The 144,179-nt window shown below is 29.3% G+C and overlaps 2 protein-coding genes and 1 long non-coding RNA gene across 5 annotated transcripts; 2 read left to right on the plus strand and 1 right to left on the minus strand.

Annotated features, from left to right (window-relative positions):
* The first annotated feature begins 589 nt into the window (after positions 1-589).
* Positions 590-10,999, plus strand: LOC129981544 (calcyclin-binding protein-like). The gene is made up of 6 exons (XM_056092417.1): positions 590-762; positions 904-1,090; positions 2,311-2,407; positions 4,478-4,580; positions 5,612-5,706; positions 10,737-10,999. Exons 1-6 carry the CDS (start codon positions 748-750, stop codon positions 10,888-10,890), a joined length of 651 nt encoding a protein of 216 aa, XP_055948392.1. The 5' UTR covers positions 590-747; the 3' UTR covers positions 10,891-10,999.
* Positions 11,000-14,577: 3,578 nt separating this feature from the next.
* LOC129981319 (membrane progestin receptor gamma-like) lies at positions 14,578-93,906 on the minus strand. Of its 3 annotated transcripts, none has more exons than XM_056092109.1 (4): positions 93,836-93,906; positions 36,469-36,655; positions 21,809-21,869; positions 14,578-18,196 (listed from the first exon to the last, which is right to left on the minus strand). In XM_056092109.1, the coding sequence occupies exons 1-4, from the start codon at positions 93,863-93,865 to the stop codon at positions 17,176-17,178; spliced, it is 1,299 nt and encodes a 432-aa protein (XP_055948084.1). In that variant the 5' UTR covers positions 93,866-93,906; the 3' UTR covers positions 14,578-17,175. The 3 variants fall into 3 exon arrangements, with proteins under 3 accessions (XP_055948084.1, XP_055948085.1, XP_055948086.1); XM_056092110.1 differs by lacking the exon at positions 93,836-93,906 and adding an exon at positions 70,788-70,877 and having other exon boundaries at positions 14,579-18,196; XM_056092111.1 differs by lacking the exons at positions 36,469-36,655; positions 93,836-93,906 and adding an exon at positions 22,419-22,668 and having other exon boundaries at positions 14,581-18,196.
* Positions 93,907-110,764: 16,858 nt separating this feature from the next.
* Positions 110,765-114,706, plus strand: LOC129980498 (uncharacterized). The gene is made up of 3 exons (XR_008785238.1): positions 110,765-110,858; positions 112,213-112,421; positions 114,590-114,706. It is a non-coding gene; the product is annotated as an uncharacterized LOC129980498 (long non-coding RNA).
* Positions 114,707-144,179: the final 29,473 nt, after the last annotated feature.

Genomic DNA, 144,179 nt, shown 5'->3' on the forward strand with positions numbered 1-144,179 from the left:
AAAAAATTACAAAGTCTTCAAAATTATTAAAATGTAAATCTCATAATGCTCCCTTCCTAGAGCCGCGCAGCACATAATACCTCACTCCATAACTTCCTAATTTTTATTATACATGAAGCATGAAAAAGATAAGTTAATTTTATGCATTCTTCTCCTATTGTGATAAAGGACTGATTAAGTAAGGGGAAAAAATGATCTTCGTGGACAGTATGATTAAATTCATGGTATGTGATTCCTTAAAACTCGTTTTTATACATAAAATAACAACATTGTACACTTCGTTAAAAGTAAAAGAATTTGCGGTGTGAGTATTCTTTCTTTCATTTTTTTCTGGTTTAGTTTTTATGGTCATAATTCTTTATTATAAACTAAAACCTATTTGAAGCTACTTTATTAGATAATATGAGAACTTGCATTTGTATTTTCTCGACAGCATAAAAATTGCACAATGTTATATCCTTTATTATATAAATGAATTCATATAAATACATTCATTGGTGTAAAAAAGAATTTATATTGCCAAAGAAATTGTTTCCCGGTTCACAGTTAATCTTTTCTTCTCGAAAATTCCCGAGAATAACTTCAACAAAACAAAGCAAGAGAACTTTCAGTTAACCGTGTGCTACCAATCGGTTGAAACGCTTTTATTAGTGGTTTCTGTTTGAAAGCGCAATTTCTTTGTGTTGCCTGAAACTTGAATTTTTGGAGTAGATTTATATAATTTCATTATATTCTTTAAAAGCAACCATGTCTGCAAGCAGTGTAAGTATTTCTTTTATTTATTAAATTTATATTTTATAATCGAATTATTGTGTTCGTCAGTTCATTATGTTATGTTTGTATTTAAATTGCTAGAAAATTGTTTGAATTTCATGAGTTTGAAGGAATTTTACTGTTTCATAGTTGAGGAAAGATGCAGATGAGTTGTTGAGGCTGGCCATGCTTACTGAAATAGAAAATGTTAAAAGGATTTTAACATCAGAGGCTACGAGATTAGTTCAAGCTGCTGAAGCTGAAGAAAAGCGCAGTCAAGGAGCTCAGAAAAAAGTTCTTCGTCCTACATTCACAACTACTAAATTGTACAATTATGGTAAGTTTTATAATCGTCAATTGATCTGATCCAATTGTGGCAAACGAAGGAATGTCTGGTTTCGATTCGATTATAAACGAAAACGAAACGTCTGCCATTTGTAAAATTTTTAATCTAGTTATTGTATTGCATTTGGTAACCAATTTCAAAAGCGTTTGATCTTCAAACACTAATCGTATAATCCTGCTTTTAGGAAGTTAATCGGAAATTTTAATGCTGAGATTGACGATAATTTGTACCAGAAATGTAAATGTTTATAGTTTTAAAATCAGTAAGTCTTACTTGGAAGTTCTAGATAATGGTTAAAAAATGAAAAGTTTTATTTCCCATGAAAATAAGCTATAGGTGTGAAGAAGCATTGTGTCGGCTTTCCATAACATTGTATTGTTAGTATTCCCTGATTACCCAACAAGTACTATTTTATTTTCACGAACTGTGAAGTCTTATGTTCTTCTGTACAACTTATTAAATTCTTCCTTAAATTGTATAATCTTGTTGGGCAAAGAGACCTCTTAAGTTTAGTTGATTTTAAAAAATATACTAGCTCATTGTATTTATCACGTAACTATAAAGAACAAAAGAAATAATTATTATTAAACAACAAGATTTAGTAAGTTATCACAATTCTTTACAGCAGGCTGATGATTAACGCTTAAATATTATTAAGATTACTCAGCAGTGCATTATAGATCAATAGCTAAATTTAATCTTTTTTTCAGTCAACAATATTTGCAAAGGCATTGTATTTTAATTTATGTATTAAAAGATTTAAAAATTATACATAACATTTATATGTTTACATTTTAATTTAAATTTGTATGCAATTATTTCACTTGGCTGTCCAAATGTCATAAATTGTAAGATTAGAATTTTTATGTAAATGATATTTAATTTGTTATGTTTAGAAATACATAATTATTTATAATTGGATTGCACATATAATTTATAATTCTCTAATTAAAATTGAATAATATTAAAAAATCTTTTAAATTTCTCATTTGATATTTTATTAGTTTTGTATGTATGAAAGATTGGATTCAATGTGAATTCTTATGTTATTTACTCATTTTTTTAGTCTGACTTAATTTCTTTGTAAATTATTTCTTTTATAATATTTTTTATGGCAACTGACTGAATCTCTCATACATTTCTTATGTTAAAATTTATTAGCAATATTTAATGCTTTTATTCAAGAACCTTTCATTTATATTCTTTTCTAGGTTGGGATCAGTCGGAGAAATTTCTCAAAATATATGTTACCATGAATGGTGTTCAGAATTTTGCTGCAAATTGTATTAGTACTACTTTTGGAGATAAGTAAGTATTCTGGAATTTTTCTTAATAGCTTATAATCAGTCAAATTTAAAGCATATTTATTTTTGGAGTTTTATTTAACTCTAATTTGAAATACCAACTGTGGATAACCAAGAGTTTACTGCATGAGTAATTCTAGTGTAATATTTCCAATGTCCATTTTTGACTTGAATTAATTTCTATAATGAATTTGGTATATTGTAAAATTTCTTTAACAAGTTATACAAACTTAGCATGTTTTGTAAAGCTCTTATTGTTAACTTTTTATCTTAATGAGGAAATCACAGGAAATGTCAAGCTAAATAATATTTGTCAACATTTATGGGAAATAAAAGTATAATGGCAATTTATAAATTTTCTAAGTTGCTTTAATAAAGTTCAGTGATCAAAAATTTTATTAAATATTTTCATTGCCACATTACTGCAGACTACGTAGTATAGTTTTTAAGAATTGGAGATTAAATTTTAATTTTCTTTTTGCATTCATAAATATTTTATGACATATCGAAATATTTAGGACTTGAATATTTTTTATTTGCAGATCCTTTTCAGATGGAAGGAATTTTCTTTTCTTTATTTTTTTAACAGATTTTATCTCAAATTACAATTGAAATAGAGATGTGAAAATAAAGTATTAATTTCAAATTTAAAAAAAATCTTGGACTAATTATATATCGGGTGTTATTGAGTTGTATAAAAGAAATTAGTATAATAGAAAATAGTTGCAAAAAGTTTTTGTTCCTTTAAAATTTTATTACTTCATGCTTCTATTATTAAAAATCATATATTCTAGAGACTTAGTCTTAGTGGTTTTATTTGGTTTTATCCCCTCCTCCTAATATGGTTCATGAATAAATGTAGGCTTATTATTTAACTAAAAATGTGGGTGTATCTTCATTTTAAGTTAATAAGACTCTTTAAATATATATGTATATGTAACTTTTAAACTTATTTTTCTTAAACTTTAAATATTTTAAACTTTTAATTTCAATTTAATTAATTTTTAAGATTTTATCTTAATTTAGCCCATAGTAACTTCATTCTAAAATATTATCTTATTTCGTGATCCAAATCCACTGTCTCTACTTAATTAATTCAAGAGAAGTTTTGTAAAATTACTGGATCAGCTAAAAGTCTAACTTTATATATATATATAATTTGTATTTGCAAACTGTATAAATAAAATTGAAATTCCTTAATTATTTATGTATTAAAATTGCAAACTATTCAATAGATTTTTTCATCAGATTTTGTTCATTATTATAATGAAGCATCTTGAAAGTTTTGGGATAGCTGCTTACTTTTTTATTAATCAAAAATTATTTCCTTTTTTTGAAAATAATTATTTTACATTGTGGTTATATCTATTGTAGAAAAATGTTGTAGATGTTTTAAATTATTTTATTAACTTGTCTCTAAATGGATACTTGCAATATTAATGAAGATTTTTATTTCTCTATAAAAGTTATTTATAATTAATACAAAATTAGTTTTAAAAGGTTGGGGGATTTTTTTTTTTCATTCACTAAAGACTCTTAGTTTTTGGATAAACTATGAGATTAATAGATCATTTAATGTAAACTTAATTCAATGTTGCTTTAAATTAAAAAGAAAGTTTTAGGTAACCTAAGAATTTTGTCTATTATAATATTAAATATTTTAGAACATTTTTTCACATTCAGTTATTTATTTTTAATTTTACTGTTTATGTTTGCATTTGTATTCTTTTGAGTGCAAAGGTTTCCTTGCGTGTCATATTTATACTATGAGCTATCCACAATTGATTTGATTTGTAATTACTGTAAACTTTTTTTTTTTTTTTTTTTTTTTTTTGTTGGAAGAGCATCAATTTTTCACGCTTTTATCAACTCCCACATAAGTTGTAGTGAAGGTTGTGTCAATTTGGGATTTAAATGCATTAAAACATTTTCATAATGAGCTGATATCAAGTATGTTAGCTAGTTTATAAATATTACTTTCTTGTGCTAAAATAATTTTTAGTTGCTTTTTTCTATTATCCTTTCTATATCAATTGCTTGTATGAAATGTTAATTCTAAAATTTTGAATTTCAGATCATTTGAATTACAAATCATTGATGAAGAAAAGAAAGTGAATTATATTCTAACAGTTAATAATTTATTATACAAAATAGTTCCTGGTGAATCTTATTCCAAGGTAAGAAAAAGTGTCTTGGTTATTTAAAAGATGTATTAATTTAAAACCAGAATTTACTGATAAAGGTAATGAATTGTATCCATACTTTATTTTATGAAATTAATTTCATGTTTCCTGTTAATACTGACATATTTTACCACTGCTAATTATATAAAATATCAATTTTAATTATGTTTTGAGATTTTCTTAAATTTAAATTGCTTAAAGTATGTATCTGATAATTTTTTTATTAATATTTATATTTACAATAAGAGTAATTTTCATATATATTTCAAATAAAGTTGATAAATTTTGTAACTTTAAATGTGATAATTTTATTTATAAATGTGATTATATGTATATTTCAAATAATGCAAGAAGATATACTGGCTCATAAAATTGTTGTAAGACATTGATCTATAACCTTTTTAGAACATTCTACAATTGTAAAGAGACCTACAGTATTTATTTCCTCTCAAGTCTCTTATTAATTCTTAAATTTTAGCTTGCTTGATTGAGATGTGTGCAAATCATTTTTTTTTTTTTTTTTTTTTTTTTGCCCTGGAGTTTCAATATACATATGCCTTTTATATGCCCAATATACATATGCCTTTTAATATACTGGTGTGTGTTAGCTAAATGACGGGGGGGAAATGAAGGATTTACTACCATCAGCCAATAAATCTAATGATAAATCTGTGCTGGAGAATGACTAATGCATTTAATTCATTTTTTTTAAATGGATTATACACAACTTTTTTTCATAAACATTCTTGTCTCCAGTTTGAAATTCAGTTGTTAATTCTGTTTTAACATTGGAGAAGGGAAATAGTGCTCATAGTTTTAAGATTTTTCTATCATAGTATAGTTATTATTCTTTTTTGTTATATTCCATTATCAAGAGTTTGTTTTTAAATAAATTAAATCATCTTATTAAACAGATTGCATTTAAAAAATTAAATATGAATGCAATTCTTTAAATGCCTTTAGATAATATTGCATTAATTCATGAGTATAGTGTTTGCTTGATTATTATATTGCTACTTTTATAGGTTAAAACTGATATGATTGTAGTGTTTCTAAGAAAGGAATCTAAACAAACCTGGGCATTTGTTACTGAAGCAGAAAAGAAAGCCAAAGATGCCAAGTAAGTCAAATTATCTGTACATATGATTGTTTGCCAAACACATTTGTCAGTGATATATGCATCAAGTGCCCTTTTCTATTGGTGAAGCTTTTGAAGAAAACCTGTTAGATAGCAATATCTCATGAGCAACTTGTAGCAGTGAATATTATTTCTAATACAATTATGGTAATATTTAAACTTGGAAACATTTAATATTCCATCTAAAAAGTGTCCTTAATTTTTTACTATCAATGCAAGTTATCTCTTATCTGGTTCTACTAAAGTAAAATAAATGTAAAATTTACAGTTGCTCAGTTTTACATAAAGACTTCATTTTAAATCCATATTGATTTCTCAATGAAGATATTTAGGCATCTTATGTTGCTGTGTATTTGTCGAAAAATCTGTCATCAAACTTAAATTATCAATTATTTGGATATTGCAATTTTTTTCAAGTAATTTTTATTTTTACTTTGCATTTGTAAAAGATAAATATATATTGTATTTTTTAAGAAATGTATTGTTCAATTAAGATATTTCTATTTGAAATTACTGTTTTCTAATTACAAATCTTCAGTGTTTTCCTTTAATCATTTGTTTGCTGAATACTCAGCATTTCAATCATTCTTTTGTGTTCTGGTGTCTTATTTAAAAAAAAAAAAAAAAAAAAAAACTGTTGATCTTGTGTAAAAAAAATTTCTATGTTTTGATGGCAAAAGAAAGCTTTATTTAAAAAAAATGCTTTATTTGATTACTTCCCCATCTGTAAAACAAGAACATAATTTCACACTGATGGAAGTTTTTATCATTGACTAAAATCTATTCTAAGGGTTTGATGCAGCATAGCTAAAAATGGCTTTTATGTGGAAAACTGAACTAAATCTATTCTGAGGATAGTTTGTCTATAAATATGTTGAAAATTTTTTTTTTTATCATTGGAATTATTTTGTTAAGTACAAAACAAATTTTATTATGTGTTGATCTAGCAGATGTAATAACCTTGATAATATGATTCATCCTTTATAGAACAATTTTTAATAAATATTCCCAGAATTTCCCCTTTTCTCCACCGGAGGGAGTCAAAACTCTAACACTCTCTAATCCAAAAAAGTCGCTTAATCTACAAATTTTAACTATTCAATAGTTTCTAAGTACTTTTACCATTTACATTTGTTTATTTGAGTTTGTATGATAATTTATTTCAGTGGTAGTATTTAAAAATGGTGATCCAAAAAGTAATGTCGGTGACAGCTTAGTTGCTGGCAAAATCATCCTAATTCTCCAGGTTGTAAGTTGCCCAGAGAGTTCATTACCCTGCTTTGTAAAAATGTTGATGAATATTTAAAACTAACTCATTCATAACAACTTAGCACAAAATTAAGCTTGAAATTTGAGACTTGGATAAAGTGGACTGTATGCAGAAGTTGGACATTGAAGTTTACTGAGTATGTTTACAGGATTAAAAATTTCTCTCGGCTAGTAAATAGTGTTGATACCAATTTCAATTCAAGAACAATAGCTTGCAATAGCAAGAGAGGATGAACAGATTACTAGAGATATTGAAGAGTTGTTGACTAGATGGTATGAACATTTCAAAAACCTGTTTAAAGGGTATTATTACACATAATACACTGCCTACTATAAACTATGTAGATTAAGTGATAAAGCACAATCTAATGACTCTGTGACTGTCGAGTTAGTAATTAAAAAAATATAACAAATCAAGTGGGCCTGATGACATCAAAGCTGAGCTCATAAACTTCAGTGAATATAAAGTAATTTTATATCTTGATATGTGGACATAAATTTGAATGTTCATTAAGCAGGATGAAAGATACGATTTTCTTATATATAAAAAAAGAGACCAGCAGGAATGTAGTAAATATGACTAAGATGATCTCTACCAACCTAAGTGTATTATTGCTTTTATACATCTCCAAAGTTACTGGAGACACCATATAATTTTCAGAGAATAAAAATAACAGATGAAATATATTTTATCAGACAAATTTTGAAATGAACAAAGGAATATAGTATTCACATTTACTAACTTTTCATTGCTTTTAAAGCAGTATATGACAATATTAACAGAGATAAATACTCGAAACAAGGATGGAATTTAGTCTCAAAGAAATTGATAAGTTTAACATGATTATTCTTAAAATTTTAGATTTAGAGTTGTTATAATTTTTGGAACATTTTAGTATTTAGAAAGACGAGTGACAAAATCAGACCTATTTAACTGGACCTCATCCTTATTCTGTTATTTAAATTGGCTCTTGGATAAGTCATACTCTGCCATTCATACCGTATGCTGTATGTATTCCTTTAATTATACAGTCTTGCAGTATTAGAGAATGGATTTGGTTTGGTATTATTTTATTCAGCTATTTCATTAGTTTACATTTTTTCCTTTCTATATCTATTTTCTGTTCTCTCTCCCACCCCCCTTCCCTCTTTGCAAATCATGTTTGATTAAAAGAATATTTGGTTAATAAAGAAGTGAGGGAAAACTAATTGGTTAAAAAAATTGACAAAGAAGTAGGTTCCTTCAAGAATTTAGTATATTAAGTATCGAGTTATAAATTATTTATATTTTCTTGGTTTGACAATTCCGATTTTTTTCTCATTGCATTTAGACTAATTAGTTACCATTTATAATCAACAGTAATAACTTCCGCCAATTCACTAGTATTTTATAAATTTTCAAGCTCAGTTTTTTTTACTTTGTTAATTTTTGTTTATGAATCTTTATATATTAATATTTAAAATTTTGGTGGAATTATTCAATTCCTTTCTGCTATTGTGGAAATGCAATAAAGATTTTTTTAAATCCATGAATCAGTATTTTACATTTGGATCTTTGTTTTCTTCCCTTCCACCCAATTTATATTAAGCCATCTCTCTAAATGTAGCTTGATCAGTTTTGATATGCATGTTCAAGACAGTTTTCATGTTGAAGTGTCTTACTTTAAATTCAAATATTGATTAGGCCATTGTTCAAGGTGAAGCACCAACATTTCGTTTTTGTCATTTCTGCGCTAAAGGAATAGTATTACCCTGATGCGCTCCCTTTAGTTTTTCTCCCAGTTAACCGCCACCTGAAAAGAAAAAGTGCTTAACATTTGCTCTAGTGTAAATAAAAACACAAAAAATTTCTTACATTCTGTTTGTTGTCATTTTTCCTATTGTATTTACAATTCCTTTTGAATCTCTCATTTTTAATTCAAAATCATCAGCATCAATGTAAATTTTTCTGATTTCTGTAGCAGCAGGGCTTGGGTAAGGATAAACAATACCGAAACCAAATGGAGAATACATTTCATTATCATTTGTTGTCAAATGATTAAATGCACTCAAAAGTCCATAGCACATAGTCGTGTCACTGGTCCAAGGTGTGATCATGTGAGGCTTGTTGACGAGTTCATTGTACGTCTGGTTGATTGTATTCTTGCATCCTGGGTATCATGTGTAAGTGTAATTTTTCGCCATCTTCTGTTGCTTGAAGTTTCTTGTCTGCCCTTTGAGGTCGAGGCTATGAAGATCTTTTCCTCTTCCAACCTTTTCAGCGTAAAAGCTGAGATCCTTGCTTACCATGAGTGTTGTACTTAAAGTCGATATCTTTCCTGTAAATTTTGATTTATATGGTTCTCCTATCACTGTCATATCTTGCTGTACGTCGTTTGCTCTTCCACCTTGTTTCGAACTAATGACAATTTGTAACATTTTATATTTGTAAGTGTTGAACAAATTTCTAGTCATTATGTAAGATATATGGGCATCTGACAGTGTAGATATGTTTCCCATTCCCATCCGTCAGGTTTAAGTCTTGGAAGAGTATTCCATATAACTGTAGTTTTTTCACTTACTGTTCTATACAATGTTACAACATCGCAAAAAGTTATGATTTGTTTTCTTTTAAGTCTTTTCATTGTGGTCCCTCTTCTTCATCTATAATTGGAGTAGGAGGTCCATTATGTCCTTGTTCTGTTCTTGTATTTACAGTATCCAGGTTTGGTGTTCTTCCTCCTGTGAAGTTGATGCCTTCTTCATATCACCATGATTGTTCAAAAGTCTATTTGGAGATGACCAAGATGAATTACTTACGGCAGTGGAGGGGTTTGATGGTGGTTCACTGCCTATACATGGTGATGGCAAGGATTCGTATCGGTGGCGGTTCAATCTGTATGGACCTGGCTCACTGGGGTCTGTGTATCTCCTTGCTGTGCAATGCAAACAGATTTTTCCTTGTGACCTTCTTTCCAGAGGGTGCTTCAGTCTTTGCAAAGAAAAAGAATACTTCCTTATTGATGCATCTGTTACTTCCACATTCAATGACTCATTGGATGGCCTACTATCCATTAGTCCAGACTCTTTATTGCTCATATTAAATCTCAAACTTCTGATTTTGGTCATTCAGATAAAGTATATTTCATTGCTTTTTTCTTAGATAATAGGTATTTTTTACCTTTTATATTGTAGCAGTATTGTTTTATTTGCACAATTTGATGTTTTCTGAAATTACACTTTTCTATATATGATAAATAATAGTTTAATACTAACATTGCCATTAAAAATGTTCAAGTTTGTTTAATGGGAGAACCTTAATGCATAATTATGTATGTGCTTAACTGTTGCTGGAGATTGAATCTAGTTTCCTGAAAATACTGACATCAATGTTCATTAGTTACTACTTAATTAGGCAAATGTTAAAAAATTCTGCTTAAAAACTGAGTATAATTTGGATACCCGTTGAAAGCTGTTAGTGATAGAAATTGATTGATTCACTTTTAAAGAAACTTGATAAGAATTACCATTCGAGTTCAAGTGAAATTTATAAATTAATTTCATTTATTATTTCATATTAATAAGTCCTCTCACTGTTAGCTATTACTTTTGAACACCTATAATCCAGACACCTTGTACTTTATGAATAGTAAAGTATATTAGATATCTTTAATAATGTAAATATCTCTCAATTCTATGTATTTCAAAGATATATTATACTTGAATATCCTAAAATGCTAATATATTTTGTTCTCTGTTCCTAGAACTCCTAAATTTGATAAAGAGGAGGATCCTGGTGCAAGCCTTATGAGTTTGATGAAGCAGATGTATGAAGAAGGTGATGATGATATGAAGCGCACTATTGCAAAAGCATGGACTGAAGCAAGGGAGAAAAAATCACCTGATGATATATTGTAAATTTATATCGCAGTTCTACAACACATTTTCATGTTCTGCAATCACAACGATGTAATGAATCAGTAGACAGGAAGTAAAAAGTAGTTTCTGTCATCTTTTTTTTTTTTTTTTTTTTTTTTAATTATTACTTTAAATTTGTTAATAAATGATTTAGTTACAAACTAGTGAAATGTGTTATTATCTAATGGTTTCATTTTAAAAATATTGGCTTCAAATTTATCTTTGAAACTAGTTATTTCTATGATAGAATAAATTTCTTAATTTATTTGGGGAATTAAAAAAAAAAAATTGGGAGTTAATCTTTCTGCATATTTTTATGGGACCAATTTATTTAAGTTAATTATCTGTGTTGTCATGTATTTCCCTCCAAGCACTAAGATTGGTATAAAATTACAACATCACATTAATGAGGTGATCTAACCAATAAAATCAATTAATATTATGAATTCATTTTTTTAAAGCTGCTGTTAGTTGTAAATGGATAATATGAGCGATGAATTGATAAAGCTGTTTGTTCGCAACTGCTTAATATTGTTTTTGCCATATTAAAATATCGTATGTTAAAGAAATCATGCAGAAAAATATGGCATTTTGATGTAACAGCTAAAACCATTTTATTTTTTTTAATCACGGCCTTTTACCCATTTTATCACAGAACTAAGTAATATAAATAGGAGCTAAAATCATTAATGGCATCTTGTAACAACGTACAATAAATGGATGTAGTTTACCTGTTTTTGTGTGTTGACCAATTTGACGTCTTTGTATAATAGTGACAATTTTGCTTAGGATAATGCAGCATTTGAAGTGCAGAATGAAAAATCCTGCTAGGTTACTTTCACTTCAAGATAATATTGATGATTGGATTATCTTGCTTTAGTGAATGATCACTGTTGATTATGCACTATTTTCAACAAAGTAACTTTTGGATGCCAAACTTGCATAGTCTAAAAAAGTTCAAAGTATAAGGTATTTTCTTTAGTTTATGTGTATTATTTTATGAACTTAATTGCAGAAACGTTTTCGTAAGAAAGTTGATTTTATATATCAAGTATTTAGATATATAATTGTAAAAATGGAAATCAGTATCTAAAAACCATAAAAGATGCAGCAGCTGTCTAGAGTTCTTTATTCTTAACTTTTTTATTTTTATATATTAGCTTTCTTTCAATAATTGATGGAAGCTGTAGACTTAATTGAACATTATCATATCAATTTTAAATGTATAATATAAACTAAATCAGTTGATAAAATGTGTATATTTTATTTTTAAAACGGCAATTTAATTTTTAATGAAGGCAAATAAGTGAAAACTGGGGAGAATATTGTATATCATAGATATATTTCTTTTCTTAAGTAAGCTGAATAATGTAGGTTATAGGGTAGAATATATCCATATTTTGTTTGTAAGTGAAAGTGTAATGTTTGTAATAGTACATTAACAAACATCAAACAATATGGTAAATATATGAAGGTGCAATAATGAAAGTATATCCATAACATGCTAAAATCACAAAAGGTAATCAATCAACTTTATTTCTAAACACATCTTGAAATTAAGGAAATAATTGCAATGTATCATTTTAAAAATGAAATATAATTTCAATTTAAACTTTTATATAATGATCTTAAAATATTTTGATGTCTTTTTTTTAAGGAAATTTTTTATTCATATAAATTTGTGTTTTTAATTTTATTTCTATTTTAACTTTGTATATTATTTTATTCAATTTGAATCCAATTTTATATTGTAATCTAAAGCATTTATTTTCCCTTCATTTTTACAAGACATAATATCTATGACATGTCAATTTTTAAAAATGTCTTTATGTCAACGAATCTTGCTTTCATATGAATAGATATAATAAATAGCAAAAATAGTTTTCTTTTTATCTGTATTTTATTTTTGATAACATGAAAGAATATAGCTTCAGTAATTTCTTTGTGCCATTACTTTTATCTAGATAAGATGGGCAAAGCAGTTTTCAAGTATTAAAACAAAAATTGTAAAGTTAATCTTTATAAATGCTTGTTTTATTTATAAAAATAATTGATAAGTTGTATTAACGTCAATTTTATTGATAAAATTTCCATTTTTTATTTGAATAAGTCAGCAATTTGTTTATAGTTAATTTTATTATAAACTAATCATTATATGGACATTTTATTTCTTTATTGAGCATCAAGCTGAAATAAACATAGCTGTTTTATACCCCATCACTGAATAAATACCAATATAGATTAAAGAATAAAAATCTTTCACCTTCCATCTTTAAGTGGTGTTTTTTTTTTTTTTTTTTTTTAAATAATTCTTTAAAAATATTACTTAAGATGCCATAAAGCAAATCATTAAAAGACTATTTCTAGTAAAAATTTCTGTTAATAAAAAATAAAAATGTGAAACAGAATAATGAATTATAATACAACTTAACTAAACTATCTTAAATTCATTTTATTATGCAAAAATTTAAATTCCTAAACTTATTGGAATTTTAAATAAAGAAAATTATAAAGGTAAATAATTGCATAAAATGGCACTTTGTAGGAAGACGTAAAAATACATATTAAGTAAGTTAAAATGCTTCTTTTAATATGGTTAAAGAAATTTTAAAAAATTAAAAAGTGACATTTTCATAAATTTGGAAACCTTGTTGATAATTTTTTCATAATTAATTTCATTTAATATGAAAGTTCATTTCAAATGCAGTCGGTTAATACTATTCCACAAAGGAATTTTTAACAACTCTCTGCATTTGAATTGAAATTATAATGCACTTAAAAGAATTGTTTATACAATGCAAAATGTTGTTTGCAGTCCATTTACATCAAGTTCATGTATACATATCAATTGAGTTTGATACTTTACCTTTTTCTATGTATATCTTACTTTGTTCTTGAATAATGACCTTGAATATCATCCTCATCACTTGCTCTGCTTCCTCCCCCCCCCAATTGCTACAAAGAAATAAAAGTACTTAAAATTGTTTTTTTGGGGAAATTCTAAAGTAAAATTATGTATATATAAGAAAGCTGTTTCATCATTTTTATTTAAACAAAAGGGTATTTCCTGTTACATGTAATTAAATATCTCTTTGGTTCAATATTGAAAAAAATTCTGACTTCTATATTTAACTTTTTTTAGGTTGCTATCTACCTGGTTATTATTATTTATTTTGTTGAAAATTCTAACATTTTGTATATGAAGATACAAATAATTTTGAATAAAATTGAAATAAACACTATTAGCTGTGTTAGCTTCTGAAGCATAATTTTTAATCAGAATGTATATAGCGACTTTACAATGCTCTTTTAATATAATTAATACTAGCGTATTTTCCATGGCATATTAGATATATTCTCATCAACATCCATTTCCTGATCTTTTTCCTATACTTCAGTTAAGTTTCCTATACTTTCAGTTACTTCAGTTAAATAAATGCAACAGATTTGTATTGTTCAATTGAAAGGAATTAAAAACAAACTTTTTATGTATATTTTCAGTTTTGTCACCAAATTTCAGAATAAAACTTGGTTTGTATAATTTGCATCAGGTATTTAGTCGACAATTATTAAATAGTGATAGTTTCAATGACTATAAATATAATTGGAGCGAAAATCAAAGGAATGTTACCACTTTCTGCTTGCCTGTGAACATTAAGACCATTTATCAGAAATTATGCATATCATTTCCTGTTATGCTTTTCCTGAAAACAGCAGAAAATTTTCTGTGTATGGAGGAAGGAGGTGAATTATCTTGAAACAAGATTGCTACGTAAAAAATTCAATACAGCTTTGCATTATAGTCCTGAGAGTAGTATTTTAACACCTGTGCAGAAAAGCAACTTTGTATTTATGTGTGGTGCAGGAAAAGAAAGGAAAAAAATCTATAATAATCAGTTCCCTTCAATGCAGCTAATAAATATTATTATTGATTCCTCTGAAAGAATTTAAAATGTCAGGTTTTTGCACTTTTCCTATATAAGATGATTTTTATAAATATTATACCTGCCTTTGATTTAAGAATTGCAGTGCCTATCAGACAAACTAATGGCTTAAAATTCTGGAGAAAATAAAATTATATAGTTATTACATCTACTAAAGAGTGACTAATGAGTTTTTATTACAGAAAATTACAATTGTAGTGCATACAAATTATTTTATCCGAGCAGTGTTGCTGTTTTTGCTCCTATTTTTAATAGACTTAATTAATTGAAATACAATTTTACAAATTTCGGAGACAAACCATTGAATTATTTTGCAATTTTTTTAAAAAAACATCAAATTGAAGTGCATGTAAAGAGGGGGGGGGGGAGAGAAATCTGTGAACCAGATTTATTCTACATAATATAAGCATCTTATGCATTAGTACATGTTTATTTGCATGAATAAAAACATATAACAGTCATTCAAACATTTAATACATTAATTATGTAATTTCATATTAGATTTGAGTACAATAATATGCAGAGGATAATGTATTTTAGTGTGAGGTAGTTAGCACAATACTGTAAAGGTATACAGTCACTTATGATGACAAGCAAATACATTAATAGTTACATATATAAAAGTGACATCATTCAATAGTTATTAAAAATCTTAATATTTGTTTTATAATTTCAAGTATTAAATAGAATGGTAAAAAGCAATTACAATCATGTTTGTGCTGTATTACTGTCCATTTCTGCAGTATAAAGTTTAATAGAAACAAATTAAATCAATATATATATAATCTCAAATAGATATGAAATTGCAAGATGAATTACAAATGTTCTACTGACAAATTTATTAAGTTTCTGTCCCATAAAAATTTCAATTTATACTTTGACTATTTTTAATTTTTTAAATTAATGGATATTTTTAATTATGTTTAAAATATTCACAAATACTAATACTTATAAGACAAACCATTAATTGCAACACAAAAGTCAACAAGTTTTCTAAACATTGCATATTACCTTCAATTTCAACCAGAAGAATTTATTGTGTTCCAATTAATATTTTTACCAAAATATTGTAGAATAAAATAATTATTCAGAAAGTACTAAATTAATGCTCTACAGAGTTTCTAAACTTCATGTAGAAAATACATTACTCAACACTTAATATGGCAGCATATTCATATTGAAATCAAGTTAAATTCATATAAAAAAAGAATATTGCTGATGCAGAGTATTTTTCCCCCCACTTAAACAGTTATTATAACTATTCACATACAGCTATCACAGCCTAAAATGATTTAGAAAACACAACTTCTTATAAAATATTATTAAAATTTATATTTTCATTATTTTATAGCTCATAAAACTACTTAGCTATTAACACATGTATTATTATAGAATCTATAATCACAGATAAATTTGTACTGCTTAGAACAATATAAAACAGTTATTTACAAAAAACAATAATGACTTATTAGAAGAAAAAAGCACCGGTATAAAATCTCTTAAGCTGGGAAGATTAAACACATATTTATAATATAATTTTAATTATGCTTTTTTATATATAAATTTCAATACAAAATTGAGGAAAACATAACTATAAAATTTAACTTGAGTAATAATAATAAACATAATGTACATAATGACAGTTATTGGTTAGAGCTGCAATAATGCTAATTATTAGCCCTTTTTAAATAAAACATATAATTTATTGATAAAAATTCATTAAAATATTTTAACAAGTAATCAACTGCTTAATTTTGTGCGCAATTCATTTTCTATGGAAAGCTGATGAACTTACAAATATATATAAGTATTTTAATAAACTTGCTTAAATAAAAATATTTATATTTATAAAATTTATCAATGCATTTCTCATAAATGCTAAAATTATTCAACTAATATAAGTATAGCAAAATATTTTTATAAATTAATGTATTATATGCTTTTAGTATTTCATAAATAACATTATTTTTTTTTTTTTTGGCTCATCTAGTTTTTAAAAAACATTAAACATTTTTTCTTTAAAATTAATTTATCAAAGGAAATACTTGATTAAAAAATAATCAATATTTGCACATTCAAGCCATTAAATTATATATACTATTCTATTGAGCTGCTTCATGAACTATGAAAACATGCAACATTATATAAAATAAACATTTAACAAATACATAGTAAAAACATCAACAATAAAAAAGTACAGAACAAGGCCATCTTAAAAATTAACAATTTTGTTTACAGCAACAAACAATGTATGATTTCAAAACATCATACTCAATATGTACACAATTACATATAAACAGTAAAAAATGAATACAGCTAATATAAAACATTTTGCAAACTTTCATTTCTGTCTTTTTTCCATACGACTTTTCTCATAATGTCTGGCCCAAAGTATAAAAACTGCTATTGTAGAAACAATAGTAAACAATACTAAAGCAAACACGTGAACAGACCAATACTCTGGGATTGGGTATTTTTCTTCCAATTTTTGACGTCTGTCTTCCATATCAATTACAACAGCACTCATTTGATGGTGTGTTGCCATGATACCTGAAATATGTAATAATTGATGGCTGTTGCCAAAAAAGTCAAATCTACCAGGGGCAAGCCTTTCTGGTAAATGAGTCGCATAAAAAAAGAAAATGCAAAATGAGAAGAAAAACTGTAGAATATAATGTTCAGCTACAGGTGGTTGCACATCTTTACTAAAAGTAACTCTGAAAAGAACTGGAATGCTGTCCCATGCCCAGGGCACAGCAAATGCCCCCAGACGAAAAACTTTGATCCAAAATAAATTCTCTATGAAACGCGAGTAACATGCTGATATGTTACAGCCAATTGACAGAAAAACTAATATTTCCAAAAAATATTCTCCCATAAAAGTTTGTGCAAGTTCTTCAGGAAAGGAATAAGCTTTAATTAGTAGCCCAGCACCAAAAGCATATAAACTAAGCCCACCATAGTCCAAAAAGAACCAAACATGGCGAGCCATATCAGATATGCTGCAAAAAGTGTGAGCTAAAGAACTTATCAGAGGATAAAGACATATTGTGAACATGTACACAATTAAAGGCCAATAAAAGGAATCATTAATTACTTTTAAAGAATCCCAAAACAGTACTAATTGATATACAAAATAAAAGGTAGGAATAAAATGAGTCCAAAAGTTTAAAGTTTCATTTGTAGCAAAGAAAACACTGAGAGCACATTCTTTCATAGAACTAGAAGGGGAACGATAACCTGTTAAAATAGCAACTTCCCGAAGGTGTGGTGGTAGTTCTTCATCTTTATAAAGTGGGATATCTGGAGCTGCACTCAGCACTTGACTCATCTTGGTTTTATAAGCATTGAAGAAAAAAAAGCTAAAAAATAAAGATTTATTAATTTTATTTTAGATCATCAGTTATTAACTTAAATATAATAACAAACATCTATAATTTCTTTTGATAAAATTCTTAAAACAATAATTCTATCATCAGAAGAAATAGTTCTGCTTGCTTCATAGCATTTTTTAACTACAAATAGTACTGTTATTGCACCCAAAGAACTTTATAAAAGCATCCTAGTATTCAATTATTACGTATAACATATGAATAGGCATATCACAAAATGAAAATTTAGGATCTTTATTGATCATATGCAATCTATTTTTCACTGCACATTCAAACAAAACTTGCTCATGAAATGTATTTTTTTTTTTTTTTAATGTGAAGCAATTTCATATGATTTAATATAGATGTTTTTTTTTTAGGTTTTAGGGCTCCTTTTAAGTTTTAGGGCTTTTTAGACTACAGATCTTCACCTCTAAAAGAGTCATTGTATTTTGAGGTCACAAAAATAGTGATAGTAAATATATTTATCAGATTTCCAATATTTGTAAATACAATTCTGCAAATTCAACCTTTTTATATAAGTTTTACAAATAAACATATAAAGTTAATTTCATTTTTACTTGATACTTTTTCACTTATTAAAAATATTTTCTTTCCTTATTTACTATGCATATTTAGAGTGATAAAAAAAAAATAAAGAAAAAACTTACATAAGATTGCAAGATACTTTACTAAAATGGTATCATGAAAGATGATTTTGAATCCTAATACAGACCAAAACTGGTTTCTGAATCTAATTTCCAGAATTCAACAAATATTTAAGACCACAAAAATTCAAATACAAAGAGAATTTGTTAAAAGGTAATTGAAGGTTTTAGACAAATTCATGAAAATAGTTGCAGATAGTATATTTTGAAATAAAAAAACAAGAAAGCGTTTTCCACAAGACGAATGTGACAGTTGGAGAAAATTGATTTAAAAAAAAAGTTTTATACAAAGCATATGCATAACTTTGTTAAAAACGTACAGCAAAACAAGAAAGCAATTCCCTATCATAGGCACAGAATTTTCAAAACTAATCATATAAAAATTTTCCTGGCATATTCTTACACGTACAATTAGACAGTAACAGATTTAGACATTTTGGGACCTAAGTACTGCGTAATATGAGGCCCATTATCTTAAAAAACAAACTGTGTTAATACAGATTCACATCTTAACATATATTTTAAAATATTAATGATTTTTTTTTACTTATCTTTTTATTTTGTTAACTTAGTGATTATTTATTTATTAAAGCTCAAGACTGCCAGCATCTAGATTTATACACAATATTACTGAAGGAGACACTTATGTTTATTAGGATGGTGAACATTAGAATCAGTACATAATAGCTAAGTGAACATATGAGACTGAGCAATTATATTTGTCAGGTTCTTATGTACTATAGGATGGTGAACATTAGAATCACTATAGCTAAGCTAATAGTGAGCAGAAAAGCCTGACCAATTATATTTGTTCAGCCATAAACATTATCCAAATATTTTATAATTTATATTTTTGATAGATTTATTTATATATCATCTAGGAAAACATAGTTTTTAATTTCATTTCGCAGAGTCCCTTTCTCAACTCTACAGCAATAGGCAGCTACTTTGTCAGAAATCCACCACTATTTTTATACAACTTTAAATTGGACATGATGTTTCTTCATACGATCATCAAATAAAACATACAAAATATCAAATAACCTTATATGGACATGCTATCAAACAACCTTATTGGAAGGTGATTAAAATATCAATTTAAAACACTACCACTATAAATCCAAAGTTATAAATCTAAGTATCTAGAGTCACTGTACATAATTTAATCTCAGAAATGAAGTTATTATTTTGAATAAATATTTTAATTCAATATTTGAACCATACTTCTGAAAATTACAATTAATTCAACTATTTAATATCATTTTTTTTTTCTTTTTTAGATTTTTAAAAAGTAAACTAGAACTTTATTTTTACTGTTATGGTTAGCTATTTTTCCCAATTTATTTTTTTTTCAAAAAAAAGTCTAGACTAATATTCTCAAAGTTGTTCAATAAGTGAACCAATACATGAACATGAAAACAAGTGAACCAATACATGAACATGAAAACAAGTGAACCAATACATGAACATGAAAACAAGTGAACCAATACATGGATTATGAAATTTCCCAATTTCCAGTTAAAAGGCAATTATTCATAACATAATTAATATAATTTCAAACTTCTAGGACCATGGACAATCTTCCTATATTCATACATTATTTAAGCAGTTAATTATGTTGTTGTCATAATATAAACTAAGATTTATTTAATGTTGTGCATCATAATTAGGCTCTATGCCTAAATGCTTTGATCATATCATAAAATTATACTCCTTGCATCGATTTATTTTGATCGGAAGATTTTCAATTTTGAAACGGATACATCATGTACCCTTTTTATTTATTACTTACATTGAATCTTTGAACATATTTTACCCTAATATTTTTAATAAAATATAAATGTGAATTTAGCATTTAAAATTAATTGAAACTAGTTAGTTAAAAATGTATTCTAAGCATTTTCAAAGCTTTATTAACAAAATTTATATTTGCATAATATATTTCTTTCAAACAGCAAATCCTTTTTCCCATAATGAAAAAGGTCTTCATCTGAGAAATGAAATTAAATCATTCAAGTGCATCAAATTATTTTAAATCATCTTTTGTAATTGTCTGTTGACCAGAATGATTCAAGAATCATCCAACTCTAGATACATTATTTAACTTACTATTGGTTCAAAAATACATCTTATATTTGAATAAATTTTCAGAATGAAAAAATATTATAGAACCAGATGTATCATGAATTAAAAATTTACATATGCTTGCTCAAAAAAGAAAGCACAAAAATTCTATTTAATAAAATAAATGAATTTTTCTATATAATTAGACAGTAAAAAATATATTTTAAAAATATTCTGAAAATAGAATTACACAAGCCACAGAAAAGTAAAAACTTTTCTATTTTTAAAGTGCTAAGTTTTTTGGTTTCTATCAGTTTACTGTTTTTGAATCTTGAGTAAATCACTTAAATAAAATGTTATAATAAAATAAACACAACACACTTACTACTGTAGTTAATAAAATTTAAAAATTGTAAAATAGCATAAATATATAAAAACACACAGTTGAAATTCAATAAGTATTGTATTTGAAAAATAATTAAAATCCTTTTGAGGGGTGATAGAATATGATTGAATTTAATTCATATGATAACTAATTTATAATGTTAGAGAATAATTTTAAGTGAAAATTAAAAGAAATATTCAAAATAGTTTCAACATGTATCAACTCAAAAAACATTTATAAAGATTTATAAGAAAGTGTTGTTTATATAATAATTTCTATCAGAAATACTTGAAAAATCAAGGATAAAGAGAAAAAAAAAAAAACATATGTTAAGTATAAATATTTGTTAAAAAAATTGTTTAGTTAAGTACTAGATTACCATAATCTAAAAACGGAGAATGATAGAGTATAAAATTTTATTATCTTTATCTTTTTTTTCCGTTTTTATAATGAATATTATGAAAAATAAACAGAGATGAAACTTACTTTCTTGTTTCTTCGCTTAAACATAATTTGGATATAAACAAATTGAATTTTGTTTGGACATCTACAAAAAAATTAAAAATATAATGATTAAAAAATTTAAGGCAAAATTTTAATTGTTAATAAATATAAATATTAATTATATAATGATTTATAAAACAAATGCTAATTGCAATAACAAGCAAAAACTCTTTCAAAGAACACACATATTGCACACCCACAAATAATTTAACTATTTAGTTTGACTTACTCCATCTCCTTTAACTATTCGTCTGACCAGACAGAGCTAACTCGCCGACGCGCGTTCGCAAAAAATTACGGCCCGTTCTAATAATAGGATATGACATAATACAGGAATGAATTATACAGGATGCAACATTCGACGAAACGAACTTGTATTTGAAACAGCTAGTTTTAATATCATGCATCATAAATAATCATACAAATAAATCATATTTGTCTTGATTAAACAAATTCATTAATACATACCTAAAAATGCAAAAGTAAACAATACAATAAGTTCTCACTAATAGGGTAGGGAGTCATTCACACACAAGTCACGAACACAAGGGAAACAATTAGCATTTTCTAGTGTAGCTGTATTAACACTTACAAATCCATGATCGGACGAATACTGGAAAGAGTTTGTTCACTTTCTTAAACTGATTTCCAAATAGTCTATCATACATTTTGGAAGCCATTGCATTTCAGGAATGGAAATTTCAGATTCTATCCCAAATCTTCGCTCTCCTAATGTTCTTTTTTTTATGGTTTCCGTTATTCCAAAAGCTTCCCTGCCTTTTAGGAGCGCCGCAGAATGGGATGGGAAGCCCGAGCTGTAGCGAAAATGGGATGAACGGAAACATGACCTTGATAGCGCCACCTTTTTTTTTTCTTCCCCTATTCAAGCTTGCTTCCATGTCATTAGTTGTTTACGGTCACGTGATCTCTGTTTATTCGTGAATAAGAGTACGGAAACAGACCGCATGTTTTTTGCATTACGAAATGAACACATTGATTATGAAAGAATGAAACATATAAAAATTGATGTTGTGTCATAACTAAGAAATTCGAGTGGAAGCTCATATTTCTTTATAATCATTCCCAATATAAAAGTTTTTTTTTTTTAACGATTGCAATAACTTTAATTTTTGAAAAATTTCTGCATCTGAACCTATTTTAAAAAGCTATTCAGCGATGTGGAAATGAATCCTACTAAAAGATGTTTATTTTTTTTGTACCATTTCTTTCATTTTAAAAATGCAAGCACTTTTATTTATTAATTTTTTGCAAAAGAAGGATTGGAATGGACAAATGAAAAGTGATGAAATTGATTAATCTTTAAATTTATAAATAAATAAATTTAAGAAATGCAATTAAAATGGATTTGATTGCTTCGTATGTGGTGAGACACAAGATTGCAAAACGAATTCTTGCCTTAAATTGAAAACAAATCAAAGCGAGCTATTCTTGATTTGTGTCTAGACTAAGTCTGGTTAAGATCAGACTCTCAAACTAACATATCGAATGCTGGCGATTTTGTTCTTTTTATCCATAATCCACTTCTATTTTATCATTCAGAAAAATTTATTAAATTGTTTGATAAATTAATAAATTAACCCTTTACACAAGGAAAAACAATTCGATGCCTATTCACCTAATGCAAGGACTTGTTTATCGCTTCGAAAAATAAATATATACGTAATTGTTTTAAATTGAATTTCGTTGAAAAGTTAATCTACATCTTCTTAACACTCTTAAGTATTTTTACTAATCAAAATTTAAAAAATAAATGAATAAAACGTCAAAATTATACACCGCCTTTAAAAGTATCTGAGAGAAGCTATCTGAGTGCTAAGGGTATAATTGAGAATATACGTGCCTATTTTAACATAGAAGGTGGGTTATATTAACAGTGCGTTGGTATATAAATAATTTATTATTGACAAACAATTCTTTCTCATTTTTTTCCAATAAAAATTTATTACTTAGACATATGAAAAATAAGAACTTATCTGAAAAAAATTATTTTCATAAGCCGCAGCTTACGTTTACTTTTTTCGTTCGTTTCGTTTCGTTTCATTCGTTCGTTTTCTTTTCTTTTTTTTTTCTTTTCTTATTGTTGATTTCTATGTTAAAAGAGGAAAATTAGAAAGAATTAATTAAGATACAGGTTTGCATTAATTCACATTACCTCTACAATAGTTGGTTATGAAAAAAATATATATATTTCGCTTTATTTAATCTATTCTCCTTAATCTGTAATATAATCGATTGTCATCATTACTGCTTATTAAATAAATAAATTTTTGTGTATTATTTATGCTTTATTTGTTACTAGCCGCCTTTGGCGACCAGACGGTTTACCATTATTATCGCTCGCTACAATTTTCAATTAAATGTTTTAAGTAACCTGTCTCGTAATAGCTTCTCAAACAAAAAATTTTTAATCTTCAAATTTGATAGTCATACCAAACTTATACTGTTGTTTAGATCGTCTCGTTCAATTTACTATATATATTTTCCTAATTTGTTGTCATTTCCGGTAAAACTTCAACTTTAATTTAAAGTGGAAATGCTGAGATTGCAATTAATATAAAGATATTTTTTAATGAAACCAAGCGTTTTATTTTATTTATCATTTTTATTGTTATTTATTTATTATTATTATTGAATACGAGTACTACAAACAGAATCGCTCGGTATTTAAATCTTGTGTGAACTACAGAATATTTTTCATAATTTATGTCCTATCTCACAGAATTTCAACAAAAATTTCTCAGATTCAGCATAAAATTCAGTTATTAGTTTTGCTTTCAAAAGGATTGAAATGAAATCAATAATAATATTTCATTCCGGCCTATAAATATATTTCAAAAATTCTGATACATTTATGTTTGCAATCCTTGTAAAGATAATCTTTTCTTTGAGATTATCATTATGGTAATTGTTTTTTCTGTTAGCTTTTGAAAAAAAAATTTCCTCCTCATATCTAAGAGTTAGTATTGGGTTGATGTCATTATCAGAGCTTCACTATACTCCCGAAATGATAATTTTTATAAAATACTTTTTTGAAAGAACTTTATTAAACTGCTCTCGATCGTGAATGCATATTATCAAAAATTAAAAAAAAGCGAAATAAATCACTAGAACTTGCATACTGAGTCTTAATTTATCATTTTTATTTTGATGGTTAAATTCAAAAAGTTTTGGAACCCGTTTGATTTGGAACATTCACTTTACTGTCTACCTTCTCTTCTCACACATAATAAAACAATGTGACTTTCTGTTTTGAAATCAGAGTAAATAATAAGATGCGGTAAATCCTGGTGAAAATCCTCTTTTTTCCCCACAATGATCCAAAATGGAAGACAGTAGTGACCGTAGAAAAAGTATAAAAATGATCATAATTATCTAATATAAAACAAACAAGAATTAAATTTTCAGGAAAGTGCTTTGCTTTACTTCATGCAATAAAAATAAAAAAATTAAATTAAATTTAAAAAAATAGGTGGCTTAACACAAAGTAATCAAAGAAGGCGTGCCCCTTCAAAACATGTCAGTCAAAATGAATTGATATCTCAGAAAATATCTGTCCTATCATTTTGTAATTTTCATAGAATTTAGTCAAAACTTCAGAGATAACTTTAAACTCAAACTTGAAAAATCGACATTTTCATCGATCTTGGAGTAAATACCCTTAACTCAGTATTTTTAGTAAATACTCTTAGCACTGCAGTTCTCAAATAACATTACAAATACTGTTTAACAGTGCTTCTTGAAATTCAAACCTATATGCATTTTTCATATTATTTACTTACAATAAGCTCGAACATGCATCAAATCATTTGCTAATCTCCTCCATACAAGTATTAAAACTGATCTCTGGAACATCCAAAGAATCATTTCTTAAAAGACAGGAGAAGGAAAAAAAAAAATTAAAGTGTCTTGTAAAAAGTATTTTAGATCAAGAATACGAATGAAATCATTTAGTTAATGTTAACATTGAATTGACATTAACAAAACTGTGCAAATCGAAGAAGAAGAGGCGAAGTTAATTTCTCGATTTGCGTGTATGTGAACGGGATAACCAAAAAAGTTAGATAAATGAAATTTGGTACATGGTTTTGCTAACGAAATCTTGAATATGGATCAAACATTTGGGCTTTTTCCATTGAGAAAAAGATTGAAAGAATAAACTCAATTCTCTGCACTGCACGCCGAAGTTTAACAAAAGCCGAGTCATGTCGTGGAAGTAGAAGTGTACTGGAAAGTCAAGGTATAAATACTTCCTCTAATTTTTATTTTTTCTTATACGTAGAGAAGGTATTGTGACCTTTGAAAGATTCGAACTCGAGTATTTGACGAATCTCCACGCTTTAGACTCTTCTACAAATATAATGCCGAAACACATTTTTGGCATTATATCTGTCTGACTGTCTTTCTGTCTGCGACAAAGATACTCAAAAATGGTTTGAATTAGGCGGGTGAAATTAGGTACACGATTTTTATACCAAATACGCAAATTTCTATTATATTTTGAACGAAATCAGTTGAGAGGAAGTCTGTCTCTTTGGCTGTTCAAATACAAGTACAAAACGTAGAGAACTAGATGGATAAAATTCGATACAAAAATTTAACATCTATAATGTCGACATCTGCCAAATTTTGAACCAAATAAAACAAGGTGTTAAACGTCTGTCAGTCTCTACTTTCAGAAGCATGTAAAGCGATACATCAAAAATGAAATGACTTAATTATATTAAATTTAATATGAGATTTTTATGATTGCATTGTCAAATTTTGGTTTAATTGATTGCGAAAAAATGGGTCCAAAACACAAATACCCTTTATTAGAGAGTACGGGAGAAAGCTTTAAGGAGACCCCTCTCGCTTTTTTATAATGATGTTTCTAGAGAAAAATGTTTCTTTCTCAGTTTCTTACTTTTTTATTGCTATTATTTGATCTGCAATACGGAAATTTACAAGCCGTGCTTGGAAATGGGGGTGTGAAACTAGCTCTATATTTAGAAGTATTTATAAAATAAATATATAGCATGAGTTACTTTCAGTTCTAAAGAAAAATGACTTCTTTAAGGAATAAAATTAATTCTTCTTGGATAACTGAGGAAAGCAATTACTGCCCACAAAATTTCCTCCGCAGTAAAAAAAAAAAAAAAAAAAAAATGCTTACAGAAAAAAATTTATTATCAGATAAGTATTAATTGCACAGTTGTAAGGGTTTTTTTTTTTGCAATTTTTATCGAAATAAATCTAATATTTTATTAGAGGATTTATTAGATTCAGCCAGGGACACGTAATTTTTTTGAATTCCAGTTAATCTTTTAGAGGATAGTTGAAACAAAGAAATAATGATATTTGAGATAATATCAATAACAATTATCTAAAATATTCACTTAAATAACAAACAAACTTAAACTGCCTAAAAATGCACATAAATAACAAACATTTGCCAGTGCAGTATTCAATTTCTTAATATTCAATTGACTGAATTCTCTCGTACAAGCGTGGCTTGCATAATGCATAAAAGAATTATTATGATTTTAAAGATATATACATTTATTTATTTAAAAATATTGTTTACGACATCCGATCAAACCAAAACGAATTACCAGATCGAAAATACGAAGATAAATTTGAAGTGATTTGAATAATACTTATAATTTTCATACCATTGATTTAAAAGGAATTTCAATCGTTTATCTGCACGTAAGAACAGTTTTGCAGGGTTCCCGTTACATTACTCTTTTAAGAGGCAAAATATTGATTCAAAATTTTAAGAGAATTAAAATTAATATTTAATTTATCAAGAAATAACAAAACTGTAAAATAGATGGAATAATTTATTTCTAAATAAACTCAAAAGCCGAAATAATGTAATAAATAATCGGCGCATCTTAAAATGTCTAACTGCTTACAGCCTTTCTTTTCAACAGGCTAACAAAGGAAGATCCAAAAACTTGCCATAAAAATTGGCACCGTCATAGGTTTGTTGGCTTTGAGATTGCATCCAGAGAGTTAAATGCATTGTATCTTTACGTGTTTCTTTCCGCATTGTTTGCACGACATTACGAGCGGATCGCTCTGACATTCACCTTTTCACTTAAGAAGGCCAAACTCGCGTACGAAAAGAAACCTTCATGCCCTTTTGTCTCATATTCTTCTTTATAAATTTAGAAAGCGGGGTTGAAAAAAAAAAAAAATCTGAGTGAGTAGTCTTCCCCAAATTTCCTCGCATACTCTCTTATAAAAGTTTATTCCCGAGAACGTCTTGCATAACACTGGTTTACAATAATTATGAAATGTTAACCTTTTTTGTGAATTCAGTATTTTTACTGAGTTCATTGGCTGATTTGTTTTAATATTTATTTTTGTGATTAACCTCTTACATGCGATAAAAAGCAACCGAGAATCGAATGATTGTTTTGGCCCCTTTTTTTGCAGTTGAAGAAAACAAATATTTGACATAGAACTAAGCTTGTAATTACAAAATCACGTACCAAATTTGATTATTTAAATCATAGCGTTTTTGAATCATCACGTTTACATGTTTCTGAAAGTACAGACCGACAGACGGCTAACCCTTTATTGGATTGGACTCAAAATTTCACAGTTATCTGCCCTATGGATGTTAAATCTGTGTACCGAATTCTATTCTTCTAGATCCCTAAGTTGTGATTATAGTTTTAACTTATATTAGAAAAGCCGGACAGACAGACTTCTGAACGGATTTTGTTCGAAATTGAAAAGAAATTTTCAAAAATTGGTGTAAAGACCGTTACCAAATCTCATCTGCCGAACTCAACTTTTTGAGTTATCTTTGTCAGAGATAGACAAATAGATATTCTCCAAAAATGTATTTTTCGATCTCAAGGGTGTGATAAAAACGTAGAAATTCTTCAAAATCTTAGGTTTAAAATCTTTGGCGATTACAATACTTTCTATATAATTCGTATACGAAAAAGTGAGAAAGTTGTGCAGTACTGCTGCTACTTTTAATTCCAGCACAAGAAAGAAAGTAAATGCATGAGAGCAGAATTTTTAAAAATGTTGGCCAGTATAACAACCTTTTCCCGAGAATGAAATGTTTTAGGGTGCGATTTTAATCTGCTTCGTCTGAGACGAATAGGAAAAGAGGAATGTTCACCAATTATAATTAAGATACCTCAATAATCCAATTTGAATGTACACGAACTTCATTTTGGGATTATATTTCACTAAATCGCATTGATGTGACAAGAATGAAACTGGAATTCTCTAGACAAATAAAAAACAACAACCTATATTTAAAAAAATATTTAGTCATTAAATTGTTTTAAAGGCAAAGATATATTTTTTTTAAAAATATTTTTCTTATAAATAATGAAGAACAAATTATATTTGACTAGCAACTATTTCATCAGTAGTGCATGAATTTCATTTTAATTTGGTCTCCAATGCATAATTTGATAATGCGATCCTCCTTTTAAACTTCAAATTGTATTGGGCATTTAAGTTGCATTATTTTAATAGCCTTGTACTTATATTGTTCATTGTGTTCATTGCGACCTTGAAGAGTCGAGTGGCACGGCGTAAATAAACATGTTACCTAGTGTCTGATTGCACGTTGTCACTGCTATTTTCAGTATCTTATACCTCATGCAAAAACATGCGGCTGAAAACCATTTTAAAGTGGTTCATTGTATTTTATATCGAATAGCACGTTCATTGAATTAAAACATTCTGGTAAAAGGACTGGAAAAACTAATAACCACGATCATTCAATTTACAGAATATATTTCCTAATTTATTTAATATCTTAGAGGTCTTAGTCATTTCATAATTCATAAAAAAAGAAGAAATAGAATAAACAGTAGAATTCATTACGATATTGCTAAAAATTATGGAGTATATAAATACAATATTCATTCATTAAATTTCAAAAATAAAAGAATCGCATATTTAAGTAAGAGACAAATAATAAACAATGAAAACGATTTGAATTTATTACAATAAAGAAAAGTTTCGTTTCAATGAGTAATATATATATATATATATATATATATATATATATATTCATTGAAATATTATTTTTATTATATGTATTATTTTTTATATTCATCCTCCTCCGATAAGTATTCTTAACTTTTAAAATCTCTCTCTCTCTCTCTCTCTCTCTCTGTGTGTGTGTGTGTGAGAGAGAGAGAAAGAGAGAGAGAGAGAGAGAGAGAGAGAGAGAGAGAGAGAGAGAATTACAATGCAATATAATATAAGAAATAACTTCTATAGTGTATACCTATCAAATTTTGATCCAACTTATATAAAGGCTTAACAGTTAGTCGATTTCTATATTCAGAAGCACGTAAATACGATAACTCAAGAACGCCATGACTTAAATAAGTCACATTTGGTAAGTGATTTTGTGACTACAACTGCATCTCTGTGTCAAATTTTGGTTTCAATCGACTAGCAAAAATGCGTCCAAAACATAAATTCGATTTTCGGATACTATTAATAAGTCAAATTTGGTAAGTGATTTTGTGACTACAACTGCATCTCTGTGTCAAATTTTGGTTTCAATCGACTGGCAAAAATGTGTCTAAAACACAAATTCGACTTTAGGGTACTATTAATTGCAAGCCAAGATTAATTACCAAAACACTCACCGGATCAGAAGACAATTTCAGTAAAGATTCTAAATTCACGTCGAGGTCTAATATTTCTTTACTACAGTACGCTAATGCCATTCAAGGTGCTATTTGCTTTAACAAAAGTCCATCACTTTTAGCGAGATGTTGAGAATAACACCTTTATTATAGAGTATAAGAGAAAGCTTTTAGAAGACCGCTGTCACTTGTTCTGAACACAGTTGGAATTGAAATAAACAATCAAAAAATAATGCTAAAGAAAGAGGAAAAGTGTTTTTCATCTTCCTGTTTATGTTTCCCAGTTCGCTAGGTCTTCACTGGCGCATTCAGTAGTCACGGTTCTCAATTATTCTTCCTGTTCATATTCAGTCTGTAAATATTTTAAAAATACCTTCACATTGAATCATTTCTCTTATCAGTTCTTTACATCCAACATATTAGTTCCAACGAAAGATATAACATCACCACAGAATAAAGAAATTGTATAATCCTGTCCGATTGCTTCTTATAATTCGTTCTTTTTAACATACGGATTAAATATTTGATAACAAGTTATAACAGCATACACAAATGCTAGTCTGGAGTGTTATTTGCGAAGGGCATACATAATATTTAAGGGTTTACATAATATATAGGGTTTACATAATATTTAAATGACGGTTGACATATTTAATTTCCCATGAAATGAATTAAAAATTAAGAATTTACTTTCACCTTTTTCAACACGCATATAAAATAAATGTAGTCATTTTGAATTCAATTTTTCAAATAAGCTAAAAAAAATATGAATGTATTCTTATTTACCAATCGATAGGTGAAGAAGAATAAGTTTTTAATTTCAATAAATGTTCACTTAATGCTTGCGTTCAGTAGTGTATTTTAGTTTAGTTTTCGATAGCTTGTACTTTAAACTATCGAAAATTGGATTTAAAAAAAATCAGATAAAAAGCATTAGAAGAGAAAAGTACAAAATAAATAAAATCTATAGGAAAACTATTTTATATTTATGTACAATTAGAAATTAGAATCTGTATGAAAAGGAATTATTATTACTAAAATTCGATATAAATTAAAAAGAGCATATCTATTGATACCGAAGGTAGAAGAATTTTTTTTAAATGTGAATATCTTAATAATCTCTGTATATAAAGCGCTAACGTACGTGGCACAAAAATCGAACTTATTACTAATTGTCGAATGGCAACAGTTAAATATCAATAAGACATCATATGAATTTCAAATTCAGGCTGCTTTATTCATTGAGCGTTTTTACAGCTATACTGAATCAAATGCTTCGCTTTGCTAATTAATGTTGTTGCAAAATATTATTAGAAGTGTTCTGAAAATGGTTCGCCATGGGCATTCAGTCAGAGGAAAGAAGATATAAAAGAAATCAAGAAATAGGCCTTAAACAAAAAGTTCAATGAAGAGCAAAAGCAGGTTTAACAATTGCCAGAAAAATAATTTTAGTAAGACTTAAGATTAATATACGATTTCTTGCTAAGCACATCAAAATCGTGCCAATCATCCCAAAACTCTCTAAAAGTCTGCATTCCTGGGTATATACCAGAAATTCTAACAAATGGATTTCAAAGTTGCAATCAAAAATTGTCACGATTATATTTGGTGAGAAATCGCTCAAAAATTGTTCAATTTTGGAGCCTGTATATTAATCTTAAGTCTAACCGTAGTAGCTATGACTTGCCTTCGGAAATTAATACTTATATCTTCCAAAACAACTATCTTAGAAAAAGGGCTTTTTGTTTTATTTAAGATTTTAAAAAGTTACTTTTTTAAAGAGATAAATTCTATTTTCGTACAATTTTTCATTTAACTTCTATAATATTTTTAATTCAATTCGATACACTATCAGAAACAATGTTTTTATGGAATTCAAACTCTCCCTGAAAACATTCAAGGACTCCATGAAGCTAATAACATTCTGTTAAAGATACCTAAAATTCCCTTGTTTAAATCGACACGTAGCAAAGAAATCCCTATAAAAATTTCGTAGTAAAATCACCGAAGGAAAAAAATCCTGGTCTCTTCTACTCTTGCGTCGTGATGTAGATTGAATATTTCTTACCACTTATTCTTTTTACGTAAATAATGTCTCCCGTGATGAAATAAATCGAAATTCTAAACTTTCAAAAGTTTCTTCAATTCGGCGACGCAACTGCTAAAATATGTTTATATATATATATATATATATATATATATATATATATATATATATATATATATATATATATATATATATATATATATATATATCTGTGTGTGTGTGTGTGTGTGTGTGTGTGTGTGTGTGTGTGTGTCCAGTAAGCACATTCTTTCTTAAAAGATCCCTGTGTTTCCCTTACATGTGATTGACATGCGTCAGAAATCCCTATCAGAATCTTACTAATATATTAGCACATTGAAGAAGTATTTTCCCTATCAAAATCTAATGTTATATAAGGCGAGGGATAATTTATTTCGCCCTTTTTCCCCACTTCCGCTTTGTACTGCGCTGTGGCGGACGCGCAATGTCCGTGTCTTTGCTTGTAAATAATTATGCTTTCCCAATGGATTAAAAAGAATTTAAAAATGTAAAAAGTATCTTCACTGTCTTCAAACTGCATTCTGCTTCCCATAAAATAATGCTTATATATATATATATATATATATATATATATATATATATATACAAAAGTATTAGAATCAAGTTAATAGGAAAAACAAAAAATCAAATAAAAATTAAACCAAATGGAAGGTATCAATTTTGGTTCCAGGACAGTTTCGATGTATTTTTTAGCATTCAGGATGCCATCAATCACTTGAATTCGGCCCACACCATCTGCAGACATACATGCCCAAATCATGGCATTTGTTGTGGTTTTTATAGTTGCTTCAATGCAATCAGGACGAAGCGCTTCACCTACTCTACGTCTCACGTATTTTCTACCATCACTACCAAAGAGCGATATTTTAGTCTCATGGCTCCAGATTACTTGCTTCCATTGATTTTCTGACCATTTAATGTGTTCTTTTGCCCATTTAACTCGTTTTTCGCGTTGCTTTTGATTTAAATATGGTTTTTTCCTTGGAATTCTAGCTTCTAGTCCAAATCCTTATAACCTTCTTCTTATTGTTCTTGAACTTTCTGCAATACCCGCTGCATTCATTTCACATCTAATGGCATCTGATGAAATTTTTCTATCTTGAAGGCATAGCCGTTTAATTTTTCTATCGGCAGTAGCACGTGCATATTTTTCGGCCTGATTTGGCCTTATTTTCCACTGATTTCGTTTTTTCATAACGTAAACAGAACTTTCATACACCAGAACAAGTCACTGAACCACCAACTTGGCTTGCAATTTCAGCATAAGAGAGGCCATTTTCTCTCAATATGACAATTCGGCTTCTTTTTGTAGATTTCCAATCAGTTCTTCTTGTTGGTGATATTGTTTAAAATTAGTTTAATTAAAAAAAATATCCAAAAACAGCAATACTCTATTTAATTGTACTAGTATGCATCATTCCGCAAAATATTTCCACAACAATAACTCTTTTACCATCCAAATAACCTAAACTATAGTTACAGATATTTGATGGGTCCCCAGAACAGTGTTTGTGACTGGCTAGTACGCTTTTATTACAAAACACGTCATAATTCAAAACCATTTGTGTTTGTTTCTGCTACTAAAATGAGCGTAACTTTTTTTGTAATACAGATATTGTAATACTGTTTTTGTTATTAAATTTTAAATTAAATTACCTTCAATTTGATATACAAACGCTTGTATTTAAGTGAAAATTAATATATTCTACAATCACGCAAAGTTGAAAAACATGAAACTTTCAAAAAATGTCCACACTTTTGGCCACCACTGTATATATTATATATATGTATATATAATGCTAATGTACTTGGCCCAGAAATGACTATTATTGCTTGCTGTCGAATGAATGGCAATGATAAAATTCAAACAAACCATCATAGAAATTTTAGACTGTTTCATTAAAAGTTTTTACAGATGCATTGAGCTCTTCTCTCCTCTTAGCTAACTAATGGGGCTTAAAAATATTATTCGAATTATTATTCAGGAAAAAGTTTGCTGTATCACCAAAAAAAAAACCCCATTCAATCAGAGGAAAGAAGATATAAAAGAAATCAAGAAATAGGCTTCAAACGGAGAGTTGAATCGAGCGCAAAAATAGATTTAACTGCAGGCAGATGGATTATCGCTATCACTTATCATGTTTATTGATGATCATATCTTCCAAAATAATTGTCTTACAAAAATGATCTTTGTATTATCTTAAGATTCAAAAAATTTCCTTTCAAATTATATCAATTTTATTTTTATATAATCTTTCTTATTTGTAATTCAATTTGATGTAGAATTTGTTTTGAAATATTATGATGAATTAAACTCATCCATAAAAACATTCAATCGTGTGTTTTTATCTATCATTAACTCTGTTGTAAGACTTTCATTTCACAAGTATATACTTTTTTATTTTGTAATAAATTGATCCAATGGAATTCATGTTTTCAGTCATATCATATAACAAGGTAAAACCTTTTTAAAAAATGCATTCCATATTAATCATTTAATAGCCTTAACTAAGTTAACAATCTAGTCGAGAAAGCTGGTCGTCAAAGGCGGCTTGCTTGTTAAAAACATGTATTGTCAATTAATATAATATGATTCAGTGAAAGTATTTTTTTCCTTGATTTGTTAATACATCAAATAACATGGCCTTTTCTCTCGTTGTTGTACAGTGAAGAAATAGTCCACTCGACTTGTACTTTGGCATGGAAAAAAATACATAACAGCAATTTTATTAGTTTTAGCTATTAAGCTGGTTATCTAAAGCAATCCCCTTAAACTTGCTCCCGGATATATCACCGGTAGAAGGAAGAGAAAGGGGAAATTTTTAACATCCGTTTTTAGAGATTTCAATAAAAAGCTATCAGTGTGACTGGAAACATTTGTATAAAGAGTTGTAGGTATTAACATGATTCACATTATGAGTTATTGAACGTTATAAAAGTTTAATCAGGTCAAAAATTATTTTAGAAAAATACAATCTAGAAAAAATATTTTTCAGTTTTTCTATTTATTTTAAAAATTAAAGCAACATTTTTAGAATTCCACTTAGGTTCCTAATATATTTAAAGTAAAAACCGGTGACAATTTTAGATTGATATATGCATTATTTTTTGAAAATTTCGACTTAAAAAACAGGCTCGTCGAAAATGGCTATAAACAAGAATTCGATGACTGAAAATAGTCAGATTCTAAAAATATTGTTCTACGATATTGATGACAAAATCACTCATCGAATTCTCTTTTTTTTTAAGTTTCTGCGTGTGTGCAGATTGTTATGAGCGAGGATAAAACCTGGGACCTTGTGGTTCGCAGCCGAGTAACAAGCCCACAAGACAAAAGCAATTACCCATGTTTCGTAGCTGTTATCTTGCTTATAAGGTTTTCACTACACGTGTTGGAGTTATCGCGTTCGGATACTTGCAGACAAAGAGACTGACAGGCAATTTTTTCATGGAATGAATCCAAAGAATTATACTGATGTATAACTTCAATGAATGAATTTAACAATTTTCTAATTATTTGTTTTCTTAAAATCTCGTAATTACATAGAAATGGGCAGACGAATAAGATGGATAGACGGTTCCATAGACGGATTTCATTCCAAATTGGAGACAAACTTGCAAATCTGTCTGCTGTCTAACTAACAAAAAAGAATTTATTGGTGTCGTTTTTTCTTTTCTTCAAAAAATCTTTACTTTTATAATTATCATAAAGGATGTGCCAACCGTTGTGCATGAAAGTCTGGAAAGACCTTATTTGTAAATTGCTGTATTTCTACGATCTTCAACTAAGTGTAACATTGTTCTTACAAAAATGTTTAAAATAAATTTTATTGTGAGTATAGTGAATTAGAATAAATGTATACATAAAATGCTACCAAAATAAAAGAATTCTAATTATTTAATCCACTTACTATTACTAGTATGTCCAATCGGCGTGTTTTCATAGGTGGTGGGTTGTAGAGTCGTTTGACTTTTCCCCCGCTTCTTGCGTATAGAACTGCGCCGGCGGAAAGAACCTTTACGTTTCATTTTGGTCACAAAGGATATCACTTTAATTCTGGATACATTTATTTCAAGTCCTTCAAATCTCTCTAACTTCTAAAAATATTCATTTTAAAAATAAAATAATATATTTAGTATAAATCTTCAAATAAATGTTTAGAAGTTTTAGAATTTAGGATAAAAATGTTGTATTTCAAACTTAAATACATTAATAAAAATGTAAGATAAAGTACAAAGAAAAAATTTAAATATTAAATTAAGAAAAATTTCTTTGAGAAATTAAATTGGTATAAAATATATTTGCGTGAAATTTTGAAATGAAACTTTTCGATGTGCGAAATTTTCATGTTGAATTACACACTACAAAATCACAAGTTTCAGCGAAAACTCAAAATTTGATGGAATATTTTTCGTTGGGCAGTATCCGATCACCCACAATCCATTCTTATACCGAGAGATTACTACCTTGGAAGGTATACAAGAGCTCGTTGCTTGTAACATATGCTTAAATTACCAAGGAAATTACGTTAAAAATTAACGAACCGTCTGTATCTTCAAAAAACAAAAACAAAACAAAACAATTTTTTCCCCCTCAAAACGGTTCTTACTTAAAAAAATAAACCTTGTATTTATAAATTGTGGTGCAAGTTGTTATAGATTTAACAGGCAGATGATATTAAGATAAATGCTATAATTCTAAATTATAAAATCCTTTTTGCTTATAAATGAGAATGGAAAAATGTATTATTCTTTCATCATTGTTCCAAAAATTATGCACAACCATCAAAAAACATTAAGGGTGTTGAAAGCTATAAATTAGCAGTTGAAATAACTGAAATATGAAGAAAAGAACGAAGTAATAAATTACCTGGAAAAGCACAAATCTTTCAAGGTAACGGATGAGAGTCAAAAAAGCAAAATAAGTATAAGTATTTAAACAGGTGGGAACAACAAACTCACAATGGCTGGTAAACTGTATGCAATGAACTTTCTGAGAAATACTCGGATGCGAAAGAATGTAGAGTGTATGATTAAGAAGGAATTTTCATTGCAAAGAAAAATACCGTTTATTAAAGGATAAAGCGGTATTTTGTTTTAACTTTTCTTAATTCGTAAAGCTAGTTATTTCAAAAAAAAAAAACGAATATATGTTTTGAATGTTTTTACAAAATTAAATGAAAAAAACTTCTTTTAATTTCGAAAAAAAAATGAATTAAAAAAACCATTCATTTGCTTTAAAATTTATTAATTTGTTGATTTTTAATCATTCAAAGTAATGCCTAGCCTAAAACGTGCAAAGATAAAATATTGCAGAATCTTATTCGTATAAATCATAAAAGTTACATACCTATTACACGATTTATTTCATTTTCAAAATGCGTAATTTGAGCTTTTTGTAGTTTCAGAAAACAAATCTGGAAAAGTCTTCATTCACAATTACTTGGATTTCAACAAAAGTAATCACGTCATTATAGGCATGTAAGCAGTAGAAAAAATTTAAAAGTTCTAAGAATCGATAATTCTTTTTTGTTTCAATTCTAATCATTTTAGTATGTTCCTATTGTGCAGTGACCTAATAGTTTCTGAGCTGTCTAGTCGCAGATTGAAGATCATTATCATCAAAAGATACGCTGAGTAATTAGACGTTCGTTGGGGATGAAAGCACTTCATATGTGTCATGGAATTAGGAAATAAGGTGATTCTCTTGTCTCTGACTTCATCATTTAACCGCTGTCCAACCTAAAAATTATTAGCCCTACGTGTTGCTTTAAAATGGATTTCTAGTACAACTAAAAGCAAGATTATCAATTTAAATTAATCTCTCTCAAAAGATTCATACTATAGTTAGGTGATTTTGTGAACATATTCCCCACTGGTGCGGTGTGGAAGTTTGGAGAGGGCAGTACCAGCTCAGGTGTCGTCCTCGCCATCTAATCGCAGTTCAAAATCACGAAGTCTGTCCCAAAATATCCCCAGTGTTACTTTAAAATGGTATGTTAATATAACTAAACTAACCTAAACTTGTCTATAAATTCCAAGTATAAAAAGGAAAAAGATAAAAAAAGAGAGAGATGAAAAGGCACAGAATAAAAGATGAAGTTTTTATTTCTAATAATAATGAAGTTGAAAGTTACTCTGTCTGTCTGTTGACGATCTACAGAATGAATGCACGAAACCAGAGCCATTAAATTTGGCACAGGTATACTTTGAATACTGAGGATGAGTACCTTAGAATGACTCCCCCCCCCCTCTAACTTTAATTTCTCAAAAATTCAACTACATTTCGAAGTTTCCTACCACTTTTCAGTCAATAACTTCTTAAAGAATTATCACACGAAAACTATTTTTATCCCATTTTTAAGGAAAGACAATTTTTTTTATAGTAAAATTAATTTGCGTATTGTATAATATGCAGTCTAATTTTTATGATTTAAAAAAAATCCTTATTCATGATCAAGGGAGCTCAAAGGGAAAATTTTTTTCTACCTTTCCCTTTCAAAATGAAAGGAAGAAATGTAAACAAACAGAACGCAGAGGAGAAGATAAGAGGGAAAATTTCATGGATTATTCCCGAAAAAATCGTTTCCCTTAAATTCTTAATTTTGATGATTTTTTCTAATGCTCTGAAGCATTTGAATCACATTTTAAAATGTGGAAGGTTATCTTTTCACTGATATCGCCAATCCTCTTTTTCTGGTATTTTATATAAAAATTTTCGGAATTTGCTTCAAATTCACCGTTTTAATTCGCCTAAAATATTCAATTTTTTTAATTTTTTCCTTTAAGATTTGACACTTTCGATTTACAATTTAGTAAAGAAGTTCTTTCAAGAAATTCAATTACAATGCCATCGATAGGATGAAATAGATAATGAAAGAAGTACTAAAGCAGCGAAAAATTATATTTTTTCCTAGATAAATGTTCTTTTTGATAAACGTAATAAATACATAAATATACATACTATTTTTGATCGCAGATGATTATTCATGCAATTCTAATGATGGGTCAAGTTATAAAGATTATTATATATGTTTATTGTATACATTATCATTTTTATTTAATTTTAGGAGCCACTTATATTTTTATGTGTTTTAAATTAAAATAGTTTTTCAAATTTTTCAACACTATAACGAGAAGGTCAAATGAATATTTAAGAAACACAAGCTGCTGTGCAATTGCAATTATTGGCAGTTCTGCCAACATCAGATTTAAATGACCTTCAAATAAACTTAGCTTATAATATAATAAACTTTTGCTTGGACCTTTAATTTTAACAATCGTTTTTCTCAAACCTAAAGGTTCATTATAATCAAGAATTTCAATTTGAAATTACTTTTTTGAATAGCTTTAATTACATATTATTGGTATAAAGTACAGCAATACCGATTATTTAAAACTTTTTAAAAAATTTTGAAGCTAACAAAATATGCGAACTCATTTGTTTCAAAAGGTGACAAGTTTTACAATACATTTTTGACAATTTCAAAAATTTTATTATAAATATGAATAAAGATTTGAAAGAATCTTTAATTACGAATTTTAACAATAATAATGACTACAAACTGAAACCTGGCATTTCCAAGTTTCATCGAGTGCAAAAGCACACGTACATATGACGATATCTTTTTAATGATAATTAGCTCTTAACGAAGGATAAACCTAATTGAATAATTACGAGTATTTATCCGGCATTAAGAGATTAAAAGAAATTATTCTTGAAATTATCAAAAGAAATTTGTGATCTTCGATCACTGATAGCATTACAAATGTTCATTAGCAATATTTCAAATAATTGTCTTTGATTTTTTCTACAAAACAAGACAAACAATGTCCCAATTAATAAAGAATGAATACTACTTGTCATATAATGAACCATTAAGTTCAATCTAATCAATGCCTTTAGTATGCTCCAATTTATTTATTTTATATGTTGATGAAAAATGGTATCAAGAAAGCTATTTTAATTTTTTTTTCCCTTTCACTGCCGCATTATCTTTAAATAAATGTGCAATCCCATTTTTAAAATCTTTTTCTTTTATTTTATAAGTACATTGATTAAAACAAATGAGAAATCATTTTGTACTTTCAATAAAATTTCTTAGGCAACTTAGATTAAGAAATAATGCAAAATACTATTTTTTCCTTAAATGTTAAGATGCTACGAAAAGAGATAAATACTTAACGTAAAGACAGCAATAACAAACAAAGGAGAATGTGACCTCAAATGAGGCAGCGCAGCGTAATAATTATTCACGGTGATATGCAACCACTTCCAGACTGTCTGGTGATTGCAGAATAGGTTATTCTCGTGGTCGAGATTTCCTCACCTTTGTTTACGAAATGCACAGACATTCCCGTTGCTGTGCAAAGGGATAAGGCAAATGAGAATACAAGAGAATAACAAAGAAACGCAAACATCGAAGTCTTTCTGAGTCATAGTAAATGTTAAAAAAAATATTATATCACGAATTTTAAGACGCGATATAATAAAACGACTTTAAAAAGTGGCAAGAAATGCTGCAAAAGAAGTTTATTGAGTTGTAATGAAGGTTTTTATTCTAATTTGCATTCATTAATCATGTTTCTTAATCTTCTTAACACATTTTCTATGTATTTTCTTTTCTTATCTAAGATTTTAATCTAAGATAAGTATAGAAATCTGTTATTAGATCAAAATATGCTAAAATATGTATGTAAAGTCTTTCAAGGCTGACGATCGTAAAAGTTTTGAATTCCAGGAAACATTTAATGGAATGCAATGTTTAACTTTAAAAATGAATGATCAGTCGACTGAGGAAATAACTGATCACTTGAATTATCATACGTAATAATAAATTATTCGCACAGATACAATTCAAAATATTATTCTAATTCACAGCAAATTAGAATAATAGGTATTCTGAAGGTCACTCATTCATTTACTCGCATCCAAATTTGCACTGAATATTGGACGAAATTTATTTTATTTTCAAAAAAAAAAAATGACACTTTAATTTTGATGTAACAACACTTAGAAACTTAAAAGAAAGCACATTTTTATTTGCTTTTCAAGAGAAACAAATTTGAGACATATTCTAAAGTTGAGTAGACACTGTATGTATATTATAAATTCAGAAAGAAAAAAAATCTTCGAAGGAAACAATAAAAATAAATGCCTAAAAAAGGGAAATCTACAGTAATTACAGAGGAGAATTTGGAGTAAAATAATATTTATAAACTGAGTTTCTAAAAATTGGATTAATTGGTTTCCTTTATGATCATATTTCTTCTATTTAATTTTTAAATAGTACGTGTGAGCTGTGGAAAGGGGAGAGTGAGCGAGGAGAGAATAAATGAAGCATTCTGTAACTCATTTTTTCACACCAAAACTTAATTGTTTCGGGTTAACTTAATAATCACCAGCGGGTTCGAGAACCACTTTCACTGAAGACCCCCGCATAAGCGAAGACGGTGCACAATAAATCCGACCGGTCCAAACGGTCTATCGCTGGAGCAGTGTTGGAAGTTGGGAGAGGCAAGTGCCAGTTCAAGCATCGCTTTCGTTATCTGATCACGATTCAAATTTGTCAAGTCCATCCCAAAACAATCACAGTATTTCTTTATAACGAGGTGTTAATGACTAACAATTTCTCCATGTTCTGGTATGAAATTTAAAATCTTTTTTGTAAAAAAATTATACAGCTATGGCGAAACATTTGAATATAAGGAACTATAAAATACTGCAAGAAAAATGCGTTAAAATTTTATGAATGTTTTCAGGACTTTAAGTATTCATGTTAAAGTAATGAGATAACCATGTTAATTTAAAATTTAATGATTTTTTTGGTTTATTTTTATTTTTTTTATTCCATAATCATCTATTTTAGCTATCATATCAAAATGAAAAAGAAAATGATACTTACATTTATTTCAACAAATTAAGAAAATCTCTGCAAAGATTACTAAGTCTAAAATAGTTCACCTGACACCCATTATTGAAATTAAATGTTGGTATAAGCGAATAAATTTTCTTAAAATTAGCAGTTATCATGCCAGCGCTTTCATAAATACTTTTACACTAATTTTTAATTTCATTTCATTTTGGAGAATAGGAGTGGCATCCAGTCTTCCGACAGAAGGTAATGATCAGCATAATAGAGAATAACTATCTGCCCGACGACGGGCCATCCGGACGAGGGGGGAGGAATAATGATTCTCTCCAATTTTTGCCAGATTTTTATTTATCCTTTGGTGGAATAGCCCAGTGAAGGAACCGGATATAAAAATATTGCCAAAATGCGCAACAGAATTTTTTCTTCGTAGATTATTATTTTGATTGCATACGGAAATTATTACCACATAATCGATGATATTAACCTCACATTATGTAATCTTGTTTCCTTAGCAAGAGCTACTTTAAATTTAACTCATGTTGAAACAAAAAAGGTTAGTTTAGTTTAGTTATATAAACGACCCATTTTAAAGCAACACAAGGGATATTTTGGGATGGACCTCATAATTTTGAAACGCCGTCAGATGGCACTTGAAATATATTTTGTGATGCGCATATCATTGAACGGTTAACAATGGATCATATTTCGTTTTTCTCTCTCAGGAAGAGTTACAGATTTATAATAGGGGCCGTGGTGGCAAGGTGTCAGCTACGGAACCGAAGGGCTTCAGGTTCGAGACCCTATTCCATCGAAGAACCGCAGTGGAAGCGAGTCTGGTGCACTTTAAATCCGACGGGGCCAAACGTCCTCCCGCTGGTGTGGTGTGGAAATTTAGAGAGGGGTGCTAGCTCAAGTGCCATCTAAGTGCGATTCAAAATTATGAGTCCGTCCCAAAATAGCCCTAGCGTTGCTTTGAAACGGGAAGTTACTGTAACTAAACTAAGCAGGTTTATAATGAAATTCTCGTGGCTCACTTCGTAATTATAATTAGAACGGGAATGGAGGCATTTTACGAGAAGTCCCACTAGTTATGAAACAAGTAGTTGTGATGGATTTCCTTGTCTAGATACGCTGATAATGCCGGCCGGTAGAATTTTAAAACTTTCTAAGTATAAAAATCGTATAAGGGCACATTATTTTTACAATGGAAGCCTTTAATATGTTTGTCGTAATTACTCTTGAATTATTAACATTAGGTTTCATGCATCTCTACAAAGCGGAAATGCAGTATGTACAGTATCATATCTATGCACAGCGGAAATGCAAAATGCATTGTCGATAGAGCCAATTCAACCCAATATAACACTGCGCATATGTGTATGTGTAATACTGTGAATTCATTCTAATTCTCTTTTAATTATAACTCATCGTCATAGACTTTTACATCAGAATAATAAGAGGAGGTATTCCGTTTAGTTAAGATTTTTTTTTTCTTTTTCGTTCCCAAGCATCACTTGAATGACTGGCTTTGACTGAAATTCTATTTTCAACGAAAAACGTTTTAGTTAATTCAAAGTTTAGTTTAGTTATAAAATTATAACCAATATTATATATATATTTGTGTGTGTGTGTGTGTGTGTAATGATATTTTTTAATCTAAATGAAATCCTAATTAATGTCCAAAGTTTTATGTTACTTTAGCCCATATTAACCTCATTCTAAAATGTTCTCTTATTTCCCGATCCCATTCCACACTTTTTATTTAATCAATGCTCCAAGAGCTCTGTGAAAACGCTTAAATCTTCTTCACACGCTCCAACTGAAGGGATAAAAATTTGTCGATCTAAACAAATTCTTTTAAAAGATACCTAGATTTTTTTATACTAAATCGCCACTTGTACAGAAATCCCTATCAGAATCTCATGGTATATAATGAACGGGGATCAATATTTCTGCCCTTTTTCGCTCTTTTCTGCGAAAGAAGATTCTGCTTCAAAAATATGTGTTTTACATTATATATATATATATATATATATATATATATATATATATAATGATAATTTTCGGAATCCTGTCGGCTTTTTAATTTGTAACATTATTTTATGTGAAGCAGAATGCAGTTTGAAGACAGTGAAGATACTTTTTAACTTTTTAAATCCATCGGGTAAGCATAATTATTTACAAGCAGAGACGCGGACAAGACGTCCGCCACAGCGCAGTACAAAAGCCGAAGTGGGGAAAAAGGGCCGAAATAAATTATCCCTCGCCTTATAGAACCTTAGATTTTGATAGGGAAAATATTTCTTCATTCATAATAAGATTCTGATAGGGATTTCTGACACATGTTAATCACATGTAAGGGAAACACAGGGATCTTTTAAGAATGTGCTTACTGGACATTTTTACCCCTTCACGCCGAGCGTCTGAAAGTATCGGCGTTTAGCTGACTAAGAAATTTTATAAAGCTTCTCTTGAATGAATTAAGTAGAGAAAGTGGAATTTAATCACGAAACAAGAGAATATTTTAGAATGAAGTTACTATGGGCTAAATTACGATAAAATCTTGAAAATTAATTAAATTGAAATTATAGTTAAAATATCATTACATATATATACTGGAGGACGAAGAAGTATGTACTAGATAATCACTAATTTAGTTTATTATTAATTTATTATTTTTTTATTTTTATTATATAATTTATACTTACAGATGATAATTGGGGCAATTTAGGATAATTGGCTAGGAGAATATAGATATATTTTAATTTCTATCAAGAATCAAAATACAGAGATTGTCATTTTGGACAACTGGTTACTTTATTATTATTATTATTATTATTATTATTAAAGAATGATCTAAATTGAAATGGCAAAATAGAAGAGATGAGGTAGTAGATTACTTTAAAATATTGAACAAAGCATTTTTTGAGAAATTTTAAAGGTTGCGAATGCTGATAACATCATAATAGAATTTCCATGATGATATGAGCATAATGTTGCAATCATATATCAATATGATGTCGTTTTAGAAATGCATGGTTGTATGTTACTCATAGCCATATATTATATTTCATTTAAAAATCTTAAAATACAGCAAATGCGTTTCGTCATATCGTAGATTATTCGTAATAACATGACCATAAACAAATATGATGTTTCCGAATTTTGTCATATTTATTACGAAAAAGATGCGGAAAAATATTCATCGCTGTCACCAACAAATGAGGAAACTTCTAATACTTATTGTTCTTGCTTGATTTATCTCGCTTTTGTTTAAATTTGCATCTTGCTTTCCTATAAGTGCAAGATCGTGCGAATTTAGCACGATACTGTAAAATCCGAACACCTCACGCTTTTTTTATAAAGAAAATATATAACTACGATTTTACAAATCCCAAAACTTCTAATCACATGGATTTCATCATTAGTATCAAGATATGATGAAAGCTTTCTGTTTTAAACGTCCGAGATTGCGTTGTCACTCTCGTTTTTCATTTCTGATTTATGTGATATTTTTATATCAGTAGTCAACTCATACGAATTTATTATCTATATCTATCTATACTTATAATAAAGCTCAATGTGTGTGTGTGCTGACGCTCAACAGGCCAGACAGACCGTTTGACCTAGAGTCCTCAAATTTAGCACGTGTGTACCTTGGAAGTCGAGAATGTGTACCTCGGAGTGATTTTTTTCGAAATTTTAATAAGAATTTTAATTAATTAAAAATTAAGCGAAATTTCGGCATTTTTCCGCTCGGAGTGATTTTTCCGCCATTTCGGAAATATTGCAACACAAAATCGATTTTTACATCATACTGAAAATAAAAATAATACATTTTTAATGATACTAACGTTTTAATAAACAAATTAAGTCTCTATTTTTAATGAATTTTTAAAGAAATATTTTAACCATATTTTTCAACAATTTTTTTTTCGCACAAAATGAAAATAAAATTTTACCTACACGAGCACGTTACGCGTCAATGGGAAAAAAATAGCTTTCAGATTCATTCTGAAGTACTTTTGAATTAAAATAACACAGAATAAAGGAAATTAAAAATTTCTAATCTGCATAGCGTTACCCCAACTGGCGTAGAAAAATTCACACATTTGCGTTACCGTAACTGGCGTTGAAAATTCCCGCATGCGCATTGTGTTCTGATTGTTGACAATATTATCAGCGGATGATTCTTGATTTAAATTATTTTTAGGTTAGTTGCATGCTTTTGTAATTAAATTGTATTTATGTTAGTTATATATTTTTTGTATATGCTTATAGTTTTAAGTACATCTTTTTTTAAGTATTTTTTTAAAACATTTTTCGACCGATTATTTTAAACGATTCATTTTATTTCTTAGTGTTTGAAGCATTTAAAATTGAACATTGTTAATGAATCGATCTGTTCATGATGAATCTGTGAAAATTTTGTTGACAAATTCTTGAGATATTACATAAATTAAAAAAGATATTCTTTAGTGTCCATAAAGTTTAAACGCTCAGTGACTCTGTTATCAGTAATCATATTATAAAAAATGCTTTGTTTCAGTAAAAAATATTATCATATTAATTGCAGATTAATTCTTTCCACTTTAATTTAAAGCATAAATTTTACGAGGGGTAACAGAAAATGAGAGAGATACATACCACGCTATGACTGAAGGCCTTTATAATATTATAAGTGAATTATATGACTATCAAAATTTGAAGTTTTAAAATATTTTGCTGAAGAATCTATTAAAGTAGGAATTGCGTAAAATATTTAATTATTAAAATTTAAACGAACATTAAGATTGGCGAACCGGCTGGTCGCCAAAGGCGGATAGTATTAAATATTATTGCAAATCTAGAAGAGTGTAATTTTCAGCACGTGCCTGTATGAAATGAAATAAATGAGAAATATAATATTTTCTAAAAAATAAATACAAGAAAAAGTTTTCTATGATTTTTCACAATATTTACTTTTTTAATTCAATGAGCTTTATTTAACACAAACGTGGTTTAATATCAATACTTTCAATTTAGGACCCAACGGCTAATTTGTAAATCGTTAATAACAGAAATGCAGGAATTAAAACGGTCTAAATGAAGTAAATAATTATATTTTATGTAACTTGTGTCAATAAAAGCTCTAATAAATTAAGAATGTTTAACTTTTATCTAGATCCTCTACTCTGTGAATCATATTTAACTAAATATTCAGACCAGTATTAGACCATTTCATTTACGTCTCAAAGATGATACCACAATCAGCGCCCAGGGTACCTCAAGGCCGATTGGCTAAGATTATGAAAATATTGATTTTTCTAGACTATTTTATTCAAAATTTCATAAATCGATCAGATTTGACAACAGAAGATAAAAGCGTTTATTTATTTAAAAGGTGAAATGTAAAAAATATTTCGAGAATGTGATTCCTTAGGACCAAAGGACTGTATAAAATTTCCATAATTTTTTGAATTATATTTATAAACCGAAACAAAATAAAATAATTTTATTCACGTTATTTAAATTCTTTTAAAAGTAAAACTATGATGAATCTGAGAAATTTTTATTGATTCATTTTTGAGATGTTACATAAAATATGAAAATAATTCTGTAGTGCACATAAGACCCAAATGTTGAACGACTCAGTTTTCCATATTCATATTTTTAAACAAATGCCTGGTTTCAATAAATTTTTTTATATATTAATTGCAGTTTAATCATTTCCATATTAATTTAAAGATTTACGACAGCTGACAGAAAATTGGATAGATACATAATACATTAATGCTTAAGGCCTTTATTAAAAATAGTATGAGTAAATTATATGACTATTAAAATTTGAAGCTTAAAAATATTTTGATGTATTTCATATTTTATCATATTTTATGTAATTTGTTTTGATGAAGAAAACAAATTACATAAAATATGAAAATTTTAATGAGCATTAAGCCTGGCGAACCGGCTGGTCGCCAAAGGCGGTTAGTATTAAATATGTTTGAAAGATTAATAACCATAAAATATATAACAATAAATTCACCTTATTTATTAATTTTTCGCAGGGATTTTCTAACGCCTTTAAATGAGCAGAGAAAAACTATGACGTTATGTGCATCTGTCCGAATGATGTCAGCGCAGCTATTACGTAAAAATGAAAACACCTGCGATAACTGCCTCAACATCCAAAGCAGTTACGGTCAAAAACATTTATCATGAAGACGAAGTTCAATCATAGTCTCCTCACGTGAATTCACAAGGGCAACTATTTTTTTGCAGTTATATCTCGCCTCGTCGTGCGAGCAAAGTCCAAAAGTCGCTGTATCTGTATTTACAAATGCGCCGGCGATAGAGGTGGCCCTGAGTTGGATGACCTATTTCATCGCTATCTATTTTAAGAGCGTTTCCGAAATAAATTCTTCCATAGTGCCACGTGACACTGGATGGCTGGATTAGTAAGAGAAAAATCGAGCGTTACGTAATCATCTTTAATTTCCCGTATACGAAGTATGAAGTAATGTAATCGTTAAAAAAATCGAACACCCTATTTTTAGAAATCTCTACCTCCCTCAGTTCGAATACTACATTTTAAAAAAAATGTCTATCCGTGACAAAGACAATTTAAAAACGCTTTGAGCTAGAGGGATGCAATTTCGTTTATGAACTTCAGATAAAATTTGTAAATTTCTTTAAAATTGCGTGCAAAATTTATTCAGAGAACATAAGATGTGGCTGTTAGAATATAAGTACAAAACGATGAGAACTCGATAAATAAAATCGAGTACACACATTTAATATGTATAATGTAGACATCTTTCAAGTTTTAAACCAAATCCAGTTAAGAGTTGACCGTCTGTCGGTCTGTACATTCTGAAGCCTCTAAACGTGATGACTCAAAAATGCAATGAATTAAATATATCAAATTTGGTACTCGCTTTTGTGATTATAATTGTAGTTTTAAAACAAATTTTAATTTCAGATAATTTGAGAAAAGTGCATTTAAAATCGATTTTTGGATATTATTAACCGCTTGCAGGGATTAACACACTGCCACGATTCACACCTAATATTTGGGCCATCTATCTAATTAGATGACTCTTTCCTAGCTATCTCTTAACTATAGTAAAAAAGGGATCATCTAATAAGATGGATGGTGTGATGGAATTATATTTGATCTGTAATGCACAAGGTGCAATGCAGCAGTCAACGTGTCAATCAAAATATGGATCACACGACAGATTTAGTAAAAATGCTAAATTCACGTCAAAGATGAATGTTTCGTAACTATTGTACACTTAAGCCATGTAGGGGCGCTTTCTGCCTTACTAAAGTCCACATTTTTTTCAAGAGATAACACTAAGAGTGATGGATAACACCTTTATTTGCGAGAAAGTTTTGACCACCGAGAGTTTAGAGTTGACAGTGGATATAGTGGTCAGGTGTTCGACGTTTTAATCTGGTACACTTTAGAACTGAAACGCCCGATCTAGGATAATGGCTAGGAGAGTGACGAGTGTTGGAATAAATTATGAAAAAAAAAAAAATCAGAAGCGGTGAAATAGCATAAATTATTGAAGTAAAAGCTATAGCAAATTTTATTTTCTGAATATTTCTCATTTTACACAGGTTGTTTAAGTTAGTATTTAAATTGTAGCAGCTAATTAATTCTGCATTCAAATTAAGCTAACTTTCCTGCAAACTTCCATTTAAAAAAGGTGTTTTTTTTTTCGTTCTTAGATACGAAGGAAATAAATCCTGCTTTCCCTTGCCGATTTTGTATGTTTGGCCACTTATCATTCACATTAATGAAAATAAGAACCTATAGAAAATCGTGATATCATGCACTAAAATAGGGAGGCTAAATTCTTAAAAAACAAAAAAATTGCAAAGCAGCAGGGAGTTTATTCATGTAAAGTCACTCACACGTAAGAAACAAAATTGTCTGCGTCATCTGATTTCAAGTTTCACATTGCTCTGTTGTCTTTTTCTTATTGCTGGGTGCGTAATTCCAAAAGTAAACTGGTATTTGACGTGCAACATGTATCACGAAATGACTATACATTATAGAAAATTATTTTTAAAAGACAAATTTACTTAATTCCTTTCAAAATTTTTAAATTTGTGGTATTTATTTTTAAATTTGCACGATAAACTACTTATTTATTGAGATAAACTGTGAACATTTACTTCAAATTAAGGACAAATATGAAACTTATTCTTAATTTGCAACAAAATGTCAAAAATACGAACTTTTTAGATTAGTATTGGACATTTGGTCATTATAATTGAAATATTATTACATTTTAGTCGCGAAATTATAGATGAAATCAACGGTTCTTTGGATGTTATAAAAAGAACATAGTTAATCATTTTACTGCTTTCGCAATGAATACACTGCTTTTTTTTTTTTTTTTTGCCTGTTTTATAGGGCTGCGGTGGCCTAGTGATAAAGGTCTCGGCTTTGGAACCAGAGGTTTTCAGGTTCGAGACTCGATTCCACAGAAGAATCGTCGTGTAAATCCGTCGTAACCAAACGTTCTCCCACTGGTGTGGTGTGGAAGCTTGGAGAGGGGAGTGCTATCTCAGGTGTCGTCCTCGACCTCTGACCGCGGTTCAAAATTATGAGGTCCGTTCCAAAAATAACCCTAGTGTTGTTTTAAAACGGGACGTTAATATAACTAAACTAACTGAATTTCTGAAACTGAAATTCTTAAAATGTTAAGTTAGGAATGCTACGAAACTTAAATCTAGTTTTCCCTGATGAATAGTTAAAAATATTTTTTTTTTTTTTTTTTTTTCAAAACGAGCAAATATCGAAAATTATGAGACTAAAAAACTGACTTAGTTTCACCACTCTCACACTAAGAATAAATGCATTCTTTTTAAATAAACCAAAATTTGACTAATAATTCTTAAGACTTGACCTTTACAAATTGACCTTCCCTTAAAAATCAGAACAGAAATTACTATGCATCCCAGCGCATTTTCCTAAAGACAAAGTTTAGTAAAAAACACTTATGTTTTGATTTCTATCAATAAATATGTGAAAATTCTTCTATTTCTAATGGTAATTAACTTCGAACTTTCGGCACGGATATGGCATGATTTGCAAATAAAGGGAATAATTAACAAAGAAATGAGACATAGGTATAGATTCTAAGGAATCATATTAGGAATTAATTTCAAGCTTCTGCGCTTATATTCATACAAGCAATTTCATTTTTATTCTGGAAAGATTTATATTATTTTGATTTTCATTTTGAGCAATTCTAGACAATTTTTGATGTGCGTATGTTGTTATTTTAAGATGCGTTTCAAGCGAAAGGTAACAACAACAAAAAATGCTCGTTTCAGTATAATAAATTCCTTTATTAGGCAAAAACTGAACAAACAGGAAATAATAAGACATAGGGATAATTTGAAATCTCAGTTTAGTTTACTTTTAGTTATATTAACGCCCTGTTTTTTAAAGCAACACTAGTGCTATTTTGGGATGGACCTCGTACTTTTGAACCACGATCGGATGACGAGGCAACACCTGAGCTGGCACACCCCCTCTCCAAACTTCCGCAGCACACCAGCAGGAAGACGTTTACCCCCCCCCCCACGGATTTAACGAACACCAGACCCACTTATACGACGATTCTTCAATGGAATCACGTCCCGAACCTGAAACCCTTAGTTTCCGAAGCCAAGACCTCACCACCAGATCACGTTAAAGTCTGGGATTGCGAATTATATGAAAGAGAAGAGGAGCGTAAGTTAATAAGTGAAAAAGTGGTGGAAGTAATGTATATAAGTGTGGGACGCACTCAAGGGGAAAAAAATATACCGGAGTGTCTACAACGCGGTTAACAGAATTAATTTTTTTTTTTTTTAAACAGCTATCTATTTTCACTTTTTAAACTATTTAAAAAGCTACTTTTCATAGCATCTATTTGTCTACATTCCTGCCAAATAGTAGAGAAAATTTAATTCTTATCCATAAAAATAAACCAGTTTCGATAAAAGTGAAAAGATTCTTAATAATGCTTTTTTCAGAATTTAACATTTTTTCATAGCAAAATTTTGCTTAACACCTTTTGTAATTTATCTTATTTTACAGTGTACTCAGAGATTTCAGTTTGTCTAATTTTAATATTACTTTTTCTAGTAGTTTTTCTTTAGTTTTTTTATTACTTAATTTTTAATGCATGACATAATTTTAATAAATTAAATGCATTCAGAATTTAATTTTTGGTTTATAATTAAATTCTCTTTATTAAGATCTATTGAAAAATGAAGTTTATTTATCTGTAAATATCCAAATTTGATATTTAAATGATGTAAATTAACGCCAACATTTTAAATAATAAATGTAAATCATCTGGAAATATGTTTAATATAAAACATAATTAAAAAATTGAAGAAATAATAATTATTATTTAAAATTATTGTGTAAAGAACTTAAAATAAAACATATAATTTAACAACTTAGCTTAAAATATTTCATAATGGAGATTCGGAAAGGTTTCAAAAATTAAGTTTATTATGATATTATTTTTGTTGTAACGATGTTGCATATATTATAAGTTTTTATAATGGCATTGATATATTTCTAAAAATATCACTTATTCCCTATGTACGAAGACCATTTCAAACTAGGAAGTTCTGGTCGTATATTTGTCTCAAATATTACATCATGTTCTTATCAGATAACAGTTTTTTATGGATTCGCAGAGTATTCAAAGAATTTCAGAACAAAGTACGAATAAGTTTTGTACTATATTTTTAGAATTATCAACCGAATTCAAGGAAAACGAATAACTTGACCGATAAGAATCAAATCAAAAATGTGCAGATGCGAAATAGCATTTTTATTATTATAATGATTTAATTTCAATTATTTTCTTACGTACTACAAACTACTCATTACTGGTTTCGTTCAATAATGCCACCATCAGAATATTTTTAAACACTTTTGATGAATATTGTAATATTACACATATCTTCAGCTCAATTATAAGAAATAAAAATGTTTTAGAATTATGTATCATTCTACTAGTTTTATAGTTTCGACCATTCAAAAGTATTTCGATTAGTGGAAATGTTTCTTTTAAATAGTAGAAATTTTTTAACTTCATTAATAATGTTATTTTCCCTTTTTTTTTAAACCAGCAGAAGTGGTCTACCCCATACTTTGTCGCATACTCTCCAATAATGGTTTTATCTCCCTTCTTTCACATAAAATTTTGGACTTTGGAAAAGCGAATGGATACCTTGCATGGGATTCGTACACTAGTTACGAAATTTATATGTTTGATATGATTTTCCTATTGAATCTACCGTGAAAATATGTAATTTAGAGCCTTTTTGCTAGCTGATTGACACAAAAGTGCAACTCTAGTCGCAAGATATCATACCGAATTTCATTGATTTAAGGTATTGCATTTATGAGTTATTTCTTTTACGTGCATGAGAAAGTCCACATCGACCGAGGTCAATCTTTTGACGTATTTGGTTCAAAAAATTGATAAATATCTATAGTTTAGACGTTAACGTGTGTATCAAATTTTATCTAATTGGCTCTTTTCCCTTTGTAGTTGCTGAGTTCATTTGTATTCGAATAGGGTTTGACGGTTTTAAAAAACCGGTTTTTTAAAGTAAATTTGTCACATTCGAAAACCGGTTTTTAAATTAAGAAAACCGGTTTTAAAAATTCATATTATTATGGAAAAATCAATTTTGAACTTATTTGATTTGCTATTCATTCTATACAACGGGCAGCAAACAACGTTTTTTCAACGTTGCAAGTTGCGTTGGTCAGTGCTTGTGCACTACACAGTTGCACCTCGAATTCTTCAATTTATGTTTTTGATGAACATCCCTTTTCACATTTTTTTCTAGGTGAAACAAAAGTTTGATAAAGTTCATCTCTTGCTTCTCGTCGGATGTTTTGTCTATCGGTATGAAGTCGGTGTTAATAGAAACGTCAGCAATTTGACTGGCTCGTTTCGAAGAACGTGTGAAAGGAATAAATAATTCCCGTTTTCTGCTTCTTAATCACAGTATTTAATGATATCATATAAAATTTTCTTCGTACCACTCCTGAAAGCTTTTTTACATCACTTGAACTAGCCATATCAATACGAAATATTCAATTTAAAATAAAATGCTGTCAGAAATGACATAGCATCCACATACACGTGAAAAAAAAAATAGAGCTAAAAAAGTATCTAATGCGAGAAATCCAAGGTCAAATCTGCTCATCGTACAACGTCTCACCCCTTAATGAAATGGAATTGTCGAAATGTGGTCTCAGAATCCGATCCGTCTCGAGTCACGACAGGTTTGCTTAATATTGTGAAAGTGAAAACAGGAAACAAAAATATAAAGTTGTTATATTTGGTAAAAATAACGTAAGTATTTAGTATGTTTAATTTTTATGTTTATATTCTTTATTTTACATTTTAAAATTTAAATTTTATTATATAAATTTCTTCTATCAAAAATTAGCGAAGAGAAATGTTAGAGTATAAGAAGTGTTTTTTTTTTTTTCAAAATTCCTTGAAAATTTGAAGATTAGATTATTTTAAATTGCATTAATATTAATAGTTAAAATAATAAAATTGTAAAATAAACGTCAAAAATATTTATTCAATAACTTTAATTTCATTTTTAGATAAAAATGAGTAAGTCGGAAGTTCGGAATGGTTTCAAAAAGTTCGGAATGGTTTCAAAAAGTTCGGGATAGACAAGGCTATCTGAAATCATTGTAATAAAATGTTGAGCTGCAAAGGATCATCTGCGAGCTATCTACATAATCATTTGAAAGCAGTTCATAAAATAATTGCCTGAAATGCTATAATTGTTTAGTTTCTTGAAGACTCTGAAGAAAAACTTACAAATCCAAAGACACTGAAAGCTGAATTTTCATTATTTGAACACACGAATAAAAGAACAAAAAACTTAGATTTGTAATTTGATGCCAAACTCAGTAACTAGTAAACGAGTATTTTCTATTTCAGGCAATATTATGTCCAAAATAAGAACGAGACTTAGCCACCGTTCAGTGGATATTTTATGTTTTTTAAAATCCTATTTTCTTAGGAGAAATTTAAATTAGTGAAAATAATATAAATATTATTTGAAATTTTTGTTTGAGTTTTCGTTATTTTGTGTAAGTAATATGTATATGTAATCTTTATTTATTTATTTTTTATATATTTTGACTTTGATATTGATTTTGTTTTTTGTTATTTTATATGAATTAAAATAAAAAAAAAAATAGAATAGGGAAAAATATTTTATTTTTCCCTGTTCAATTTTTTTTTGACAAAAATTCGAAAACCGAATAAAACCGGGTTTTTTTTGGAAATATCGAATTCGAAAACCGGTTTTTCAAAAAGTCGGTTTTTGTATAAACCCTATATTCGAACAACTTCAGAGACAGACATTTGATAGAAATCTACACATTTTATCGTAACAACCACAGAGACAGACATTTGTAGATTTCGTTCAAAGTTTGATAGAAATCTACAAATTTTATCGTAATTCCATATACCAAATCCAGTCATCTAGCTTGAAACGTTTACGAGTTATTTTTTTTACAGACAGATACTTAGACAGACATAAAGCCAGAAACGTGTTTACGGGGTACAGGGATGTCTGAAACGTAAAGATTCGTAAAAATCTCGATTCCGAATTCCTCGGCGATTACAATACTTCCTCTTTTACTCGTATCTGAGAAAGTAAAAAGTAAATTCCCAAACAAATACAATCTGAGTAACGGGACATTTATCTATTAGAATATGAGGAAAATTAACGCAATTACGATAATCGCATAGGATAATTCCACTATTGCTTTAATGCAAGGCTATTTCTCCAGAATCCCATCCCATTTTCCCGATTCGAGGTTGACGTATTTGTAGATCGATTGCAGAGAAATCTACCGTATCTACAAGGTGCACATGGAACCTAGTCCTGGATTATCCGTACAAATATCCTGCTTTGAAGGTGTGCACGATAGCCGATTCTGAAATTTCTACATAAGAGGTTTCTTCTCTTTGCTCTCCTATACATGCTTCAGAGATGCAATGCTTTTAATAGGTCCATTTTATCAGCTGAATTTTTACTATTTTATTGCAGCCAATTACAACTCAAAATCTTTCCACGAGAGTGATTATATATAAAGGAAATTCTTGTTAGCTATTCTTGATACTAACCACCTTTGGCGACCTGTTTGTTTGCCCAAATTATTAACTTTCCAGATTTAAATAATATAGAGAGCGTATTTTTTTTGGGGGGGGGAACTTTCAGGTTGTTATACGATACATGAATTCTATTGGATTAGTTTACTGCAAATTAAAAAGTATTATATAATAAAAATTAAAGGCGGAAGAGAAAATTACACTACTGAATTAATGAATGGTAAAAACAAGGGATTTAATGTTGCTTGGTGGATGAGTTTGAATGCCATCATAGTACTTGTTGAAGACACTTTTACATGTAGTTAATCAAATTAAATTAAAAATATATTAAAATTACAAGAAAAACTTTATAGAAATGGTAATGACTGGTATCATTAACCCTTTAAAAGGCCATTTTTTTTCTAGCTGTGCTATATTGAAATATTTTGAGTTTGAGTTTCGTTTAAGAAAAGTGATTCATTTAATTTTTCAAATAAATTTGATTAATTAATTTGTTAATTGATAATTAAGTAAAAAAATCAAGAGGTACCATTTTGTGTAAGATAAGGAACTGAAACATCTAAATTTCTGTCTTATTGAAAAATTTGTCAGAACTTATGCCAATCTAACATAAGTTCATACAAAGATTGATGAAGTTGGTGGGAAGCATACTTCCCATGGCCCTAGAAAGGGTTAAAAGAGTAATTTTTTTTAAAATAACACAAAGACTATTTTGAAAAATAATTGTTTTGGAGGACATGAACATTGATTTTCATAAGCAAGTCGTAACCGTTACCCATTTGGAGAGGATCGTCTATTTTTGCGCTCGATTAACTTTCTGCTTGAAGGCTTTTTTTTTTTATTTCTTTTGTATCTTATTCCCTCTGACTGAATGTACTTTTTGGTAGCATGGTAAATCATCCCCAGAAAATTTTAATATTATTTTGCAGCTCCATTAATTAGCTAAAACGAAGCGTTGAATTCAGTATAGCTGTAAAAACGTTCACTGAAGCACTCTGAAATTCGTATGATGATTTGTTTACTTTTGACTATTGCTATTCAACAATCTATACTTATATAAAGCTCAATGGGCGTGCGTCTATGTGTGTATGTTGGCGCTCTACAGGCCAGACCGTTTGACCTACAGCCACCAAATTTGGAGGTCAGGAATGAGCACATGGGGTCCCTTTTTTTTGAATTTTTAATTAGAATTTTAATTATTAATTAAAAACTAACTGTCCCACCAAAAAATATTTTCATTTTCCCCACCGCTAAATGGGTAAGGTTTCAGTTTTTTCCCTCAAAAGTAATGAGGCTAGGCTTAACATTTTCCGGCTGATTATTTCAAACGATTCTGTTTATTTTCTTAATATTTGATGCATTTAAAATTAAACATTGTTAATGAATCGACCTTTCAGATTCATTCTGAAGTACTTTTGAATTAAAATAAAACAGAATACAGGAAATTAAAAATTTCTAATCTGCATAGCGATACCCCAACTGGCGTAGAAATATTCACGCATTTGCGTTACCGTAACTGGCGTTGAAAATTCACGCATGCGCATTGTGTTCTGATTGTTGACATGACAACCATTATCAAAGGATGCGGTTTTGATTTAAATTATTTTTAGGTTAGTTGCATGCTTTTGTAATTAAATTGTATTTATGTTAGTTACATATACATATTTTATATGCTTATAATTTTAAGTATATCGTTTTTTAAGTAGTTTTTTTAACCTGTTTTCAACAGATTATTTTAAACGATTCATTTTATTTTTTTAGTGTTTGATGCATTTAAAATTAAACATTGTTAATGAATCGATCTGGTCATGATGAATCTGAAAAAATTTTGTTAACAAATTCTTGAAATATTACAAAAATTAAGAAAGATATTCTTTAGTGCCCATAAAGTTTAAACGCTCAGTGACTGTTTTCAGCAATCATATTACAAAAAAATACTTTGTTTCAGTAAAAAATATTATTATATTAATTGCAGATTAATCCTTTCCGCTTTAATTTAAAGTATAAATTCTACGGGAGCTAACAGAAAATTAGGGATATACATATTACGTTACGACTGAAGGCGTTTATAATATTATGAGTGAATTATATGACTATCAAAATTTGAAGTTTTAAAATATTTTGATGAAGCTAATAAAGTACGAATTGCATAAAATATTTAATTATTAAAATTTTAACGAACATTAAGATTGGTGAACCGGCTGGTCGCCAAAGGCTGCTAGTAAGTAATAAGCGCGGTTTCTGTGCCACGCACGTTAGCGTTTTATGTATAGAGATTTTAGCTATAGTGCAGGAGCATCGTGGATATGCAACCACAACCAAGTGAGTCAGATCTAATTTCTCGATGGAAAAAAAAAGGAACTTTAAAATTAACGGCTATAAAAAATAATTCAAGATTTAAATAAACAATGACTATTACTTATATCACTTTTAAAACAAAATTCAAATTTTTAAGAAGAACTGTCATGCACCTGCGAAGAAAGAAAATGCATCGTAGCTACTGCTTGGAATGGCACCTATAACTTGCAGGGTAGAAAGTAGGCTTTCGTTGCCCACGCCTCTCAGTCATAATGCTAAACGGCCCCGGATTATTTAATTTTTTTTCTTTTAAGTCTCTCGTTTATTAAAATTTTTAACAGTATTTAATTCTCAAAATTGGCATTTCTTGGATAGGAGATATAAGTGAAATTAGATTAGAACTCGAATAAGTTTTTCAGAAAATTAAAATCTCAAAGCATGCCATATCCATGGTTCATGCTCTGGTGAAGAACAGAAAAATCCTTGCAAGCTAGCAGTAATCTTTCTTAATAATCTCAAGTTTCTATTTGAGTTCTTTTCTGAAGAACATTCTAAACTTTTTCTAAAGAACATTTTGAAATTCTTATAAAATTATTTGATGAAATTTATAAAGAACATTTTAATTTAGGTGCATTAAAGTACCTAAGAATAACATTTTATCCATAGGTATAGTACCGGTAAATAATATTGAAACAGTAGTTACGATACTTGCAAGAAACGTTTTATTTATAGATACAGTACCTGCTTGTAATTTGCAACTTTTCAATTAAGAACTTGAGTTGTTTTTTTAGCCTTTTGCTGCTTTTCTTTCTATAAATATATAACTGTTACTTTGTTAAATAAATTCACGATTTAACTTTGAAGTGTTTTCATCACAAAAGAATTTATTGTAATATTATTCCTTTAATATCCATTTCAATATACTTATGTATGATGGTGAAAAAAATTTTCTAAAAAAATAGGATGCTGATAAAATATGTCCATCTATCACAAATATATATATATATATATTCTGTTTCTTACAAATTTTTTATATTTTTACTTTCTCGCTTTTGAATTATTCAATTAGAAATTATTTTAACCATTGGGATTTTAATGAATCAATACCTTTTAGAAGAGAAATTGCAAATTAGCAAGAGAAAAAAAATAAGACTTGGTATGCGCCTTCATGCAAAATTTCGTTAACGGAAAACTTATCACTAAGTATGCATGAGAGCGAAAAAACGCGATAAGTTAAATAATTGAAATTTAGCATTTAGTTTTATAATCAAAATAAATCCGGAGAAATCTGTTCAAAACTTTGAACGTAATCTGCTAAATAGTTGACGTCTATTCGTATATCTCTGCCTTACATGCGAATGCGTAAACTAGCCATACAAGCAGATAAATGGCTGAATTTTATCAGGCGATATTTTCCTCTCACACTATATGACTTTTGTCAAATCGTATAGTTTTAGAAGGCGTCAAGGGTCGATTTTTTTTTCACGTGTATCTAAATGCGAAATCACACAGTCATTTGAATAAAGTGTGGTACGTTGTTTGTCATCAAATTAATAGATCCGCATGAAATTATCGCCAATCGGCCATAGAAAAATTCTACAATGCATACTCCATTGTTCTTCACCACACGAAGAGACTAAATGATATTAGTAATGCGTAACTTATACAAAGTATAAATAACTTATATAATTTATACTTATATTCCATAAATAATGCGAGAAAGTATACAGGATGGAACGCTTCGAGTGACGCGTTATCCTTTCTGAATCGTTATCACAGATTCGATCAGATTCAAGCTTAAGAAGTTTCGTCATGAAATTAGCGTAACGTTCGCCAACCCTTAAAAGATCGCCAAATGACTACCATTTTAAACAGAGACGGAAAAAGAAGCTCCATTTGTGAATTTTGTCATTTTTTTTCTATTTGCATCATTGCATTTAAAATCTTGTGATTCGCTACATTGAAACATTTATAGTTTGGCGATCGCAGAGCAACACATTTCTATTTTAGCTAACGAAGAATTGATAGAACGTCTCTTCCATGTTTAATAATTAGTTTTTACTCAGATTTTTCCCCTACTCTTTATCACTTCCTTCCTGAGGCCATTCAACTGATTTCACTCATAAATGGTGAATTACTGTGATGCTAATACTTAAATTTTACTTCATAACAATTATATTCCTTGTCTGTTCATTTTATGTGCCCCTTTTTTCATCTAATTAAATTATCTATGTTGTCATGTTTCTTTTCATGATTACTTTAGAAATTTACAGAACGTAATGCAAATCATAATTTTTTTCAAAGGGCATATTGAAAATATCCAGAAATATGACAAAGAATCATGTGTGGTTGTTAAAGTGGTTTTCAGAATTATCATACAAAAATTGCTTTCGATTTTTCTTTTTGAATAAAACATTCTGATTATGTAGAAGAAAATAATCTAGTTTTTTTCCTTGAAAGTCATAAACACGTTTTGTCATTTGCAGAGGTAATGAAAAATAATGAATGACGCAGGTTTCTTCTCTCTTGTCGGAACAGGAAGAATGAGAAGAGCTTATCTTCCCAATTAACGTTGAAATTTAGACCAGATACTAACACCAAGGTTGAGTGGAAGAAAATTCCTGATCACGCGTCATATCCATGACTTTAGTGATTTTTGTTTTCTCATATATACGAAATATAGACAAAGCATTGTTAGTAAAATTCAAACAATAAAATATTGATATTATGTCTGTCCGTCTATCTATATGTCTGTGAAAAATATAAAAACTCTTTGAGTATGGCTGATGAAATTTAGTACACGGAGTTTTTATACCAAATCTGTCAAATTTTGAATAAAATCTTTTCAGAGGAAGTCTGTCAGTCCGATTGCTCGAATATAAGTACTTATGACAACTATAAAACAAGGAAAGCTGGATAAATGAGAACTAGCTAGATAGAGCTGCTAGATTCAGTGCACATATTTATCATCTGTAATGCAGACAACTATCAAATTTTGAGCCAAATCCAATAAAGGATTTAAAATCTGCCGGTCTGTAGCTACATAAACATGCAAACGCAATGATTTAAATATATCAAATTTGGTATGTGGTTCTGAGACTACAATCGTAATTTTGTGCCAAATTTTTGTTTCAATCTGTTGAGAAAAACACGTCTGAAACAAAAATTTGGTTTCTGGATACTATTAACTTCATGCCAGGTTTAGTGGCCAAATAATTCGCCAAGTATGACACGATACATTCAGTAAAAATACTAAATTCGAGCAAAAGAATATTTCCTAACTATTATACGTTTATATTATACAAGGCGTTCTTTAGAAAACACCTTTATTAGAGAATATACCAGAAAATATTGAGAAGACCCGCTGGTTGAATTTATTGCAACTTACCAATAATGTCAGCATTACAAAAAAAAAAAAAAAAAAAAGGGAAAACTTATTGTTTTGCCTTATCCGACGAATAAAAAAGTACTTCTTTACCTTTTTTCTTACTTTTTTCGTTCTTACTCATTGTAAAAGTCCGAACTTTTATAGCTATATTAAACTAATACATAAATGTACCGCAGCTTTCAAAAACATTTTTAAAAATCTTGAATAAAAAGGATTCATTCATAATTAGTAATATCTCATGGAAACATATTTTTCTTACGCATTGTCTTGGTGTCGACAGCTGCTCTGAAACGGAACTTGTCAACTTCCCTCCAGGGTCAATGTCCCGGCATAAAAAAAAAGCTCATCTTATCAGCAGTTTCTTCTTTCATTTCAGAAGAAATGAAAGAGCGAACATCTAAACTACTACATGTTCCAAACAATCCAAGATCCTTTTGAATCTGAGCGTGCAATTTAAGTTTCTAGTGGTGTGTGTGCATGTGTGGGGGTGGGGTGGGGGTGGAGTGGGATGGGATGGGATGAATAGCGTATTTAACAATAACTGATTAGAAAAGTAAAAAATGGAAGATTTGATTATTGAAATAATTTTAAAAAATCCATTAAAAATGGCTTGCACAAAAATAATTCGTTGCATTTTTATGTGATAAAATGTAAGGAATATAATACAAAATTTAAAATATCATATCAAAACTTTGTAATTTTCATGTATAATAAATAAAATATAAAAAAATGTATTTTTGTGTAATAAGCTTAAGTGATGCAATGACTTAATTTGGGTGACTTTCACATTGGACATATCAGAATGAAGATATTCATGCAAAGAAAAAAAATTCAGAATTAAAAAAAAATTCAAAATATTTCGATATTTGATTTTTTTTAAATTTATTAAAATGAATTGAATTGAGATTCTTTTTAGTTCTTGAAGTTCTTTTTCTTCTTGAATGCTTTTTATATACTTTTATTAAACATAGTAACTTTTTGCTTATTTTCTAAACCTCTGAAACCATAAGCCATGAAACCTCTCTCTAATTTCATCTTCAACAAGTGTAAACATTTTCATTATAAACAAGCAGTGATATTTAAATGAATTATTTAAATTTTAAATATTTCATCCCATTTATCAAAAAACTATATTAACTGAAACTAATACCATTTTTTTTGCTTCACATTTTCTATCCTATTTTTATTATATTTATATAATAAGTTTATAAATTTATATAATTTAAAATATAATATATTTTATTTATATATAAGTTTAAAATATGAAAAAAAAATCTTTCGCGCAGATGAAGGTTCAAAAACCTGCTTTTAAAAAATATTAATTTGGAGGCTTAAATTATATTAGAGCCGGCGTCCTGGCATAGGGGTAGCGCATTTGATCTGGCTTCCCGGGTTCGAATCGCTGTTCGGGAATGGTTGTTCGTCATCTGTGTTCTATCTGTGAGGTGTGTGAATGTGCCCCCCTGTAAAAAGGGGTTGTGCAAGCGAATGTATGTGTGCCATCTTCATATGAGCTAGAAGTCAGACTTCTGCCCTCGGGTGCTCAGGGGTCTTTACCTCAGAAGCTACTGCACCCTCTTTCCGTGGTAACGCGGACACGACATCATCATCAAATTATATTAGAGTTATCACAATTGCATTTCAAGAACATTTTAAAATATATTGTCATAGCGAATGTATCGATTGTGGGATTTTGGTTTGGATTCGAAACAAGAAGTTCAGAAATTTCCTTGCGTTAAGTATCAAAATGTAAGAACAAAAGTATCTTTTTTTAAAACATACTTTAGAAATGATAAATTACAGATTTTATGGTTTAGAATAAAGATTGTTAACGCTTGTTAAAACTATTTGATGCAATTGATTAGAAAAAGATATGGCATGAACGCAGATTTTGAAGAAAGATTTTACAATTATCAGGACTACACAAATAATTACAAGTGAAAGGAAACTTCCTATCAACCGGATTGTTCGAATTATACCATTTAATTATCTACTCGTATCAGATTAAAAACGAAACAAAGAAATTAATTCATGATACTAAATTTAAAGCTTAAATTGAATTTAATATTGAAGTTTTCAATGAAATTAAAAGATAAATCATTTAAGGCAGGAACAACATTTAAAAATATTCAAATTCTCTTTATTTTAAAAAATAAAATTTCAAAGAAATTCCCATATCTACGAAATACAGTGTAATTTATATACATAAAAAAAAGACTTGTTGCTCTTTCTATTTTTTAAAGTTACCAATTAAATTTTAAGAAGCATATATTTTTCTTAAAAAAGTAAATGGATCAAACTATCTTTAATATGATAAATAAGAATGACATGTAACGGCAATCTAACATATTAACAAAAAACATTGATATGAATATACTTGAACTTACCAAATATATAAGATCTAAATGAAACTGGGATTACAGAGGCGTCTTTCAGAGTGCTGTTAACGAACGAACATTTTACAAGTACTTAGATGATTGCAAGCCAAAGATCAGTGACGTTGTCTAGTCATTTTAGCAAATAGTATGTGGAAGTGTCAAAATGCGTTAATCGTGATAGCTGGTTTTGAATAACAGTCTTTTCTGGAAACATGGAGACCATGGATTACATAGAACAAAGATAATTGCAAATATTCCTTATTTGTTCAGCTAAGTTCTATCTAGATAGATGTTCGTGTTCTTGCAATTGAAAAGCTGTAAAATTCTAATAACTGCTATCTTAAATGACTGGTTTATTAAATCACAAGAGAGGAATTTAACATAGCAGAAGCTTCTTCTTCGATGGCTGTCAAAGCAAGCAGATGCAGAACTGCTGTATTTATTCATACGAAGAGCATCTTATTATCATCTTTATAATCACATGCTAAATATATAATTCTTCTTTTAATTTTCATATGAACGTTATGAAAAAAAAGAACTAATGAAATGTATTTGAGAAACTGTTGCTGAACAGTTCGGATTGTGGAAAAAAAGTAAACAAAGTACAATTTCACTAATTTTTTTTTATATCCGAACATGTACTCGAATAATGAATACTGCAAGGAACGAACATAGGAGTAAAATGACGTTAGAATTGCATACTGCTGTCATCTTTTCATTCAGAAGCTTAGTTTATTTATTTCTTCTTTTGAAGGAGTATTGGGACTATTTGGGTCGATTCTCATTAATTTGAACCGCTCTCAAATGAAGAGGATGGCACTCCAAGCCACGAAACTTCTGCATCACACCAGTGAGAGGACATTTGACCCTGGAAAATTTAGTTTGTACCAGATTGGCTTACACAGTGATTTTTGGGTGAAATCGGGTCTCGAGATCGGAATCTTCCGTTTTCCAAACCGAAACTTTGCCGTCAGTCCAATTCATCAAGCTAACTGGATGGCTCCCTTTATTTTGGCAGCAAAAGGGAGTCATGGAGAGCGAAATGTATTTAAATACTGACATGAATAGCGGAAAACAGAAATCGAAATGGAAAGCGAAATTAAAAGAAAAAATTGAATTCTATATATCTATTTACAGTTTCTGGAATAGATTTTGCTAATTAGATGCAACATTGATCATTGTTTTTTGCTCTCTGAATTTCCGTAAAATAATTTTTTGTAAACTGGTAATATTATGAGATCATAAAAAAAGAAAAGATAGACAAAAAAATTTATGCTTAAAATTCAAACATGAAATTTGAGCTATTGTTATTTATTGGAAATAAGCGTGATAAGAAATTAATTTATAATAAATAAACAGAAAATTCTAATCAAAAAGCTATAAAAATCTGTGGCAAAATATTGCTCGGATAACAAATGTTGTCTTTGAAAGAACTGAAATAATCATCATTGAAAGTACATATGAGAAACCGAACTCAGGAAAGTTTATTTATGAAAATAATACGATTACGATCTTATGAACGATTGTATTTCTTTCAAATTCTTTTGTACAAAATACGAAAAATAAGAATATTATGAATAACAAAAATTCAACTTCGAGATTTTGATAGAGTTCCATATTTACCATAAAAATATTTTTTACTTTCTCATATAGAAAGTATTGTTAAGTATTGCAAAAAAAAAAAAAAAATCGAACTCGAGATTTTGATGAATTTTCACGTTAGTAATCTCCACGAGTCCGAAAAAAACACTTATAATACAGAAAAATGTCATTCCATCGGCCTCTCTGTATGTATGTAACAATATATGTAAATCGAATTCATTTTCTGCTAGACAGATGAAATTTGGTATACGGTCTGCATACCAGATTTGCAGAATTTTATCTAAGTTTGAGCAAAGTCTATTAAAACGAAGTATGTTCGTCTGTTCGAATATCATTTAAAATGATACCCATACAACGAAGAGAACTAGATGAATAAAATTCGATAAAAAAAAGATTTAACATATTATAGTCACCTCTCAAATTTTGAACCTAACACAAGGAGGCGTTGAACGTCTGTCGGTCTGTACTTTCACAAGCATGTAAACGCGATAGCTCAAAAATGCAAAGACTTAAATATATCAAATTTGATACGTGATTTTATTACAATTGAAGTTCCGTGTCAAATGTGGGTTTCAATCGGATGGAAAAAAATCCGTCTAAAATAAAAATTCGATTTTCGGATACTATTAACCATATCCCAGGGATCCATTGCCAGAAATCTCGCCAGATTCTGTAAAAAACGCTAAATGAACGTCAAAAGTTAATATTTCGCAACTATTCACCAATACCATGCAAGGCGTTCTCTGTCTTATCCAAGGTCCATCATTTTTTTCAAGGGGTGGGGGTAATGGTACCGATTGACTCCATGACTCTATAATGATGCGAGGAGGAAGGGAGAATATTCTCAGTGTTTTGCAACATACTGCTTCATTTTGTTCGTATGAAAGCCTTTTATAAATTCAATTTATAAAAGGGAGACCTTTCTTATTTTGTTTCTTTTTAAATAATAGTGTTATTATAGCCTTTTTGTTTCACATTTTGTCTAAATAGCATAGCCATTCTGTCCAAATGATATGTACAATGCCAAGGACAATTTATAATAATTCACATTTTACAAACTTTGCCTAAAACGCCTGGAGTTTTATAGAGTGTCTAATTATTCTATAGGGTGCCAGCGTTTCATGCATCACTAGTAATGTAAGTACTAATACTGAGAAGAAAAGCCATTTCCCACAAGAAAAACATCAATCATTTCAGGCATATTAAACACAAAGATATATTCAGACATATTAAACTCATATATTCAAAAGAAAAGAATCTATAACAATTAATACCACTTGAAACAGATTATCTAATTCAAACTTATCACTTATCTGAATGAATTGGGGGATTGATTTCAGGCTATAAAAAGAAAGCGCTTCAACAAGCTTTAGAAAATAGTAATAATGAAAAAAAAAAAATCAATCTTTTCTGATAAAACTGCGTAGTCCTGACAACTGAAAAGCAAAATACAAAAATATCACAGATAAAAATTGTAACCTTTGAAACTTTATCACTTTTCCAGTTGCACGTTTTTTCTTTTTTGTTATATGCTATAATATAATATGTTGTTATAATATAATATTGTTATATGTTATAATATAATATTGTTATATGTTATAATATTATGTGTATGTTATAATAAGAAAAGAATTTTTTTAATACTTTATAACATTAAGTTACCTTTAAACTCGTCTGAAGCATTGAGTTACCTTAGGACACATTCAGAGTGAATAGTTAGAATTTTCTTATTTGATAAGTTGGATTGAATAAGTTAGGGATTCAAAATCACAATGAAAGCTCGAGTCATCCATCGCTCTGCATTATGTTTCAAATTTTGAAATATTAATATGTAAAAGTTATAGAGAAAATTCAATATATATATATATATATATATATATATATTACTATTTGAAAAATCATAGACCAATATTTAATCTGGGAGAAAATTTTAGAACCTCCATTCCATAAAGAAAATGAGCTAAATAAGAAAACTATTAGTCGAAATGCTATTGCTACAGTCACATCTTTTCTTTTAAGTATTGTTAATCAACTAGTCATTAATTGTTGTTATTCCGGGAAAGATCTGCTATTAGGATTTAATTGTTAATATAGAAGGCATCTGAAATGCTTACAATTTATTAAGATATTTTTAAAACAAAGAACAATCAACAAAATTTTCCCAATTATTAAAATTTTACAAATACATCTCAATTAAATGAAATTCGATGCGACATTTTTTTTGCATTGAACATTTCGCAAATTATAAATACCATCATTTCACTCTCACTCTTTTGCACATTTTGTGTTTATATTTGAGTTTTTGGAATAATTCTTCTGAATGAGGTATTTATTGAATGTCAGTTAATGCTTACAGCAACGTAATCTTGCCTCATTTCCAGGTTGCATCCAAATTCTTAAGTTGAAAGTGCGACCACAAAAAATTTGTTTTTCAGACAAAAAAATTTCAAGTGAGTCTCTTTTCTAGAGACAGATTCGGATTTACCCGATGAACGCGACTCGCTCGATATCTAAACTGAACTGATATTTGAAGCAAGTAAGATATTCACATCTTGATATTCAAAAGTGTTTTCTGATGCTCGGGTCAAAACTATATATTTGCATCAAAGTTCCCTAAAAGTTAGTACATTTGCTGATAGTAAATGTTTTTACAGACTGTATACGAGATAGTAAAAATGTAAGAATAAACTTTTCGTCGTTTCAAAATGTCCGCACTCGAGACGAGAGGCATTGAAAATGTTTCAATGCCTGCTACGCATATTTTCATCACTCATCCTTTGTCATTTCTTCAACTCTTATCACTGTCATTGTCTGTTGAGTACAAATGATAAAGAAATTATTAGAAAAGCTCTACCTGATTAACAGCTAGAGTTTCATAAGTAAAAATTTTAATATTGGATGATATCATCTACAGCAAACTACAAAAGCGAATTTCATAGCTGCATGCAGGTTACTTTTATTTATTTCAGTAATTACATATTAAGGGACACTGAAACAGAGAAGTACTGTTTAATTCAAAATAAAGTTTTTTTTTTTTTTTTTTTTTTTTTTTTTTTGCGAGAAAGCCCGAAGTGGGCATCAGTTTACAAGTTTCGATCATTCATCATTCGTTAAGTTGAATTTATTGATATTCCCTTTTCTTTTGAAGCTAATTCGACAGAGCCTTACATTCAGGCAACGGGAATTTTTCGACAACTACGACAATTTCTTTATATTTCATTCTCCCAACGAGCTGTGGTGGGAAAAATTGTAAAGAAAAAAAAACCACTTGGATAATCGATAATGGGTACACTAGTACATAGCAATGAAAGATGATTTATGATGGACATAAACGCCGTTCCCTATTAGATATCTAATTTTGAGTCATGAATCATCGGCTCGATAAAAAGGCAATCATATAATTTGGATTTTTTGGGGGATATTCCAGCAATGAACAAATAAATGAATTTTTATATTAAATATTGAGAATGATGGTAAAAATGTATGAAAGAACAAACAATTTTACACTATCTATTTATTAATTTACATTGAAAAAAATTTTTAGTTCATCCAAAATTTTTCATACAGTTTAATCACCTCCATTTATATTTAACATTCTTCACCTCTATTTATATTTTAATTCTATTTGTTTGCATCTTTTTAGTTTGCTAGTTAATCTTCATTAGCAAAACAAAACTCCACTTTTTATTTTATTGTAAACCTCACGCTGAGTTTTCTTAAAGATTGCAATTAAATAAAAAAAGTCGAAGAAAGATTAAAGAAATATAAAATCATAAATAAAAAATTTAAAATAAAAAATATTGCATAAAATTTTATTTATAGACCATTCTTAGCAAAATTCTTAATGCACGATTTTTTTCTTTTTTAAAAAAAATAATTTATATTTTGTAACATATATTTTAGTTATTATTTTAAAATAATTTATAATTTTTTTTATTTAACATATAAATTGTAATTTATAGATTAAAATATATATTAAATTTATATATTAAATTATATATTATATTAAATTTCTAGAAATATATATTAATATATATATATATATTACGAGAAAAATAAGGAAAATATATATATTTTTTTTTTATTGAACATTTATAAAACCCCCGTGCACCACAAAGTATCACACGGGGCTTACAGAAGTAAGTATATAACACATAACAAAAAGAAAAAGAAGAAAATTTAACAGTTATGAAGGATTACAGATGTCAACAATAAATTTACAGAAATTTTGAAAAGCTCTTCTAGTGGAAATAAGTTGGTGAAACTCTGTAGGCCAATATTTAAAATCATTTAATAATTTATTTAATTAACTGATTTTTTTATTTTATTCTATTTTAATGCGTTTATTTGAAAAGAAAAATGCAACGAAAAAATTATACCTTGTTAGGAATAGCATGTTCTGAAAAAAAAAAATCGCAATTTTTTTACAATTACCGACTTTAACTTCCAAAAAGAGACTAGTTAAAAAAACCTTTTATTACATACGCTGTTGTTCAAGGTGTTCTTAATAGTACTTACCGCGAGAAGAGATATAACCCAGCTAGTCAAAATATTGTCTATTCTGACCTAATATTTAAATTACCCTTAGGTCACGACGGCGAAATAATGTGCATATGCTGCAGCTCTCAAAACGATGACGAAATTTGAAACTACGTCTAGAATTTTTGCAAATCCATTTGATCTTCCTCCTTCGTTTCAAAATATTTGTCACCTAATTAAATAGACTGACGCATTAAGTTTTCTTTTTTTCCCTTCAGCACTCGGGTTTTCTTTTCGTTAGCCGTTGTTGGAATTAGTAATTAACCTTGGCAATGATCGCGTTCATTGAGCGTTATAAGTCTAACTTACGACTTCACTGAAATGTTGGATCGTTGAACTTTGTAGCAATTAAAAAATATACCATTTTAAAGCTGAAAGTTGATTGATTCATGTTACTTGACTTACTGAAGATGCTGGTTCTTATAAATCGATGGTAACAACACTTATATAAAAACAAATTTTGAAATGGAATAGAAAACCGAAATAACTAATTGAACAGAAAAAACTAACTGCAGTAATAATGATGAAATTAATTAAAAATTAATAGTGATTTATTACATTCAGCATATGGATACTACAAAGATGTACTAAGAAAATTCTTTTAAAAACAAATAAAAGGCTAATAAAATGCAGACAACGACAACAACAAAAAAAAAAATCCCCTGTTAAGTACTCAATTAATTCCTTGTGAAAAAATTAAATTTTTTTTTTCTGTTTTCGTTTTCGAAACAGGCAAAACCATAGCAACTTTCAGATCTTCCTGCGTGTGTGTCAAAAACATTTATAAAATTTCATTTGTATGTTTTTGGCGAGCATATATTAAAAAGGGAAAGAAAGAAAGGGATGAAACTGGACGTATATGCTTTATATTCAAATGTATAGATCTTTGTTACATTTTGAATAAATTCTGTGATAGCACCAGTCTATACAGATACTCGTATTTCTTCATTAGATGATAAAATGAAACAAAAAAAGTACCGAATTTATAAACATTATTGTTAGACAGAGCTTTGGAATTTCCACTGGAAGGAAATGGCTTGTTCATTTTTAATTCCCTCACTAATTAGAGAATAGAAAGATTATTTAAGGCATTTAATTATGTATAGGCAGCCATCACTCTCTCTGAAAAATGATGAAAATGATATTATGATACATCCTCGAAAATAACACAGTGATTAGCCAATTTCGTTGAATAGATATCACTGAGAATTCTAAAATGGCGCAAAGCCTTTATTGAATATCTTCTGAAGTTGTCGGCTAAAAAAAACGTAAGTGGCAAATTGACACCTGAAAAGATAATTCCAGATCTTACAGAGAATCTTATTCGAGAGTATTTGGTTGAACCATACAAAAAAAAAAAAAAAAAAAAAAAAAAAAATGAAAAAGAAGAAAAATTTCGATATGCAAGCATGCGAGAAAATCGATAGGAGGCACGCCAGATTTTTTTTTTTTTTTTTATGGTTGAAGAATGAAGTCTTTCAGCTGTACAGAATATTTGTCATAATCAGTATTTATCTTCATTTTATCAATATCAACTGACCTTTTAAAATCTAAAAGTCCTTTTTTCTGACGAAATAATTATGTATATTTTATTCTGAGATTCTGTTTAAAAACACAATAAACAAGCATTATATATTAAAATGAGCAGTTATAGTAAAATCATAAATATTTACTTACATATCCGTCATAAAAGATGGCAATGAAATAATTTTTTCCCGGATTTAAAATAAAAGCCAGATTGATAACTACAAGGTAAGCATTCGACAGTAAAATGAAGAATGCTGCATAAATAAAAAATAAAAATTCTGCATTGCGTTCCTGTTGAAAAAACTGCTCTTTTGCTTCATTTTTTTTTCTCTTGTTTGGTTGTCCTACATTTCAGAAGGTCGAAGACAATCTAAGATTTAAATCAACTAATTCATTTTAAAGTACTTAAGCGTTAATCAGTCGTTAACCTGTCTTAACTCGAAAAAGATAAAGAAACGGCTCATAAATACAATAAGTATCAGTAGAGTTTAAAATGCAGCACAAATATTAGATAATTTCTCTGTAGTTATTATCAGCGAAAAATTCTGAACCTTACATCTGCGAATACTTTTGTTTTATAAAAATCGCCAATCGCTTACAAAAACGTTTGAAAAATCCTCAATATTTAAATATTCGTGCACTAAGAGACTAAATGAAAACGATTAATAATTATTTTTTTAAATATATCATCCAATCGATATTAATATTTTATAGCAAAATTCATATTTTAGTGTAGGATCAAAAATTTCAAAATCAACCATTGAAATACATTTCTAGTTTGAGATTTTACGAATGGTAACATTGACCCATTCAACAAATGAATTATTTTCTACGTGATGCAAAAAATTTCAATTCTTCATAAAAAAGTTAGAAGCTTAAACTCAATTTCCATTCATCTCATGAGCCGGACTCTTAAGAAAATTGCTCTAAGTAAATAAAATTCTTTTATTTCCTAATTTAATTTAATTATGTCATTTTTCTTATTAATACTATAAAAATGTTGTAGTTTTCTAGTCCTAGTTGCCATATTTGGCAATTTCTTAAATAGTTCTGTTTCTTAAGAAATTCCGTTATTCTTGCTGTCAGTTATTTCTAATCCACGAAAATTTTTAATAAAAAAATTTGCATCTATTCCCATTTTCAGCTGGGGTTTAATGCGAAAATTTTTTTCAGACTTAATGAATTTTTGGAAAATGCAACAGAAGAAAAGACATTATTAAAAATAAGAGCTCATTTTCCTAACTTTTCATTCTGCTAGAACTTTCTAGCCATAAATAATGTATTAGTTTGAAATGAAACTTTTAAAAATTATTTTAAAAATGGAGTATTTTTTTTGGTCGGATTTTTAATAAATGAATGAATACTTATTTAACATGAATACAAACATATATAATTTAAGTTATTTCAAGTAGGCAATTATTATTTTACTCGCAATACAAAAAAAAATCTTAGTTTATAATAGCATGTACATTATGCCATTGCGATCTTTAACGCGTTGCGATATCGATATTTTACAAAAAATCGATATTTTTATCGATATTTTTTTTTTATTATCGTCAAATAGTGGGAGTGGTCTAAACACTTTTCCGCATATTGAAATTCTAATTTCTAATGAAAGTGTTAACCCCAAACTCCGCAAAAAATAATAGACCTTCGCTAAGGCAGAAAACGCCTTGCCTGGTATTGGCATGAAATAATTATAAAATATTAACATGGCGTGAATTTAGCATTTTCACTGAATCCATCATCCCTGGCGAGTTTTTTGGCGATTAATCCCTGCAATACTCTTAATGAATCCCTGACATCCTTGGCATGCAATTACCTGAAAATCAAATTTTTTTAGATGCATTTTTCCCAACCGTTTGAAATAAAAATCTGACACATAACTAACTTGTAGACACAAAATTACGTACTAAATTTGATATATTTAAGTTTTAGAGTTATCGCGTTTATATGCTTCTGATAATACAGACCGACAGCCGTTCAATTCCTTCTAGAATTTAGCTCAAAATTTGATAGGTGTTCTATACTATAGTTGTTAAATGTAGATCGAATTTTATTCATCTAACGATCTTCGTTTTCAAGTTATCATGCTACCATATATACGAACAGTCGGACAGACAAACTTTCTCTGAACAGATTATCTACAAGTATGATGTAAAGGTCATATACCAAATTTCATCGTAAGTCAAAGCGCTTACAAAAAGAGAGACATCCAGACATTTTCTAAAGTCCTATGTTTAGAAAATATCCAAATGGAACGTCCAAAATGTGGAGGTTGGTCAAAATCTCGAGTTTGAGCTTTTTCATGATTACAATACTTTTTCTACACTTCGCATACGAGAAAATAAAAACATCTTTAATGATTGCATATCTATTATGTCTTAATGATCTTCCGTGCGTTATGGTATCAAAACACTACATTATCAGTAAGTGATTATTAAAAGCTGTAGGCTGCCTATACAGGTGTAAATCCTCAGAACACATTTCCTTTCCTGAGAAAGCATTTGATCTGATTTTAACAGCCTGATCATACATAAAACCAAGGACGCCCATAATGACAAGGATGGAAACGACGCTTTTCTATAATTGGGTTTTGAAAATGTTTTCCTGAATTGATTGACTAGTTCACAAAAACTGTTGCTCTTTCAAACCGTAATGAAGAGAACATATTAAACGACATATTCGGAGGGAAAAACATCACATTTCTACAAGTATTTTTTTTTTTTAATTTTTGCCCTCATTCTTTAATTGGAAGTAGTAATTTTCTTCTTTTTTAATTATGAGACTCAAAGCATATATTTTAATGACTGGGAAAACAGGCATTTATATATTTAACTCATAGTTTCCTCTTTTTTTTATGTTGATTTTTGTTAGTTTGAACAAGATCCATAATCATCTTTTTGAAGTTAGGGAATTTTTCACTTTCGATATCTATTTAAAATTTTTCGATCCACACTCTCTAAGAATTATCCGATATTTTCAAACAATGACTCGCACAACTGCAATTCTCATAGAATTATCCAACATTTCCAAAATGTTATCCACCCAGTATAATAATAAAAATTAATTTAAGAAGATTTTTCAGAAGAATTGTTTAATAAAATAAGTGGATTTTAATTTGGAGTGGGCAGTTTTACTGTGTTCTTTCCTTTCAAGGGATATTCTGAATGCACGATGGAATAATAATAGCTCTCATTGGACCATTACATCTTTTCATGTTGCTACTCTGTCATGGTTTCCTATTATTCTGTAACTTATTGTATATGAAAATTACAATATGATATCTCTTAATCTAATTTAAATCCTAATTAATTTCCAAATTTTTATCTTGATATAACCCAGATTAACTTCATTCTAAAATGGTCTCTAGTTTCCTGATCCATTTCAATTTAATTACTTTCAACATGCGCTCTATAAAATGATTACTTTTGCATTTTCTCGCGCCCCGAATGAAGGGATAAAAATCCTTAATGCTTAGCACATTCTTTTAAAGATATCTAAATTTCCCTATCCTAAATTAACACGTGTCAAAAAAATCCCTATCAAAATCTCATAGTTAAAATCACCGAAGGGAAAATTTTGGTCTTTTAGGTCTTTTGCTCTTGTGTCGCGATGTAGACTGACATGTTATTTAATGCTTTTTATATGTACGTATTATGCCCCCCTGGATGGAATAAATCGAAGTTAAAAATTTTAAAATACTCTCTTCGGACATGCACCTGCTAAAAAGTATGTTAACATATATGTAATATAGAATGCAGATGACTGACTGATAAGAAGATATTGAAATTTAACTTCAGTTTATATTTTCATGCAAGGCATGGTTTTCAAACTGAGTAGACCGACGAAACGTGTCCGTTTACATAGGCGTAATAAGAGAAAAGTGCAAGAAGGTTTTCCCTTAACGTTTTATCATGATATTCTTATAAGGATTCGTTTGGCACATGTCGATTAAGAGAAGAGAATCTTAGGTATCTTGGAAGTTATGTCTAAGTGTTAGGAATTTTTACCCCTTCAATTGGAACACCAAAATAAAAAAGCAACCATTTTTTAGAGCCCGTACTAGAAATAATTGAAAGAAAATTTTGGATTTGGATCAGGAAACAAGAGAAAATTTTAGAATAAATATGGGTTAATTTAAGATAGTAAATTAATCAGGATTTACATTATATTTACAGACATCATTGCATTTATAGGGTATATAGATTGTGTCGAGAATGTAGTAAATCCAAAGTTTATTGCTGTTGAAGGACGATAAGAGTCATACTTAACTTTCTCGTTCCACCGGCAGTCAGAACAAAACGAAAATTTTCCCAATTTCTGATGCTCCCTTTCTCCAGTTTTAAGAGGTTATATTAAAATTTCTTCGGCCCTGCACAAAGGCTAATTTGGGGTTCTTCGTTCGTTAAGATGTAGCTATGGTCTTCTAATTGGTAACATAAAACCATGTTTGAGAAGATAGTCTTCCAATAATAAATGATTAAATGATTTAACAGCTGTCAAAATGAGCATTGGCCTGACAATACTTTCAATGTTTTAAAATCAATCTTTCAATGTTCAATGCCGGGGGGGGGATTTTATTTTTCTTTATTGAGGGGCATTTATTTTGACCGCAGTAAAATAGATGCATTACGAATGATTAGACAGATTAACTCTCTGTCATAATTAATATTTTATCAAAATATTAACTATCAATTATATTAATTCATCAATTATATTATCAAAAAAATTAATTCATTATCAACGCATAATGATAAATTAATGTTGGCCAGACGGGCGAGTCTTGCAAAGTTGTGTGGCATTAAACATGTTAAAACGTGATGATATTTTGACATTGAAAGAAAATTAAGTAACTTACGAAGACAAATTTTATTTCGAAAGCTTTGAAAGTTACCAGTTTATTATTCATTTCATATCCTGAAGAGCTTTTAAAATTAAAATTTCAGAGAATAGCTTACAATTCGGTGAAAACGCCGTGAGCAAAATGCATATTCATTCAAAATCAGAATTCACTCAATGCATTATAAACTTAAATTTCCCACAATTATCCCTCAATTGAATTATTGCACATTTCATTTTGTATCATTTCATGCGAAATTGCATTGCGCGACCCACAGAAACATCATCTCTTTATTTTTAAAGAAAACCGTCGCTTTGCTCTCTTTCTACATATCTGGATGATTTGGCTGAAACTTGTATAATATACAATATTCATTTATCATTTCGTAACAATAAGAACTTTTATGACTTTCTGTCTTTTGCTTCACTGCTTCGTTAAAGTTTCAATTAGCAACTTGGTGTGCCTTACAACTATGATAAACATTAGCAAGATCGACAGTACTTTTTACGAGCAGAAGTCGAGTCCTTTTATATAAATGTGATTTTTTCATAAACTTTTTTTTTATAATGCCACCTCGAGTTTCATCCAATCCGATTGAAAATCAAGACTTATCCTTTGGTCCGAGAAAGATTGGATTTAATTCAAACTTACTTAAAATACTCATATTCGTCCCACCTTTCATAATATGAAGCAGTTGTGTTGATTTCTGTCAGTTTAAATTTTACTCACAGTAAATGAATCTATATTCTGATATAACATTCGTAAAAAAAATAATCTTTATGATAAGCATTTGAAAACAGTTTATCACCACCTGTGTCGAAATTAAGTCATTTCGTAAAATGTTTTTTTTTTCCATCATACTGAGCCCCAATTTGTCTGAAAATAAATGTTTTGCTCTTAATCAATCTAGATGGGTGATTTGGCCGAATCTTGTTTCAAATACAAATATCACGCTACTGTTTCGGTGCATTACATCCCTCAGTCAATTAGAGTATTTTTTTCAAAATAAACATTTTTGTTTCAATTGCTTCACAGGCAGATTCGATAAAATATCAATAGTTTTTTTTTTAAATTTTTTTTTACATTCTATCTATCATCAAGTATAATACGATAGAAAGTTTTAAAATACATGTTTTCGTCTATGATTTCGTGATATTAATCTGTTATGATGATTGCTGTTATTTTGAATTCTCTCCTGGAATTTGACCTTATCTGCATTTTGAAATAACAGTCATGAAAAAATTGAAATGACAAATATTTGCATGCATACTTTATACATTTAATATACTTTATATAATGCATACTTTATATATTTATATATTCAGTAATACTGAAATGGCAAATATAGATTTAATATAATTTATAAATTTAACATATTAAAGTAATGTGGTTATATTAATATAAGACCGCATTAGATTTAACATAATTTCGCCAAAAATTTATCTAGTCAGTTTCTTGATCACCTTGAGGCTGCAAACGGTTTGAAAATGAATGTTTCGTTATTTGTTTATATATTGGACTGATTTGGTTGAATTATGGAAAGATACACATACTAGTCTTCAATTCAATAGAATAAATTTCATGACTTTTCATCTTTTGCTTTAGCAATCTTTCATCGAAATTCAAGTCCTTTTATTTTTTTCGTCACATATGCCTCTTATCTGCCATCAAAGTGACCACAAGGTGTCAAAAAAATCTATTTAACTGTACAAAAAATTGACAAAAACTGTACTTAATTATGACATATTCAAAGGCTGACTGTACCATCAACAGCGGTGGACTTAGACTTAGTGACTCTACGAAATGCATATTATAAGCCCTCCCCTTTTTTTGTCAATTTAATTTCACATCTTTTCATTAAATTCAATATAATTAATATTTATTTTCAATTCTTTTATTTCAATAATTTTGTATCAATGAACATGTTTGTATTATAAAAAGATTAATATCAGAGTGACATTCGCGGTTGTGAATAATAGTATTTATCTAGATCCTTGTTTGTTAGTTTTGGGATCTGTTTTGGCGCAAGAGCCATATTTGGCTAAAATGCGCCATTATTTAACTAGATGCATGATGTTTGCAAATAATTTAATAAGTAATTGGTCGTTATTAAGCAGATAGGAACCTGAATAAATATACTCTAATAAGCACTAGCAATATCTTTTTATTATATAATTCACAGAATTTAGTTAGCAGCTAAGCTATATTCAATTTTTTAATCACCTTTCCTACGATCTTCCTTTGGTCAAGTGGCTTTAGACAATTGCCTGATCAGAAATCCGCTACTGACCATGAATAACAAAGGCAATCAAAATCAATAACAAAGGGATCGACCGTCAAAAGAAACAAGGCACGTGTTCAGTGGATGCATTTCACTGTACATAAAGATTAAGGAGAAAGTACAAATGGCAAAGTTAATAATCGAAAACAATAAGAAAGATATTTCTAGTCATTTACACAATTCTGATTATGTGTAGTATAACATACCATGAAATACATCGATAAATATATGGATCTTTTTTGAAAACGTCATTTTACTATTATACTGATTACAATGCTATTTACAATAGTTACAATACTATTTATACAGATGGAGTTCTAATGATTCGGATTCCACCTGATTCCCACAATTTGAATATGCCTTTATCCGTAACCAAAACAAACAAACTGATCACATAATATTTACGTTAAATGATTATTGAAGTATCATCGTGACGGAAACAATTGCAATCAGAAAGGTAGTTAAATGTAATAAAAATAATAAGATAAAAGACGTCAATATTATATCAGATTCCAAAACTATTCTCACGTACTTTGATTCCCTCTTTATTAACGATGCATATTAACAATACCTAACTAATGATTGAAAGATATAAAAATAAACTTAAGTAAAATTTAAAAAATAAAATAAAATTTAACTCTTCGGGATAAAAGCGCATATGGGATTTATGGGAAATGAAAGGGCAGGCATACTAGCAAAAATTGCTACAAAAAGAATCTTAATTAACAATAATTTCAATAAATCGTGTATTCTAATTAAAACTGAAGGTAAAACTGAAAAGAATTCATGATAATATAAATGACAGGAATCCAGAAAAACGAGATGAACGGAAAACGTCTTTTATAATGCCTATATCAAAAGAATCCAAAGAAATTTTAATTTAACGAAATTTTTGCTATCCACGGTAATTATAAGGTTTATTAAGGCCATGTTTATTAGCAAAGATGATAAGGCTTTCTGTGGAAAAGTAGTGGGTGCGATTCCGTACTTTATCAAAGAGAATGAGTTTTGGAAATCAGTGATCTGGTTGGAAATAGAACTGAATGAAATTTCAAGCTGTCATCCTGAATATTGAGAAACTGTGCTGACTAAACAACTGAACCAGGGTGAGCCATCAATAACTATAGACATCATTATGTCTTCATCATGTTCTATAATACTATATTAGGTTTTTATAGTATTTTTTCCATTATTTTATCACTTTTTGCTACTTTTACTTTTTTATTATATACCGTCATCATTTCTTATTTGATACTATTATTTAATATTCCTAAGTTTGATCTCCCAATTTTCTTTGGTCAGATGAAAACTGGTTGCCTGCCATTTTCTTTGATACTTTACTTGTAGATGGGCTACTTCTTAGCAGTCCATCTATTCCCATTCGGCTCCGGGTCGGATGGGGTTCAGATCTTGTACATATTTACATCAGATTCATGAATCAATCTGATGTAATGCAGGATCAGCTTTCATTCAACCTACACTCGAAATTGCAAGATTGCCCTCATACTCATGTATCGAAATGAGTTGTCGATGTCACTCGATAGCAATCCAGGTTCATTGGACATCGATGGCCACAAGCGATTGTAGAGCAGGCAAATATCGTAATAAGTATTTTTACGTATTCATACCTACTGAAAAAAATCTGAATATATGAATTGACTTTCCTTTTAAGTTTCATTTTATTACAAAAGATATCGATAACCGGTGTTTGATTAAACATCCGAATTGGCTAGCTAAATAGTTCTAAATATGATTATGCTTCTTTAAAATCATATTTAGAGCTATATTTAAACTGGTGAAATCACACATTCAGTAGTTTTCACTTTGTTTTTAATTGATACTGATTATGCTTTCAATAATATAAAGATCTAACATCTATCTCACTAAATAATTTGAAATGGCATTGGCAGATGATAGCCACCTAGCTGCAGGTAAATGATGTTTATCTGAAGTAAAAAAAGGAAAGCTATTTATTAAGATTAAATATGCTTCACTGTTCGGTTTTCCTTGTAGTAATATTTCAGCTTTGGGGTTGGAAGGCTTTAAGTTTGAAACCGATTTTCCCAAAGAATGGGCGTGTTGTGCATTAGCTCTGTTAGAGCTGAATGTTTTCCTTTATAGGCGCGGAATCTGGAGATGGCTATATCGGCCCAGCACCACAAATTTCATCTGAATATGGATCAAAAATATACGGTTCATTTAAAATAAATTTTCATGCTGCTTTAAAAAGGAAAATGCATAGAATTAAGCTGGTAAAGAAATACAGAAAATAATTGTTTTCAATCAATTTCTGACATTTCAATGATATCACTTTTAGAAGCCTAAAAATTATAAAATAAATATTTTCTCTACCTTTTAATGGTTTATACCTACTTTAATAAAAACTGATATTTAAATATGTTACTATGTTATGTTTATTGTTTATCAGAATTCTTCAATTATATTGTAGTTGAAGAAAACATTTTAAATGGGAAAATAAAGAATATTGTTCAAATTATATTTATATGAATAACGTCATAATGAATTCTTGCTATTTTGGATGGAAGCTATAAACATAGCCAAACAAGATATATACATTAAAAAAAAAGAGCACTATATTCAATGATTGTACTTGATATTCGTTACTTTTGCATTTGGAAATTTTAACCCAGTTGACAATTTACAGGCATGCTTATAAATGACATGTTAATTGCGCAGCACTATTTTGATTTTAGAATCGACAGTGCTTAAGAAATAAGAAAATGAAATGATAGTACTGCATTAGAAAAAGCGCAATTAAACGTTGAATAATACCGACAGTTACTATTTTCGTGCAATTTTGACATTTGTATCGACACCGTAAACATACAAAACACAGGAAAGGTATAAAAAAACTAAAATAATGCTACTTAAATTACTGCTATTTGAATTTATTTAAAGATATTTTGCTGAAAGAACCATGTTACGCATTGAATATTTAATTGCAATCAAGTACAATCAATATCTATCTATTTATATCTATCACCTCTCGCTGTCTCTATACATGCGCAAATGTACAGAAAGAAAAAAACTACCTAAATTATTCAAATATAATATAATATGTTAGAAACAAATGAAAGAAACTTTTCATTACCTTCATTGATTTAAATCATATTTAATACGAATAAAAATAATAAAATTGATGAATTCAACACAAACTTACTTTTATACTGAGAAAACATCGAAAAACCTAAATATGCCACTGAAGCCTTTTAAAATGACTTCAAAACAATCCAACGTGCCGAAGTTGATATTCCTATGAGGATAAAAATAATCAACACGGAAAATATGATAAATTTAGCGGAAATTTTAGAAACACGTACTCCGAACCCCTTCTGATGAGAGAGATTGTATCCGCAGAAACAAGGAAAGAGACAGACAGTTCAAAACAACACAACTCCAAAACATATCAGTTGTCTTATTCACAAAATTTAGAATCATAAAGATACGAAGCCATAAAGTAATTTTATCAAACATAAATTGCCGAATACAAATAAGAGACTCATTTATAGCATAAAAATTTGATAAAGAACTTCCCACCTTTTTCCTTTTATTGACAATTACTGGAATTTTACATCTTGAAAGCTGATTAGAATAGCAAAGAAGCGGAAAAATGGTTTATACAAAGTTAGTAAATATGTAAGTGAAGTAGCATCAAATTCTTTTTTTTTTTTTCGCTTTTTCTTGTTTCTTGTTTTATTATTAGAAGTTTACAGTGTATATTGTTTCTTTTATAACACAAGAAATGAAAAGAAAAAAAAAAATGTGAACTTTCTATGCGTAAAATGTGCATTTTCGATTATAAATTATTCATAGAGAGTAATCCTATATATGCCACAGTAAATGTAATAAACTAGTGATTATATATAATTACCGGTGACTAATCATGATCACCGATAACTTTATGATGATTATGAATAATCACGATGATTATGAATATGAACTGATTAATATGATGATTATGAATAATCATCATATTAATCACAGAATATACATATGTGGAATATATTTTATAGTGTAACTTCAAGATTTTTAGGTACTCCCACATTTTAGATATATTTGAATTGAGAAGAGGCACTTATGGAATAATGTCCATCATGCTACCCGAATATGCCATAACGATTCAACTAGTTAGACAGATGAGCTTCGGCAAGTGAAATAAAGACTAAAATTCTTAATCTGCATCAATCATTATCACTTGTATAAAACCTGTTATAGTGAAGACATATACGAATGAAATTTTAGATGTAATATTTGTATCGAATTTGGATATTTGTATGATATTTTGGTCCAAATTCTTCAAAGGATGGCATTTGTTTACTGTTTAACTGTGAACAGTATAATACAAAAATGAAACGAGCTAGATTTATGCATTCATTTATATAGTTAGCGTATATTTGACGTTTTGTAGATCTCTAAGCCCAAAGAAGTATTCTATGGAACACAGATTGTGTGTGTCGTGTCTGTTTGCTCGTCCGTGTATATAAGAACATGATAAATTAAAATAGTAACGAGTTATATGGTTTAAAAGTGACATTAGTACCTTACAAAAAATTTTTAATTGAACAGTGACATTATGGACCAAACATATGAAAAAGAAACAATATATTTTCAGAAGCACAAACTTGATATTCTTCATTCCAATATACAACAGTTAAAAATATACTATATTTATTAAACAGAAGTGCATCTTGCCATTACATTGAAAAAATATTAACTTAAATTTTAATTTGCTTTTTTTTACTTGCTCAACTAAGAATAGGCTATGATTAAAAATTTTCAAAAATAAGGAAAATCGAAAAAAATAGTATTGTATTCAAGTTGAACTCATTGAATGGATTAATCATTTGGTACTTTTCATTAAGCCGGATGCAAGCAAAAAGTCGCCAAGATCTGTGCCAACTTGCAAACAAATCCATCAGTACAAATTTTTAGCAACTTTTTTTGACAAAGATCTAAATTTAGCGACTTTTCGCTTTCAAAGATCTAAATCGACCGACTTTTAGCGACTTTTCGCTTGTGCTTTCTAAGAGAAAAATATTCATTTTTTTTTTTTTAATTTTAAAATAGTTATCATTTAGTTTGCTCACGCGACAATTTCCAAAATTACCGCCAAAAAATAATAAGATCATAAAATTCAAAATAGAAATAATTTCATATATTTTTAAAGGATTTCTTGGAGGTCCCTTGAGAACTTTTGATAGAAACACATGTAGAGAACATTCATTTCGGAAAATACCTCAGAAAAGTTATCTTTATATAGAATACATAAAGGGGAATAATTCTGCATTCTTATTATAAAACTAGCCGCCTTTGGCGACCAGCCGGTTCGCCAATCTTAATGTTCGTTAAAATTTTAATAATAAAATATTTTATGCAATTTCTACTTTAATAGCTTCTTCATCAAAATATTTTAAAACTTCAAATTTTGATTATCATATAATTCATTCATAATATTATAAAGGCCTTCAGTCATAACGTAATATGTATCTCTCTCATTTTCTGTTAGCACCCGTAGAATTTATGCTTTAAATTAAAGTGGAAAGAATTAATCTTCAATTAATATAATAATATTTTTTACTGAAACAAAGCATTTTTTTTTTATAATCTGATTACTGAAAATAGAGTCACTCAGCGTTTAAACTTTATGGGCACTAAAGAATATCTTTTTTAATTTATGTAATATCTCAAGAGTTGGTCAACAAAATTTTCTTAGATTCATTATGAGCAGATCGATTCATTAACAATGTTTAAATTTAAATGCATCAAACACTAAGAAAATAAAACGAATCGTTTAAAATAAACGGTTGAAAATAGGTTTTAAAAAAAATACTTAAAAAACGATGTACTTAAAACTATAAGCATATACAAAAAATATATAACTAACATAAATACAATTTACTTACAAAAGCATGCAACTAACTTAAAAATAATTTAAATCATCCGTTAGTTGTCATGGCAACAATCAGAACAGAATGCGCATGCGTGAATTTTCTTCGCCGGTTACGTAACGCAAATACGTGATTTTTTCTACGCCAGTTGGGGTAACGCTTTGCGGATTAGAAATTTTTAATTTCCTTTATTCAGTTTTATTTTAATTCAAAAGTACTTCAGAATGAATCTGAAAGATCGATTCATTAACACTGTTTAATTTTAAATGCATCAAACATTAAGAAAATAAACAGAATCGATTGAAATAATCCGCCGAAAAATTTTAACCCTAGCCTCATTACTGTTGGGAGAAAAAAAAAAAACTGAAGCCTTTCTCGTTTGGCGGTGGGAAAAGTGGAAGATTTTTTTGGCGGAAAAGTTGGCGGTGGGGAAAATGGAAGATTTTTTTGGCGGGAAAGTTAGTTTTTAATTAATAATTAAAATTCTAATTAAAAATTCGAAAAAAGGAACCCCAGGTGCACATTTCCAACCTCCAAGGTATACATGTACCAAATTTGGTAGCTGTATGTCAAACGGTCTGGCCTGTGGAGTGCCAACAGACACACACACACACACACACACACACACACATTGAGCTTTATTATAAGTATAGATTTAGCGTTATCTTTCACACAAATGAATAGTATAAAATATTTAGGCAAAAATATGAATGTCTATAAATATTAAGAAAAAAATTCTTCATGCTTTAAAAAAATAGTCTTATATCATACATCTATTATTAATATCCTCTTTCTAAACTAATATCAAAGCAGTAGAAATGAAAAAAGTATCAGAGGATGACTTCTGACAAAGCAAATTCATTTAATTTTAAAAGCATAACTTAAAAACTAATTTAAAACAACACAAAAATAATGATTGCGCAAAATGAAAATTGCATGTTCCAAAGCATAGCAGAGGTTTATTAGTTTAAATGTATTCATATATTGGCAATAAAAATTATTTTTTCTATCTTTCCTTTTTACTTTCAAGATAACATTCAAAGCACTGAGAGAGACCGTATTTCAGTCGCCACAAAAATTCTTATTCGATTTTTCATTGTATCGTCAAAATTTTTGTTCTTTCTTGCCTCAAATAAGTTAACATGTTACGATAGAATATGAAGTTTGTTACATAGTTTTAACTTCAAAGACTAAATTTTTATCAAATTGTGGAAAAAGGTAATCAAAATAAAGACTAGTTTTTATCCATCAAAGCGCACATGAATGTGAGAAACGCAACACGTCAAATGAATGAAATGCAACCTATTGTAACTCAAAAGATTGAAAGTCAAATGTTAATTATATACGATATGCGACATTTTACACTTGAGAATGATACGAAAGATAGATAAGCATTACCTATATAATCTAAATAAGATAATATGAGGTGTATCCCTGTTTTGTTTAATTATGTTAACGTGTCGGTTTTAAGCAATACTGGGATATTTTGGAACAGAAGTTGTAATTTTGAACCACAGTCAGTTGACGAGCATCTGACAGTCAGATGTCTCTGAAATGGACCCCTCCTCTCCAAACTTCCACACCACACCAATCTCTAATGATTTAACGTGTATCAGGCCCGTTTACATGATGGTTCTTCAATGGAATTGGGCAACGAAGTTGGAACCCTCCAGTTTTGAAGTCGAGTCCTTACCGCTAAGCCACTGCGTTCATTAGGTGCATCCCCAGATTCACATTTTGTCGAAATATATATCCGTATGTAAATATATGCAGTTACTCCAAAATGCCATAAACTAACCGTAATATGACTATAAAATATTCTTACGCGATCTTTACACCTAAATAAATAGATTTGCGCCAAATTTTGGACCCACTTGTTCGAGAGCAAGAGATTCTACTCAAAATGTATAGTCAATGGAATGAATCTAAACACGAAATATTCTGTATTGAGAAAATAAGGAAAAGGGAAACATTTTTTTCTAATTCTGAATACCAAATGATACGATCAGTTTTTAAGTTTGGCTACTCTGATCGTTCATGTAAATACGATTGTGGATATGAAATAATTTAATGTGAAAATAGAAACAAAATAACTTTAAAATAATTCATTGGGCTAATTGAACCCAAATATCTATATGAAACATAGTGCTAAGTCATCTTAATTGTAATTGTTTAATGAAGCAATTGGAAATTTTTTAAACATCTTTCTGGGTTGTTTGTCTATTACAAATGAGACGTTTTTGAAATCATTCGCCAGTTTTGTTTAACAAATGAAAATTAAATCAACACTCGTTTTACATTCAGTTCATTTACATTTCCTCTCTATCAGCAATGAAATTCGTGTAGATTTTTTTTATGTTATGGAAAGTAAAATCACGAAATAAAAATTAAATAGGATGATAAGTGAAAATGGAATTATTCTTTCATGCTGGAGAAGAGATGTTAAACACGTGCTTCTGCGATCACATTGTTCTCCGAGCGGACTGTTTAATTGATTCATCCGCATTTGTCATATTTTCCTGTCTGCAGTGGTGGTAAGTGAGTACAATTTGTCGAACGCAGATAATTTTCAAGAATTTTGTAGATATAATATCCTATAAAAACGATGAAAAACTTTAATTCGAATTATTTAGGAAATCGAAAAAAAAAAAAAAAATACTTTATTTGTTTTAACCAGTTAACTGCCTCGACCTCTTCGGAAAATGGGTATCTAAATTGTACCGCAAAAATTTGGCGATTACGAGTATATATATATATATATATATATATATATATATATATATATATATATATATATATATATATATATATCCTGATGAATAAGCTCATCATAACGCAAAATTTGCACTTTTCCCATGACGTGTATATTCGTCAAAAACAGTTAACTGGTTAAAATGTCTTGAATTTTCAGGAATTTTAACAAGATATTGTTGTTTTTTTTCCATGAATCAGGAAAAAGATTCAAATTTCTGATCTTTTCTAAGTTTGTGTTAATATGCACGAGATATTTATCTGATATTTTAAAAAGATTGGAAACATCTTAATTAAAAATAAATAAACATATAAAAAAATAATTTTCAAACCGTAATTCTCAACCCACCCACCCAGCCTTTAAAAAACGACAAAGAATTTAAAATATAAATAGCAATAGAAAATTATATAAATGAATACAAAATTAAATAATTCTTTTGATTTCATTTTATAATCATTTTATGCAAATTCTGCTGAACTGGAAAGGACATAACACGGCGGGCCACTCATTTTTCCTATCTTTTACTTATAAATAAAGAACTCAAATATATATAAAAATTAAAAGTTTAGTCATAACGGCTAATTTTAATTAAATGATAAATTAAAGGATTTCTTTTAATAATATTTTAATTGAACAGCTATTTTTGTTTCTCTCTTTATATATGAAGTAACAAGCCATCCTTAATTAGCCATAACTGTTGCAATTTTATAATTTTTCAATAAAATAGATTTTAAATAAAATATTTTAAACAAAAAAAATCTTAGATTATAAAAATTTTTCAGAAATTGTAGTAACTGTCCTGTTCGCAGTTCATATATCGGGAAACGGTTCATTTAAATTAATCCTTGGAAAAATTAACATCTAACATGGATTCTACTTTTTATATTTTATATGCTTAAAATTGTTTACTGATACTTTTTTTAAACTTTTTCTGCTTTTTTTTTTTTTTTTTTTTTTGTAAAATAATACTTTAGTGTCTTTGATTTATTTTAATTTATTTCTCATTTCCTTTCCTCAGCCATCCCAGATTCTAGAATGCCTTGAAAAAATACTAAAGATCTGTTCATTTCAGCTAAACTCTTTTGAAATTCCATTTTAAATAAAACTCGCCAGGTAATTTTATTTTATTAATTATACGACAACTTTCATTGAAAAAGCTTATGAACACCAGATTGAGGTGAAAAGTCTATTAAATAGAAAACTTCTAACATTTAGTACATTGATTTTAAAAAAAGGAGCATCACCAGCTTTAAAAATGCTGGATCCAAAATTTTTTTTGAAATTTCTGAATTAATTGGATATGTGATTTTGCTTACTTTTATATTTTTCGGAAATTTATGTGTGTGTGTGGCTTACCCCACCTGGTCGACAATAACATCAAACCAGGTCCATGAGCCCGAACGCCTTCAAACAATGTAGCACAGCCTCACAGTGTGCTCATTGTCTCCTAATCGGCGAGTCATGATAAAAGGGCTTAAAATGCAGTTTCAAGGTGTCAAGGACCCAGAGGCACCAAAGGCTAAAGTTTGACTTTGTCTCATGCTTGCATTGCATTTAGCTGAGTATAATGAAATAGCCTTGACGCCTTGGATGACCCTAAAAGGAAAATACTCTCCCGACGTACTTCGTCCATTCCGCCCAGGACCCCCCCCCCCCCCCCGCTGCGATGAGGCAATGCAGGACTTTAGGGGAGTCGGAAATTTATAGATGCCATCAATATCATGATTTGTGTCATATTATCATAATATCAAGAATTAAGAAAAAATAATTCTTCAGACCTAACATCTGTTTGTTTGTTTCTTATGGCACTTGCCACTGACAAGCCCACTGTTACGAAGACAGCGATTTAAGCTTGAGGGGGAACGTCTCTTATTTTTTATAGCAGCGCCAACTAGGGCCAAGAGTACGACTTTGCCACTCACGCATCACTCATTCGCTTGCACAACCCCTTTTTACAGGAGGGCACATTCACACATCTCACAGATAGAACAACAGAAGAACAACCATGCCCAAACCGGGACTCGAACCCGGGACGCCCAGATCGCGGGGAAGACGCGCTACCCCTATGCCAGGACGCCGGCAGACCTAACATTTTTTCCCCCATACCAAATATCGTTTCATGGTTATGTTTTTAGTTATAAAAAAATGAATCAAAATTAATTAAATGAATTCAAAAGCAAAATTATTTTTGAGGAAATTTTAGAAATTTTGAACAAATAGTTTTCAGAATTTAACGTTTTTGATAAGAATGTATATTGATAAATAAAATTTAATTTTACTCATTATCCGAAAAATTAGGAATTTTTTTAAAAAAAACCTCAAATACATAAAATAATGAAAAAAATTTGATATTGTGTGATTTTATTCAAATGTTTAATATTATATAGGAAGACATATTTTACTCTATGCAATATTTTCTTTATAAAATAACATTTTTGTCCAATGTTTATTGCGTTTTAAATGATTTTTTATTTTAAGACGCAAACAATATAAGATCTAATAGAACAATATTTCTTTTAATTATTAACCATTAAAATTTCGGGAACTGTCAAAATGTTCAGTTTTATCTTAAAGCTAATGAGGAAAAAATTTTGCAATTTGTAATTTTTGCGATCAATTTTTTGATTTAGAAAGAAATTTTGCATCTCTTTAATAAATAGAATTCGTATTTAAATCCATCTGACCTCATTTTTAATTACTTTAGATAAGGATTTTGAAAGTGAAATTCATTTCTTAGATACTGATTGTTAAAATTCATGCTTGTGATTGCACGCTGGTATTTAAATTTAAAACGAGACGAGTCTAATAGTATCAAAAGTTTTGGAGAAGAAAATTCTGGAAATTAATTTATATACATAATTTTTATTTCTAGTTTTTGACTTTAGTAATATCAACAAAGTATCCAAATTATTTCTTATCAGGTGATAACCAAATATTTGATATATTTTGGTTAGTTCATTTCAATTGGAAATCAAATACCAATAAACATAATCCCGAATTTTACACTTTCACATTTTATTTGACCAAGTGCTCTGTGCTTAACCACGGCGACTCTGATATCACGGATAGGAACAAACGTACAAAACTGCACCATTTTATAAGAAGCTAAACAAGTGGAAGTATTCTATTTAACAAATAAATAAACGATAGGCAGAGGCAGTTATAGGCATTTTGAGGCCTAAGGTTGTGAATAACGTGTCTTTTGATAAGATGATCAATTTAGTTTCACATTTGAATACATTAGTAGCATGATAATGATTCATTTTAAGTTAAGATTTTTTATTTTACTAACTTTATGAATATGCATTTTCATTTATTTATTACTAGCCGCCTTTGGCGACCAGCCGGTTCGCCAATCTTAATGTTCGTTAAAATTTTAATAATTAAATATTTTATGCAATTTCTACTTTAATAGCTTCTTCATCAAAATATTTTAAAACTTCAAATTTTGATTATCATATAATTCATTCATAATATTATAAAGGCCTTCAGTCATAACGTAATATGTATCTCTCTCATTTTCTGTTAGCACCCGTAGAATTTATGCTTTTAATTAAAGTGGAAAGAATTTATCTTCAATTAATATAATAATATTTTTTACTGAAACAAAGCATTTTTTTATAATCTGATTACTGAAAATAGAGTCACTCAGCGTTTAAACTTTATGGGCACTAAAGAATATATTTTTTAATTTATGTAATATCTCAAGAGTTGGTCAACAAAATTTTCTTAGATTCATTATGAGCAGATCGATTCATTAACAATGTTTAAATTTAAATGCATCAAACACTAAGAAAATAAAACGAATCGTTTAAAATAAACGGTTGAAAATGGTAGAATTTATGCTTTAAATTTATGTGGCAAGAATTTATCTTCAATTAATATAATAATATTTTTTACTGAAACAAAGCATTTTTTTATAATCTGATTACTGAAAATAGAGTCACTCAGCGTTTAAACTTTATGGGCACTAAAGAATATCTTTTTTAATTTATGTAATATCTCAAGAGTTGGTCAACAAAATTTTCTTAGATTCATTATAAGCAGATCGATTCATTAACAATGTTTAAATTTAAATGCATCAAACACTAAGAAAATAAAACGAATCGTTTAAAATAAACGGTTGAAAACAGGTTTTAAAAAAACTACTTAAAAAACGATGTACTTAAAACTATAAGCATATACAAAAAATATATAACTAACATAAATACAATTTACTTACAAAAGCATACAACTAACCCAAAAATAATTTAAATCATCCAACGTTGTCATGGCAACAATCAGAACAGAATGCGCATGCGTGAATTTTCTTCACCGGTTACGTAACGCAAATACGTGATTTTTTCTACGCCAGTTGGGGTAACGCTATGCAGATTAGAAATTTTTAATTTCCTTTATTCTGTTTTATTTTAATTCAAAAGTACTTCAGAATGAATCTGAAAGATTGATTCATTAACAATGTTTAATTTTAAATGCATCAAACATTAAGAAAATAAACAGAACCGATTGAAATAATCCGCCGAAAAATTTTAACCCTAGCCTCATTACTGTTGGGAGAAAAAAAAACTGAAGCCTTTCTCGTTTGGCGCTGGGGATAATGGAAGATTTTTTTGGCGGGAAAGTTAGTTTTTAATTAATAATTAAAATTCTAATTAAAAATTCGAAAAAAGAAACCCCAGGTGCACATTCCCAACCTCCAAGGTATACATGTACCAAATTTGGTAGCTGTATGTCAAACGGTCTGGCCTGTAGAGCGCCAACACACACACACACACACATTGAGCTTTATTATAAGTATAGATAGATGACACGAGACAATCAAGCATCCACATTTGTGCACAATATTATAGAATTAGACATTCGGATATGTTAATATTCTTATTATTAAGTTAGCGTAATGAAATATAAAAGAACATGACTAAATATATTTGTTGTTTAATACTATTCTAAAATTTTATAATTCATATAATTTGTATTTTTTACAATTTTTTTTTTTTTTTTTTTTTTTTTTTTTTTTGAAAAAACATTTTTTTTTTTTTAAATCCGCCATTGTCTACTCGGGATATTCCGCACAAAACTCAGAATATCCCGACCAAGGTTGGATGCTTGATCATTTAGTATAATACATCTTATACTCGAAAAATAGACATTTCTTGATACGAATAATACTTCAAAAAAAAAAGGGGGGGGGGCTAATCACTTCATTATTTCTTTTCCTCCTTTTTTTTCCTAATCATTATATGTGTATATTAGTTTAAGGCATATTTTTTCAAAATTCTTCTTGTAAACACAATAATACATATTCAAAGAAGAAAAGAATTTAGCTTTTTGTCTCCTGCTAAATTAGGGAACTAAACGTTATGTATCACAAGAATTACGAAAAATTCTTTAATCAATTTTTAAATTAATTTAATCGAATTTGATTAAAATTTTAATATATTTTTAAATGTGGATTATCCAGGATCTTTATTTCAGTTCCATGTTATTTTATGAATCCAAGACATAAGTCAAAAATTAGGATTTCACGTGTTATAGACAACACGTTCTATGATAATTTGTCATGATTTGTTTTAAATTTATTTTTCATTAGTATCAGTTATGAAAAATATTGAAAACGAATGCATATCACTGATTAAAGTATGAATTGATACGTTTTTATCATCGTGAAAAACCTTTATGGAAGAAATTATGGAAATAAAAACTCTTTTTAATTACCTGACCTTGGTTTTTTCTACAAAAGAACATTAGTTATCCAAATTCTTTCTTTAAAAGGGCATAAGTGAAACTTCACTCAATAAGGATGCATTTATTTAAATTTCAGTATGAAAATCTGAAAAAATAAATAATCAGCTAAATACTTGCATATCTTTTCACTAATTTCGTGAAAAAAAATCATGTAATGATAAATTCATCTACTACAACATATTCTATTTGTCAGAGTTTACTTACCCCTTGAATAAGCTTCACGTTCATTGAAACAACGGTGAAATCGGGCCAAGGCTAATTTACAGACAAAACGAACTTGCATTATGAAACATTTTCTTTTTAGTGGCGGTGGCGGAATTTTCGTTATGTCATTTAAAGAACAGCAAACACGATCCACGAAGGTTAAAAAGGAATGATGTCATAACTTTTCGGGAGTTGAACAATAAAGCTCGAAGTGACCATGCATTTCCATAACAGTTCTGAAGGAATCGCTAAAAATCTGTTTTCTCATTTGCAAATTTCGAAAGGAAAGAGATGGAGCGAGATTTAATCGAGTTAATGTGTGGCATTTTGGAATTGGAAATTTTGGGATAGCTTAAAGTCAGGTGACTTTGACCTAACTAAAACTCATAAAATATTTAAAGATAAAGGAAAATTCTTAACAGAGGGATGTAATTTTTACAATGCAAATTTTTTAAAAAGAATAAAATACTATTAGATACGACAACTCGTTGAATATGTTGCATGCGTTTTGTCTAAGTGTGTCAAGCGTGTATGCACGAATTAGGCGAAGCATCAAAGCGGTTATTCTCAACAGAACATTATGGTGGGGGACTTGTTTTTTATTTTCTTATATACAAAAATATAAAGTACTGCAATCTTTAGAAAATTCGGATGATCTCCGCGTTTGACACCTCCTTAAGTCTGGAAAACATATTTTTGTTATTATGTCTAGTTTTCCGTCTGTCTGTCTGTCTGTGACAAAGATAATTCAAAAGCTCTTTGGGCTACACGGATATAATTTGGTATATGAAATCACAACCAAAATTGTATATTTCTATCAAGTTTTGTATGAAGTCCGTTCAGAGGATCTGTCTGACTGTTCGAATGTAAGTTAACACTATAACTACAAAACAAAGAAAGTTGTGCAGATAAAATTCTCTACACAAATTTATCATCTATAGTGTAGACATCTATTAAAATTTCAGCCAACGAGCGTTTGATCTCCTATCAGTGTCTACTTTCAGAAACGTGTTAACGCAATAACCTAAAAATAGCAGACTTAAATGCATCAAATTTGGCACGTGATTTTGTGACTACAAGCGTAACTCTGTGTCAAATTTTGTTTCAGTTGGTTTGTAAAATCGAGTCTAAAACACAAATTCGATTTTCAGATATATTAGCCTCGTGCAAGAAAATAATCGCCAGAAATCTCACCAATGATCGATCATACAAGCATTCAGTAAAAACACTGAATTCACGCCAAGGATTAATATTTCGTAAATATTATAAGTCAGTGCTATAAAAGGCGTTCTCTGGTATAATATTTTTATTAGAGATTATGCGAGAAAGCTTTGGGGCGACCATTGCCACTGTTTTCTGTCTAATGACGACCACGAGCTTTAAGGAAAAATGGACTACTTAAGTACTCAGTCAACATTTTTTGCAATGTAAGCGTTTGTTTGTATTATTTTCTATAGTTAAAAGACTGAAAATATATTCCTTGAGGATATATTTCCATGGATTTTACTGACGAATTAATGAAATTTACCGCTAATTTCTTGAAAACATAAGCAAAATTTTCTTCTATCTACGAAAATATTTTTTTTTTTTTTTTTTGACGTAAAGGGAATTTTTAATTTGAAATACGCTGATTCGAAAATGAATAAAAGTAGTAAAGCATGATTTCCCAAACTATGGTACATGTACCGTTATTATTACTTTTTAAAAACAAAATGAACATTTCAATATATGTAAAACAAAATAGATCACTATGCTAACACTTTTTTCATTTCATTTCACTTCATTAATAAATTAATGCGTCAACTTTGCTCTAAGAAAGAAAATATTTTTTTTTTTTTTTTGACGTAAAGGGAATTTTTAATTTGAAATACGCTGATTCGAAAATGAATAAAAGTAGTAAAGCATGATTTCCCAAACTATGGTACATGTACCGTTATTATTACTTTTTAAAAACAAAATGAACATTTCAATATATGTAAAACAAAATAGATCACTATGCTAACACTTTTTTTCATTTCATTTCACTTCATTAATAAATTAATGCGTCAACTTTGCTCTAAGAAAGAAAATATTTTTTTAGGTTCTCTGTTAATAACAATGAAACATAACTATAAAAAGAAATCAAAATATATGCTTTTATTTGAATATTTCATTGTAAAATTAATGGTTGAATTTGTATTTTCTAGGCACATCATTTAAAATAGAAATTCTGGATTACTTTAGTAATTAATATTAGTAAAAGATCAAATTAAAAAAATAACCTTTAGGGGCAAATAAAAAATACCCAATAGATGCTTATTTCCTGAAACTTTCCTTCGAAACTGAAATCTAAGTGATACAATACTAGTGATTTGCATGCTCAAATTTCTACCAAATGATACTTTAAATCACTTTTAACAATTTGTTATACTTAATATTTTTATTGCCAAAACGATTATTAAATAAGAACAATGAAATCATAGAAACAATTTTGTTTCATTTTTAAAAGGGTTATTTTGTAAAAATATAATACTGCATTATCCACATACAATAATATATTTTTGTATTTTATTATAAGATGTTTAATCATTTATGTATTTAGCGCTGTATTAATTTGTTCTCTGAGCTTAATTATGCTTTGTGTTTTTCATCAATTAAAGACCTCATAAATACTTTTTACAATTTGTACAAAATGAAACTTTACTTGAAATATAAATCAAGTAGAATTTGTTGCCGGTATCGATTTTCCCTCCTAATATTTGCATTTATTTCAGAAATATATATTATATATTAAACGTTGAAGACATGCTTTGCTTTCCGTTCCGTTTAAGCGATTTTTTAATTTGCTAAATAATTTTGTAAAATTGAGATGCTCTCAAAGAAAATGAAAATCATTCATCTCAAAGATTTTTGCTATTGAGACATATAAAAATTATTTCATGGAATCGGATAAAATTTCGGACAGAGCAATTTTAGATTTTTCTCCTTCTATTGATATAAATATTTTCCTGGATTTCTATTCAAATATTGACTTATAAGTTTAATAATTAAATACGATGCATTTTATACTTAGAAAAATTACTTTTGTCTGTTTTAATGAGTATTTTGATGCAAAAAAAGAATTATTATTAGAGATTCATAATATTTTTAATGTATAAAAAAAACTAAAATTATCATTTAACATTGAGAATTTAAAATTTCAATTAATTTTAACGCTTAAACCGTTTACTCAAAATTTCAAAATTCTATATGCATTCCTGCTATTTTACTCTGAAGAATGTAGATATTTATTTGAAATCGGATATTGCTACTTGAAAAAGAGTTTGTGTCGTTCTCAATATCAAAACGACGTCTTGTATGAAAAAATATTTCTCGCACTTATAGAGAAAACCTTTCTATAGCAACAGGCATTTACAGTTTATTCTGCATTAATTAGTTTCTGAATAACAAACAATGCACAAAACGGATTGCTTGAACAGATTGTTTATTATAACTTCAATTAGTTATTTCTCAACTGTCCCATCCAAACAAATAAACAATATTAGCATGAATGTTTAAGCTCAACCATAGTACCACCTTTACACATATTAGACACAATATATGCTAGCATATTCAGTGCCCTCCCATCTTTTATTATATTTTCTTTTTCAAAGAAATCGGGAAAAATTAAAACATTAAAAGTATGTGTTTGAAGATCTTCGAGCTATAAATCATCTGTGTTAAGTATATTTCGAATCACATGCGCGTTTGCAAAAATAAATGCAGAAATTCATTTTTAAAAACGATGACGCTTTCTTCTATAATTTTTGTACTTCGATTTATCAAATAGTTTAATATTATTCAAAATTGTCTTATTCTTAAACTTTCATAATTTTAAAGTAAAAAGAATTTCCAATTGAAACGATAGCTATCAACCCTCTTTTTTTATGTTTATTTACTAAATATGAATAAGAAAAATCATGCGGAAACATTATCAAATAAACATATCGATAAAATATTTTCTTTTAACTTGAAATTATAAGTGAAAAAAAAAGCAATGAAATTGGAGTGAAAATATACTTTTAATTTTTTCCTATAGATGGCAGCAGCAAAATACAATAATACATGTTCTGTCTACATATTCCCGTTCCCAATCTATTTCATGGAAGAAAATCGGACAATATCATTGGTTCGCTCCTTCGGTGACGTCATGCTTGCTCTCGCATAGATTTTCGGCACAACTTGGATTTGCGATAAATGTTATATATCTTAGTCACACATACATTGTTATTTGCCATCTGTATTTTTCATTATAATTTTTCGTTTAATAATCATTTTTAATAATATTTTCCTGTTACTTAAATAAGAAAGTATTTTACTGTGTCGCAAATTTACAAAATGTTATCTTGATATGAACGAAAGTCGTGTCTATGAATCTCTCTCCCACATCTGGGAGAGAGATTCGCCCTGGCCGACTAAACGCCCTGGCCGATTTCAACCAAACTTTGCATGCTAATTCTTTATGACAAGAAAAATAAAAAAAAACATTAAATTTTCAAAACACAAATATTATTTAATTAATTAGTAATTAACTGAAGATCTGTCGCTTTTCAAAAGTAACTACGGAGAGAATTATCTTACAAGAAATATTTTAATGTTAAAATGCAGAATTTTTAATTTTCAGTAACATTAAAATCATTTCCATCCAATTTAACAAAGTTAAGTCATTTTCGAGAATCGTAATTTTTTTCTTTTTTAATTTAACGCAGACAATTTTAAAATATGTAACTCTGACCTATTCTGCCACAATTTTTTGAATTTTCTATTTATTTTTGAGAATAATTGAATTAAAGTTGTTAACAGTTTCTGAAAAGCTGAAAGAAAGGATAAAAATGTTATATCATCTTCCAATAAACACAAATAAACAAGGCAATCAATCACGTTGTGCAAAGTAATAAAAGGATTGTTTGCATTATAATTTATACAAAATTAGATTTTACATGAAAAATATTAAGCATAAATGTATTCCAAGGAACAGCAGGTTATCAGCTAATAGTTTATATGTCTAATTTCTAAAAAATAAATTGCTTATATAGTAGTAAGTAGTTTTAGCCTTTCCTTTGGGATGAATAATACACTCATCTTGATTCTTTCTGTGTTGAATTCTTTTGTGCTATCACATCAAAGGAAATTAATAGATAGCTAAAAGTGTTTTGGTAGATTTAAGGCATATCCTATCATAATTTTCTCTGATATTTAGCAGATTTTTTATACTATTCAAAAGTAACAAACTCTTAAATCCATAAATTTCTATGCATCATTTATTTTAATGCTGTGCTTATTGTACTACTGACTTACATTTTCTGCTCCATTTATCAATAATCAAAGTTTAGTTTAATTTAGTTATATTAACGTCCCGTTGTAAAGCAATGCTAGGGCTATTTTGGGACGGACCTCGTAATTTTAACCGCGGTCAGATGACGAGGATGACACCTGAGCTGGCAACCCCTCTCCACACCACACCACACCAGCGGGAGGACGTTTCAATAATAAAAGATCTTGGATTATTGCAGTGATACCAGTTTAATCCTGCATAGCACACTTTCTTTAATTTTTATTTCTTAATGCCTCAAATGTTTATAAAAATATTGAAATATAGATAATGTAACAATTTAAAATTAGTTAAAAATTTAAAAATCAATTTAGAAACACTAATTGAATTTCTTTGACACAAAGCATTCATTTTTCCAGTAAAAAATCTGCAACTTTATTAAACAGTTTAAATTTTTTAAAAATTCAAAAAATGTTAATAATACAAATATGTAGTTGCTGCACAGTCAAATGAGTAAAATAAACTTATCCCTCACCCCCTCAGCTATTTTTAACTGACAATCTTTAAATACTCTTTAAATAACTATCAAAAAGAATTTTTAGTAATCTCAATAAATCATTTTATGAAAGTAAGTAAATAGACCATAAAGCATCAATATACAAAAGTTAAAAAAAAAAAAAAAAATAGAGCAAAGAAATTTGCAAAATTTTAAGAACAGAATTTTTAAATATGTGATGAATGTTTACCTATAGTGGATGACAAGATTCCAAAGTTTATTTTGCTATGTTTATGATACATTTTAAATAAATAAAATAAATTATAAATAATAATTTTTTTATTATATTAATATAATAAAAAAATATTTTAATAAATAATATAAAATTATACAGTCTAGGGTTGAAACAAAAAAAGTTGATCTTCATAAATTAATGTACACCAAGGTGTAAAATAAGTATGATTAATTGGACAATAAAATGATTAAATTTGTATAAAAAGTTCTTGAAATATTAAAATTACTATAGAATCATTACACACAAAAAAATCATTAATGTCAAGAATGAAAAAAAAATTATATTTTGGATGATTTGATCCAGAAATCTATCAGGCCTGTAAAAATCATGAATTTCCCAATTAAAAAAAATCTTTTGGTTTATATTTGTATATACTAAATAGTACTTCATTTTTACTAAAATATTTATGGCCCACCTTTTTCTTTGAAAAAGGTTAAGTTTATTCATAATGAACAAATTAAAAAAACAAATACATATTTAACACTAGAAAAATCTTACTGGCATTTTCATACATAAAAATCAATATTACAAAATTAAACAAATGATGTACTGCAATAACTGTAACTTATTTAAATTTCATTTGACTGAAGCAAGAAAATAGCATTTATATTTACAATTGCAATCAGAGAAAGCTATAATAGAGAAGAAAATGATAATATTCATACCTAGCATATAGATTTACTAGAATAATAACATTATACCAAAGAAAACAATGCTTACATTTTTATAACAAATTTAGAAGAAAATATAGTGTAACTATTTAAAAAGACAATTTCGAGTAATTTTATAAGAAATACAACTTTCAGTTAATTTACTATTTTTGAAAGGAAAATTATTTATTATACTTTTAAGCATTAATATAAACAATAGTATAACATTTTAAAAAAATTCCATGAGAAAATTATTTATCGAGAATTTAAACATACAATTTCTTAACAAATGACAGGAAGCAACCCTTTCAAACATATGTACAACATTGTTTATCAGCAAAATATATAATGTGAAAATAGAAATAAAAAGCTTTTCTATCCCTTAATAAATTCTAGAAATATTTCCAGCAACTTGGATACTAACTCAATATACTTTTTTTCCCATTGCTGATATTATCTATATACAGTAGCAAGTAAAACATTTTTCTTATGACATTTTACATTCCAAGTAGAGGAAATACACAAATAAATATTGTGATAAATTTAAGCTTTTTAATTGTGCAATATGCATATAAGAAATAAAATAAATCATTCAAAGCTTTTTCAAGAAAATATTCAACGTAAATTTTTTAGATTAGGTTGATATTTTATATTTTGCACAAGTTTATGCTTTCTTTTGAGGGAGAACTTGAAACACTTTAGATGCATGACCATATGCTAGTGTTTTATTGCCTTTTGTAATTCTAACAGCTCTTCAGGCAATGGATGTAGGTTGCACTCTTATGGCTACTCCATCCTTTTCACTTAGAGGAACATTAATATTAAGAGTTGTTAGTATTTTTCCTTATTATCTTTCAGATGATACTTTTCTAAACACATTTCAGCCTTCTCGAAAACTAATGAGGAAAAAAGTTACAGAAAATCAGTCGTAACTTCAGAGCACTCTTGTTGTATTAATATTATTTATTTTAATACCACAGTTTTAAAATTCTCTATCACAGAACTTCTAGATAGATATCTACAATTCATGGACAACCTTTATTTATAAATACCCTTCCTATAATAACTATAAAAATTTAAAAAGAAAAAAAAAAGTAAGATTTTGTTTTGAAAAATATATCCGATTATTAATTCCTAAATGTAGAAATTCTTTTATGCAGAATAACATGCTTCTAGAAAAATTTCAAAGATTTTACTTTTTAATTTTTGTATCATTAATTTTTTTAAAGTATTTACTAAGATTCTAAAATTAGTCAAGTAGCATTATCTTGTACATGCAAAGTACAGAACTAAATATTCTTCTAATTTGTTAACAGTTTATGTTACAGAAAAACTTTCAAATTTTAAAAGTTGTCACTTAACACACAACTGATTAAAAATAAAAAAGCATATAACAAGAGTTTATAACCTTATTCAGAAGAATCAAATTTCTAAATTATCTCTAAATAATTTCTTTAATTTTTCATACAATTCTTCTTTCTGTAAATTTTTATTATTGTATGAATGAATATTATAATATGAAGAATGGTTTATTGTAGCATGAAGTAACTCGGAAGTTAAAGCGGGAATTCCTTCAAGAGATTCTCTGTCCCTATTAATTGTTAGAATTTTGCATCCATCTAATTGAAATGGTTGGTAAAAATCAATTGATCCCTTCTCCAAATGCCAAATAAATTATTTGATGTTTTTTATTTTGCTTCAGCTAGAGGAAAGTATTTACCACAAACATGAATAGTAATAATAATAAAAAAATTCAAGAAGTGTTAAATGATCTAAAGACATATGCAACCTACAAGGTAGAGAATATATAATAAAATTATATTTACTGACAATAACATTTATTCACTATAGATATTCCTTGAACACATTATGAGTGCATCTTTTTTCTAAAAATATCAAATTTTCTATATTTTTTCAGCCATTTAAATAAAATTACTCAGTATATCTCATAAAATAATTAAACATAACCTTTTTGTTTATTCTATCATAATTTTTAAATCATAGCCAATTACTGAAGCAATTTGCACTTTATTGGTCTAGTTTATCGTTGCATTTTAAACTGTAACATAAATGTTAATGGATATATATAAATCACAAATGTTTTAATTCAATATTAAACACAGATATGAAATATAAAAATTTGGATGCTTCTGCAGGCCCCATGCCATCACCAAAATAATCTTCAAACTGTTCTCTACAGTCTTTTGCAAGAAGAAATCTTAAAATTTCAGCAGTCATAAGACTGTGTTTATGAAATGGAATAGTAATGATGATACCAGTTAATCCCTTCTGAAAAGATTCAAAGTTAAAATTTGGAACTGATATACTCCTATCAAATGAAAAAAGATGATCTGATGCAGATATTGGATTTATAGATTAAAATCCTAAAAGTATTTACTTGTAAAAATGATTATTCAAATAAAGCATTTATTGTATATAAGATCAGAATAAATATAAACTCTAGATAATTTCGATTATGAAAATCTGGCCTAAATTATTAGTTTTAATCAAAATACTGAACTTATCAAGAATTTTATTTTATGCATATTATGAATGACAAATTTTTTTTTGGATAAATATATAAATTCACATTTCATATATTTATCATCCCAGTAGAGATAATTTGATTACACTGTCAAATTCTGGAAATAAATATGTTATAACTGTACCAAATAATAAACAAAATCTCCAACAATTTTTATACTACAGATAAAAACTTAAAATATAAACTTAATTCCTAAAAATTGCAAATTTTTAACCATTAATTAAAATTAGCCCACTGTTAGAAAATCATCTGGCCTAAGTGAAGATTAGTGTGCACCAGCTGTTTGTCGCCAAAATTGCAACCCATCGGATCCATCTTATAGCAACCGTACTGCTGTTTTGTTTACTACTTTTTGCAATGGTTGAGTTGTACATAAACTACAATTACATTATGACAAATGTTAAATTAAAAATATTAAAATAATATCGAATATAGATTTTAATTCTGTTCTTTATTATAATTAAGAGTTTATTAAATAAAGAAAGTTAAGCTTATAATTAAAAGTTATTTTCTTCTCTTTTTTTTTTTTTTTAATGTGAATACAAACAGAAAATATTTATTCTTTTGCAATTTTTAATTGTTAGTAAGCGCTTTAAAAAAATCGTCTGAATTCTCACTTTAAAAGACATCGGCAATGGAATTCTTCGCAGTTCTCGTAATTCTTTTGGCGTTATTTCGGTTGGTTACCTTCATAATTTGTTATGTCGGGAGTATTTCGAACCTGTAGAATGGATGAAGGGTGAGTTAAATATGCATATACATATATTTTATGAGTTGATGAAGTTAGGGAAGGATGCTTGTTTGAAATTTTGTATTGAGAGTGGTTTGATATCGAACCGGCAGAATGGATGAAGGGTGAGTGGAATATATTTTTTTACTAGTTGATGAAGTTGGGAAAAGTATGTTTGTTTGAAATTTTGTATGGAGAATGTTCCGATTGCTTATTTTCTCCGTTTTTTCTTTTCTTTCGGTTATGTACTGTTTCTGTTATCCACACAGTCTTTATGTTCAATGTGCTAGCGAAGCTACTAGGTTCCCGCTCCCGCTGCTAGCGAAACCGTAGGATGTTTTTTTTTAAGTTAAAAAATTCTACCCGGTGCCTTCTACAGATGCCGAAGGCATCTGTAGAAGGCACCGGGCAGTATGGAAAAAAAATACTTATCAGTAAAAAGTCCTAATTAGATGGTGGGAAATGGTAACCTTAACTGTTCCGCGGAAGTATTTTTTTTATTTTGTCCGCCACCTTTATTGGCGACTTGGCATTGTTGGCGCAGCTGGGTGCACACTAAAAGTCACTTTTACCTGAACTATGTTGGCATACTAATTTTTTCCTGTAATAATGCCAATAAAAAAGCACTTCATAAGAGTCCACCAAGAGACTTAAAATATATATTTCTAAAATTTAAAGCTAAAATTAATCCCCTAATTATACAAGGAAAGCTAAAATTAATTTCGTAAATTAACTTACTAGCAAATAAATCTTTTCTTGATTTTCTACTTAGTATTTGTTGCTGAATTTCCAAATTCTTTCACCCATTCTTTGATATCATCCATGGATTTTTAAGTTGCACCTAATGGAAACTGTTTCATTGTTTCCAGCAATTTCATTTTCGCAATTTCTCTGCTGTTATATTTTCAGACAAATCTATTTAATCGGGAAGTAAAAGGTAAAAAGAGAGAGAGGGAAAATAATTACAAAACAAATCACAAAGGCAAATTCGTTCTTTGGAAATTACGAAGTACAATAATACGAACTGAAACTACATCAAAGTTTGCACGTAATGACGTCACATTCTCTTAGCAGAGTGAGCGGTGGTACGAACCAATGATATTGCCCGATTTTCTTCCATACATGAAATCGGGTAAGGAAAGGGAATATGCTCAGCCGTGTCCAGTTCTGAAGCCGTTTCATTGTAAGAAAATTTTCTCAGACCCATTTACATAGCATTTTTATAAAACATCAATCAGACACAATATTATGTTGATTAATCAAAAAAATTAAGTAAATTCTATGATAGATAATATCTTGTCTAAAAATTAGAATTTTTATAGCTTTTTAGATGATAATTACTAGAAAAAGAATAATTCAGCCGCACACATAATTCTCACTATGACGCTATTTATAAGCACAAATTTTGCAATTTTAAAATGAGTATAAAATTATTTGGTAGAGCGGATTTTAAATAATAAATTGTTCATTTTATAAATTCTGTAGTGGAAAAAAATACTAGTTCAGTAAAATAAATAAGTAATATCGGGTGTTTCAAAAATGACCGGTATATTTCAAAAATCAATAAGAACTAAACGGACAGCGATAGAAATACACCGTTTGTTGCAATATACTGGAGACAACAGTAAATTTTGAAGCAGACAAACTTGCGAAATTGGTTAAAATTTACAATAACAGATGGCGCTGCAGGCGATTTAAAAGATATAGAAGAAAACGCAGTCTGAGTTCGCCATTCTGTAAGCCGTCTTTCTGCTTTAAGCGTGTGCTGTTCACAGATAGCTTGTTGTGAAAAAATGGTTTATTCCTTAGAACAAAGGATTTTTCTGGTGTTGGAATTCCACCGCGTAGAACACAGTGTTGTTGCAACAATACGAAGTTTTCAATGAAAGTTTAATGTAACCAAAGAGCCGAAAAGCGATACAATAAAGGATCTGTTTGAAATTTTTTGAAATCGCTGGACATGAACCTTTGCGACTTCTTTCTGTGGGGACACTTGAAAGATCAGGTGACCGCCACAATCCAGAAACAATTGAACAACTGAAGCAATATGTCTATTCTGCATGTGAAGTCATCCCGCCTGAGACGTTTACACGGATTTCGGCTCATTTCATTCTGAGATTACTCCATATTATTGCTGCGCATGGTGGATATTTGGAAAATATCGTAGTTTAGATTTTTTCCAGACTGCAGCGCCATCTGTTGTTGAAAATTGTAACTAATTTCGCAAGTTTGTCTGCCTGAAAATTTACTGTTCTCCCAAGCATATTGCAACAAACTGTGTATTTTTATCACTGCCCGTTTAGTTTTTATTGATTTTTGAAATATACCGGTCATTTTTGAAACACCCGATACTTAAACTATATTATACGCAATAGTAAAGCCAAACAGAACTAGTCAAAACTAATTCATAGTATGCTGGTTCGTTACTGTTTTCTTCCCCCTCCCTCCCATTGTTATCTATGTTTCCACCAGAGACTGTTTCATGTTCTGTTTTTCTTTATAATTGGAACAGATGTGACAAAAGATTTTATATAAGAAAATTGTAATCAAAAAGGAAGATACTGGAATCTAAGGCTCAAAATATTCAATTTGATCTAATAAATTTTATAAACCAATATATAAGGATATTTATAACAATATAAAAGCGAAATATTTCAAATGTTTTTATGAACAATGACTAAGTTTATAAGAGTAAAGTTAAAAAAGAAGTGTTTGCAGGAAATTGAGGAGCAGGAATGAAAAATTTAGCTCAAAATAATATCAAAAGAGAGAAAAGCCTTTCAAATTAGCCATATTTATCTTTCTTTGAAATGAGAGGGATCCGAAATTTATTTCTACTGTGGATGAAATTATTAAGATATTACCATATGATACGAGTTTAGAAGTTAATTTTCTCCATTCGGTTCATTTTCCTGCAACGTTTAAGTGAAATGAATATTTTCACTAATACAAAAAGATAAAAGAAAGGAGAGGTCAAAGAAAACAGACTGTCAGTGGTTAACAGTATATGACTATCAGTTAAGTCTGTCGTATACTTTGAATGATTAAGAGAAACGGTTACCGTCAAATTAATAAGAAAAGAAAGAAAGAAAAGACTACTATGGATATTTAGAATGGTTTTTATGAGCCTATTTATGCTTTAAATTATGACAAAGCTGCAATATAAATGTAAAGAATGCATTTGAAATGGGATAAGATAAAAATAAAAATATCCAAATATTTTGATTTGAGTTATATGTTCTATACTATAAGATTGTTGTGAAGAACCATTATGTAATAAGCAAATGGATTTAAGTTTTGAAATTACCAGTGAAAATATTATATAAATCCATTTTAAGACTAAAACAAAAGACATCTTTCTTGCGAATCTGTGTTATAAATATAATTCAATATTGATAGGATTAAATTGATCACCTTTTTTTCGATGAAAGAGGACATTGTAATTTTAGCAAGTCGAGTTCCGTGTCTCCCATATTTGGATGGCAGTAAAAGTTCTTATTTAGTGTAGAATTTGATGCGAATAGAACACGCCTCTGTATAATTTATATCTCCTTGTTTTATCCCGTTGTTAATCATGTGAATCGCCTGTGATTCTCACCTACTATCTAATTAGATATTCTCTTCTCTAATACAATTAAGAGATAATAAAAAAGTAAGCATCTTATTAAATAATGGTTCAAAGCACAGGCATGATTCATGGAAAGAACGTGTTAATTTACCAACATTTGGAAAGATCAACTCAGCTTTCGTGCTGAACCATGAAAACATCTACTCTAAACGAATATAAGAGTATTATTAGAGCTACGACAAGTTTAAGTTGTAACTCACGATGGTCATTTAATTGCATTTATCCCGCGTGACTTCTTGATCACAGATTGTGACTTCAGGCACATATATCGGACATAAAGCACTCAGTACGACTTCATTCTCCAATATATGGAGAAAATTGTCTTGTATTGAAATAAGACAGACAACGAATTTATTTCATTTGACACAACACTTACAAGATACTCGCATCTACTTAATCATTTTAAATATTTATTTTATGCTAAAGTTTTCCTTTCTGCATGATATCTAATAGATTTCAAAATTTATTCTACTGGGTAGGTTTGACGTGTATGTCTCGAACATGAATAGAATCCATTTATATTCACATGATAATAAAGACAAAAAGATATTAATTTAAAATTTTAGATCCTTTGTTGGTCTTTCGCTTGATGAAAAACTTAGATTAATTTATAGAGAATGAAATTAGTCGAGTTTATTTTCGAATCTGCTACAAAATACGAATATGTTATTGGAGATAGCAGCCCCAAATCAAATAAACATTTATTGGTCAGTAGGCTTCAAAAGTCGATGACGTTTGATACAGTCGCATTTATTATGACAGTTTATGATTGTACTGGCATACATTTCAATTATTTTTGCATCTTATAAAGAAATGACAGACTTAATATATTGCATCTTATAAAGAAATTACCCGTATATTTTAAATAAACATAATTTAAGCTATATATATATATATATATATTTTTAATTTTATTACAAAATATTAGGAAACTATCACATTGTAGGATTGAATTAGAAACAATGAAATAAATTTTAATAGCTATCTTTTATTTTTTTTATGATTCATAATTATGTGCTCAAATGGTGAAAATTTTAAATGTTAATTCCTTAAACATCCTTATTTGTAACTGAAAGCACAATTCACAAATAAATGCTCTTTATAGTACTCATTTTTCACCTTTTTTTTTTTTTTTTTTTTTTTTTTTTTTGCAATGAGTGGTTTCCGCACGCCTCATCGCAAGTGATTTTAGGGATTATTCGTCCCTAGAAATAAAAATTATGAGATCTCATTAAATATGAAGGTCAATTTAGTTTCATATTTCGGCACAGTTTAAATATGTTTATGCTTTACTTAAGCTTTACATTTTTTATTCCGTGAACTTTATAAATAAGTATTTATTATCATTTATCTAACTCCAGACTACTCAATAATGCTACCTGTACATACGTAGATGTTAAGTTTTACAAATAATTAAATTGTCTTCATAAAACAGTCTGATCAATTACACTTAGTAAAATGTTATTATCCTAACATCTTAAAATTTGTAGAATTTATTTTTTAAGAACTTTTTTTTACGACTAAGAAGAAAAGGTAGAATTTATAGAATTTATTTTAATTTACCTCCTTGTATCCTAGTTTCAGCCTCGTCATCTGACCGCGGTTCAAAATTACGAGGTCCGTCCCAAAATAGCCCTAATGTTGCTTTACAACGGGACGTTGTTGTTGTTTCTAATGGCACTTGACATGGACAAGTGCGTTGACGAAGTCAGCGATTTTAAGCTAAGGGAGCGTCTCTTATTTTAGTAGCGCCAACTAGGGCCGAGAGTACGTCTTAGCTACTCACACATCATATTCGCTTGCACAACCCCTTTTTACAGGGGGGCACATTCACACATCTCACAGATAGAACAGATGAAGAACAACCATGCCCGAACCGGGACTCGAACCCAGGATGCCCAGATCACGAGGAAGACGCGCTACCTCTATGCCAGGACGCCGGCACTACGGGACGTTAATATAACTAAACCAAACCTAGTTTCAGCCTATCGCCACTTGGTAGCTACCCAGCTGGAAATACGTTATTTCTTAAGGTGGGTTCACACGAAGCCAACTATTGCGCGCAATAGAAGGTCACGCCTACTTCAGGAAAATCACATGACTGCAACGGGACAGTGGCAAATGGTTATCCCGTCGGGACAACTATTAGCCATTGTTCCATCGACGTTGTCTCAACTGTTCACACGGGGACAATACAAGGACAACAGGAGAGAGACAACAATTGGGCGCAACTGTTAGCCTCGTGTAAACCCACCTTTATCTTCACTTTGTTTACAAACTGCATGCCAACCTACGTGTAAAAAGATCTTAAAATTATCATGCATTTCAAGAACTTCCAGCCAATTCAGAATTCTAAATTCTACAATTTTTTCTTTTGCTGCCAAAACATTATTTTGTTGAAATTCTTTGTTTAGAGAAAACAATCCCGTATACTTTATAAAATTTATCTGTCCGATTGATCGAATCGAAAATTCAATAAATAAATTTGGTAACAAACTACAAACCGAATTTCATGTTTCTATCGTGGGCATTTATTAATCACAATTCAATACTTAGGAATAAAAAATTCCAACTCTATCAGAATATAGAGCTTTACACTACACGTACGAAGGTTTATCGCCGAAGAAATCTGTTCGAACCCGGAATCCCTCGGCACAAAAACCGATGATCACCATGCTACCGTAACTTTTGAACTAAAGATAGATGATAAGTTCCTTCATTTTCCTGTATTTCTACCTGAATTGATTTATTTATCTTTATATATGATTATATTTGGTTATATAATTTCTTTTAAATTGTTTTCTATGCCTTTTGAAATCATCCGTCATCTTTTAGTATGTTAGTATATGAATCTTGTTAAGTTTGAATTCAAATACCAAACCTTGCAATTTTTTTTTTAGAAATTTCGATGTCTTCTGGGAATTTTCGGAAGAAGAGAACTGTGATTGACTTCAGTCAATCTCTTGTCATAAACGGGGGCTACATTTTTGAAATGAGAATTTCTTCTATCGTCTCTATTTTCAGATTCATTTCGGTTTTCGTCACGCTAGATATTCAGTGAAGTCTTTCCCCTTAGGTGTTAGTGTAATATCTTTGTCATGTACTTTAAATTTTGGAAACTGAGTTTTAGTATGTGCATAACTAATAATAACAAGGTACGATGCTTTTTTTTGTTCATAAGTTAGGTGGTAATGTTTATTAATTAATTAATTTTAATTGATTTATAATGAGGTGATATTATAAGCTTTTACTGTTAAAAGAAAAAAAAAATTGTCGTTATTATATTTAGAAAATAACTCTTGTGAAAACCATATGTATTTGGTTATTCATTAATACAATAATTATTTTACTTTCAAGAACTTATAGTGACGAGATTCTTTTTATTTTCCCTTCTTATTCTAATTTTTCACATAGTATAATTTACAAAATGTACAAACACAAATCTTAAAACGCACAAAATTTGATTCAGGTAATAAATGAAGTTGCTAATATTAATGGGATAGGTTTCGAAGTTAATCGTAATGCAGTCAACGTAGAGACTGATAATTAAACAAGCAAAATAGGCATTTTCCTCGGTGATCCAAGACATTGAGTTTTTCCTTTGTTTTACTTTTCAAAATCTAATTTTTTACTTTCATCTCATTTACAAAATCATATGACAGAACATATTCAAATTAGCATCGAATCTTGTTAATGTTTCAGAGCAATATTTTTAAATTTTTAAGCTTTCAGACTTTATTTTTGTGTTGACTGCTGTTTCACAAATCAAGATATTCGAAAAGCTATGTAGTTGAGTATTTAAAATTTTTAAAAGAAATGAATACGGTAGAACCTAAATAATTCAAACTTATCGGAGCATCGAATTTGTGATTTTCTGAATTTTTGGATGACAGTATTAAAGTAGCACCTGTAATTTAGAATAATTTTCGCTAGACTGAAATCAATTAAAAAATGTGAAAAAAGTTGTTTTCTATTTATTAAACAACCATATCTTTTGTTCTTCAGTAAATTTTTTGACCTGAATTTATTCGCCTTATTAATTTATTACTCGAAGAATTTTACGTTTTCAAAGATTTTAAAACATCAAAGTAGTTTTATTTTTTGAGTATCTTATTTAATACATTACGCATTAATTGTACTGCTTATTTTGAAACTGTACTATGAAATTGTCAGAATAAAGTTTAATGACAGTACTTGCTTATTTATCGAAATTATTTTTAAAATTACAAAAATTCATTAAATTATTATAGATATTTTATTAAAATTTTTAGATATTAAAAGTAAGATTCATTGGTAGTTTTATTTCAGAAATGTATTTTCTCTTGCAATTACCGTTTTTGGTATTAGTTTCTCTTAATTCGAATTTTTAATGTCCTTTTCATTTTTTCTCTTGCTGTTTGCATTTTTAGAAACTAGTTTTCTGAATTCGAATTTTTATTGTCAGCATCGAATTATACAAATTCCACTGCATTCTTCAATGAACTTATGGAAATGAAATAATGCTTTCAGGTTTTCCTGCCTGCAAGTGGGATAGACAAACGGAGGAAAAAATTAAGATGCAAGCATGTTGCGTACTTCTGTTCCTTGATATGTTATTACTGCAAAACTTTAGCGCATAGTTGGTCCTTACGAATTGGCAATTGACTTTTATCTCAGATACGAATGCGAGTTCTAAAAAGTAGAAATGTTTGAAATGGAATACAGATTTCTAAGAAAGAGTAAGTACGAGTATACAGTCTTCCTTTATCTACTAATTATTACTTATAAAACCTACCACGTGCTGTGCCGCGGAAGAAGTGGAGAAAAGCCCACTTTGGCGAGTTTTGGCTCGGCCAATCTTATAATTTTTTAAAATAAACTCATCTTATATCGCTTAATATCTTATATCCTCTAACTAGTCTGAAATGGGATATATTTCCTAATGGGATACATGAACGGGAAGAAAGGTTTCATGCGACATAAATACAAGACTCATGCAAGCGTAGTGAGAAATTGTCTGGGACAAATGTTGCATTTGATACAAAATTGTTTTATCTCGTCATGTGACAAATTAATTTTGGATAATTACAAAGTTATACCTCGTTCATAAACGATGAATTTTTTCTCTAATAACTTTATTAAGAATAGCTGTTTATAAGTGCATGTACATTATCTTTGGGGCACTTTGGATTTTGTTTACTGAACGTATTCTTTCTCTTTACAGTAACGCTCAAAATTTCTATTCGGTCTCTTCCTGGAAATTCCTCTCCTAGATTCATAACAAGGGTATTTATTGTAAAAAAAATGCACTTGTGAAAAATATTTATGTACTTTGAGTGTAACTGTATATACTTTAAAGAAATTTTTCAACTAAAAGTGTCGATTAACCGACAAATTCTTTAAACATATACTTAATTTTGTGACATTAAATACATTGTATTCACCACAAGAAAATTATGTAATGAAATTACTCTGAAGATTTCGTTTGTATTTTAATCCAATTTATTAATGCATTCCTTAACATTTCTGTAAATATAAAGCTTAAATGGTAAATTTCTATTACATTTTTGTATCCTTAAAAGAAGAGCGATTGGTGTATTCTCAATTTTGAGACCCGCTTTATATATTTAGGGTGCCTTTATTCCGACTGAATGACATCAAAAACCACAGAACTGCGTTTTTGTCTACGTGTCAAATATGGTTCGAGAACATATTCCATATTTGAGTCATTATTTTTGAGTTACCGCATTTGCATGTATGTAAAAGTACCAACAAATAGACGTTTAAATCTTTGACAAATGCATTTCAACAGCCTTAAGCTTTAGTCCCAAATTCGATACAGATTTACAATTCGGGCACTAAATATATCTGTATATTAAACCATATCTCTTCAGTTCTTCCCATTTTGTAGTTATCGAGTAGCAGAACAATATTCTTGAAAATGGATTTTTTTTTGAAAAATTTGCTGAATTTGCATAATTTTGTTATAGTTTTCAAATCAGTCATTATTCCCAAAACGGTTTCCGGTCACGGAAAGTTCGGAAATTTCCAGATCTGTTAAAATCTTGAGTTCGATTGTAATACTTTTTCAGATTCGACAATAATCTGTGTTGCTTTGAAATGGGACCTGGTACCTAAGCTAAACTTCTAATTAACGGAATTCTTCCCCTCCCCTCTCCGTAGTCCTCAGTTGCACAAGCTGAAGAATTTGTATTCGCCCCCTTACTCAAAAAATCACACCGTAGTCTAAAACTTCGCAGCATATGATAGTTTTAGGATTTGTCTATTTTTAAAATCGATACCTAATTGGATCTGTATCAGCATGACCGAATTATTTAATGACAGAGCACGTCAGCATAAAACGAATAATTAAAGCACTGAAAGGAATTATGGTAAAAATACACTTAAAACATGTAATCATTTATTAAAATTTAAAATAATCATGTGGAAATGAAATCGGTATTATAATTTTTTCAGTTCAAAGTGATGTAAGAATGTTTTTGTTATATATTTCACAGATATAAAGGAAATTTGAAATTTCGAGTATGAAAATTTTGATAACTCCTTTTACAATGAGCACTTATTATCCAAAATTAATTTCTTGTCAAATGTATAGGCTCTACGTCCAACGATCAATTATGTATATCATTTCAAACTATTTTTTTATCACCTATGTCATAATTTACAGATAGTATGCAAGCCTATAAATCATTATATTGATACTATATAGGAAATATGTTTTAGTTGTAGCAGTCACAATTGATGTTTGAATTTTAATGTGCTGTAACATTTGTTGAATTTAAAATTTGAAATTGTTTCTTAATATAGTAGTTGAACATATAAAATAACTACAAGTCTTGTCTGTGTCTTCTCTTTTCAATAATGAACGGATTTTTTTTCTTTCCAGCTCCATTGTTTTAAGAAGACAGTTTCAAGATGAAGGGTAACCATACGTCTAATTCTGTTCAGGATTCAAGTCAAGACACCTGCGATTTCAAGCTAAACTAATTTGTGTAGCAAACTAGCAGAACTTGCAAGTTGGGGCCTCAAATTTCAGTGGTGGATGCAGCTGGCCATTAGCAAAGTAACCGATGTATGGTGCCATGATGCTTCCGTGTACCAACGTCATCGCAATTTACAGTCGAAATCGCATCGCACGATAAGTAAACTCACATGATTTTGGAATATTAAGGACTCGGATAGTTTTAAGATTAATTACAAATAATTAGATTAAATTAAGATAATGTAATGCATTTTTCAAAATTTAGTAGTTAATTAATATATTAAAAATTATTGCCAAATTATTAACTAAAGGATTTTTTTCGTTGGAAATAATTCCTTTAAAGGTGTTGGAAAATTCAATAACTAATTAAGCGTCTTAGGCAATTTTGGATAATTTGTTTCAATAGAAATTTAATGATTGATTTCCTGCTAATCTTTGACGTTCTCTTCCCCCCCCCCACGTTATAAATTGTCCTTTCATTACCCCTCCTTCCTGTTAAGATTTGGCCTCACCCCTTCCCTCCTGCACTGTACTTCGGTTACATTTTTAATTTTTTCTCATTGATATTCGCAATAAATATATATTCATTATATAGTTGAAGGATATCGCGAGTGACGCTAAATTAAATTTTTCCAGGAAAGTGATCGCATCTAATCATTAAAAAGGAAAGTTAATAAAAACAATAGAAATCGGAGAGAAAGACATCTGTTAAATTTTTCTGTTTTGATTCGGGGAATAAAAAATATTGAAAATAATCATCGACCTTAAGGGCAATAACATTTCAGACCTCTTTGAAATCATAATTCAGAAAAATACATATTTGAAGACCAAAGAATGATTGCAATTTCGATTTTAAAAATGGATTAAAAAATTAAACACTGAAAATCAAACTCGGATTGTATAACTTGCAAGTTTTAGCAATATCAATTGAACTGCATAATTTATTTCTAAGATAATTTTTTTATTGATAGTTACTCTAGAAAGATGAATGCAATTATAAAAAGGAATAACGCAAGTTTCAAGAATTTTGCAAGCCATTTGTTGGGCGTTAAGTTTTGTAGAACTAGAGATTTCATATCGTATTAAATGACAATTTAGGAAAATTGCGATATTTCTGCTACAAATATATTTAATGCATAATTTCGGGTATTTACCACATCGAATTCGGCACGAATGAATATTTTTTACGAGTTTAGAAATCTGAGAATTTCTCAGAATTAGATTTTAAAGAATTCAAGATCCAAAATTTTCGAAATTTAATACTTCTCATTACTGTGTTTGGTGCTAATCACTCATTTGAGATTTCGCTCTCGAAACTTCTTGATTATTTTGATCAATTTCATGCATGTAAAAATAGCATTTAAAGTAGAGAAATATTAATTTTTCTTTATTATATAAACTTTGACTTCAATATTAATTTACACTTAATATGGAATTTAAGAAAATATAAATATTAATGTGCCTATCAGCTACACTTGAATTGGGAAAAGCCGGTTTACCGACAAACAAGGTCTATTTTACTTAGGACAAAACTGGCAAGGTCAACGTGAACGAATTACCATAAAAAGTTTTAGAAAATAAGAAAGTATTAATTACCCGAACAGCACTTGATTTATCAAAAATGAATCGTTTCATGGCCAGAAATATCATTCTTTTAAGATGAGAAGAAAGGTGAATTTTCTTTTTAAAAGATTTGGCGTTTCTTTTTAAAAGATGCAAATAACGAAGTATTTATACAAATGTAAGAAATTTGGCGTTTTGGTGTACCTATTTTTTAGGGATTTCGAAAAACTGATAGGTTAATATTTTCAAAATCGCTTACAATAAATGAAGACTTTTCCTAATTTGATTTTAGTAATTTGCCATTCATCTTTAAATAATTCAACTTTCAGAGTATATTCTTTAAAAAATTAAATTTAATAAAGCATCTTTATGATCATATTAATGCCTTAACAATTAAAATATTATTGAGTTTGTCATATTTTAAAATCAGCTTTTCTGAAATTGCTCACCAGATGGTCAGTTGTAAAAAATAAAATATTTAATTTGTCGAATAATTGACAAGTCATTTCTGAAAATATTAAGACAGTACAGTTTCCCCGTGAATGAGTATTTAAAATTTCATCATTATTTCGCCTGGAAATGAATGAAAAATGGACAAAATTCTATTTTTCCAATCTGAAAAGATGCTTTAGTCTAAAACACAATAACCAAATTTTATTAAATGAATGGGCTAGATAAAAAAAAATCTATGAATGTGAACCTGTTATTCTATTCCTACAGTTAAAAAATTAGCAATGTTATTCACACCTTTACCTTCTAGATCTTGCAGAATAGATACAAATATCGATCTGACAGTCGTTAAATAAAATGTATAACTATAAATGAGTTTACGTTTTCCAATACATTTTTAGTCTAAAACTCTTCCATCGTAAAAGAGGTGAATTCTTTTTCCTGTATTCTCAGATATCGTGTGGATTATAAATATTAAACTAGAAATAATTAGATATGACGTCCTTAAAAAAAAACCCTAGTAACAGCTGCCCCTACTGTGTTCGAACGTGTATATGGTATGCTACAGGTCTATTTTAAACAAGGATATTTGTTAGGGTCAGTTTCCAGATAGTTGCGTGTTCCTCCACCAGGAAGCAAAGAGAAGCGGCGCTTAAGGTATTGACGGATGTCATGAATGAGAAATGCAGGATAGACCACCGGGGAAGAAGGACAACGGCTAGTGTTCGAAGCGTAGGATTATTTGGGTAAGCTGCGTCTGAGGATTTTAATCACGAAAATGGTAGCAAATACTTTTACAATCCTATGTAATTCGCGTTATTTGCGTAATATATCATGAAATTTCATTTATATAAAATATAGAATAAGGAACGTGGATCATGAGCCATGCGAGAAGATTTGTCTTGGTAGTGATAAATTCAACTATAATTATTGTTGAGTGTTACAATGGTAACATGTAGAGGTATGGAAGCTGTGGTAGATGAATGTTTGGTGCTCTGAAAAATTGGGAAATAGTCATTGGCTTTTTGAAATCTAGGGAGACATTCTTTCGATTTTAAGATGCAAATTTGTAAAATTGTCTTCCGAAGAGTGTCGGAAATATTGTGGGTTGTTTAGTGTGGGTAAAGCACGAGGCGAGGGAACGTTGAGGATCGTGTCGGATAATTGCAATGCTTGTAGTGAGTGAGCGTTGAGGATCGTGTCGGATAATTATAACGCTTGTAGCGAGTGAGCGTTGAGGATCGTGTCGGATAATTATAACGCTTGTAGCGAGTGAGCGTTGAGGATCGTGTCGGATAATTGTAATGCTTGCAGCCAGGGAACATTGAGGATCGTGTCAGATAATTGTTATGCTTGCAGCCAGGGAACATTGAGGGTCGTGTCTGAGTGCAGGTAATGCTTGCAGCCAGGGAACATTGAGGGTCGTGTCTGAGTGCAGGTAATGCTTGCAGCCAGGGAACATTGAGGGTCGTGTCTGAGTGCAGGTAATGCTTGCAGCCAGGGAACATTCAGGGTCGTGTCTGAGTGCAGGTAATGCTTGCAGCCAGGGAACATTCAGGGTCGTGTCTGAGTGCAGGTAATGCTTGCAGCCAGGGAACATTCAGGGTCGTGTCTGAGTGCAGGTAATGCTTGCAGCCAGGGAACATTCAGGGTCGTGTCTGAGTGCAGGTAATGCTTGTAGCGAGGGAACGTTGAGGGTCGTGTCTGAGTGAGGGTAATGCTCGTAGCGAAGGAATGTTGAGGGTCGTGTCTGAGTGAGGGTAATGCTCGTAGCAAGGGAACGTTGAGGGTCGTGTCTGAGTGTGGGTAATGCTCGTAGCAAGGGAACGTTGAGGGTAGTGTCTGAGTGCAGGTAATGATTGCAGCAAGGGAACGTTGAGGGTCGTGTCTGAGTGTGGGTAATGCTCGTAGCGAGGGAACGTTGAGAATCGTGTCTGAGTGCAGGTAATGATTGCAGCAAGGGAACGTTGAGGGTCGTGTCTGAGTGTGGGTAATGCTCGTAGCGAGGGAATGTTGAGAATCGTGTCTGAGTGCAGGTAATGATTGCAGCAAGGGAACGTTGAGGGTCGTGTCTGAGTGTGGGTAATGCTCGTAGCGAGGGAACGTTGAGAATCGTGTCTGAGTGTGGGTAATGCTTGTAGCGAAGGGACGTTGAAGGTCGTATTGGAGTGTGGGTAATGCTTGTGGCAAGAGAACGTTAAGGCAAGGGAATGCTTGTGGCGAGGGATTTTTATGCGTCCTGTTGGAATATGGGTAATGAAAGTGCCGAGGAAGTATTGTGGATCGTCTCGGAGTGTGCGGGTATTGAATGTGCTGGATATTGTGGGTCGTGTCGAAGTGTGTGGGGAATGAATGTGTCCAGGGAATATTGTGGGTCGTGTCGAAGTGTGTGGGGAATGAATGTGTCCAGGGAATATTGTGGGTCGTGTCGAAGTGTGTGGGGAATGAATGTGTCCAGGGAATATTGTGGGTCGTGTCGAAGTGTGTGGGGAATGAATGTGTCCAGGGAATATTGTGGGACGTGTCGAAGTGTGTAGGGAATGAATGTGTCCAGGGAATATTGTGGGTCGTGTCGAAGTGTGTGGGGAATGAATGTGTCCAGGGAATATTGTGGGTCGTGTCGAAGTGTGTGGGGAATGAATGTGTCCAGGGAATATTGTGGGTCGTGTCGAAGTGTGTGGGGAATGAATGTGTCCAGGGAATATTGTGGGTCGTGTCGTAGTGTGTGGGGAATGAATGTGTCCAGTGAATATTGTGGGTCGTGTCGTAGTGTGTGAGGAATGAATGCTTCTTGGGAATATTGTGGGTCGTGTCAAATTGTGTTTAACTCAACTTTATGGTGGAAGGTTTGGATACTGTTTGAATGTGTGCTCTGAACAATGGGAATGGGAGATGTTTGAATGTGTGCTCTGAACAATGGGAATGGGAGATGTCTGAATGTGTGCTCTGAACAATGGGAATGGGAGATGTCTGAATGTGTGCTCTGAACAATGGGAATGGGTGATATGGTGGTTGGAACGGATGAAGTAAATCTGAAAACTGGTTAAATGTAGTAATTGATATAAATGATAGTTTGAGTTGGTGGAGTTTATTGGCTTTCTATCAATAGAAATGTTTTCATTTTTTTCTTTAGAATGTAAATTGTGGGTATTGAAGTATGATGTGTGGAATGGAAAGTGCCTTTGTACTAGTGATTAATCTAGAAATTCGAAAGCTGTGTAAGATATCTTTAAATGTAACGCATTTATTTTAAAATTCACAAGCTTGTGAAAAAAAACATTCTGATTGTTTGAGAAGTTAAAACATTTATCTGCATTATTTTGATATCAAAATTTCAACTCTTGCAGCATTATATTTATAATGTACAGATAGACTTTTCTGTTATATCGTCATTTTTTTTCTTTAAGTTTTGGATAGGAATATAGTTCCTCCGGCATGTGAGAATTTGAAAAGTTGAAAATCAGAATTGTGTGAAAATATTTCTTACGATGATCATCACATCTTGGGCACTTCCACTGGAGGTGGAATGCGGACCTAAACGTAATACTCCTTAATAGATCATTTGCCAGTGTTACAAGATCCGCGTCTAAACTGCTCTCTTGTAGCCTCAATCAACAGAAGGCGACAGTATATGTTCCATCGAATTCCTTAGGGATGTCCGTATCGTCTGATTTTAAACGATTTGTTTCCCTTACGTATCAGAAAAAATATCTAAACAATAAGCTCGTAATTGCTTCAAAAATACTAGATGCCAACATCCAACTTTAATATGTCACATTGTTTCGTAAGTATATTACGCCGGGTTAAATTAAATTTTTAATTAACTTGTCCTGATTAAAAAAATTATTCTTTAGAGTTGAGAACTTTGAGCTCGGAGGTTCAAGGTTTACTGTATGAAGACTTCTTTCAAAAGGAATCGGAGCTTTGATCATTTTAACGCTCTTAAAATAAGTTGGGCATTAATGTCAGATGGTGTTTTATTTTTCCCTAAAATATCCCAAAATGCTCGTTACATAATATAAATACAAAGAGACATGATATTTCATAGGTTTTGCGTTAGACTTTGAGGCGCATATTTTTAAAAAACTAACATCAATTATTTATTAACTAGATATTTTCTGGAGAATATTTTATTTTCTCTGAATTGTGTTTTCTCATCCCTGAAATACTAGAACACCAAAACATCGAAAACTTCATACATTGGTGTAAATACTTTGCATGGTGCTAGAAGTATTAAAGTTATCTTTAAATAATAAAACACTCGAGAGGAAAATTTAACTTCCTTTCTTTCTTAAAGGAATAATAGATATCTTCTTTTATCTGTGAAATAATTCATTTTGTGACAAATCATCTTCTCCTCCTATACTTAATCCAGTTACATTTACCAAACCTTTATTCTGGAATCGATTTACTTTTGCTAATTTTAATCCTTTGTAAAGCTTAAACAATTCACTCTTGGAGTAGATAGTACATTATTGAATTACGATGCTGTATCACTCAAGCAAGGTTAAGCATTTAGTTTGTCGTAAAATAGTGCAGAGTACAGAACTTCTGTTAGTATATTTTAAAAATCTGACATTTTAGAAAACCCTTTCCCAGAACTGATATCTAGCCGGCCAAAAACTTAGTTTTCGTCATTAGGTCAAATTTTAGGGAATTGATTTGTGGATAATGCAAGACGCTATGATCAGGGATATCCATTTCGACCAGTTAGCAATTTTGGATATAATCGGAGATCAGACAAGTAATAAGCCAAACAAATAAACGGTATTTTAATTAAGCATTCAAAAATTTAAACATTTGCTGATTTTTGGATCAGAAATTCTGAAAAAGAAGTCCTAGGCTAAATAAATAGGAAATTTCGGTTCACATAATAACATCTGAGAACCTTTCAAGTCCTATTGCTTGGACTCAATTCAATTATTATGGTCGTTAACATATGGGTCGCCATGCGGGGTCACCAGTTACTGATGTCTGATTTTTTCCAGTAGCTTCGGGAGGTGGAGGGGGATCTTTGGTGACAGTCAAAGTAGACTGAACTTTGAGCTATTGTCAAGCACTGCCGGCCGCACCCTCCAACAATGGTGAGCGGAATTCATGGAAACTTACGTCATCTCTTATCATTGCATTTATCCAATATTGCAAAAAATAGCATCTTATTAGTAAGAAATGGGGAAGCAATTCGCGTTTGCTGAAACTCCAAATTTGCAATCTGTGGTTGACTTTCATAATATAATTTTGTATCCGTTTTTAAAATTTGAAGGCGCAATCATTCTTTTGGATCTTGAAGTATATTTTTATGAATTATATTTTCAAAAGGGTCTAAGATTTCTTACTCATATGGTCATTTTCATTGCACCTTATTCCCTATTTAAAAGAAAAATTCAATAGGCTTCGTTCTTCCCGTTTCCTATTGCTTCTATTAACAGTAACTATTTTATGGCAGATATGATCACATTCCAAAAAAGCTGGGATTAGTGCGACTACAGATATCTTTCTATACGTAAAAAGGATGTGCATTTAGTTTGTGTGTTAATGAGATATAGGTAGAATGTTTATGTATTTAGTTATAATTACTAATTTATTAATTAATCGGATTGGTGTAGCTGAACAAACTTGGAGGCTCAACTTCTAGTTGCGAGTTTAAAAATATCTCTAAACGGGTAGGTATTAAATACGCCCTCCTCATGTGAATCGTACATGGATGTTTAAACATGTACCGAAAACTTGCATCAAATTTCATTTGCGTTTAATTCATCTAATCGGAGGAATAAAGATATTGTTTGAACTCTGAATGTATGAATTTTTTCATGAAACTTTCACCTGGTCTTAATTGAAATAATAGGTAACCAAATATAACAGGAGTATTTAAGGAACATGCGGAACAAATAATACATCATTTAATTTGAAATATTAAAATATTAGCTCGGATAACTGAGAAGTGGTAGTGAAGATAAAATCTTTCAATTATCAAATTGCAGTTAATTTTATCAATATTTAACCTATTAAGCGATTTACTTTGGAGAACTCTGAATTCTGTTTCGACTTTACGCGAATTATTTCCAATGAAACACATCCTTTTAGCTGATAACTTGACGATTCTTTTTCATTCTTTTGTTAGTTTTCTAAAAATACAATAATCAAATTAGCGTTAGTTTTCCTTAATTTAGAAAAACTTCCATTAAATTGAAATTTAGTAGCTAGATTCCAAAATCTTGTGATTATACTTTTATATTCATGTGAATAATGATGGATGATGCAGTAGTATGTTCTAAATCAGTTCTGAATTTAAAAAACAAACTTTACAGAAGAAAAATGTCGATATATTCAGCATTCTGTTTGTTTTTTAACTCGATGAAGTTATCTTCGAATTCCTTGCCATATTCTTAAAATAATCAAAAATCTATAGTGCAATGGAAAATGTTTTCTTAATGTGTGTGATTGAAAAAGAACTAAAGCTTCTATAGTGAGCTATTTCCGCAGCGTAATAACTTGTATGGCGCGGCATGAAGAAAGAATGGCCGTTATTCTAAAAATCCCACACTCAAATAATCGGGACAATGAGTTCCAGCGAACATAACGTCTGATGGTTGTATCGAATCTCACTCTAGAAATGCAAATGAACTGGAAACATGGATCAATCACTAAACGGAATTCCGTTAAATGCTTTTGGAGAAACTGACGCACAATAAATGAAAGGGGAATGATCGCAATTAATGTTTGATAATGAGAAATCAACAAAAAGATCCAAAATCGTAAAAACTTTTTCGCGTAGCGAAAGGGGGGAAAAGAATTTCGACGCATTAACATCGAAATTCAATCGGTGTGCTCTTAGTCCTGAACTGCTTATAACATTCCGCTTTTCTAGAGTTTTAGTATCTGTGAATTCTTGTGTCAATATGCGAACAAGTACCAGAAGAAGACAATTTTTTTAATTGTAATTTTCTTTGCTAAAAATCTCAATTTCACCAGGATACGAAATTCATCTGCATTTGCTGATAATACAACAAGATGAGTGTTCTCTCATTGAATATAATTTCTTTGTGATAAAGAAAGGTCGTTCTCTCCATAGAGCGACTATTTTCTCAATTCCACACCCATCTTCTACTTATGTCGATAATTCTGGATCAAGAGGAAAAGATCTCATGAGTGGCATCAACATTCATGTTATTTTAGGACAAGGTAAGTTACTAGATATTCATATATGTGGAAAAATGGGTTCAATTGTGTTCATTTGATTTAATTTTTCATTATTTTTAGCTTTTAAAATCATTTCATTTCATGTAAAATGTTTTGTTCCCTCAAAACCATCCAAAGTTTTGAAAGGAGGCCTCAGTGCTAGACCTAATGTGATTAGAGAAATAATTTTCCACTATATTTTTAAAAAAATTAAGAAAAATTGATTTTATGCTAATCGATAAAGTGGAAAATTTACTTATTGACTAAAATTCTAAGAACCTTATTTTCTGATAAATTTGTAAATCAGACCAAATTTCTGAGCAGTATTATAAGAGTGTATAATTAATAGTGATCAGTTGTTTGGAAATGCTTCTGATTAAACTCGTATTTGATCTTCATAAATCCAATTCTTCTTTTTCCCCCAGATCTCACTCGATGATAACAAGATTAAATGGAAATGGATCTTTTAAGGAATGGTCGGAGAGAGCTGGCGTTGAATCATCACCAAATATCGTGGAAATCCCTGCTTTCACAAGAACGTTAAGGGTGGGAATCCGGCACTTCTACTGGCGAACAGTTCGTAGGAACTCTTGATATAACAAGTTAATTGAATCAACCTACTGAATGGAAACGCTATGTATTCCATTTGACTATGAATCGCAAGATGAGAAAGGAATGCATCGTTGAAATCAAGTCTTTCAACATTTCAAGTTCCCTGATGTTAAAGGTTTCGAAATTCTATTCCAACAATGTATTGTTACCTAATCTGTTTATTTTAAAAACTAACCATTGCATAGTCATTCTGGCTATTGCACCTTAAAATCTATTTACCTTTCTCGGATTCTAAAAAAAAAACTTTTACATTTCTCATGGGCATTACCGAATCTTGATGAAAGTACTAGAATAATATATGAATACCTAAAAACGTTTTCTGTTGATCAGCCGTTTTCGATGGTATATTTTGTTTGGCATTTGTGGAGAGCATTTGATTTTCCATCGACTTTTCATTCTAATATTTCTCAAAAGTTTTTGAAACTGTAGAAATTGTAATTGGCTGTAGCAATCAAATGTTTGATGAAACTGAAGAGGACATTTTTCTTCTCAAATATTCTATTTTAGTAGTGAAGCAATCTTAACAGATTAGCTTCAGCTTAGAATCCAACAATACTAATTTTTGTTTACTCTTAATTTTTCCAGTGATATTGTAATTATAGATTCACGTGTAAATGAATAAACAAGTTCTCCTTTGAACTATGCAACTTCTGATTTAAGCCATTAGTGATAAATGGATTCAGTTGTTCAAAGTTTTCATTTATCGAATAACAATGAAGCTTTTACAATGATGAAGATACAATGCTGAAGCATTCCCTTAGTTTTGATCCAGCCTCCACCTTTGGTGTTCGAAATGGGCGTTTCTAATTGAGTTATATTAATAATTAAAACTTTTTATGCCATGCTAGCAATATGGAATTCATTGGAAGACATAAAACCATCAATAATACCGGTAGGATTGGATGCCATAATAGTATTGATTTCATTATTCCTACATATAAAATATATATATATTGATCTTCATTTTTGTAGATGGCGACTTCAGCCATATTTGGAGTTGTTTTGCATAGGTATCTAGGTTTATTTCAAATTAAAAATGTATTTTAATGCATACTATTATATAAACGATTGACTTTCCTATCACATCATCGGCTGCAGGAAGAAATGCCTTTCACCAACATTCTTAAAGTAATCTCCAATAAGTCTTGTAATGCAGACCGCTCAAGTTTGCTTCGAGTCTATTATCCGGTCTGTGATGGAATGCGGAAATGTTGAATATGGCTCTCTTTTACATTCCTGTTTTATACTCCATTTTTTTTTCGCAATTACTCTGAAGTTTAGAAACTATACCTAGATTGTGTGGCATAATTATTGTGAAAAAGCAGCACTGATTTTGTATTTAATTCTCTCTAATCGTATAATCCTTAGTTTGGAATGGGCAGTGTTCTTCCAGATATTTTCTACGACGCGAAGATTCATACAAATGATACTCTCGATCATCCTCCATGGATGGAAGTAAGAATTCTTTATCACAATCCTTTCGGGAGCTTTCCGGACTCTGAAACTTATTTCTATTTCATTTTTTAATCAATATCGCTAATTATCAGTGTCGTGACCCCTTTTTATGGGACTTATCAATTCTTGAATCGTATATACTGTTCATTTGTAATGGAAGGTGATATTGGAAATGACAAATTCTCTCCTTGTTTCTGTGTTCTCTGAAATTTGCCAGTTGTTCCTCTCGTGCTCAAATATATTTAACATCAAAATCATCTTATACATTGATAGCATGAATCTTCTGACATTATTAGTTTCTCCATCGATAAATCACTAAAGAAATTCATAACTTCGATCCATTGCATTTGCTGAAGTGCATTCTGCCGTTAATCAATGTTTTTTCTTAAAAGGAAAACCTAATCGGAACATTGACACAAATAACAAATTTCATACACTTAAAAGAAGCTGTGGCATCGTCATAAATAGATGTCATATTGAAAATTAATACTGTGCATTTTTTGCAGTAGCCTCGAATTTTTAGTCATTGTGGAGATACATCGACTGTTCAAAATATTTAATAGATTGCATATTCATGAAAATGATCGGCTGAAGTGCTTTCATTCAGTTTTAATTTTTTATTGGATAAAATCCAAATTTTAAAGCGGTTAAAATTTAAAAATCATAGGTATTTGTCGTAGTATTTAGAGGCCACTTCTATTTTCCCTTTTCATGTCTGTCTTAATACCACTGTTGCTGAAAATATATTTAATAAATTTCCGCTATAAGTACATTTACACATTTAATTCTAATGTACGCTCTCAGTTTTCGGCGCAGATTATCTCGTTCAAGGATACTGCTAAAAACTGGTCTTCTGTTATATTTTGATTAAATTTGCTTTCTCATTAGAATTAGATGCAAGAAAGAGTATATTGATGTGATGTGATAGTTTTACAGATTGTATCTTTTTTTGCTGATAATAATTAGTTCATATTTTTTGAAATGGAATTTATGGTATGTCAACGGTTCTGAAACTTTTAATCTTGATATTGACTTTTTTTCTGCAAGGTTTCTTATGCATGAATTGATGTTTGTCAATACATTTATACAATATTCTCTAGAACGATAATTCGATAGAGAATAAAAATTTGCGATTGAATATAAACTCATAAACTTGTATAGATTAATTTCTAGTACGACATTCCTTAAGTCAAATGATTCCATGGTTTTTTTTCTAGTTGTCGAATAAATGACTTCATTCATGTGAACCTATAATTTCCATTGTTAAAGAATGAAAGCATTTGAAGTGCTGGTTTTGAAAACCGTAAACTTCGAATTGATGTACATCGCTGTTTATATTTCTATAGAGAATTCAAATTAGGATCATGATTTTGAAATGAATAAAAGCTTTTCTCTTGTTTTAATTCATCTGTAATCATCTCGGTTTTTTCGCCCCCCCCCCCTGTGTATTGAACACTAAGTAAAATGCTGTTAGGATAACAAAGCAATATAAGCACAAACATATCTTATTATCTTGTTGAAAGTATTTTGTACCAAACATTTTATATGTAATAAATGATTAAATTAATATAAACCTTGAAAAATTATAAGTTATCTCAAGTGTAATGTTGAGCATTATTCATTAATGTGCTGTTGAACTTCGTGTTGAAATGATCTGGAGCAGAGCACATCAGGGGTATATTGTAAACGAAGAAGAGTCACTAGCCAGGCAAGCTTTAAACTTGGAAACCGAGAAATATCTTTACGCGAGTCCAAAAATCCAACTCAGAAATGAAACTAAATAACTAATAATTAATAACTAATTACTAATAATTAGATTGACAGGGTGGATGGAATAATTCCATCAAGGTTTGAACTACCTGTCGACATTTTAAAAACGCTTCTGTTAACCTCATTGGGTGTGATATTTATCTTAATCAAGTTTGTGCAGGACATGGTGCATTTTCTGTACATTCAAAGCCGTTTCATTGTCAAAAGATCAACTTATCATTGTGGCATCGAAGAACGCTCTATAAACCACGTGATCAAAGCCTGTGCACTAGGGTGTTAACTCAAACTTAGATGGATCAGAAAGTGGATGCCTGTTGACATCGAAGAACTCTTAAAAATTCCAATCCTTAAATCTTCTATTAAGGATATTTCGTCAAAGTTCTTGTCTTTAGTTCTCTCCTAATGTTAAAAGACCAATATGCGTTCTCTCTAGAGGGTCTTTTGTTTGAAACTGTCCAATAAATGTCGTTTGTTCCTTTGTGCTAGATGGAGTTGCTCTTCAGCGGTCCCATCAAGTTTCCGTATGGCCTCCGTGTATTCGGGATATTGCTCGCAAATTATGCATTTATGTAACTGTATATAAAAAAGTTAACTACTAAATGTAATGAAACTGCATGAATTCTGTGAATGTGGTTGTTTAACACTATTGCATTATAGCTCTGAATATACAATATTTGCTTATTTAAAATATTTATCTGACAGACAGCTATGATTCGCTTATGTTACTATGTAACTCTATTTTCCTTTTAATTAGTTTATTTTGAAAATTGTGTGTAGTTATTAGCACAAATACTGTACTATATATTATACTGGCAAAGGAATTGTTACATTAGTATTGAAAGTAATGAGTTTCAAGCCTCGAAATCGTTCTGTAATATACATACACAATATTTTGTGCCGATAGGAAAATAGAAAGCGAAATTTCTACAGTTGGTGATAATCGGCAATTATATGTGGATTATGATGTTTACATTTGCAAATAGGTAGCAATTTTTGTGATGAAATACTTAGTAATATATTTCATTCTTAATGAAGTTTGACATTTCCGTAGGTGCTACAATACCTTGTACGTTTCGTTTTCTTTTTCAGAAGTTTAAAGATACTTTAATCATATAATAAATGAGCTTAAATATCTGACTTCTAAAATTAAAGCCTCGGATAATTTTTCAACAAGATTTAATAAATATACTTAATTTATTCACTAATTGCATCCATTTAACGATAATTCGAAACTTTTTTTAAACTTAAGAGAAAATTCTTATCTAAATTTTAAAGCATTAAAAGCTTTTATCCTATATCCACAAAACTATATATAAAATAGCTTATAGTTAAATTCTTTCCGGTTTAGAATTCTTGACTGGTTCGGCCGGCCAATCAGTCAAGAATTCTCTGAATTTGTGAAAGCATTATTTGATCGTCATGCCTGATCAACATGAGGATCAATATGCTTTAAACGAATGTGTAATCGTGTAGTAATCTTTAGCAAAAGTTAAATTGAGTTTAAAACTATTTTTCATGGATAAAATATGGCTATTTCTAGGCGAGTGTCGAATGGATGCAGTTAAAAGTATTCTACGCTTGTAATTAAGTTTCATTTTATTATTAAATTAACTCGAAGTAATTATTTCTTTTATTTATTTAAATGTTTTAATTTGTCTGCGTCTTAAATATATCAATTTTTCCGATAACTTTACCAATGAAATTGCTTAAATTTTGAATGAAATCATCAGTTTAAATGTTACAAAAGAAACTTCAGAATATATTTTTGAAATTAATGTCGCAATTCATATAAATGTCTTGTATTTCATTTTAAATTGTCTATATTTTTAGTGGATATCTTAATTTAACAACTATTTTAATTTTAATAAGTTTTTATTGTACTACAAGATTTACTTTTAAGATGAACTTTAGTAATCGTTTCTCATTAGCTTTCTCTATGCTAAAGAATTGAAACTTTATGCAATTGTTTTATGTCAAATTTCTGAAAACAATACATTGTATTAATTATTAGCTAATGAATGTAGATGTATTTTGATTCTATCCCAGTATTGCAATCTAAGTAAATTTCAGTGACTGATTTTAGGTACCATAGTAAGTGATTTTCAGTACTCAAATGCTTTAAATTTACTGTGAAATTAAAGCAATTGTCCTTACTAATTTATAATCTCCCAATTTTTTTTTAAATGTAATCTTATTTCACTTTTAAAGTTGTAATGACTATGTGTATTTACCATATGTATTAGTGTCATAAATTGGTAAATAAAATTTTCTTATTATGCTTCGTGTAGTCATTTTATTAATCATTGAATATGCTAATTTTAGTAAACAGTTAAAATGACTCAGTTTTCTAGAATTTAAATTTCCCAAATAATAGGATAAATCAGATTTAAGATATATCCTTGACTCCTTCATAAAGAAATGGATAGCCTGTTTCTACAATATCCAGTATAGATCGGATTGTTGTATAAAATTCTTGTACTTTTAATTTGACTCTTCTTAATATTTTATATCAACATTTCTGTAATAGTATTTATGAAGTCAAATATAAGAGAACAAATTCAGCTGTCACGTGAAAATTATCACTTGACCAATGCGTGCAACCTTTCTTAGCAATACCTATTAGCCGCCCATCATAAGTTTTGTTTACCTTATTGCGGAATTTGCCGTTTCCCTATAGGGTTTGTTAACTTTAGGAGGCAAATCTCAAGAATATGATTATTGTGGCTTGTGACACAGTTGTCAGCCAAAACATGGAACGCCCCTAATTTTGTTATTCTCGCATTTTCAAAAATTGGTGTTAATGGAAATGAGTCGAGGCCACAGGTTTATTCCAATAGACAAAATTGATCAACTGAGTTTTCATTATGATAAACTACTATTTCAATTTTTTACAATATGGAAACGGATGTTTTTCAATAATTCGATCCCGAAGACCTTTTTGTGTATGAGTACTAAATTTTATTGCGAAATTCTTGATGTAAATCTTGTTCGAAAACTCTGCCCAAATAGAGTCGGCACATTCGGGCCGTATATTTAGGTAAATATCGGCTTTCTAATAAAACAAATTTCTCTCTCATTTTCATTCATGGAAATTTTGGGAAAATTATCAAAACGATTCAAATTTATATTAATTTGAGTATGAATTTTCAAATTATAAATATTTTGCTTTTATTTAAATATGGAGGCCATTATGCATTACTTCTCGAATCAATTCCTAATTCAGCCTCTTTAACGGAATCGGCTTACCTCTTCTGGCCTTTATCTAGACAGATTCTTGATCTTAAGTAACGCATTTCTTTCGCAGTAAAAATTAAACCATTTATTAAAAAAGGCCGCCGATTGATGATATGCAAATATTGTAAAGATGTTTTAAGCCAATTAAATTCGCTATTAAAAAGACGGAATTTTATTTTCTTGCCAAAATGACGATAAATCGGATAGGAGAATTAAGTTTCAATTATGTATAATTTTATAATAAAATTTATTTCATACTTTCAGCATTTTTAATTACTTCAATGATTTAAACAAATTAAAGATATAAATTTTTTTAAAAATTATAATAAAATCGTAAATAATGGAAATATTACTGAAGGATTTTGTTAGAAGTATTAAATCCAATAAAGAATTGCACGTAGGTAATAGAAGGGATGACATGTTTTTACTTTTCCATAATACAAATATTGCAATTGTTAAATTCGAATTCGAGATTTTAAAGAATTTCTACGTTTTACGTCTCCCTGAGTTCCAAAGACACTTAATTGGCAATATATGTCTGTGACAAAAATGACGAAAAATAGCTGAGGTGGACGGATGATATAGGGTCTTCAAGCAAAATTTATAGATTTCTATGAAATGGTGAGGAAAAATTCGTTCAGAAAGTTTCAGTCTAGCTGCTGGAATACAAGTTAATAGGTTGGTTACAAAACAAACAGTTGGGTAACTAAGATTCGGCTCATAGATTGAAATTTGTTGTGTAGACATCAAATTTTAAGACAACAAACAAATGATAAAAAATAAACATTGTTGAGTAGGAATTATTTAATGATTCAAATGCAGTCGAAAATTCAACAAATGGAATTTATCCTTTAGGGTAGAGGAAGGCTAGAGCGCCTGTTTGACACATTATTAAAGCTAAGAAATGTTTTAAAATGTAGATCTCGTACAGAAACAAAGATTTGAAAGAAATTATTTCTAAAAATAAGGGAACAATATTACAAGGAATTTGTGTCATCTGAGATTCTGAAAGGAATCGTTTTTTTAGGATCGTTTAATATCAAAAGAGAAAGTCCTAGAGAAAATATATTATCCAAAAATTGGTTATTGTGGAACTGATGAATTGAAAAGAAAAACAAATCTAAATCGAAAAAATTATTAAAGAATTTTTGCATTCTTAAGATGCTTATATTAGATATAAACCTATATTCTTAAATTTAAAAGAAATGTTATAAGCATCTCAGAAAGATGACCAATATTTAATTTCACTTATATAGCTCATTTATTATTTATTAACAATTATTGATATATTTAGTAAATGTGCTTCGGCCGTACCGTTTAAAAGGAAGACTGAAGCATTTAAAAAGATTTTTAAGGAATTGCTTCCTGAGATCTTTAAAGAAATAAAGGAACAGAATTTATAAATAAACATACTCACAAATTATTTAAAGAAAATAATATACATTGGTTTACAACTGAAATTGTTGAAATGAAATGTTCTGTAGTTGAGCGATTCAATCGAAGTAATGATACTAAAATTAGAAAATATTTATCATCTAGTAATTCAAATAGATATCTGGATGTATTAGATTAAACAATAAAAAATTATTATAACTTATATCATAGATCTATAAAAATGACCCCTAAAGAAACAAGTAAAAAAGAAATTGAATCTGAATTGGAGATTATAAAAATTTATTCAAAGACAAAGTTGCAAGAAAACCAAAATATAAAATAGGTGACACTGTTAGAATTTTAAAATAGAAAACAATATTCATGAGAAGATATGATTCGAATTGTACTGAAGAGATATTTAAAATATCTGAAGTATTGAACAAAAGAAGAGAGACATTCAGAAATGAAAGGTACTTTTTATGAAAAAAAAGTTGGTGGGATATAATAAAAAAGATGATAATTTTATGATTAAAAAATTATTAAAAAGAAAAGAACTGAATATTTCGTTAATTGGTTAGGGTATCCTGAGGAATTGAACAATTGGATTCATGACAAAGATATTCAAATAGTAAGATTATCAAAATTTGGATTTAAATATTTCTCTAATATCATTCTATTTTTCTCGTATTAAAAATATAAAACATACCCTGAAACTTTAATATTTTAGAAATTAAAAAATTAAGACCAGAACAATGTCATAATATTTTAGAAGATCTGTTTAGAAAACCAATTTTTAAAACACAGGGCCATATTGATATTATTACATATAATCCTCAATTAAATGAACCTTTTTCATCCTAAAATGACGTCAGCAAAAGAATCTTATAATATCTATTGACTCATAAAATAGAATACAAAGAATTGGATATTACTGAATGTAAATTTGATTTTGCAATGACTGAATTACCTAATGCAGAAACTCAAAATAAACCATCTCTAAATGAAAAGATATAGTAAATAAAAGAAGTATTTGTCTGATTAAAAATGATGATAATAATTGTTTAGCTAGATTAATAGAAACAGTTTTAAGTACACAGAATCCTGAACAATTATGTTAAAAATTAGAAAGTAAAAAAATTAATTAAAATGATATAGCATATATTAAACGGTAGATTATTAGAAAAAATCTTAGCTATCATACTACATGAGACGTGTGATATTCCTCTAGTTTTTTGTAATTTGGAACATGTTAAAGAATTCCCAGATATTCAAATTAATATATTTTGAAGAAAAACTTTTAATGAAAGAATATATAGTGGTGCTTATAAATCAATATCTTTATACATATACAAGGATAGAAATCACTTTGATGTCATTACAACTTGTACAGGATTTTTAAGAAAAAATAATTATTGTGATTGTTGTCAAGTGAGATATAGAAGAAGTGACCATCAAAAATGTCTCTTAAAATGCACTAGTTGTTTTAGAAAAGATAGTAATTGTAAAGAAAATAAAGTGTTTCGTAAAGACTGTTTTCAAAGATTTAATGGTAAAACTGTTTTGAAAATCATAAAAATAAAAATACTGATGATAAATATACAACAGAAAGTTCGACTCTGGAAGCAGACGAATATATTTTTTTGATTCATTATTATTTTTTTTCCATACTTATTGTATAATTACTACGAATTCGACCATTTTTCACAGTAAAATGTGACTTCAATGTACCGATAAATTTATTTGAAATTTTAAGTGCCGATGTCTTGCACATCCGCAGAGATCTTCCGTATACTTAACATTGTGCATTTAAAACCAGATTTCAGTTACATTTGAAAAGTGGTCAATGGTACTAGCAATATTAAACTGCTGCATGGTCCCAGGGATGCGTGGTCTGGTGGATGGAGTGACATCTCAATTACCGTTTCTTTTTCATGGTCTTAAGTTCGACTCTAGAAGCCGACGAATAATTTTATTTTAATTTTTCTCTGTACTTATTCTATATTTATTACGAATTCGACCTATTTTCACATTACCTAAAATAAAATTTAAATTCAAAGTATATATATAATTGGAATTTTAAGATGTAAATGCGCATATATTGTCTGAATACTTAGCATTGTGCACGTAGAACCAAATTTCCATCACATCTCGACAAATTAATTCCTTAAGTTCGACTCTGGCAGCAGACGAATAAATTTTTTTTTTCATTATTTTTATTTTTTATAATTTTTCTCTATACGAATTCGACCCATTTTTATACTTCCGAAACCAAAATTGGACTTCAATGTATCTATAAATTTAATTGAAAGTGTAGTTGTCGATGTCTTGCACATGCGCAAAAATCATCCGTATACTTAGCATTGTGCAGTTAGAAGAAATTTCCATCACATTTGAAACTTGATTAATGGTATTGAGAATCTTAAACTGCTGTGTTGTGCGTGGCTAGGTGGATAGAGTGACAACTTACTCCCCGCTACATTTTAGAGGTCTTAAGTTCGACTCTGGAAGCCGATTAATAATTTTATTTATTATTAATTAATTATTTTTATTTTTTTATAATTTTTCTCCATACTTATTCTATAGTTACTACGAATTGAGCAAATTTAAATACTCCCTAATATAAAATGTGATTTCAATGTACCTATAAACTTAATTGAAATTGTAAATGTCGATATCTTGCACATGCTGGGATATCATCCATATACTTAGATTTCCTTCACATTTTAACAGTGGGTAATGTTGTTAAGAATCTTAAACTGCTACGCTGTGATTAGTGGCGTGGTGGATAGAGTGACATCTTGCTCACTGCTTTGTTTTGGCGGTCTTAAGTTCGACTCTGGCAGAGAAAAAAAATTTTTATTCATTATTTTTAATTTTTATAATTTTTCTCCATACTTATTCTATAGTTACTACGAATTCAACCAATTCTCATACTTGCAGAGAGATTATCCGTATACTTAGCACTGCGCACTTGGAACCAGATTTCCATCACATTTGAAACGTGGTAAATGGTATTAAGAATCTGAAACTGTTGTGTTTTCCAGGATCGCATGGCCAGGTGGTGAGAGTGGCTTCTTGTTCACTGTTTCTTTTAGGTGGTCTTAAGTTCGACTCTGGAAGCTGACAAAAAATTTTATTTATTTTTTATTAATTATTTTTATTTTTTTATAATTTTTCACCATACTTATTCTATAGTTACTATGAATTGAGCAAATTTCCATACTCCTTAAAATAAAATGTGACTTCAATGTAGCTATAAAATTAATTTAAATTTAAATTTCCGAAGTATTTTTCCTATTTTTCCCTAAAATTTTCACAATTTTTTCCTTTTTTACAGTAAAATTTCTCAGGTTTCTCTCTAAAATTTTACCTTTTTCTCTCTATGTTTCACAACATTTATCCCCATTTCCCCAGGATTTCTAGTATTTTTCCCTAAAATTTTCCTTTTTATTCCCTAAAATTTTCAAAAATTATTCCTATTCTACAGTAAAATTTCCCAATTTTTTCTCTAAAATTATATCTATTTCTCTCTAAAATTTCCTCTAAGTTTCTAAAGAATTCTCCACATTTTCACCAGCATTTCTCCTATATTTCCCTAAAACTTCCCCTATTTTTAACTAAAATTTTCGCAACCAATTCTTATTCTACAGTAAAATTTCCCAAATTTCTCTCTAAAATTTTACTTATTTCTAAAATTTAATCTATGTTTCTTCACATTTCTTACCATTTTCCCCAGCATTTCTCCTATTGTCCCTAAAACTTCCACTATATTTATCTTATATTTTCACATTTCTATTCTACAGTAAAATTTCCCAAATTTCTCCCTAAAATGTTACCTATTTCTCTCTAAAATTTCCTCTATGTTTCTTGACATTTCTCCTCATTTTCCCCAAGATTTCTCCTATTATTTCCCTAAAATTTCCCCTATTTTCACCTAAAATTTTCACAGTTTATTCTTATTCTACAATAAAATGTCCCAAATTTCACTCTACAATTATACCTACTTCTCTCTAAAATTTGCTCTATATTTCTTCACATTTCACCCCATTTTCCCCAGCATTTCTCCTATTTTTCCAAAAATTTCCCATATTTTTCCCTAAAATTTTCAAATTTTTTTCCTCTTTCATTGTAAAATTTTTCCTATTTCTGTCAAAAAATTCCTCTACATTTCTTGAGATTTCACCCCATTTTCCCCAGAATTTCACCTATTTTTTCCTAAAATTTCTCTAGATTTCTCTGAAATTTTCCCTAATTTTAACTAAAATTTTCACAGTTCTCTCCTACTTTACAGTAAAATTTCCACTATTTCTCTCTAAAATTTCCACAATATTCTTAACATGTTTCGCCATCTTCCCCAGCATTTCTCCTTTTTTTTCCCTAAAATTTCTATTATTTTTAACTGAAATTTTTACTATTTCTTCCTATTTTACTGAAAATTTTTCGCTATTTCTCTCTGCAATTTCCTCTATGTCTCTTAACATTTCTCCCTGCTTTTTCCAGCATTTTTCCTATTTTTCCCTCAAATTTTCAAACTTTTTTCACTATTTTACAGTAAAATTTTCCTTATTTCTCTCTAAAATTTCCTTTATGTTTCTTCACGTTTCTCTCCATTTTCCCCAGCATTTCTCCTATTTTTCCATCAATTTCCCCCTATTTTTCCCTAAAACATTCACAGTTCTGTCTTTTTTTACAGTAGAATTTCCCGAATTTCTATCTAAAATTTTACCTATTTCTCTCTAAAATTTCCTCTATGTTTCCTCACATTTCTCCCCATTTTCCCCAGCATTTCTCCTATATTTCCATCGATTTCCCCCTATTTTTCTCTAAAACTTTCACTGTTCTGTCTTTTTTTACAGTAAAATTTCCCGAATTTCTATCTAAAATTTTACCTCTTTCTCTCTAAAATTTCCTCTATGTTTCTTCACATTTCTCCAAATTTTCCACAGCATTTCTCCTATTTGCCCTAAAATTTTCACAATTAATTACTATTCTTCAGTGAAATTTCCCAAATTTCTATCTAAAATTTTACCTACTTTTCTCTAAAATTTCCTCTGTGTTTCTTCACGTTTCTCCCCATTTTCCCCAGCATTTCTCCTATTTTTCCATCAATTTCCCCCTATTTTTCCCTCAAACTTACACATTTCTGTCTTTTTTTACAGTAAAATTTCCCAAATGTCTCTTTGAAAATTTACCTATTTCTCTCTATGTTTTTTCAAATTTCTAACCATGTCCCCCAGCATTTCTCCTATTTTCCCTCTATTTTTCACTAAAAGTTTCACAGTTTTTTTCCTTTTTTACAGTAAAATGTTACCTATTTCTAACAAAACTTTCCTCAATTTTTCTTCATATTTCAACCATTTTCTCCAGCTTCTCCTATTTTCTCTAAAATTTCCCCTTTTTTAAACTGAAATGTTCACAATTTATTCTTATTCAACAGTGAAATAACACAAATTTCTCTCTAAAATTTTACCTATTTTTCACTAAAATATCCTGTATGTTTCTTCACATTTCTCCCCATTTTCCCCAGCATTTCTCCTATTTTTTTCCCCTAAAATCAATTTTTTACTATTTTACAGAAACAATTTCCCTATTGCTCTCTAAAATTTCCTCAATGTTTCTTATTTCTCCCCATTTTAACCAGGATTTATAATTTTTCATAAAATTTACCCTATATTTTCCTAAAATTTTCAGAAGTTTCGTAACTTACAGAAAAATTTTCCGAATTTTTCCCTAAAATTTCCACACATTTTTCCTATTTCATTGTAAAATTTCTTCTATTTCTGTCTAAATTTCCTTAATGTTTCTTATTATTTCAACCAATGTTCTAAATAATATATCCTATTTTCCACAGCATTTCCTTTATTTTCCCTAAAACTTTCCCTACTTTTCCCTAAATTTTTCAAAATGTTTTTCTTATTTTACAGCAGAATATCCCTCTTTTTCTCCCTAAAATTCCCTCTCAGTTTCTTAACATTTCACCCCGTTTTACGCAGAATTTCTCTTATTTTCCCCTAAAATTTCCAATATTTTTCCGTGAACATATCATAATTTTTTCATGTTTTGCAGCAAAATTTCCCGTATTTCTCTCAAAACTTTTCTCACGAGGTGTAAAAATTCAGTTCGGAATGAGATTTAGTACAAGTAAAATTTTGAATATGGTGTCAATCTGGTCTAAAAGCACAATACTAAGAATACGAATGAATTCTGCGTATGTGCGTGAAATTGACTCGTCAAATTTCGGATAAAAATAGAAATATTTTGAAATTAAATTCTATTTTCGACGTATATGATTTGGAATTATTCATTTTATCTCTAGGAAGGATGTAGGAAACTGGCGAAAATAAATTTAAAAAGAAGAATGAAAATTATTTAAAAGGTTTGTCGGCTTCGAGCATCGAACTGAAGACCTGCAAAACTAAGCGCCACACTCTGCCGACACAGCCACCTTTCCTCGCAACCTGAGAGCTTCTGAAGTGTCTAAAATTCTCATAACGACTGTCCAGTAAAATTTGAAATACAGTGTCAATCTGGTCTAAAAGCACAATGCTAAGAATACGAATGAATTTTGCGCATGTGAGTGAAATTGACTCGTAAAATTTTGAATAAATATAGAAATATTTTGATATAAATTATATTTTCAACGTATATGATTTGGAATTATTCATTTTATCTCTAGGAAGGATAGAGAAATCTGGCGAAAATAAATTTAAAAAAAAAAGAAAATTATATAAAAATATTTGTCGGCTTCGAGCATCGAAATGAAGACAAGCAAAACTAAGCGCCACACTCTGCCGACCCAGCTACCGTGCCTCGTAGCCTGAAAGCTTCTAAAGAGTCTAATATTCTCATAACCAATGTCCAGTCAAATTTGAAATACAGTGTCAATCTGGTCTAAAAGCACAATGCTAAGAATACGAATGAATTCTGCGCATGTGCGTGAACTTGACTCATAAAATTTCGAATAAATATAGATATATTTTGAAATTAAATTGTATTTTCGAAATATATGATGTGGAATTATTCATTTTATCTCTATTAAAAATGGAGAAAACTGGCGAAAATAAATTTAAAAAAAAAAGAACATTATATAAAAATGTTTGTCGGCTTCGAGCCTCCAACTGAAGACCTGCAAAACTAATCGCCACACTCTGCAGACCAGCCATCGTGCCTCGTAACCTGATAGCTTTTAAAGAGTTTAATATTCTCATAACGACTGTCCATTAAAATTTGAAATACAGTGTCAATCTGGTCTAAAAGCACAATGCTAAGAATACGAATGAATTCTGCGCATGTGCGTGAACTTGACTCGTAAAATTTCGAATAAATATAGAAATATTTTGAAATTAAATTGTATTTTCGAAATATATGATTTGGAATTATTCATTTTATCTCTAGGAAAAATGGAGAAAACTGGCGAAAATAAATTTAAAAAAAAAACAAAATTATATTAAAATGTTTGTCGGCTTCGAGCCTCGAACTGAAGACCTGCAAAACAAAGCGCCACACTCTGCAGACCCAGCCATCGTACCTCGTAACCTGACAACTTTTAAAGAGTCTAATATTCTCATTACGACTTTCCAGTAAAATTTGAATTACAGTGTCAATCTGGTCTAAAAGCACAATGCTAAGAATACGAATGAAATCTGCGCAGGTGCGTGAACTTGACTCGTAAAATTTCGAATAAATATAGAAATAATTTGAAATTAAATTCTATTTTCAACGTATATGATTTCGAATTATTCATTTTATCTCTAGGAATGATGGAAAAAACTGGCAAAAATAAATTTAAAAAAAAAATATAGAAAATTATATAAAAAATATTTGTCAGCTTCGTACCTCGAACTGAAGGCCTGCAAAACTAAGCGCCACCCTCTGCCGACACAGCTATTGTGCCTCGTATCCTAACAGCTTCTAAAGAGTCTAATATTCTCATAACCAATGTCCAGTCAAATTTGAAATACAGTGTCAATCTGGTCTAAAAGCACAATGCTAAGAATACGAATGAATTCTGCGCATGTGCGTGAACTAGACTCGTAAAATTTCGAGTAAATATAGAAATATTTTGAAATTAAATCCTATTTCCAACGTATATGATTTGGAATTATTCATTTTATCTCTAGGAAGAATGGAGAAATCTGCCGAAAATAAATTTAAAAAACAAAGAAATTTATATAAAAATGTTTGTCGGCTTCGAGCCTCGATTTGAAGACAAGCAATACTAAGCGATACACTCTGCCGACCCAGCCACCGTGCCTCGTAACCTGAGAGTTTCTAAAGAGTCTAATATTCTCATTATGACCGTCCAGTAAAATTTGAAATACAGTGTCAATCTGGTCTAAAAGCACAATGCTAAGAATACGAATGAATTCTACGCATGTGCGTGAACTTGACTCGTAAAATTTCGAATAAATATAGAAATAATTTGAAATTAAATTGTATTTTCGACGTATATGATTTGGAATTATTCATTTTGTATCTAGGAAGAATAGAGAAATCTGGCGAAAATAAATTTAAAAAACAAAGAAATTTATATAAAAATGTTTGTCGGCTTCGAGCCTCGATCTGAAGACAAGCAATACTAAGCGATACACTCTGCCGACCCAGCCACCGTGCCTCTTAACCTGAGAGTTTCTAAAGAGTCTAATATTCTCATAACCAATGTCCAGTCAAATTTGAAATACAGTGTCAATCTGGTCTAAAACCACAATGCTAAGAATACGAATGAATTCTGCGCATGTGCGTGAACTAGGCTCGTAAAATTTCGAGTAAATATAGAAATAATTTGAAATTAAATTGTATTTTCGACGTATATGATTTGGAATTATTCATTTTATATCTAGGAAAAATGGAGAAAACTGGCGAAAATAAATTTAAAAAAAAAAGAAAATGATATAAAAATGTTTGCTGGCTTCGAGCCTCGAACTGAGGACCTGCATCAATTACTGCTTTTCACATAAAATGCTATAAGATATAGCATTATTCATTTGATTATTGGTGGGAACTGAATTTTTATTTCATCGAAAAGATATTGACTCTTATCTGAGTGATAAGATTAGATGAGTTTAAGTAAATATTCTAATCCATATACTTGAATATTTTCTGAATGTTGTAATTAGTATTAATCATTTTCAGTTACTGATATTTAAACTTATCTTATGGTTATTTTGATGATTAATGCATTTATAGTACCGTGTAAGAATGTAGGAAGTTATCCATACTTATTACATTTCTGTGATAGATATGTCAACTTTTATATTAGTATTTCCAATATTCATTAAAAAGTGTTTCAGTATTGCTAATGAAGAAAGATAACTGATTCATAAATCAAATAAGGAAGTAACCTAATAGAAAATGCAAATAATTATTAAAAAATAAAAATAAAGAGATAATTAATAAGATTAGTTTAAAGAGAGACAATAGGAAGATAATTATGATACAGTATTAAAATCATTATGTGAGCATTTTGTAACATGTTTTTCCTACATTTCTGTATCTGGAAAATTAAATAATTATATAAAAATCATTGAAATTAAATTATGTAGTGAATTGTACCATGATTTTTATATTATCATAATATTTCACTTAGGTGTAGATTTATTTATTCATTTAAAGAATTAATGTTTCTCTGATTGAGCATGGATTTTTTCTGAAATGTCCAGTTAGGCTTGACTATTATTAATAGTATTATGAGTTTGAATTTTTATTTTATTTATGTGTCTCTAAGATTTGTACTTTATAGACGTAATAATAATTACATTTGATAATATTAGATTCTTGGTAAATATTACCTAGAATATAGTTTAATGTTATTTCATATTAATGATAACTTAAATTTTGTTTAATATATCATTTTTTAAGTAGAATATTATAAATTCCACTATGCTTGGAACCATCTACATGTTCCTAGCTCTTTTTTTTCCCTTTCCTTGATCAGTCATCAGAAAGCAAAAATTTTGTTACATATTTGTTTTTCCATCCCTCTGTACTTTTCCCTTTTTTCATCGGCCTAGCACATTGACCTTTTAAGAAAATTATTTAAGAATGTTTCAAAATGAAATTCAGCAAATATTCTCAATTGTTTATGGTTTTAAATTGATTTCTGAAGCAATGTTTGCACATAGGCTAAAATATAGAAATAATTATAGTATCAGGCTGTGTGAGTTAATGTTGGCTCATATTCATGAGTGTCACACTTAACATAGTTAAATTTAATATTATCAAATGTTAATTATTCAGTTATATAATAATATTGTGTAATGAATATATAATATTTGTAGATTTTGTTAATTTATTATTTTATTGGGCTATTAATGTATTAGTTAACAATAACTATCGAAAAGTTTAGATGCTCTTTTTTTATTAATTGTTATAAGTGTTGATCTATTGTAAATAAGTAAAGTCTTTTCCTTTTATGATTTAATTTATTTCAGACTTCTGAACCTTTTTTTTTTAGTTTATCATGTATTTACTATTTTTAAATGCTTCAAGTAATTTTTAAAAATTCAGAATTTGACAATTATTTGCAGCGTACTTCAGCATTGCACATAATTGGTTGCCTTTGACAACATTTGCCATTCAAAAGAAGACATCTATGGTGTCAAATGTTAACACTGATGATAGAATTATAATTAATTTTTACATTGATCTCCAGATAAACATTAAGAATTGAGAATGACAAAGAAATCCTTATAACTTTTCAAATTGTTTTATATGTGTTGAAAGACAGTTCTTAGTTAATCGCGTTAAGAGTACTTATCCTAAAGAATGTGAAGTATGCTTAAAATCTTATTCCTCAAGATCCTCTTTTGCAAATAATTTAAAACGCTGTAAACTAAAAGTTTGTGATGTTTTAACTCTGCAAAAAGCAATTGTAATAATTTATTGGAGGCTAGTGTTAGTTCTCAAGCAGAAATTGTAAAAACGCACAAATTATGTTTAGTGCCAGTCGAGACAACTTAAGATAACCAACATTTAACTGATAAATGTGAACATTTTCCCCAGTTGTGTCTAGAGTGTGGTAGATTTCATAGCAGTAATGAATATTTTAATGAATACAAAAAAAAAAAAAAAATGATTGTACCGGTAACAAGAAGCATGAATCATATTTTTGTGCAGAATGTAATAAAGCTTATGTTAGTGTATGGAATTTAAATAAGCATCTTAATGCTGTGCATGACATTAAAAACACCAAAACATTCTTTCAATTCTAGGACAAGTTTTAAAATTTGGTTAGAATCTGAAACTATTTGTACTCATATTTATTTATTTTAAAAAATCAGCTGGTAAAAAAATATGTGGTGAGAAAACTTTCTATTATTATTCATGTCAATTTTTTTAATCTGTCATATCAATCAAGGATTAATTCAAGGGCAGAATGAAATGGTAAACGTAAAGATAAAAAGGGTCCAATTCCTTTCAGTATAAGTTGTTCCCTTAAGATTTGTGTATATGAATAGAAGAATTTGATATAGTTTACATATTATTCCATTTATAACTATCAAGTCGGTTACAAGAACACTAAATATCAAACCCTTAAGGAAAGTTCATGCGATTTAATTAAATCTTACTTATTACTTTCCTTTCCCATTTCAAAAATTGTAATTTTATTACTTGGTGATGTAGGATGTCGAGATAATAGAAATTTTTTTCCTTAAAAGGAAGCTTTCATATCTCGTTAAACTATACAGAACTATTTGAGGTGCTTGCACAATTCAATTAAGCCAACCAATGATGCCATGTCTGTTTCTTGTATAGTAGAGGAATTAAGGAAAGAGCCATGCAATCCTATTTTAATTTTTAAATTACAGAAGTCAAAAACAATTTGGGGCCCTGCACATTTAGATAATTTGCCAATTTT

Source organism: Argiope bruennichi, chromosome 8, assembly GCF_947563725.1.
Source record: "Argiope bruennichi chromosome 8, qqArgBrue1.1, whole genome shotgun sequence".
NCBI classification, from domain to species: Eukaryota; Metazoa; Arthropoda; class Arachnida; order Araneae; family Araneidae; genus Argiope; species Argiope bruennichi.

Bases quoted from the DNA above. Each gene is read 5' to 3' on its own strand.
- LOC129981319 (XM_056092109.1), bottom strand. From the start codon at position 93,865: ATGTTCTTTTGTAGAAAAAACCAAGGTCAG. The intron at 36,656-93,835 runs GTAATTAAAAAG...GAATATTTTTAG, and splicing joins GTAGAAAAAACCAAGGTCAG to AAGTTAGAGAGATTTGAAGG. The intron at 18,197-21,808 runs GTAAGTTTCATC...TTTATTTTTTAG, and splicing joins TTAAGCGAAGAAACAAGAAA to CTTTTTTTTCTTCAATGCTT.
- LOC129981544 (XM_056092417.1), top strand. The intron at 2,408-4,477 runs GTAAGTATTCTG...TTTGAATTTCAG, and splicing joins AGTACTACTTTTGGAGATAA to ATCATTTGAATTACAAATCA. The intron at 4,581-5,611 runs GTAAGAAAAAGT...CTACTTTTATAG, and splicing joins CTGGTGAATCTTATTCCAAG to GTTAAAACTGATATGATTGT.